The 142,990-nt window shown below is 49.0% G+C and overlaps 7 protein-coding genes across 19 annotated transcripts; 3 read left to right on the plus strand and 4 right to left on the minus strand.

The window, feature by feature from the left end:
• Positions 1–1,698: 1,698 nt before the first annotated feature.
• Positions 1,699–7,303, plus strand: PMF1 (polyamine modulated factor 1). The gene is made up of 5 exons (XM_072114597.1): positions 1,699–1,964; positions 2,503–2,608; positions 5,481–5,581; positions 6,822–7,017; positions 7,122–7,303. The coding sequence occupies exons 1-5, from the start codon at positions 1,711–1,713 to the stop codon at positions 7,182–7,184; spliced, it is 720 nt and encodes a 239-aa protein (XP_071970698.1). The 5' UTR covers positions 1,699–1,710; the 3' UTR covers positions 7,185–7,303.
• Positions 7,304–12,282: 4,979 nt separating this feature from the next.
• On the plus strand, positions 12,283–14,366 carry BGLAP (bone gamma-carboxyglutamate protein). The gene is made up of 4 exons (XM_072114602.1): positions 12,283–12,600; positions 12,780–12,821; positions 12,975–13,041; positions 13,953–14,366. The coding sequence occupies exons 1-4, from the start codon at positions 12,540–12,542 to the stop codon at positions 14,083–14,085; spliced, it is 303 nt and encodes a 100-aa protein (XP_071970703.1). The 5' UTR covers positions 12,283–12,539; the 3' UTR covers positions 14,086–14,366.
• A 35-nt stretch (positions 14,367–14,401) lies between these two features.
• PAQR6 (progestin and adipoQ receptor family member 6) lies at positions 14,402–36,421 on the minus strand. 4 transcript variants are annotated; one of them, XM_072114601.1, is made up of 8 exons: positions 36,292–36,417; positions 30,569–30,682; positions 30,277–30,404; positions 25,702–25,907; positions 21,449–21,575; positions 21,264–21,360; positions 20,970–21,114; positions 14,402–19,477 (listed from the first exon to the last, which is right to left on the minus strand). In XM_072114601.1, the coding sequence occupies exons 2-8, from the start codon at positions 30,617–30,619 to the stop codon at positions 19,206–19,208; spliced, it is 1,026 nt and encodes a 341-aa protein (XP_071970702.1). In that variant the 5' UTR covers positions 30,620–30,682; positions 36,292–36,417; the 3' UTR covers positions 14,402–19,205. The 4 variants fall into 4 exon arrangements, with proteins under 4 accessions (XP_071970702.1, XP_071970700.1, XP_071970701.1 ...); XM_072114599.1 differs by having other exon boundaries at positions 30,569–30,718; positions 36,292–36,402; XM_072114600.1 differs by lacking the exon at positions 36,292–36,417 and adding an exon at positions 32,157–32,262 and having other exon boundaries at positions 30,569–30,718.
• A 3,934-nt stretch (positions 36,422–40,355) lies between these two features.
• SMG5 (SMG5 nonsense mediated mRNA decay factor) lies at positions 40,356–60,075 on the minus strand. Of its 3 annotated transcripts, none has more exons than XM_072114605.1 (22): positions 59,917–60,075; positions 53,097–53,195; positions 52,822–52,945; positions 52,584–52,740; positions 52,364–52,453; positions 52,106–52,195; positions 51,933–52,011; positions 51,715–51,840; positions 49,936–50,004; positions 49,562–49,770; positions 49,227–49,358; positions 48,164–48,811; positions 47,918–48,087; positions 46,263–46,338; positions 45,997–46,172; positions 45,761–45,919; positions 45,327–45,386; positions 45,092–45,251; positions 43,415–43,505; positions 43,252–43,326; positions 42,766–42,904; positions 40,356–40,958 (listed from the first exon to the last, which is right to left on the minus strand). In XM_072114605.1, exons 1-22 carry the CDS (start codon positions 59,979–59,981, stop codon positions 40,875–40,877), a joined length of 3,078 nt encoding a protein of 1,025 aa, XP_071970706.1. In that variant the 5' UTR covers positions 59,982–60,075; the 3' UTR covers positions 40,356–40,874. The 3 variants fall into 3 exon arrangements, with proteins under 3 accessions (XP_071970706.1, XP_071970707.1, XP_071970705.1); XM_072114606.1 differs by having other exon boundaries at positions 47,918–48,084; positions 48,164–48,814; XM_072114604.1 differs by having other exon boundaries at positions 48,164–48,814.
• A 23-nt stretch (positions 60,076–60,098) lies between these two features.
• Positions 60,099–88,190, plus strand: TMEM79 (transmembrane protein 79). 8 transcript variants are annotated; one of them, XM_072114610.1, is made up of 6 exons: positions 60,118–60,196; positions 67,404–67,506; positions 74,224–74,371; positions 83,177–84,362; positions 86,598–86,811; positions 87,387–88,190. In XM_072114610.1, the coding sequence occupies exons 4-6, from the start codon at positions 83,342–83,344 to the stop codon at positions 87,553–87,555; spliced, it is 1,404 nt and encodes a 467-aa protein (XP_071970711.1). In that variant the 5' UTR covers positions 60,118–60,196; positions 67,404–67,506; positions 74,224–74,371; positions 83,177–83,341; the 3' UTR covers positions 87,556–88,190. The 8 variants fall into 8 exon arrangements, with proteins under 8 accessions (XP_071970709.1, XP_071970711.1, XP_071970712.1 ...); XM_072114611.1 differs by having other exon boundaries at positions 74,248–74,371; XM_072114608.1 differs by lacking the exon at positions 67,404–67,506 and having other exon boundaries at positions 60,099–60,196.
• A 31,486-nt stretch (positions 88,191–119,676) lies between these two features.
• GLMP (glycosylated lysosomal membrane protein) lies at positions 119,677–124,194 on the minus strand. Its single transcript, XM_072114616.1, has 6 exons — positions 124,025–124,194; positions 121,962–122,219; positions 121,647–121,850; positions 121,336–121,554; positions 120,977–121,254; positions 119,677–120,280 (listed from the first exon to the last, which is right to left on the minus strand). The coding sequence occupies exons 1-6, from the start codon at positions 124,106–124,108 to the stop codon at positions 120,112–120,114; spliced, it is 1,212 nt and encodes a 403-aa protein (XP_071970717.1). The 5' UTR covers positions 124,109–124,194; the 3' UTR covers positions 119,677–120,111.
• Positions 124,195–124,735: 541 nt separating this feature from the next.
• Positions 124,736–130,416, minus strand: CCT3 (chaperonin containing TCP1 subunit 3). Its single transcript, XM_072114617.1, has 14 exons — positions 130,210–130,416; positions 128,576–128,637; positions 128,425–128,475; positions 128,282–128,344; positions 127,968–128,064; positions 127,645–127,762; positions 127,223–127,409; positions 126,991–127,140; positions 126,375–126,507; positions 125,989–126,070; positions 125,722–125,902; positions 125,392–125,637; positions 125,185–125,316; positions 124,736–125,096 (listed from the first exon to the last, which is right to left on the minus strand). Exons 1-14 carry the CDS (start codon positions 130,385–130,387, stop codon positions 124,989–124,991), a joined length of 1,788 nt encoding a protein of 595 aa, XP_071970718.1. The 5' UTR covers positions 130,388–130,416; the 3' UTR covers positions 124,736–124,988.
• Positions 130,417–142,990: the final 12,574 nt, after the last annotated feature.

Genomic DNA, 142,990 nt, shown 5'->3' on the forward strand with positions numbered 1-142,990 from the left:
TGGGACCAGCGCCTGAGCTCTCTGCTGCCCCTGCTGGGACCAGCGCCTGAGCTCTCTGCTGCCCCTGCTGGGACCAGCGCCTGAGCTCTCTGCTGCCCCTGCTGGGACCAGCGCCTGAGCTCTCTGCTGCCCCTGCTGGGACCAGCGCCTGAGCTCTCTGCTGCCCCTGCTGGGACCAGCGCCTGAGCTCTCTGCTGCCCCTGCTGGGACCAGCGCCTGAGCTCTCTGCTGCCCCTGCTGGGACCAGCGCCTGAGCTCTCTGCTGCCCCTGCTGGGACCAGCGCCTGAGCTCTCTGCTGCCCCTGCTGGGACCAGCGCCTGAGCTCTCTGCTGCCCCTGCTGGGACCAGCGCCTGAGCTCTCTGCTGCCCCTGCTGGGACCAGCGCCTGAGCTCTCTGCTGCCCCTGCTGGGACCAGCGCCTGAGCTCTCTGCTGCCCCTGCTGGGACCAGCGCCTGAGCTCTCTGCTGCCCCTGCTGGGACCAGCGCCTGAGCTCTCTGCTGCCCCTGCTGGGACCAGCGCCTGAGCTCTCTGCTGCCCCTGCTGGGACCAGCGCCTGAGCTCTCTGCTGCCCCTGCTGGGACCAGCGCCTGAGCTCTCTGCTGCCCCTGCTGGGACCAGCGCCTGAGCTCTCTGCTGTGACCAGGCTATTCCACAGTTCTCATAGTAAAAAAGCCCTGTCGCCTCTGGTGATTAAACCTTGATTTCTATAGCACGGAGACCAAATGTATGGACCAAAAAAAATAATGGATAACAGCTGTAATGGGTTCACAACCCCTGCAGTCAATAATTACCATGACCCAGCACATCTTTAAACGGAATGTGGAGAAAGTGGTGCAGAAGACCACCAAGATGCTGGATCCTAGGGAATTTTTTTTTTTCTTTCCCTCCCCCTGAGTTCCTGTAAAATCCCTTTGACCCCTTAACAACTGATGACGAAATACTAAGTCATGGTGCCGTTATGACGCAATGTACAAAGAGTGCTCAGTGGCTGAGTCTTCTCTAAATGTGGCAAATCTTTGCTATGTTATGCAGGAAATATCCACTGCTAACACCTGCGACTGATAATTTGCCATAATGTTTAGAGGCCGCCATGTTGGTTGGATCGTCAACCTTTATGGCATCATGGGGTACAGAAGTTGGTGCTATGATAAGAATGAGTCTCTCCCAGAGATCTAGAGGTAGGGCTAATTCAGATGGAGTAAAATCACGTTTTATAGTATTGTACTATGTTGGATGACTAATTTTACCCCTAAGATTTGTGTACACTAGGGGGATAAAAAGAACTGTTAAAAAAAAGCCAGTCATGCATGCGCCAATGGATATAGCCCAGCGCAGTACAAAGTGCCATAGATATGAATAGAGCCGCCACCACATGCGTGACCGTCTCATCTCCAGCTACGACAGGGGAACGAAAGAACCCCCCCCCCCCCCCATTTGGGTCATCTGTGGAGTTCCCATGACTCACCCCAAAAAAAACATGTTCAGTATCGTTATCTCCCAAAAGCCCTGGATATAAAAAGCGATTGTTCCCGGAGGTGAACCCCTTATAAAGAAATAGTGCCTGCTATGGAGGGCACATTCACTCCTCCGATTACTGAGGGGACTTTATGTGAAGGGGAAAATTACTATTAAGAGTTAAAAAAAAAAAAATCTCCTGTTGCCTAGCAACAGCTGGTGCTGTGGAGCGGTGACTACTGTCCTCCGCCTATGATGCGGCAGCGCTGTCGGGTCTTCCAGGTGACAGCCAATGAGAATCTAGGGCCGGGTGGCGGGAAAGAGTGGGCGCGGCCTGCACTGATGGCGGGCAAGATGGAAGCAGAGGAGAGATCCGCTGTCCCGGGTCCTTCACGAGCCGCGGATAAGCCGGGCCCCGCGTCCGCCACCGCCGAGCATTCCGGGCGTCTCTTCCTGTTTAACGCGATGGTGGAGAAGTTTCTGGAGGGGCTGATGGAGGCGGGAAGGTGAGCGGCGGCAGCGCGGTGCTGATTGGCTGGCGAGTGCGTGCTGCTGTAATATCGTTGGTCCGTCTGTCACGTTCCCTGTAACGCGATTGGGACGATCTAAACGGGCGGTCATTGGTTGCTGTGTATTTCTATTCGTGTGCTGATTGGCTGATTCATTTGGCGGGCTGGTGTGTGATTGGTTTTAAGTTTGCTCTAGCAGATTTCATTGGCTGCTGCCTTTACCTCAAGTATATATTGCGAGGTTTAGTAGTTTGAGAGCTTATAATGTAAATATTTACACATTTGGAGGGATCACAGACCTGACCAGCACTTATGTCACGTCACCCAGCTTTCCCAAGCTCCTGAATGGCAGACATGTAGACTGCCTTATGACCGATCGGAAATCTTCAAAATCTGTCAGACTTTGGTATCTGGGAATAGTTCTAGTAGTAACGGCGGCCATTGTTGTTTGTCACCCAGTTTATGAGGCAGATGTGCCGGATTATCAGATATTCTGAATGATCGGACAGTGACGCCCCTTCCCCTCTCTCCACAGTTACCAGAAATTTGCCCGATGTTACCGCAAATTCTACAAGATGCAACCGGAGATCACCCGCAGCATCTACGACCAGTTTGTATCGCAGCTGCACGCCTCCATCCATGTAATTGTCCTCCATTCCTGTAATCCCGTCTAATCCCTTATTAAAGGGAACCTGTCAGCAGGGATGTCATTTTTAGCTGGTGACAGGTTTCCAGTAACCTCTGCTATGCTGATTTTAAAAAGCATTCTGAATCATTTCAGTAGTTTATACAAGTTTATTTCACATTACCTGGCTCCTTGGTAATGCCCCTAGGAATGGGCAGCAGCAGTCTGTGTCAGTCTCCTCCACACCCATCCAGCTCCTTCCCTGTTTCCTGTCTTGTGCAATAGTGATGTGTCGTTCGCGAACGACGGGAGCCGGCTCCCCTCAGTGAGCTGATGGCTCCCTTAACCCTGCCCCTAACCGGCTCACAACACCCCCTTTAAGCCGATACAATCGGGTTAAACGTGGTGTGGTGTCCGGTGACTGACTGGCCTATGGCTCCCTATTATATATTTAAGGGCGCTGTCCCACGTTGCGTTCGAAAACGCAGACGCAGACAAAACCGCGCCCACCGGGGCGGTCCGCGGTCCGATCGCATCGGCGTTTCTATGGAAACGCCTGCGATCAGGTACGAGCCGCTGGTGTTTTGCGTTAAATTAATGCAAAACACCGGTGGCACGTTCCTGATAGGGTGCCGTTCAGGAGCCAGAAGAGCCGGCTCTTGGTGAGCAGAGCCTAATGACCCAGCTCACTAAAAAGAGCCGGAATTCCCATCACTAGTGAGCAGGGGAGCTACCTCCCCCTTCCCAGGACTCGCCACACACACTGCTGGCAGGGATGCAGGTAATGTGAAGTAAACTTCTATAAAGTACTGAAATTATTCTGCCTGCTGACATAGGCATTTTTAATATGGGCATAGCATAGGGTATTGGAAGCTGCTAAAAGTGACAGGTTCTGGTTAAGAAATAAATGTAGTAAAATGTAAACTCAAAAATGGAAAAGGGCCTCGGCAGTTCCCGGGTAACGGACAAGATGGGGTCCATAGGTTTGTACTTAAGTTGAATTTGTATCTAAGTCGCAACTGTATAGTTTATAATTCTAGCTACAGACAAAAACATTTTTTTTGCCCCAGTGACAATTGGATTTTTTAATTTTTTTGCTGTAATGGGACCAAGGATTATGAATAAAGCTTCATTACAGACACCTTACAGCTGATCATTGCAGCCGGGGACTATAGTAACATCCAGAGAGGTCACCAGAGGTCACAGGGGGCAGAGGGGTCCGTCTGTAACTATGGGTCGTCTGTAAGTCAGGTGTACTTAAGTAGGGGACCGCCTGTAGTCAACAGAATTATGCTGTCAGTACGACGCGGGCCAAATTGAAACATTTGTAGTTTAACCAATTCAATGCTCTTTTTAGACTTTTTTTTTTTTTTCCTTTTTGGGGAAAAAAGCCCAAACGTTTCCATCCGTGTTGCTGGTTGTGTTTTGCGACGCTGCCCCAGTGTATAAAGTCCAGGAGATATCAGGGAATATTTTTGAATAGTAAAGGAATACAAATGAAATCCGGCACAGGAACCAACGCTGGGATTAGGGAAGAATAATCAAACTCCTCTCTATTAAATAAAATCTGTGTGGACAGGAATTTGGGTACACAAGATCCACGTGTACCAAGGACGGAGCACCCAGCACCAGCCGTTACCGGGAGGAGTGGGTGAGCTGGCGTTCATTATAACTTTGGTTTAATATTTTTGGGATGGTTTATTACCGGGGCACAAAACCCTCATTGAGCAACTTCTATTATCCATATTTGTCCAAATTTTAAGGCCCATAACTAATTTTTTTTCCTCACTTAGTAGGGGGAGCCACTTGTGTGGCTCCATTTTCACTACATCTGCACAAATGGAGTCTTCCTCTTGCCCTCGCTGGCTCCATCGGATTGACTTTCCCAATAGTTTCCTGGCAGGCGAGCACCATACTCTACAATAGACTCCAGTCTTCTGACCCCAGCAAGGGATGTGCCGAATTTATGGCGAGGTCTGCGTCTTTATCATGAATTAGACACACGCTGTAGTGGGCTAAACTGATCGGGTGTGTAATGCTGGTCTCCACATAGAGGATCTAAATATAAAATAGATATACAGACGACCCCTCTGCCCCCTGTGACCTCTGGTGACCTCTCTGGATGTTACTATAGTCCCAGGCTGTAAGGTCCCAGGCTGTAATGAAGTTTTATTGATAATCCTTGGTCCCATTACGGAAAAAAAAATTGTCACTGGGGCAAAAAAAAAAAAAAAAAAGATGCCTGGATCTACAATTCTAAAATATACAGTTTCGACTTGCATACAAATTCAACTTAAGAACAAACCTATGGACTCGATCTTGTATGTAACCCGGGGACTGTCTGTATATATTTTTAATACTATTTGTTGTTGTGTTTTTTTGTTTTTTTTTGTTTTGTTTTTTTAAATCTTTTTATCTTTTTTAAAATCTATTGAGCCCTTGATTTTTTTTTTTAAATGTAATTTTTATATCACCACCAGGGGACATCACCAATTTAGTGAATTATAAGCTTCAGTAATTGTAAGGGCGAAAATGGAGCCCTAACCTGGGTTTGTGAATCATGCACCGTGCTCCACATAGTTTTCTCAGGACTCCTTGCATCATAGTGGTATATGAGGCAAGGACTCCCTGGGTCTTTGTAACAGGACATTGCCTTGTCTGTGATTCACAGACTGACCACATCTGAAACAGCTTGTTATTATTCTGTTTATTGAACACTTTGCAGGAAGGGGTTAAACGTGTCAGTAAAGGGGTTAACAGCCTAAGATGTGACGGGCACGTCAGCCATAGTTATCCGATGTATAAGTGGTGTATAATGTATATATTTATATGTGGGGTCGGTGCAGGGACCTCGTCTCTTCCATCTACAAACCTTTCTCTCTTTCCAGGCTGAGATTCAGGAGATAAAGGATGAAGGGAACCTGGAGGCGCTGCTGGACTCCCTGGATAAACTGGAGAGGGAGGCCGGGGATAAAACCGATCTGTCATGGTAGGTACCAGACCCCTGGCAGTACTTCTCAAAGATTTAGTCACAGGTGAGAAGAGGATATTTGCCTGATTACATAGCTGATAACGTTTGTACAAGTTTGTTATTGCAATGTTAACATGCATTGTTAACACTGTGTTACCTCATGTGTTTTGTAAACGCAATGTTAACAGCTATGTTATTGGGCAAATTTCTTCTTCTCAGATGTTCTGATGCGTTACTGCCACGCGTGAAAGCACCCTGAGGTTGTGTTCACACCTGGCATTTACAAATGTAATACACATACCCCAGCTTGGCCTGACGGCGGCACCAAGCACCCATTGTTGTGCATTTACTCATTGTTGCTGATCGCATGTGTTTCACTGGAGATACAGATGCAATCGGGCTGATGCAATGCAAACGCCACATGTGAACGCACCCTGAGCAACAAAGCAGCAGCACAAGTCTCTTGCCTCTCCAGGGGGTTTGTTACAGTGTATCAGTTTATTTAGTTTTTTAAGTATTTTTTTTTTTTATTTTAACAAAACAATAAAGTTACATACAGTAATTTGTGTTGCAACCTATCAACATACTTGATTGCATCGTGATCAATGGACATATATTTTGAACATTACAACTGAGGGTGAAGACACACATGGCGTTTTTGGGCCGTTTTTACTAAGTGCGTTTTCAGATCGTTAAAAACGCATGCGTTTTTTGCCCGTTTTTCAGAAATTGCGCAATGAAAAACGGACAAAAACGCATGCGTTTTTAACGATCTGAAAACGCACTTGGTAAAAACGGCCCAAAAATGCCATGTGTGTCTTCACCCTAAGTCGTACATTAGGTAGATCTTTATTAATGTTCAGCTAAATTTGGGTTATCTGGAATGGGTCCATCCAGTTATCCTTCTTTGTCAGAGTCTCTCAGGGAGAAGACACACATGGCGTTTTTAGGCCGTTTTTAGTTAGTGCGTTTTCAGATCGTTAAAAAAAGCATCCGGTTTTTTAAAACGCATCAGTTTCTTGAAATTGCATGCGTTTCTGTCCGTTTTTCCGAATTTGCGCAATTAAAAACGGACAAAAACGCATGTGTTTTCACAAAACGGATGCATTTTTTTAACGCATGTGTCTTCAACGATCTGAAAACGCACTAACTAAAAACAACCCAAAAATGGCCTAAAAACGCCACGTGTGTCTTCACCCTAATGCGTATCAGTTTATATTGCTGCATGGAACAATGAGCGTTCACTTTCTGCCTATAGGCGTCCTAGCGGGATCCCAGAGGAAGACCTGCGCTGCCATCTTGTTCCCTATCTCCTCCAGCAGCGGGAATACCTGCGCAGGCTCTTAAAGGAGAAGCAGCAGGAGAACGCGCGTCTGGCACAGTCCGTCCTGGCGGGGAGGGAGAAGATTGAAGAGATGCGGAGAGAGATTGAGAGGAGGCAGCAGGCCTGGAAGGTGATACCCCAGGAAGGGGGGTATATAATGTGCTGTGCCCCAAATTATGACTCTACAGCAGATGCAAAACTATAACTTTTCTAATTAGCTTTTTTTGTCTTTAGAATCTGAGTCAGTCGCAGAGGGAACTCGTTCTTTCCCTTCAAGGATCAAGTGAAGGGATGTGACCGCCGGACATAGCCGAGCCTTCATCCTGCCATACGTCTCCATATTGTGAGAAAAATATATATCATGTTGTTGTTTTCTATCACTTTTCTTGTTAATAAAGTTCTATTTCTTTCATGGAGCCTTTAATATCCGTCTCTTATAGAGATGACCCCTTTCCCCTCCTCTTGGGGACATGTTGGTTCCTCAGTTGGGGATGATGGGGTTCGTGGTTGTTTACAGCGATGTATAAATGCAGCGTGGTCAGGCCAGCTGGGTGTATAAACAAGGACTCTGTGGTTTTGGGCTCGGAGTGAGCTCTGGCGTGGCCTGTGCTTTGATTTGCGGTCTCTCTTGCACTCCATCCCCTCATTTTTGTGCTTGTGGTCAAGAGCTCTGGACTGAGATTGATATAAAAGTCTTATATAACTGAGCTCCCCAAATTCAGAGCTGAAAACATCTCTGCTGCCCCCACTAACACTAGTGTCTTCTCACTCTGTACATGTATTGTAGACTTCTGTATAATGAGATCATAACTTATTTGGGAATCACACATTGCCACAGTGTAAATGCCCCTGACACTTGGAGGAGGGGGGGGTTAACACAGGACAGGGACACGCTGACACTTGGGGGACAGGACAGGGACACGCTGACACTTGGGGGACAGGACAGGGACACGCTGACACTTGGGGGGACAGGACAGGGACACGCTGACACTTGGGGGGACGGGACGGGGACACGGTGACACTTGGGGGGACGGGACGGTGACACTTGGGGGACAGGACTGGGACACGCAGACACTTGGGGGGACAGGACAGGGACACGCAGACACTTGGGGGGACAGGACAGGGACACGCAGACACTTGGGGGGACAGGACAGGGACACGCTGACACTTGGGGTACAGGACAGGGACACGCTGACACTTGGGGTACTGGACAGGGACACGCTGACACTTGGGGGGGGGGCAGGGACACGGTGACACTTGGGGGCACGGGACGGGGACACGGTGACACTTGGGGGCACGGGACGGGGACACGGTGACACTTGGGGGCACGGGACGGGGACACGGTGACACTTGGGGGGACAGGGACACGCTGACACTTGGGGGGGACAGGACAGGGACACGCTGATACTTGGGGGACAGGGACACGCTGATACTTGGGGGACAGGACAGGGACACGCTGACACTTGGGGGGACGGGACAGGGACACGCTGACACTTGGGGGGACGGGACAGGGACACGCTGACACTTGGGGGGACGGGACGGTGACACTTGGGGGCACGGGACGGGGACATGGTGACACTTGGGGGGACAGGACAGGGACACGCTGACACTTGGGGGGGTGGAAGGGGACACGCTGACACTTGGGGGGACGGGACAGGGACACGGTGACACTTGGGGGCACGGGACGGGGACACGGTGACACTTGGGGGCACGGGACGGGGACACGCTGACACTTGGGGGCACGGGACGGGGACACGCTGACACTTGGGGGCACGGGACGGGGACACGCTGACACTTGGGGGGACATGACAGGGACACGCTGACACTTGGGGGGACGGGACGGGGACACTTGGGGGCACGGGACGGGGACACGGTGACACTTGGGGGGACAGGACAGGGACACGCTGACACTTGGGGGGACGGGACAGGGACACGCTGACACTTGGGGGGACGGGACAGGGACACGCTGACACTTGGGGGGACGGGACGGTGACACTTGGGGGCACGGGACGGGGACATGGTGACACTTGGGGGGACAGGACAGGGACACGCTGACACTTGGGGGGGGTGGAAGGGGACACGGTGACACTTGGGGGCACGGGACGGGGGCACGGGACGGGGACACGGTGACACTTGGGGGCACGGGACGGGGACACGGTGACACTTGGGGGCACGGGACGGGGACACGCTGACACTTGGGGGCACGGGACGGGGACACGCTGACACTTGGGGGGACATGACAGGGACACGCTGACACTTGGGGGGACGGGACGGGGACACTTGGGGGCACGGGACGGGGACACGGTGATACTTGGGGGGACAGGACAGGGACACGCTGACACTTGGGGGGGACAGGACAGGGACACGCTGATACTTGGGGGACAGGGACACGCTGATACTTGGGGGACAGGACAGGGACACGCTGACACTTGGGGGACGGGACAGGGACACGCTGACACTTGGGGGCACGGGACGGGGACACGCTGACACTTGGGGGCACGGGACGGGGACACGCTGACACTTGGGGGGACGGGGACACGCTGACACTTGGGGGGACGGGACAGGGACACGCTGACACTTGGGGGCACGGGACGGGGACACGGTGACACTTGGGGGCACGGGACGGGGACACGCTGACACTTGGGGGGACAGGACGGGGACACGCTGACACTTGGGGGGACGGGACGGGGACACGCTGACACTTGGGGGCACGGGACGGGGACACGCTGACACTTGGGGGCACGGGACGGGGACACGCTGACACTTGGGGGCACGGGACGGGGACACGGTGACACTTGGGGGCACGGGACGGGGACACGGTGACACTTGGGGGCACGGGACGGGGACACGGTGACACTTGGGGGCACGGGACGGGGACACGCTGACACTTGGGGGGACAGGACGGGGACACTTGGGGGCACGGGGGGGGGACAGGACGGAGACACTTGGGGGCACGGGACGGGGACACGGTGACACTTGGGGGGACAGGACAGGGACACGCTGGCACTTGGGGGCACGGGACAGGGACACGCTGACACTTGGGGGGACAGGACAGGGACACGCTGACACTTGGGGGCACGGGACGGGGACACGGTGACACTTGGGGGGACAGGACGGGGACACGCTGACACTTGGGGGGACAGGACAGGGACACGCTGACACTTGGGGGGACGGGACGGGGACACGCTGACACTTGGGGGGACGGGACGGGGACACTTGGGGGCACGGGACGGGGACACGGTGACACTTGGGGGGACAGGACAGGGACACGCTGGCACTTGGGGGCACGGGACAGGGACACGCTGACACTTGGGGGGACAGGACAGGGACACGCTGACACTTGGGGGCACGGGACGGGGACACGGTGACACTTGGGGGGACAGGACAGGGACACGCTGACACTTGGGGGGACGGGACAGGGACACGCTGACACTTGGGGGGACGGGACGGGGACACGGTGACACTTGGGGGGACGGGACGGTGACACTTGGGGGGACAGGACAGGGACACGCTGACACTTGGGGGCACGGGACGGGGACACGGTGACACTTGGGGGCACGGGACGGGGACACGGTGACACTTGGGGGCACGGGACGGGGACACGGTGACACTTGGGGGCACGGGACAGGGACACGGTGACACTTGGGGGGGACAGGACAGGGACACGCTGACACTTGGGGGGGACAGGACAGGGACACGCTGATACTTCGGGGACAGGACAGGGACACGCTGGCACTTGGGGGGACGGGACAGGGACACGCTGATACTTGGGGGACAGGGACACGCTGACACTTGGGGGACAGGACAGGGACACGCTGACACTTGGGGGGACGGGACAGGGACACGCTGACACTTGGGGGGACGGGACGGGGACACTTGGGGGCATGGGACGGGGACATGGTGACACTTGGGGGGACAGGACAGGGACACGCTGACACTTGGGGGGGGGGACACGCTGACACTTGGGGGGACAGGACAGGGACACGCTGACACTTGGGGGCACGGGACGGGGACACGCTGACACTTGGGGGGACAGGACAGGGACACGCTGACACTTGGGGGCACGGGACGGGGACACGGTGACACTTGGGGGGACAGGACAGGGACACGCTGACACTTGGGGGCACGGGACAGGGACACGCTGACACTTGGGGGGACAGGGACACGCTGACACTTGGGGGGACAGGGACACGCTGACACTTGGGGGGACAGGGACACGCTGACACTTGGGGGGACAGGGACACGCTGACACTTGGGGGCACGGGACGGGGACACGGTGACACTTGGGGGGGACAGGACAGGGACACGCTGACACTTGGGGGGGGGACATGCTGACACTTGGGGGGACGGGACAGGGACACGGTGACACTTGGGGGCACGGGACGGGGACACGCTGACACTTGGGGGGACAGGACAGGGACACGCTGACACTTGGGGGGACGGGACGGGGACACTTGGGGGCACGGGATGGGGACACGGTGACACTTGGGGGGACAGGACAGGGACACGCTGACACTTGGGGGCACGGGACAGGGACACGCTGACACTTGGGGGGACAGGACAGGGACACGCTAACACTTGGGGGCACGGGACGGGGACACGGTGACACTTGGGGGGGGGACACGCTGACACTTGGGGGGACGGGACAGGGACACGGTGACACTTGGGGGGACAGGACAGGGACACGCTGACACTTGGGGGGACAGGGCAGGGACACGCTGACACTTGGGGGGACAGAAACTTGGGGACAGGAATTTGTCCTTTTTCATGCTTATAATGCTTGCCCTGTAGACTGAAAAACCTCATCAGGTAACAATGAATCAGGTAAAATTATTTACGACTCCCATCACCCAACTTTCCTAGACTTGAGAACTTGTAATCTGCTCAGTAAATGGTTAAAATCCCCTCGTCGACCCCTTCATACTGTGCAGCCTGTGATGCCTGGCATCGGGTATTGAAGAGCTATTTACCTTGGCGTGGGTGCCCATATGATGAGTCTGGCACGCGGCGGCACAAGACGTGGCTCTGGGCACCCGGGGTCATGGGGTGCACCCGCTCCCAGCTGTGGTCTGACCGCTGGAGGAAATGTTTCCTTGTTCACATTAATCATGGAGAGGAAGACGAGGAGCGAATAATTCTATGGTGCGGCCCCGAGGCTTCTGACCGTCCCATTATAAGGTTATAATACATCAGCCTCGCTCATTAACCCTTTGCTGCCTGTAGAAGGGACAGCTACGACCAATAACCATTTAGTTACTGTATCATACAGAAATCTTCTAGTATTGTTCAGCCAAAAAGCAGCATCTAGTGGTGTAAATGTTGCATCCACTTTTTCTCTGTTCCGGTTATAAATACTGACCCCCAAAAAAACATGGGAACTTGGGTGTAAATTTAGAAATCGCTTTGACTCAATATCTTACCGATGGGAGGGTAAATGAAGATTTCTGCTGGTCTCCTCCCGGTAAGGAAGAAGTTAACTTCAGAAGAGCGGATTTTGGCTAAGAAGTTAGTAAATGTAGTTTTCTGGATGGCAGAATTGTCCGGTGCTGTAAACCCCCTGGCACTGGGCCTGGTCCCTCCTCGGTGCTGGGGTATAAGAAGATGGACCTGGAGATGGGAGGATATAGAAGACGAGACACAAGACCCTGAGCCATGAGACTCCTCATCCTGGCCGTTCTCCTGGGGTTGGTGGTCCTGGTCCTCGGACGTCGAGGTAGGTGTATAATACTGCGGGATCTGAAGTTATTACAGTTATTACTGAAGTTATATGTATGAAGACTTCTCCACCAACACCTTATCCATACAGGGCAGACTTGTCATAGAGTGATATCTACCTCTGTAGGATCCATGCATCACTTCTGTTGTGTAACCTCACATTGTCTCTGGTTGCAGGTCCTGGCCGCAGCGATGCCGCAGATTCCCGCAGTGCAGAAGGTCAGTATCGCTCTCTGATAGTCCAGTTTTATAGTCCTGAGTACCCAAAGTCTATAGGGTTTAGGGACAGATAAGTAACATTCAGGATATGCAGAATCCAGGAATAAAGAGGTTCTGTACAGAGTCCAAATATATATGTTCTCCCTCCTACAGCTTTCCTGACGAGACAAGAGTCCACTAATTTTGCCAGTAGACCCAGACGTAGTAACCTGCACAATCTGTAAGTACAATGGATGTTCACTGTGTATCTAATCCTATCCTGGGTGGTACTGACTGCTACACTGCGTATCTAATGCCATCATGTATGATATTCTCTGCTGAGCTGTGTATCTAATCCTCTCCTGTGTGATACTGTCTGCTGAGCTGTGTATCTAATCCCATCATGTGTGATACTGTCTGCTGAGCTGTGTATCTAATCCCATCCTGTGTGATACTGTCTGCTGAGCTGTGTATCTAATCCTATCCTGTGTGATACAGTCTTCAGAGCTGTGTATCTAATCCTCTCCTGTGTGATGCTGTCTGCTGAGATGTGTATCTAATCCTATCCTGTGTGATACTGATTGCTGAGCTGTGTATCTAATCCTCTCCTGTGTGATACTACTGAGCTGTGTATCTAATCCTATCCTGTGTGATACTGACTGCTGAGCTGTGTATCTAATCCTATCCTGTGTGATACTGACTGCTGAGCTGTGTATCTAATCCTCTCCTGTGTGATACTGACTGCTGAGCTGTGTATCTAATCCCATCCTGTGTGATACTGTCTGCTGAGCTGTGTATCTAATCCCATCCTGTGTGATACTGTCTGCTGAGCTGTGTATCTAATCCTATCCTGTGTGATACTGTCTGCTGAGCTGTGTATCTAATCCTCTCCTGTGTGATACTGTCTGCTGAGCTGTGTATCTAATCCTCTCCTGTGTGATACTGTCTGCTGAGCTGTGTATCTAATCCCATCCTGTGTGATACTGTCTGCTGAGCTGTGTATCTAATCCCATCCTGTGTGATACAGTCTTCAGAGCTGTGTATCTCATCCTCTCCTGTGTGATACTGATTACTGAGATGTGTATCTCATCCTCTCCTGTGTGATACAGTCTTCAGAGCAGTGTATCTCATCCTCTCCTGTATCTCCCTTAGGGTCTATGCGGCTCCGGTGAGATCCCCCCTAGAAGCTAAGAGAGAGGTTTGTGAGCTGAACCCGGACTGTGATGAATTGGCCGATCACATTGGATTCCAGGAGGCTTACAGGAGATTTTACGGCCCGGTGTAAAGCGACACTGAGTGGTCTGTGTAAGACTACAACCCCCATCATGGTGCTTCCCTACAGCTGATAAGGTAGCTGTGCCTGTGCTGCACTTTGTATCTGTCCTCTAGCTCCAGCCATAACATAAGATGCACATCCAGCCCTCTGCATGTAGGGGGCGCCAGGCTGCATATTGTTGCTGGCGCCCCCTGTAGGACGTTTATTCGTGTTGTGTACGTCTCGTATCTATGATGTCATTTTGCTTTTGTGATTATGAATGCAGATTACAATAAACACGTGTAACATTCCCACCAGTCGCCGTGTGATATCAGGGACACCTGAGGTTCGTCACTCGTTTAATGCCCGCGGTTATTTCCATATAAAACTTTCTACACGACATATTAATACAAGGCACCTGGCGGGGATAAGAGGGACCTCATTCTATGTCTAACATCCCACCAGGCATCTGAGGGTTAACAACTCGTCAATCAGTAGCTTCCAGTTACATCATCATTACAACATTTAGTTGTGGTCCAAATAACCTATGGAGAGCTGATATATTTGCATGTCTCCGCCCACTGCAATCAGGTTAGTTGCAATACCGCAAACATCCTGTGGACAGGGGGTGGCGCTGTTTTGTATGGAAAGAGTCTATTTAGTTATATAATCAAGTGAAGGCCCTTGTGTAGCCGACTCTTTTGATTGGATAGATGTTCTAAGCCAGTAATTTACACTTAAGGCTTCTGATTGGCCAGGAATTTTATGCCCCCCCATCGTCGCTTTAATACAAAACAGCGCCACCCCCTGTCCACAGGATGTGTGTGTTACTGCAACTAACCCCAACTGACTGTAATAGAAGCGGATGGTTAATACTCAGTAGTCGTAATATATAACAGTCCTGTGTATTATAATCTACAAGGAGAATAGGACAGGAGCAGCGGAGGCTTCTGGAATGTGCCTGACCCTGGTAATCAAAGAGTTAATTGTCCACCCAACCCAAAAAAAAAAAAAAAGTTTGTTACAAAAATAAACTGTGTTAGAAAAATTAATAGAAAATATGAGAAGAGGATAGTGATTATATATAACGAGGTTAGTCCTTAGTGTACATTCAGCTGGAGGAGAAGGCACAGTATAGACCCCACTAGAGGACACCCCACAAAAACCAAGACCGATCGCTGGGAGAAGATGGAGGACAAGTAGTAGCCGCCTCTAATATTCTGCACGGGTTAGTATCCGGCTAATAGGGAATCTGTCAGCAGTTTGGACAGTGTTGGGAATCTACTCCCTGTGTGTAATCGCACCTATGAGTATGTTGTTAGTAGCAGCAGGACTGTGAAATGTCTTGTTTTATCTCTATCTGTCCCCCATGTACAGCACTGCAGAATTTGATGGCGCTATATAAAGTTTTATCATTAATATGGATGTATATTCCAGGATGATACAAGAAAGGTGTCACTGCTGTGCCCTGAGCTCTCTGCATGGAGTTGCTTCACAGCTCCTTCCCTCTGCTACTAGTGATTTTTGCATTATTCAACCAGTGGTTTTCTACAGCTCTTACCTAGGGGCAGAGGGTAGGGGGCTACAGAGTATCTCAATTCAGAAAATAAAGAACACAGAGCACAGCAGTGTGAGGACAGCACCCACTACAATCCTGGAATTTAAATCCATGTTTCACAGTCCTGCTGCTACTGCTAACATACACAAAGGTATGGATATATATCTCTCTAAGGAGAATACTTCACACTATCTGCAATGAGCACAGCAGTGTGAGAACACAACCCTAGTGTTCATGGAGAAGCTACAATCCTGGAATATGAATTCCTATATCACAGTCCTGCTGATACTAACAACATACACAAAGCACTTATTACACATCTCTCCAGGGATGATACCCAACACTGCAGAAGCACAGCAGTGTGAGGACATACCCTAGTGCACACTCCAGCTACAATCCTGGAATATAAATGTGTTTTTTCACAACCCTATTGCTACAACAACACTGACAGGTCTGATCACACATCTCTCCAGGGACAATGCATAACACTGGCTGCTGAGAGCACAGCAGTGTGAGGACACACCTCCAATCCTGAAATATAAACCCATATTTCACTTTCCTGCTGCTCCTCACAACACACACAAAGCTCTGATTACACATCTCTCCACGGACAATACATACCACTGGCTGCTGAGAGCACAGGACACAGCAGTGTGAGGTCACAACACTAATCCTGGAAGATAACTGCATATCTAACAGTCCTGCTGCTGCAAACAACATGCAGAGGTCTGATCTGGTCAGGTCTACGCATCTATCCAAGGATAATACAAAACACTAGCTGCACAGAGCACAGCAGTGGGAGTACACACCTCCAATCCTGGAATATAAAACCATATATCACAGTCCTGCCGCTGCTAACACCATCTCCAGGGACAATATATATAACGCTGGCTACAATCACACTTGCTGGCAGGTTCCCTTGGCTACATAAATTGAGATGCTCACCCAGCTTTTCAACACTCCTGAATGACAAATCTCAGTGGTCATGTCGCTTGTCACCCAGCTTTCCCAGAATCGCATGTAACATAGCTTTGTGGCTACATAAGCTCATATCTGGAATCTGACCTGATACGTCTACACATAGAAAGTGGTTGGTTATTACACGTATCAAGTCTTCCGTTACATCGACAACCCCCTGGCAGTGAAGGGGTTAATGCGTTTTTTTCTTCTCTTTCCTGCGGAGAAATTATCGTTATAAATAAAAAGCAGCAGATTCAGGATATAGACATGTAAAGTGATCAGTGTGAAATTAATAGCAGCACCGAGTAATAGACTTATACAGAGGTAGGAAGTAGAGGGAGGTACTATACAAAGCAGGTTACTATGGCTAGCGCCTTTCCAATAGGGGGCACTATAGGCACCATTTTACTATGGTAATTTGGAAGAGTTTTCATAAAGATTCTTTGAAATTTAGCAGTACTGCAGGTTAGCCACATGATGGCGCCACTGTCTCTGCAACCAATGCAGTAAATTAAGGCGTGGCTTAATATTGCGTCATCATACGGTGTATAAATTATCCAACTGAAGCACAAAATCCCTTCCATCAAATCTCTTCTTTACAAAAGTCTTTCTCAAAATAATTCGACCCTAAAACTCACATGCAAAGTAACCTATCTACTATCTGACTGCACCCTTCACTGAGTCAGTAAAAGAGTTACCCGGATCAGCACCAGGACCGATCCACCATTACTACAAACAATCCTTTGCCCTCGTTTACGTCAGACATTCCATGTTCCTGCACTAATTCCTCCAACCATGTTAACCAACCATGGTAACTAGTGGAACAATCACCATGAAGCACCTCACTAGATTCCAATATTGTGGCCTGGACACACCCCGTACATCTGGAAAAACCAAAGATTGTTTATCCATGAAAAGCACCAAAGGATCCCGGACGAGCCCCCAATATCTTACAATTTTGGATGACAACCCCCCCCCCTCCCCAATGTATAATGATCCTAGACAAAACCCAAAATATTTATTGTGAAAAAGCACCAGTTTTTTAAGGATTCCAGATGAGCCCCCTATGTCTAATCATTTAGGATAAGTCTCTAGTTTTTTATGATCCCGGACGAACCCCCAATGTTTGATTGTGGACAAGTTCCCAGTGTTTTATGTTCCCAAACTTCCTGCAGAAGTCTTCTAGGGCTCCTTACTCACTAGCGAGTGTGATGTATCTGACTCATCATACTCGCAGTGTGTATTGGCTGGAACGTCCGGCCCGAATACTGCCAACCAGAACTCACTGATATGCTCAGATTCAGGTTGCTCAGCGTTCAAACCCGACATTCCAGCCAGCACACACTGCTGGTTGCATGCATCACACTCGTTAGCCTGTAGAGGGCCTTACTGCTTCCCATTAAGTTTTTATTATAAGAATCCATAGCCCGTACCTTTATTTAATCAATTTTCTCTTCTCCAAAGTCTCCCTCATTCCCCCCTCCCTCACTTTTTTCTCTAACATCTCACTCAGCTCCCTAATTTCTCTTCTCCAACGTCTCCCTCCTCTCTAATGTCTCTTCTCCCTCAAATCTCTCATCCCCTTTTTTCTCTTTTCCAACGTCTCCCTCATTACCCCTCCCTCATTTCCCTTCTCCAATGTCTCCCTCATTCCCCCCTTCCTTAGGAATGAAGGAGTGGGAATGAGGGAGCAGAGGGGGACGTTGGCCAAGTCACACAACTGACTCGTTAAAGAGAAATTCCTGAGAGGGGGGAATGAAGGAGCTGAGGGAGATGTAAGAGAAGAGAAAATACGCCCTTTGTCACTAGGTGAGTCTCCTGTCAAGGTGAAGGCTTCTTTATTATATCAATTAAAAAAAAGCCCTGAGCTGTGGATATTTATAATAAAAACTTAATGTAAAACAGTAAGAAGACCTTGGTGGGAACCTGTCATTAGGTTTAATGATGAAAATCTGACAAATCCCTTTAAGGATTCTGGACGAGCCCCAGTGTTTAAGGCAAAATTAAAAGATCCCTGTCGATCCTGATATTAATTGATTTAGAAAAAGCCTCCAAGTTTTAATGTTCTCCGAGGAGCTTTGAATCTTTAAAGGTCCCAGAAAAGCCCCCGAAAACCTGCACCATCCCACAGCTTATAGGTCCTGAATGGGCCCTTAGGAGCCCCCAATATAAAGGCTCTACTTCATCAACATCAATCCAGCAAAAGTCGGAGGGGCCGGACTAAGCAGGAGCTAGCCAATCAGCGACATCTCCGAGTGGTATCATATAGAGCAATCAGACTGATATAGTGACATCCTCCCCATATAACACAGACTACTCCTCGTGAGGAAGAACCAGCGGCAGATACTGAGTAGCACCAGACTCTTCCATAACATTTCAGGACTGGGGCAGAGAACCAGCCCGAGGGATGTTAAATACTCTGTGCTGCTGTTAATTTCCTTTTCTCCTAACAATACATTTCAAGCATCAGCCCATTAGTCCAAGATGGAGCTGGAGAAATGCTTGGCACCAAAGTGGAGACCTGGTAATAAAAAGGGGAGCGACCCCCCCCCCCCAATATGGCTATCAGTATTGAGATGAAGGCCGGCCTTACGATAGTCCTTCTTCTATCTTCTTACATGGGACTGCATGGTCAATGCTCCTTGACTTTGGCCTCGCAAGGGATGTGGTGCTGCAGGATAGAGTTGGCTCGTGGAGACCATAGCAAGGTCGCGGTGAAGAAACAGATGAGGATGATGTTCCCCATGACGGCCGTGGCCACAACCCCCAAGGTGCTGGCGAGAGTGTCCGCTTCTGAGTGTGAACTAAGCCAAGCCTGGCGAGACGACCGATCGGTGAGGACGGCTTCCATCTGGAAGTGTGTACCCAGGACGGCACAAACATGGAAGAGCTGGTGACTGTGACCTACAACACAATGTATTACCCAGGTTATTCTTTCTGCTCTTGTTCACTATTGTCCCTATAGAAGTCTCCATACTGTGACTTTTCTGTATAACAATCAGATCCAGCTAAAATCACCTATAAAAAAAAAAAAGTTCCTGGCTCACAAGTCACAGGGTCGTGTGTCCTCTTCAGTCGAGACACTGTGTGACGCTGCTCAGCTCCCTCATTCCCCCTGCCTTCAGGAATAAGGGAGGGGTGAATGAGGGAGTTGAGAGAAACGTTGTCTGTGTGCGACTTGCTAAAGAATAATCCTGAGGGAGGGGGGAATGAAGGAGTTGAGAGAGACAATGGGGAGATTTATCAAGCGGTCTAAGAGTAAGAATGTGATTAGTTGCCCATGGCAACCAATTACAGCTCATCTTTCATTTTACCAGTGCTCATGAATATTTTAATTGGTTGCCATAGGCAACTAAGCACATTCTTACTCTTAGGCAGCTTGATAAATCTCCCGCATTGTGTGCGACTTGCTGAAGCAACTTCCTTGGAGAGGGGGAATGAAGAAGTTGAGAGATGTTGGCTGTGTGTTACTCACTGAAGAGAATTCCTGAGGGAGGGGGGAATGAAGGAGTTGAGAGATATGGCTGCGTATGACTTACTGAAGAGAATTCCTGAGGGAGGGGGAATGGAAATGTAGAGAGAGATATCTGCTATGTGTTACTCACTGAAGAGAATTCCAGAAGGAGGGGGGAATGAAGGAATTGAGAGATATGGCTGTGTGTGACCTACTGAAGAGAATGCCTGAGGGAGGGGAGAATGAAGAAGTAGAGGGAGATATGGCTGTGTGTTACTCGCTGAAGAGAATTCCTGAGGGAGGGGAGAATGAAGAAGTAGAGAGAGATATGGCTGTGTGTTACTCGCTGAAGAGAGGGAGGGGGTGATGAAGGAGTTGAGAGATATGGCTGTGTGACATGCTAAGAGAATTTATGAGGGAGTGGAATGAAGACGTATCAAGTCACACACAACCACCGTCTATCTCAACTCCTTTACCCCCTTCTCCCTCAGAAGTCTCTTCAGTGAATCACACAAAGTCACTATCCCTCTCACTGCCCTCATTCCTGAGGGAGCTGAACGGTTGCACAGTGACTCGGTTGTAGAGTAAACACGCCCCTGTGACTCGGTTGTAGAGTAAACACGCCCCTGTGACTCGGTTGTAGAGTAAACACGCCCCTGTGACTCGGTTGTAGAGTAAACACGCCCCTGTGACTCGGTTGTAGAGTAAACACGCCCCTGTGACTCGGTCAGTCTCCCGGAAAGGAGTCGGCAACCTTTTTATAAGTGATTTTTGCCAGATCTGAGTGATGGAGATTTATACAATAATTACAAATGTCTCCTAGTAAGAAGAAACTGTCATTAGGTCTAATAATGTAAATCAGATGACAGGTTCCCTTCAAGTCCCATCAATACATCACAATACATGAGATTATCCTAAAGTCTTATCCTGCTGCTTATTTACCAAAATAGTCAAACCGTCCTGGCGCCAGGCGTTCCGGCAGGTGGGAAGCGAAGAGGAATCCGGTCAGGAAGGCGAAGAAGAGATGATAGAGGTGCAGGGGGACGGCCTCGTTCCAGTTACAATCTTCCCCAAAGCAAAACAGGAGCTGCAGGAAACAAGGACATAGACAGTCATGGAACAGTCCTGGATAATGTCCCCGGAAGACAACATATATCCGGGACAATTGGGAGATGGTGGTTCTGTTACTACATGGGTCGGGACTGGGCTGTACCAGGTACCAGGCAGAGATCTCACCCGATAAAACAGCGGGATGTTGTCAAACACAAACGGGTGGACGAAGGCGGCAGTGCGGAGGATCTTACTGAGCGCCGGACGGTCCACTTCCAGGAATCTGTCATCAGAAAACGAGTGTGAGACATGTGGGCGTGTACATAACGTGTCATTATAACTAAGGACCAATCGGATGTCACGGGTCATACCGGGAGAAGCAGGACAGGCCGGTGCAGATGAAAGTGTTAAAGGCAGCAATGGGGACGTAGTATCGGTGGAGGACGCCATTTATCCACCGATCCGGCATCACGTAGGCTCCATAGGTGAAGGCACAACCTGCAGAGGTATAATATACATTATCATATATATGTGTACACTGTGGAGAACACCCAGATCCCAAACTGTACAGGTCGTTAGGTCGTTCCATGTGATTATTCCATAATGTCCAGGTCATTGGGTCGTCCCATGTGATTATTCCATAATGTCCAGGTCATTGGGTCGTCCCATGTGATTATATTCCATAATGTCCAGGTCATTGGGTCGTTCCATGTGATTATATTCCATAATGTCCAGGTCATTGGGTCGTCCCATGTGATTATTACTAAATGTCCAGGTCGTTGGGTCGTCCCATGTGATTATATTCCATAATGTCCAGGTCATTGGGTCGTTCCATGTGATTATTCCATAATGTCCAGGTCATTGGGTCGTCCCATGTGATTATTCCATAATGTCCAGGTCATTGGGTCGTCCCATGTGATTATATTCCATAATGTCCAGGTCATTGGGTCGTTCCATGTGATTATTCCATAATGTCCAGGTCATTGGGTCGCCCCATGTGATTATTACTAACTGTCCAGGTCATTGGGTCGTCCCATGTGATTATTCCATAATGTCCAGGTCATTGGGTCGTCCCATGTGATTATTCCATAATGTCCAGGTCATTGGGTCGTCCCATGTGATTATTCCATAATGTCCAGGTCATTGGGTCGTCCCATGTGATTATATTCCATAATGTCCAGGTCATTGGGTCGTCCCATGTGATTATATTCCATAATGTCCAGGTCATTGGGTCGTTCCATGTGATTATATTCCATAATGTCCAGGTCATTGGGTCGTCCCATGTGATTATTACTAAATGTCCAGGTCGTTGGGTCGTCCCATGTGATTATATTCCATAATGTCCAGGTCATTGGGTCGTCCCATGTGATTATTACTAAATGTCCAGGTCATTGGGTCGTCCCATGTGATTATATTCCATAATGTCCAGGTCATTGGGTCGTCCCATGTGATTATTACTAACTGTCCAGGTCATTGGGTCGTCCCATGTGATTATTACTAAATGTCCAGGTCATTGGGTCGTCCCATGTGATTATATTCCATAATGTCCAGGTCATTGGGTCGTCCCATGTGATTATTACTAAATGTCCAGGTCATTGGGTCGTCCCATGTGATTATTACTAAATGTCCAGGTCATTGGGTCGTCCCATGTGATTATTACTAAATGTCCAGGTCATTGGGTCGTCCCATGTGATTATTACTAAATATCCAGGTCATTGGGTCGTCCCATGTGATTATATTCCATAATGTCCAGGTCATTGGGTCGTCCCATGTGATTATATTCCATAATGTCCAGGTCATTGGGTCGTCCCATGTGATTATTACTAAATGTCCAGGTCATTGGGTCGTCCCATGTGATTATTACTAAATGTCCAGGTCATTGGGTCGTCCCATGTGATTATTCCATAATGTCCAGGTCATTGGGTCGTCCCATGTGATTATATTCCATAATGTCCAGGTCATTGGGTCGTCCCATGTGATTATATTCCATAATGTCCAGGTCATTGGGTCGTCCCATGTGATTATATTCCATAATGTCCAGGTCATTGGGTCGTCCCATGTGATTATATTCCATAATGTCCAGGTCATTGGGTCGTCCCATGTGATTATTCCATAATGTCCAGGTCATTGGGTCGTCCCATGTGATTATATTCCATAATGTCCAGGTCATTGGGTCGTCCCATGTGATTATATTCCATAATGTCCAGGTCATTGGGTCGTCCCATGTGATTATTCCATAATGTCCAGGTCATTGGGTCGTCCCATGTGATTATATTCCATAATGTCCAGGTCATTGGGTCGTCCCATGTGATTATTACTAACTGTCCAGGTCATTGGGTCGTCCCATGTGATTATTCCATAATGTCCAGGTCATTGGGTCGCCCCATGTGATTATTACTAACTGTCCAGGTCATTGGGTCGTCCCATGTGATTATATTCCATAATGTCCAGGTCATTGGGTCGTCCCATGTGATTATATTCCATAATGTCCAGGTCATTGGGTCGTCCCATGTGATTATTACTAAATGTCCAGGTCATTGGGTCGTCCCATGTAATTATATTCCATAATGTCCAGGTCATTGGGTCGTCCCGTGTGATTATATTCCATAATGTCCAGGTCATTGGGTCGTTCCATGTGATTATATTCCATAATGTCCAGGTCATTGGGTCGTCCCATGTGATTATTACTAAATGTCCAGGTCATTGGGTCGTCCCATGTGATTATTACTAAATGTCCAGGTCATTGGGTCGTCCCATGTGATTATATTCCATAATGTCCAGGTCATTGGGTCGTCCCATGTGATTATATTCCATAATGTCCAGGTCATTGGGTCGTCCCATGTGATTATATTCCATAATGTCCAGGTCATTGGGTCGTCCCATGTGATTATTACTAAATGTCCAGGTCATTGGGTCGTCCCATGTGATTATATTCCATAATGTCCAGGTCAATGGGTCGTCCCATGTGATTATATTCCATAATGTCCAGGTCATTGGGTCGTCCCATGTGATTATATTCCATAATGTCCAGGTCATTGGGTCGTCCCATGTGATTATATTCCATAATGTCCAGGTCATTGGGTCGTCCCATGTGATTATTACTAAATGTCCAGGTCATTGGGTCGTCCCATGTGATTATTACTAAATGTCCAGGTCATTGGGTCGTCCCATGTGATTATATTCCATAATGTCCAGGTCATTGGGTCGTCCCATGTGATTATATTCCATAATGTCCAGGTCATTGGGTCGTCCCATGTGATTATATTCCATAATGTCCAGGTCATTGGGTCGTCCCATGTGATTATTACTAAATGTCCAGGTCATTGGGTCGTTCCATGTGATTATATTCCATAATGTCCAGGTCATTGGGTCGTTCCATGTGATTATATTCCATAATGTCCAGGTCATTGTGTCGTCCCATGTGATTATATTCCATAATGTCCAGGTCATTGGGTCGTCCCATGTGATTATATTCCATAATGTCCAGGTCATTGGGTCGTCCCATGTGATTATTCCCAAACTGTACAGGTCATTGGGTCGTCCCATGTGATTATATTCCATACATAACAATGTAGAAGACACGGATCACAATCAGATCCCGGCAGGTTATTGGTTAATCTGCACCTGCTGATAATTTCCTTCATTATCTATGAACCCGATGTAACTGGCGCTGAACTTTCCAGGGGTCACTGACTTTGGATCAGTATAACATTTATACAAAGTGAGTGATCCCTCCTGCAGCAGGTTCTCCAGATGGAGGTAAAGGGGTGACCCTAACATCCACAGCAAGAGAAGTCTCTGATTTCTAGAATATTCCATCTTCACAACATCTCAAACTCCTCCCAGTGCCCCTAGAAGGCCGATCCCTCCCCCGATAGACAAATGTAAGAGAGGACAGGATAACGTGGAGAATCTCCATGGGTAATGGTTTCATCACTGCAGCTGGGATTGACGGCAGTTCAGCACAGGGTAAGGATCTGTCTCATCTTACACTTAGGAGGATTTGTACTGAAAGCCGATTCTGCGGTGACCAAACCTTTCATTAACATGAAGAAACAAAAGGTGGGACTCCCCTCTGCCGAGCAGCCGGTTGTGTGGACAGAGGAGACGTGTCCACAGTTCATTTTAGTGATAAAAGAAAGTGTAATTTATTTGGGAAACATTATGTTCTTCGACAAACTGGGGAAAGACTGAACCCAAAGTGTGAAGCAGTCAGTGAGAGGTGGAGGAGGAAGTGTCAGGGTTTGGGGAATGTTCCGGTAGCAGGACCTCTCATACAGATACATGGCAGAGGGACTACAAGTGTCAGAACCTTCTTCTACACCATGCGGCTCCTCCCTTGTGCTCATCACCCAATCAGCAGCAATGTGCAGGACAATGTCCCCTGTCCCCCAGCAATACGGGTAAAAACATTGTAACAATGAACTGGCCACCGCCCAGAGTCCGGATCTAAACCCAATAGAACCTCTGGAAAATGTACAATAAAGGTTTCATGTTGATACTTTGATAATTGTGTAAAACCCCTGTTCTCGTGACCTGGAGACCCTGTACATCCATCACATGGTCATCAATGGAGATTATATTATTGTTCTCTAAGTGTACAGTATATATACAGAGCACCTACCTAGACTGTAGAGACTCAGGGCTCCGTAGTCCAGGAAGTAGCAGATGTGCCGGGCGTGGGCGGACATACTGCTGAAGGTGTGCGCAACGCTGGAGGTGAAGGGGTACAGGCAGATCAGCATCATATAGACCAGCAGCGGCCAATTGTACGACTCCCCCAGGAAGTCCAAGGTGTAAGACAGCAGCAAGAATCTCCAGAGGAAGTACCTGCAAGACACAGGTGTGACCACCAGGGGGCGCCACAGCGCTCAGCACAGACATCACTGACTCAGGGAAAGTATCACACGTGATGGGATCAGATACACTGCTCAGCAGTCAGTATCACACAGGAGAGGATTAGATACACAGCTCAGCAGTATCACACAGGATAGGATCAGATACACTGCTCAGCAGACTGTATCACACAGGAGAGGATTAGATACACAGCTCAGCAGTATCACACAGGATAGGATAAGATACACAGCTCAGCAGACAGTATCACACAGGAGAGGATTAGATACACAGCTCAGCAGTATCACACAGGAGAGGATTAGATACACAGCTCAGCAGTATCACACATGATGGGATCAGATACACTGCTCAGCAGACTGTATCACACAGGAGAGGATTAGATACACAGCTCAGCAGTATCACACAGCATAGGATTAGATACACAGCTCAGTAGGCAGTATCACACAGGAGAGGATTAGATACACAGCTCAGCAGACTGTATCACACAGGAGAGGATTAGATACATAGCTCAGCAGTATCACACAGGATAGGATTAGATACACGGCTCAGCAGTATCACACATGAGAGGATTAGATACACAGCTCAGCAGTATCACACAGGATGGGATTAGATACACAGCTCAGCATACAGTATCACACAGGAGAGGATTAGATACACAGCTCAGCAGGTAGTATCACACAGGATAGGATAAGATACACAGCTCAGCAGTATCACACAGGAGAGGATTAGATACACAGCTCAGCAGTATCACACAGGATAGGATCAGATACACAGCTCAGCAGACTGTATCACACAGAAAAGGATTAGATACACAGCTCAGCAGTATCACACAGGAGAGGATTAGATACACAGCTCAGCAGTATCACACAGGATAGGATCAGATACACAGCTCAGCAGACTGTATCACACAGCATAGGATTAGATACACAGCTCAGCAGACTGTATCACACAGGATAGGATTAGATACACAGCTCAGCAGTATCACACAGGATAGGATTAGATACACAGCTCAGCAGACTGTATCATACAGGATAGGATTAGATACACAGCTCAGCAGTATCACACAGGAGAGGATTAGATACACAGCTCAGCAGACTGTATCATACAGGAGAGGATTAGATACACTGCTCAGCAGTCAGTATCACACAGGAGAGGATTAGATACACAGCTCAGCAGTATCACACAGGAGAGGGTTAGATATACAGACTGTATCACACAGGAGAGGATTAGATACACAGCTCAGCAGTATCACACAGGAGAGGGTTAGATATACAGACTGTATCACACAGGATAGGATTAGATACACAGCTCAGCAGTCAGTATCACACAGGAGAGGATTAGATACACAGCTCAACAGTCAGTATCACACAGGAGAGGGTTAGATATACAGACTGTATCACACAGGAGAGGATTAGATACACAGCTCAGCAGTCAGTATCACACAGGAGAGGATTAGATACACAGCTCAGCAGTCAGTATCACACAGGAGAGGATTAGATACACAGCGCAGCAGACAGTATCACACAGGATAGGATTAGATACACAGCTCAGCAGTATCACACAGGATAGGATTAGATACACAGCTCAGCAGTCAGTATCACACAGGATAGGATTAGATACATGGCTCAGCAGACAGTATCACACAGGATAGGATTAGATACACAGCTCAGCAGTCTGTATCAAACATGATGGGATTAGATACATGGCTCAGCAGACAGTATCACACAGGATAGGATTAGATACACAGCTCAGCAGTCTGTATCACACAGGATGGGATTAGATACACAGCTCAGCAGACAGTATCACACAGGATGGGATTAGATACACAGCTGAGCAGTATCACACAGGATGGGATTAGATACACAGCTGAGCAGTATCACACAGGATGGGATTAGATACACAGCTCAGCAGTATCACACAAGATGGGATTAGATACACAGCCCAGCAGTATCACACAGGATGGGATTAGATACACAGCTCAGCAGTATCACACAGGAGAGGATTAGATACACAGCTCAGCAGTATCACACAGGATAGGATTAGATACACAGCTCAGCAGTATCACACAGGATGGGATTAGATACACAGCTCAGCAGTCAGTATCACACAGCATAGGATTAGATACACAGCTCAGCAGTCAGTATCACACAGGAGAGGATTAGATACACAGCTCAGCAGACTGTATCACACAGGATGGGATTAGATACACAGCTCAGCAGTATCACACAGGATAGGATTAGATACACAGCGCAGCAGTATCACACAGGATGGGATTAAATATACAGCTCAGCAGTATCACACAGGATAGGATTAGATACACAGCTCAGCAGACTGTATCACACAGGATAGGATTAGATATACAGCTCAACAGTATCACACAGGAGAGGATTAGATACACAGCACAGCAGTATCACACAGGAGAGGATTAGATACACAGCTCAGACAGTATCACACAGGATGGGATTAGATACACAGCTCAGCAGTATCACACAGGATAGGATTAGATACACAGCTCAGCAGTATCACACAGGATGGGATTAGATACACAGCTCAGCAGTATCACACAGGATGGGATTAGATACACAGCTCAGCAGTATCACACAGGAGAGTATTAGATACACAGCTCAGCAGTATCACACAGGATAGGATTAGATACACAGCGCAGCAGTATCACACAGGATAGGATTAGATACACAGCTCAGCAGTATCACACAGGATAGGATTAGATACACAGCGCAGCAGTATCACACAGGATAGGATTAGATACACGGCTCAGCAGTATCACACAGGATAGGATTAGATACACCGCTCAGCAGTATCACACAGGATAGGATTAGATACACCGCTCAGCAGTCAGTATCACACAGGATAGGATTAGATACACAGCTCAGCAGTATCTCACAGGAGAGGATTAGATACACGGCTCAGCAGTATCACACAGGATAGGATTAGATACACAGCTCAGCAGTATCTCACAGGAGAGGATTAGATACACAGCTCAGCAGTATCACACAGGAGAGGATTAGATACACAGCTCAGCAGTCAGTATCACACAGGAGAGGATTAGATACACAGCTCAGCAATATCACACAGGAGAGGATTAGATACACAGATCAGCAGTATAACACAGGATAGGATTAGATACACAGCTCAGCAGTATCACACAGGATGGGATTAGATACACAGCTCAGCAGTATCACACAGGATAGGATTAGATACACAGCTCAGTAGTATCACACATGATAGGATTAGATACACGGCTCAGCAGGCAGTATCACACAGGAGAGGATTAGATACACAGCTCAGTAGTATCACACAGGATAGGATTAGATACACGGCTCAGCAGGCAGTATCACACAGGATAGGATTAGATACACAGCTCAGCAGTATCACAGGAGAGGATTAGATACACAGCTCAGCAGGCAGTATCACACAGGAGAGGATTAGATACACAGCTCAGTAGTATCACACATGATAGGATTAGATACACGACTCAGCAGGCAGTATCACACAGGAGAGGATTAGATACACAGCTCAGTAGTATCACACAGGATAGGATTAGATACACAGCTCAGTAGTATCACACAGGATAGGATTAGATACACAGCTCAGCAGTATCACACAGGATAGGATTAGATACACAGCTCAGCAGACTGTATCACACAGGAGAGGATTAGATACACAGCTCAGCAGTATCACACAGGAGAGGATTAGATACACAGCTCAGCAGACAGTATCACACAGGAGAGGATTAGATACACAGCTCAGTAGTATCACACAGGATAGGATTAGATACACGGCTCAGCAGGCAGTATCACACAGGATAGGATTAGATACACAGCTCAGCAGTATCACAGGAGAGGATTAGATACACAGCTCAGCAGTATCACACAGGAGAGGATTAGATACACAGCGCAGCAGTATCACACAGGATAGGATTAGATACACGGCTCAGCAGTATCACACAGGATGGGATTAGATACACAGCTCAGCAGTATCACACAGGATGGGATTAGATACACAGCTCAGCAGTATCACACAGGAGAGGATTAGATACCCAGCTCAGCAGACTGTATCACACAGGATGGGATTAGATACACAGCTCAGCAGTATCACACAGGATGGGATTAGATACACAGCTCAGCAGTATCACACAGGATGGGATTAGATACACGGCTCAGCAGTATCACACAGGATGGGATTAGATACACGGCTCAGCAGTATCACACAGGATGGGATTAGATACACAGCTCAGCAGTATCACACAGGAGAGGATTAGATACACGGCTCAGCAGTATCACACAGGAGAGGATTAGATACAGACATTTCTTGTACTTTCTCTCACCAGGTCGGTAGAAAATGTGTCCAGATGTTGACGGTCTCGTTGGTCATCTGGAATGAGCTCAGTAAACAATCCAGAGCAGAACTTTTGGGGTGCCGGTACCCAGACATGATCCCGTCCTCCCAGAAGACCTGACACCAGGGGAATAACAGGCCATTAGAACAAATCCTGCAGATTATTCCACCTCTGCCCTGTGTAGAGTCCTGCAGAGCATCGCTCCTCTCCCTCCTGTGATATATGTACATCCTGTGTGGTGACTGCAGCTTTGGCTGTGACTGGAGTAGGCTCCTCTTACCCGGGGCATCTGGTGGACGCTGAGCAGCTGGGGCAGTTTGATGCTCAGCATCTTGAGGGATGGAGCGGCCTGGAGTAACGTGTATGAGCCTGGGCCCCCGAGCACACATCCGCCCTGCAAGACAGACCCACAGCAGAGGAAATGAGGCGTCTGCCAGAGAGAGAGAGAACAGAGTGTCAGCGAGAGGACGAGAGACTACACAAACATCTTCCCTCCCTCACTGGCAGATATACAATCCAGATGTTCTGAGGTCCCAGGGATCAGCAGCGGGGGGCGCTGTACCCCTACTGCAAACACTGACTGACGCCCCACCCCCTACACTGACAACCCCCCAACATGTCCGCCTGACAACCCCCCTACACTGACAACCCCCCAACATGTCCGCCTGACAACCCCCCTACACTGACAACCCCCTACACTGACAACCCCCCTACACTGACAACCCCCTACACTGACAACCCCCCAACATGTCCGCCTGACAACCCCCCTACACTGACAACCCCCCAACATGTCCGGCTGACAACCCCCCAACATGTCCGGCTGACAACCCCCCAACATGTCCGCCTGACAACCCCCCTACACTGACAACCCCCCAACATGTCCGCCTGACAACCCCCCTACACTGACAACCCCCCAACATGTCCGGCTGACAACCCCCCAACATGTCCGCCTGACAACCCCCTACACTGACAACCCCCCAACATGTCTGCCTGACAACCCCCCTACACGTGTCCGGCTGATAACCCCCCTACAAGTGTCTGCCTGACAACCCCCCTACACTGACAACCCCCTACACTGACAACCCCCCAACATGTCCGCCTGACAACCCCCCTACACTGACAACCCCCCAACATGTCCGCCTGACAACCCCCCTACACTGACAACCCCCCAACATGTCCGCCTGACAACCCCCTACACTGACAACCCCCCAACATGTCCGCCTGACAACCCCCCAACATGTCCGACTGACAACCCCTCTACACGTGTCCATCTCACAACCCCCCTACACGTGTCCGGCTGACAACCCCCCAACATGTCCGGCTGACAACCCCCCTACACGTGTCCGGCTGACAACCCCCCTACACGTGTCCGGCTGACAACCCCCCTACAAGCGTCCGGCTGACAACCCCCTACACGTGTCCGTCTGACAACCCCCCTACACGTGTCCTGCTGACACCCCCCTACACGCGTCCGGCTGACAACCCCCCTACAAGTGTGCGGCTGACAACCCCCCTACACGTGTCCGGCTGACAACCCCCCTACACGTGTCCTGCTGACACCCCCCTACACGCGTCCGGCTGACAACCCCCCTTCAAGTGTGCGGCTGACAACCCCCCTACACGTGTCCTGCTGACAACCCCCCTACACGTGTCCGGCTGACAACCCCCTACACGTGTCCGGCTGACAACCCCCCTACACGTGTCCTGCTGACACCCCCCTACACGCGTCCGGCTGACAACCCCCCTACAAGTGTGCGGCTGACACCCCCCTACACGCGTCCGGCTGACAACCCCCCTACAAGTGTGCGGCTGACAACCCCCCTACACGTGTCCGGCTGACAACTCCCCCACACATAGTCAAAATGTACCTATGCACCAGGAAGATCAGGATGAAAGAACAGCGAGCGCTGGGGGAATGGAAGCAGTCGGATCCCCCATAGAAGATTCCGCAGAGCGGCCGAGTGATGGAAAATCAGACATCAGATCGGAGATCAGGACAGATAATAATGTGACCTACAAAACCCCATCATGTGCCTCACAGGAGACAACCGCACCCTGACCCACTACATACTACCGCCACACGCAGGATACAGCTACACATTACTGGTGTGTATACAGTCATATCACTGCTCTATGTCCTGGTGGTCTGGTGTATACACAGTCATATCACTGCTCTATGTCCTGGTGGTCTGGTGCATATACAGTGATATCACCGCTCTATGTCCTGGTGGTCTGGTGCATATACAGTCATATCACCGCTCTATGCCCTGGTGGTCTGGTGTATATACAGTCATATCACCGCTCTATGCCCTGGTGGTCTGGTGTATATACAGTCATATCACCGCTCTATGTCCTGGTGGTCTGGTGTATAGTACTGATCACTATACTCTAGTGTCCTCTAACCAGTGATGTATACACAGTCATATCACTGCTCTATGTCCTGGTGGTCTGGTGTATACACAGTGATATCATCGCTCTATATCCTGGTGGTCTGGTGTGTATACAGTGATATCACCGCTCTATGTCCTGGTGGTCTGGTGTATATACAGTCATATCACCGCTCTATGCCCTGGTGGTCTGGTGTATATACAGTGATATCACCGCTCTATGTCCTGGTGGTCTGGTGTATATACAGTGATATCACCGCTCTATGTCCTGGTGGTCTGGTGTGTATACAGTGATATCACCGCTCTATGTCCTGGTGGTCTGCTGTACATACAGTGATATCTCCGCTCTATGTCCTGGTGGTCTGGTGTATATACAGTCATATCACCGCTCTATGTCCTGGTGGTCTGGTGTATATACAGTCATATCACCGCTCTATGTCCTGGTGGTCTGGTGTATATACAGTCATATCACCGCTCTATGCCCTGGTGGTCTGGTGTATATACAGTGATATCACCGCTCTATGTCCTGGTGGTCTGGTGTATATACAGTGATATCACCGCTCTATGTCCTGGTGGTCTGGTGTGTATACAGTGATATCACCGCTCTATGTCCTGGTGGTCTGGTGTATATACAGTGATATCACCGCTCTATGTCCTGGTGGTCTGGTGTATATACAGTGATATCTTTGCTCTATGCCCTGGTGGTCTGGTGTATATACAGTCATATCACCGCTCTATGTCCTGGTGGTCTGGTGTATATACAGTGATATCACCGCTCTATGCCCTGGTGGTCTGGTGTATATACAGTGATATCACCGCTCTATGTCCTGGTGGTCTGGTGTATATACAGTTATATCACTGCTCTATGTCCTGGTGGTCTGGTGTATATACAGTGATATCACCGCTCTATGTCCTGGTGGTCTGGTGTATATACAGTTATATCATTGCTCTATGTCCTGGTGGTTTGGTGTATATACAGTGATATCACTGCTCTATGCCCTGGTGGTCTGGTGTATATACAGTCATATCACCGCTCTATATCCTGGTGGTCTGGTGTATATACAGTCATATCACCGCTCTATGCCCTGGTGGTCTGGTGTATATACAGTCATATCACTGCTCTATGTCCTGGTGGTCTGGTGTATACACAGTGATATCATCGCTCTATGTCCTGGTGGTCTGGTGTGTATACAGTGATATCACCGCTCTATGTCCTGGTGGTCTGGTGTATATACAGTCATATCACCGCTCTATGCCCTGGTGGTCTGGTGTATATACAGTGATATCACCGCTCTATGTCCTGGTGGTCTGGTGTATATACAGTGATATCACCGCTCTATGTCCTGGTGGTCTGGTGTGTATACAGTGATATCACCGCTCTATGTCCTGGTGGTCTGCTGTACATACAGTGATATCTCCGCTCTATGTCCTGGTGGTCTGGTGTATATACAGTCATATCACCGCTCTATGTCCTGGTGGTCTGGTGTATATACAGTCATATCACCGCTCTATGTCCTGGTGGTCTGGTGTATATACAGTGATATCACCGCTCTATGCCCTGGTGGTCTGGTGTATATACAGTGATATCACTGCTCTATGTCCTGGTGGTCTGGTGTATATACAGTCATATCACCGCTCTATGCCCTGGTGGTCTGGTGTATATACAGTGATATCACCGCTCTATGTCCTGGTGGTCTGGTGTATATACAGTGATATCACCGCTCTATGTCCTGGTGGTCTGGTGTGTATACAGTGATATCACCGCTCTATGTCCTGGTGGTCTGGTGTATATACAGTGATATCACCGCTCTATGTCCTGGTGGTCTGGTGTATATACAGTGATATCTTTGCTCTATGCCCTGGTGGTCTGGTGTATATACAGTCATATCACCGCTCTATGTCCTGGTGGTCTGGTGTATATACAGTGATATCACCGCTCTATGCCCTGGTGGTCTGGTGTATATACAGTGATATCACCGCTCTATGTCCTGGTGGTCTGGTGTATATACAGTTATATCACTGCTCTATGTCCTGGTGGTCTGGTGTATATACAGTGATATCACCGCTCTATGTCCTGGTGGTCTGGTGTATATACAGTTATATCATTGCTCTATGTCCTGGTGGTCTGGTGTATATACAGTGATATCACTGCTCTATGCCCTGGTGGTCTGGTGTATATACAGTCATATCACCGCTCTATATCCTGGTGGTCTGGTGTATATACAGTCATATCACCGCTCTATGCCCTGGTGGTCTGGTGTATATACAGTGATATCACCGCTCTATGTCCTGGTGGTCTGGTGTATATACAGTGATATCACCGCTCTATGTCCTGGTGGTCTGGTGTATATACAGTGATATCTCCGCTCTATATCCTGGTGGTCTGGTGTATATACAGTGATATCTCCGCTCTATGCCCTGGTGGTCTGGTGTATATACAGTCATATCACCGCTCTATATCCTGGTGGTCTGGTGTATATACAGTGATATCACCGCTCTATGTCCTGGTGGGATGGTGTATATACAGTGATATCATCGCTTTATGCCCTGGTGGTCTGTTGTATATACAGTGATATCACTGCTCTATGCCCTGGTGGTCTGGTGTATATACAGTGATATCACTGCTCTATGCCCTGGTGGTCTGGTGTATATACAGTGCTATCACTGCTCTATGTCCTGGTGGTCTGTTGTATATACAGTGATATCTCCGCTCTATGCCCTGGTGGTCTGTTGTATATACAGTGGTATCACCGCTCTATGTCCTGGTGGTCTGGTGTATATACAGTGATATCTTTGCTCTATGCCCTGGTGGTCTGGTGTATATACAGTCATATCACCGCTCTATGTCCTGGTGGTCTGGTGTATATACAGTTATATCACTGCTCTATGTCCTGGTGGTCTGGTGTATATACAGTGATATCACCGCTCTATGTCCTGGTGGTCTGGTGTATATACAGTGATATCATCGCTCTATATCCTGGTGGTCTGGTGTATATACAGTGATATCACCGCTCTATGTCCTGGTGGTCTGGTGCATATACAGTGATATCTCCACTCTATGTCCTGGTGGTCTGTTGTATATACAGTGATATCACTGCTCCATGCCCTGGTGGTCTGGTGTATATACAGTGATATCACTGCTCTATGTCCTGGTGTTCTGGTGTATATACAGTGATATCACCGCTCTATGTCCTGGTGGTCTGTTGTATATACAGTGATATCACTGCTCCATGCCCTGGTGGTCCGGTGTATATACAGTGATATCACTGCTCTATGCCCTGGTGGTCTGGTGTATATACAGTGATATCACTGCTCCATGCCCTGGTGGTCTGGTGTATATACAGTGATATCACTGCTCCATGCCCTGGTGGTCTGGTGTATATACAATGATATCACTGCTTTATGCCCTGGTGGGCTGGTGTATATTATTTTACCCCGGTACTGGAGTGTCAGCTCCCTGGCCCAGACTTGTGGTGTAGGGATTCCTCCCCGGTACTGGAGTGTCAGCTCCCTGGCCCAGACATGTGGTGTAGGGATTCCTCCAGGTACTGTAGTGTCAGCTCCCTGGGCCAGGTATAGGCACATATAGAGCAGGGTGGGCAGTACCGTTACTGACCTGGTCCTGGCGGCTGCCCTGGGTCCCTGCCCGGGTCGGTGTCGGGATGGAATGGATCGGCTTTCCCAGTACATTCCTTGGCTGGACTCCTGGAGCAGCGCCAGCCTCCCCCTCCCCAGTGTCTGCCATTGGTCGGAGGCTTGTAGTCAGGAGATCCGGCTCTGTAAGACGAGTCCTTTGTATCCCCCCGGAGCGTCCCCGCGCTGTGCCCCATGTACACACCCCCCATTGTATGAGCCCCAGCCCGGCAGCCAGGGGTTAACCCTGCCTGCTCCACAGCCAGCATGCAGAACATGATCCCACCAGAGACCCGCAGAGCATCGCTCCTCTACAGGTGATACCACCAGAGACCTGCAGAGCATCACTCCTCTACAGGTGATCCCACCAGAGACCTGCAGAGCATCGCTCCTCTACAGGTGATACCACCAGAGGTCTGCAGAGCATCACTCCTCTACAGGTGATACCACCAGAGACCTGCAGACCATCGCTCCTCTATAGGTGATACCACCAGAGGTCTGCAGAGCATCGCTCCTCTACAGGTGATACCACCAAAGACCTGCAGAGCATCACTCCTCTACAGGTGATACCACCAGAGACCTGCAGAGCATCGCTCCTCTACAGGTGATACCACCAGAGACCTGCAGAGCATCGCTCCTCTATAGGTGATATCACCAGAGATCTGCAGAGCCTCACTCCTCTACAGTTGATACCACCAGAGACCTGCAGAGCATCGCTCCTCTACAGGTGATACCACCAGAGACCAGCAGAGCATCGCTCCTCTATAGGTGATATCACCAGAGATCTGCAGAGCATCGCTCCTCTACAGGTGATACCACCAGAGACCTGCAGAGCATCGCTCCTCTATAGGTGATATCACCAGAGACCTGCAGAGCATCGCTCCTCTATAGGTGATATCACCAGAGATCTGCAGAGCATCGCTCCTCTACAGGTGATACCACCAGAGACCTGCAGAGCATCGCTCCTCTATAGGTGATACCACCAGAGACCTGCAGAGCATCGCTCCTCTATAGGTGATACCACCAGAGACCTGCAGAGCATCGCTCCTCTACCACCTGATACATGATACATATTTCCTGCGGATTATTGCACCTCTTAACTCTCTACAGATCTGCAGAACATTCTCCTGATATAGTGATATCTCCTGCAGATTATTACACCTCTAACCTCTGTAGAGATTTGTAGAACATTGCTCCTTTCTCCTGAGTGAATCATAGTGATAGTTCATGCATATTATTATTATGCTACTGTCCTTTCTGTAGCTCTGCAGAACATCGCTCCTCTAACTCCTGACAGATAAATCATATATAATCTGCAGATTATCACACCTCTGACCCCCGCTGCAGCACATTGCTCCTCCAGTCAGTTCTTCCTCCATGTCTCTCCGTGGGGCTGCGGCCATTGCTATGGGGCAGTAGATGGGGGCCTATGGAATGTGGAGGGGGTGACGGCTCCTTTATCTTCCCCTATAGGGGTCCATATGTGAGGCCAGGGAAGCATCTGCAGGCTGGGGCCCCTGTACCAGGGGGTGCGGGGGCAGGTTATTACACCGGAGGGGCCATCAGTCACTGCTCATTCTTTACCCTGCAGCTACTCTCTATAAGGACAGGGCTATGCTCAGTATCTTGGAGGTTCATCTAGTCCTCATACAGATGAGTCCGCAGAGTCCATCCTATGCTGCCGGGAGTAAAGTTCCATCGAAACGCAGTACCATAGAGACTCAGGGGATGTGTGTGACATGAACCTTATAGAATTCCCTCTGTTATGTAAAATCTCCCCCAGTCAGACAAATATGACTCTTCTCATCCCATTTTAACATGAGACGAATCAAGTTTAGTGGTTGCCGATGCAGTGCCTCCTCAGTAGGCCAGATCTATAGTACCTAGAAACATGCTGCTGGTGTCATATTAAAGATACAGATCTTATCTTTCAGATCACACCAGGATTATGGCTTTGTGAGCTACAGAACCAGAGACACCTGCAGCTAATGACATAGCTGGAAATATGAGCTGCAGACAATGATTTAGCTCCCACCTATTTATAACTGCCTGTAGGTCCAGTTCTGTAGCTCACAGAACCACAAGCCTGATGTAATCTAAAAGATAAGGTTCTTATCTTGTATATGACACCAGCAGCAGGATAAAACCTGATGACAGGTTCCCTTTAGGTCTGTGATTGCTCTCAGAGTAGACTTCTCTCTTCCTCCTCCCTGCTTTACACTGCAGCAGGACTTCATATATGAGCCCAGAGGTCGCCATGAATCCAGAATCATAAGTACAAGCAGCTAATCCTCGGGTGAAGGGATTATGATGGATTTCACTAGAAAGGGGAAGAAAACACAACGATCCCAGAGTCTCCCCCCCCCCCACCCACAGGTGTAACCGGAGGAGAAGGCGAGCGCATGTGGGCCCCGCTGGTATCAGGTTCTGTCGGGGTCAGCCATTCCCAGCACATAATGGCAGCATTATCCCGCATGCTGGTGGCGCGGGGGGCCCCTTTAAGCCTCATGGTGTCGCCATGTAACAATGTTCTTCTCTCCGCTCATAAATCTCATTAACATTCAGTGTTCCTGCCCCTAAAGCCTTTGCCAAGGGAAAGCGGGGAATGTGCTGCCAACCCCTGCCTCATGTACAATGGCGCCCCCTGACCCCTCACACCCCCAGCCTGCGGGAGACAAAGGGTTACGCCAACAGCGCACAATCCTATCACTTACACAGCTGAAGTTCCGTGCCAATTGCCTGGTAACGCCCGCTCACCAGATGGCCCGGCTATTGGCTCGAGGATGAAGACTCCACTACAATCCGGCTACAACAAAGGAACAGGAATTAATTCATATCAAGTCTCATAGTCCAGACTCCTCGAAGATGGCGACAGGTCTTTTTCAGTCACCTCCAAGATGGCGTCAGGTCTTTCCCAGTCACCTCCCAAGATGGCGTCAGGTCTTTTCCAGTCACCTCCAAGATGGCGTCAGGTCTTTTCCAGTCACCTCCAAGATGGCGTCAGGTCTTTTCCAGTCACCTCCAAGATGGCGTCAGGTCTTTTCCAGTCACCTCCCAAGATGGCGTCAGGTCTTTTCCAGTCACCTCCAAGATGGCGTCAGGTCTTTTCCAGTCACCTCCAAGATGGCGTCAGGTCTTTTCCAGTCACCTCCAAGATGGTGTCAGTTCTTTTCCAGTCACCTCCAAGATGGCGTCAGGTCTTTTCCAGTCACCTCCAAGATGGTGTCAGTTCTTTTCCAGTCACCTCCAAGATGGTGTCAGGTCTTTTCCAGTCACCTCCAAGATGGTGTCAGGTCTTTTCCAGTCACCTCCAAGATGGCGTCAGGTCTTTTCCAGTCACCTCCAAGATGGCGTCAGGTCTTTCCCAGTCACCTCCAAGATGGCGCCAGGTCTTTTCCAGTCACCTCCAAGATGGCGTCAGGTCTTTTCCAGTCAGTCACATCTGAAGCTGCATCAAAGGTTATAGACGACACCCACCTTCAGCCATTATCTCTATGGCGCACCGTTTCATGTAACTCATTTTAACTATGTGGTTGTGTCTTGATGACATAATCAGTGATTACTGGTGACATCAAAACATGGAAACATGTTCCAGAGACAGAGGCGATGGCCGCCAGGAACACAAATTTGTGGAGAACATAACCAGGACACCACCCGTTTCTCTTCTTACTCCAACTCCTCTTTAATTACTCCAGTCACATCCAAAGCTGCATTCACAACTCCTTTAGCTTCCTGGCAAGGCTTCCATACTGCGGACGCTGTGCGTTCTTGAGAATTGTGTCACCCCGGCAGCCATCGCCTCTTCAGAACATATCACCTTGTATCAGTGATGTCATCAGTTCTTACTGATGATGTCACCAACTCCTGCAATATGATTGGTTCCTTTCCACATACACAAACAAACCACAAATTGTATGTGGCTATGACTGCACTACACAGAGGTCTCCACATGTGGCAGTGTTGCCCTCCTACCCCTACATTTCTAACCAACCAACTTTATTCTACACACTCTCCATGAACAACTGACACAATAAAAATTTCCTTCCGTTAAAAATAAAATAGCGCCGTTTTCTTTATTCGACATTCTCCAAGAATTTAAAGAAAGAAAACGGGAGGGGATGAGGGGTATGGGGAGGGGATTAGGGGGGGGGGGGAATACGGAGGAGCAGGGGTCGGGGGAGGGGATTGTACGACGTCCAGTCACCACACTACACGAGAGGGAAGTGTCCGATCCCATCAGCCGGAGGGTCCAGTAGGCGGAGTCCTGCGGCGCAACGAGGCGCTCACACAGCGGATGATGAAAGCAGAGCTTCACTGACAGCCAGTGGCGGGCAAGCTCCGTCCCATCCTCTTTCAGCAGACACGCCCACATGAGCGCCCGAAAAATGACGGTTGTGTTTTTTCTGTAATTTACATCTCGCCAGTTTCTGAGCTTTTGACGTTTGTTTTACTTCATTTTCCGAATCGTCACCGTTTTGTAATTTTATTTTTAAAGCCACGGCGGCTCGAGTGGGAGCGCAAAGGTTTTATTTATTTGTACATCACCAGCGCCACCGAGGACCGACCTCAGCCCATCTCCTTCCACTGCTTGTAGAAATCTAGAACGTTCTTCATCTCGATGTTAGAGCCAGACACGGCCTGCAAGGCAGACTGACAAAACAGTACAAGGTAAGCAGAATTGTGAGTGCAGCTCTGGGGTATAATACAGGATGTAACTCAGGATCAGTACAGGATAAGTAATGTCATGTATGTACACAGTGACTGCACCAGCAGCAGAATAGTGAGTGCAGCTCTGGAGTATAATACAGGATGTAACTCAGGATCAGTACAGGATAAGTAATGTCATGTATGTACACAGTGACTGCAGCAGCAGAATAGTGAGTGCAGCTCTGGAGTATAATACAGGATGTAACTCAGGATCAGTACAGGATAAGTAATGTCATGTATGTACACAGTGACTGCACCAGCAGCAGAATAGTGAGTGCAGCTCTGGTGTATAATACAGGATGTAACTTGGGATCAGTACAGGATAAGTAATGTCATGTATGTACAGTGACTGCACCAGCAGCAGAATAGTGAGTGCAGCTCTGGGGTATAATACAGGATGTAACTCAGGATCAGTACAGGATAAGTAATGTCATGTATGTACACAGTGACTGCACCAGCAGCAGAATAGTGAGTGCAGCTCTGGGGTATAATACAGGATGTAACTCAGGATCAGTACAGGATAAGTAATGTCATGTATGTACACAGTGACTGCACCAGCAGCAGAATAGTGAGTGCAGCTCTGGAGTATAATACAGGATGTAACTCAGGATCAGTACAGGATAAGTAATGTCATGTATGTACACAGTGACTGCACCAGCAGCAGAATAGTGAGTGCAGCTCTGGGGTATAATACTGGATGTAACTCAGGATCAGTACAGGATAAGTAATGTCATGTATGTACACAGTGACTGCACCAGCAGCAGAATAGTGAGTGCAGCTCTGGGGTATAATACAGGATGTAACTCAGGATCAGTACAGGATAAGTAATGTCATGTATGCACACAGTGACTGCACCAGCAGCAGAATAGTGAGTGCAGCTCTGGAGTATAATACTGGATGTAACTCAGGATCAGTACAGGATAAGTAATGTCATATATGTACACAGTGACTGCACCAGCAGCAGAATAGTGAGTGCAGCTCTGGGGTATAATACAGGATGTAACTCAGGATCAGTACAGGATAAGTAATGTCATGTATGTACACAGTGACTGCACCAGCAGCAGAATAGTGAGTGCAGCTCTGGGGTATAATACAGGATGTGACTCAGGATCAGTACAGGATAAGTAATGTCATGTATGTACACAGTGACTGCACCAGCAGCAGAATAGTGAGTGCAGCTCTGGGGTATAATACAGGATGTAACTCAGGATCAGTACAGGATAAGTAATGTCATGCATGTACACAGTGACTGCACCAGCAGCAGAATAGTGAGTGCAGCTCTGGGGTATAATACAGGATGTGACTCAGGATCAGTACAGGACAAGTAATGTCATGTATGTACACAGTGACTGCACCAGCAGCAGAATAGTGAGTGCAGCTCTGGAATAATGTAGATGGATTCTGTCTGTAATATGGAGTCTGGATATGAATATTCATCACGTCTTGGCGCTGGTCCATGGTTTCCACACAGTTTCTAATGTAGTTTGGAAACCAACATTTTGTGAATAAAGGGGAACCTGCGGTTTTTGTGTTGAGCCAAGTCTGTGCTGAAATATACACAGCGGCCGAACATCACAGATTCAGGAGCGCAAACATTTCCTGAGCTTTCTAGTCGCACAACTAAACATGGAAATTCCCCCGCAGCTGCCGAGACTCTTAAAGGGGCAGAGGATATAATGTAGAGGTGGAAATATACAGGACACAGGAGTCCTGTGGTGTCATTATGTGGGGGTGGGTGACAAGCACCTACCTGCATCACAGGGGAGAAGCTTTCGGGGTCATCCAGCTGGAAGCCGCTGATAATAGTGACCATCCCCGACGTCTCCTCCTCGTTGCTGCCCTGGGACACAGTCAGCTGTTTGCAGCTGTCCAAAATCTTATAAAGATGCCTGTCAGGAACATTAGGAGGCCGTCATGAGTTAGAACAGGAAGAGGATGCACCCCTGGACTTACTGGGTAGCCCCCTGTAGCTGCCCCCCCCCATTGCATAATCTAAAATTACCTGATTAAAGGGGTTGTATAAATATTTTCCTTAACAGCGCCACCTATGACCATAGGTTAGTTCTGGTATTGCAGCTCAAAAACAAAAAATGGGGGTGAACTGCAATACCACAGGCAACCTGCGAACAGGTGCAGCGCTGTTCTGGGAAATAAGAGGTCACTGCATACTGCAGGGCAAGAGCTGAAGCTTAGAGACTGTGCGGGGGGCTATTGTATGCAGCAGGGGGGCTCTCACCAGGCGTCTGTATCCTGACGCTTCAGCTTGTTCCTTTCAAAGATCTTCCCGGCTTCTTTCTGGCAGCGGATATACCTGGAAACAAGAGGAGAATGTTGATAATGGTTAACCCTCTCCACACCAGGTGGATGATGTACGGGGTCGGGGGTTACCATGCTCCTACCTGTTTCCCTTTTTAAACTCCGCCTCCAAGTATCTGATCCCGTCCCGAGCGCCGGCGTTCTCCTTCTTCAGAAAGTCTAAGCCGTCTATAACTGGATGGTAGAGGGAAGAATGGGGGTCACTCAGGGGAACAACCTCAAAAACTAAGAGGCGAGACCATCCTCTATATCCGGACCCCTGTCCACTTCAATAAAGAAGTGGTCAGAAGAGACTGCAATGACCTGAGGGTGCTCACCCCAAAGCATCATGGTACTGTGTGAGACTCCTGGGGTGTGTACGGTGCTCACCCCAAAGCATCATGGTACTGTGTGAGACACCTGGGGTGTGTATGGTGCTCACCCCAAAGCATCATGGTACTGTGTGAGACACCTGGGGTGTGTACTGTGCTCACCCCAAAGCATCATGGTACTGTGTGAAACTCCTGGGGTGTGTACGGTGCTCACCCCAAAGCATCATGGTACTGTGTGAGACACCTGGGGTGTGTACGGTGCTCACCCCAAAGCATCATGGTACTGTGTGAGACACCTGGGGTGTGGAGGGTGCTCACCCCAAAGCATCATGGTACTGTGTGAGACTCCTGGGGTGTGGAGGGTGCTCACCCCAAAGCATCATTGTACTGTGTGAGACTCCTGGGGTGTGGAGGGTGCTCACCCCAAAGCATCATGGTACTGTGTGAGACACCTGGGGTGTGTACGGTGCTCACCCCAAAGCATCATGGTACTGTGCGAGACACCTGGGGTGTGTACGGTGCTCACCCCAAAGCATCATGGTACTGTGTGAGACACCTGGGGTGTGTACGGTGCTCACCCCAAAGAATCAGGGTACTGTGTGAGACACCTGGGGTGTGTACGGTGCTCACCCCAAAGCATCATGGTACTGTGTGAGACACCTGGGGTGTGTACGGTGCTCACCCCAAAGCATCATGGTACTGTGTGAGACACCTGGGGTGTGTACGGTGCTCACCCCAAAGCATCATGGTACTGTGTGAGACACCTGGGGTGTGTACGGTGCTCACCCCAAAGAATCAGGGTACTGTGTGAGACACCTGGGGTGTGTATGGTGCTCACCCCAAAGCATCATGGTACTGTGTGAGACACCTGGGGTGTGTACGGTGCTCACCCCAAAGCATCATGGTACTGTGTGAGACACCTGGGGTGTGTACGGTGCTCACCCCAAAGCATCATGGTACTGTGTGAGACACCTGGGGTGTGTACGGTGCTCACCCCAAAGCATCATGGTACTGTGTGAGACACCTGGGGTGTGTACGGTGCTCACCCCAAAGCATCATGGTACTGTGTGAGACACCTGGGGTGTGTACGGTGCTCACCCCAAAGCATCATGGTACTGTGTGAGACACCTGGGGTGTGTACGGTGCTCACCCCAAAGAATCAGGGTACTGTGTGAGACACCTGGGGTGTGTACGGTGCTCATCCCAAAGCATCATGGTACTGTGTGAGACTCCTGGGGTGTGTACGGTGCTCACCCCAAAGAATCAGGGTACTGTGTGAGACACCTGGGGTGTGGAGGGTGCTCACCCCAAAGCATCATGGTACTGTGTGAGACTCCTGGGGTGTGGAGGGTGCTCACCCCAAAGCATCATGGTACTGTGCGAGACTCCTGGGGTGTGGATGGGGCTCACCCCAAAGCATCATGGTACAATCCTGGGGCATGGACTTACCTGTCTGGGGGATGATGATAATGAACCTCCCGCTGTTGGCGAGTTGCCGGATGACGTTGAGATGTTGGCAGAGGGCCTGAGTGTCCGGGATGAGGTACGGGGACATGGCGGACTGAGATTTGGGTTGCTGTAGGGTGCCCTCTAGCTGCGACACCTCCAACTGCAAAACAAATAAATTATAGGGACCCTCCGCTGTATAGCAGCCGATGTGATGTCATCCAGTGTATGGGATTACCTGGAGTCTGAGCTGAGCCATGTCTCTCATGAGACGGTTCCTCCGAGCTTCCTCCTGAGCCTGGGGAAATAAGAGACACAACCAGTCATGTCTTGGCAGAGTCTCCATTCACAGAATACCAGAAGATCATCTCCATTTCCCACCGGAAGCGACACTGGCTATTAATGGAGGCGCCAGCTGTCGCCATCAGTCTCCGGGTCTAAACCCTCCTCAGCTGACAGCGATTACACTTCTGTTTCCATGAGGAAAAGGCAGACATGTGAGGACATATTAACCCCCGGCACGCTGGACTCCATGTATATCCACAGCCAGCAGCTTCATGTCACCTGTTCGCGTTAGACCCATAGGCGATCAATGTGACATGAGTACGTCGCCCTCTTCTGGCATTTAGCAGGTAGTGCACCCCTATCTGTGTAACATGAAGCAGAGCTCACCATGCGGAACTGGGCCTGAGCCTGGTGCAGAATGTTGTCCTGCTGGGACTCGGCGATGCTGGTGAAAATCCCCAGCTCCGGGTTGTATTGTAGGACGTTGCCCTGCAGCCGATTGAGGAAATGACCGAAGCTTCGGATGTAACAACTACGCACGATGGACTGAAAGGAGAGAAAGTCAATTCAAAGTCTGCAGGGTGGACCATACCAATGAGTCATAGGGGGGGGGGGATCCTTACCTCTTCCAGGACAGTAAGCACCGGCCGCTCCTTCTCAAAGTTGAACTTGCGATGTGCGGCTTTGAGAGGTGGCAGGTTCCGGAGAGCGGCGTCCTCGGGGAGTAGTATGTGATGGCTCAGGTCCGTCTGCTCCGACTCCTGCAGCAGACTCTGAACCTCGCTGCACAGGGACATCCCTGAGGACAGAGCACATCACCTTCAGTCCCCCCGAGATAAGGAGCTCAGACATCTATAGAAGTCATACAACCCCCCCAGCGTGTCCTTACCCGACTCCTGGATCTTGGCTGCAGGCGGTAAGAGGTTTAGAAGCACCGATAGTCTGTTCCATAAACTCTGGGAGCTCTGAGAGGGGAAAGATGGGAAATCAGGACAACCTTTATAATCATCTCCAATCCCCATGCATGTACCTACATAACACTCACTCCACATCTTTACCAGTCAGTCTCCTTCCTCTCTGCAAACATGAAAGTAATCATCAGTAATTTCTCTTGTCTGTCTTTTCCTATAGTCCCCAGTAGCTTCCCAGTCACTCTCTTTGCCCACTAAGAGACTGTAAATATGGTCCCCAGCACCGCCCCAGCCAGTCTCCTTCACCCTGGGGAAGAAAGGTCTTTAACCTTAAGGACCGGGTATCTTTATTTTTCACTCCGCACCTTCAAAAATCTTTTTGAACTAACTTTGAATCTAACTTTTTTATTTTTCCCTGTACAGAGCTGTGCGAGGGCTTGTTTTCTGCGTAACAAATTGCACTGCATAATGACCGTATATATTATTCCATGCCGTGTACCGGGGAAAAAAAAAATCTGAATGCAAATGATGCGAAACCGCATTTGCAATGTTTTCTTGTGAGCTTGGATTTTACGGTTTTCACCGTGTTCCACAAATGACTGGCGCTAATAACTTTTTCATACATATAATGACTTATTGAATTTTTTTTCAAAATGGCAAAAAAGTGCCATTTGCGACTTTGGGCGCTATTTTCTGTTACGGGGTTAAACAAAGTGAAAAACCATTATTAAATTGTGATTGATCAGGCATTTATGGACGCGGCATTGTATTTATTATTCTTACTTTTTATTTATATTTAATTTTCCCCCGTATATATATATATATATATATTTATGTAAGGGGGGTAATTTGATTTTTAGGGGTTTTTTTTATTTATTTTTTACTATTTTTCAGACCCCAGTATGGCAGTATATGGGGATTTTGCACACATCTATTATAATGTGCAAATCGCATATTGTAAGAGATAGCCTCAAACATGATAGCCTCGGATCATTGTGTGATCCGAGGCAGTCATGGCAATGGATCGCCGCTCCCCAATGACTGCTCCGATCGTCGCTACCCGTGACAAAATGGCTGCACCCTTGCGCCGCCGGTCAGTGTTAACACCCGCGATCGGTGCTTTATTGTGAAGCAAGCACCCAGTGAGTATGAAGAGGGCTCAGCCCGTGAGCCCACTTCATATTCCCCCCTACGCAACAACATGTACAGGTTTGTCTTTTTGTGCTATGGGGTTAATAAATCAGCTGTAAATACAGTCCTCATGGAGTTCCTATTCAACGGTGTCCTGTTAGATGTGCATCTAGCTCCTAGTCTGCCACCGCCTCCTCCTGGCAACCATAGTGGCAGAAAGTAGGATAATTGTAATATGAAGCAGTATAGAGAACTAGGCCTCAGAGTGGGAGCCTGTACTGCTGTTCTCCTGCAGAGACTCTGCTCCTTTCCTGACAAGCAGGTCAGGCAGCCATTTCTATTGGCTGAACAGCAGAGAACAGATAATTTGCAGAGACCTCGCTGTCAGGAGAGTGACTGAGGAAGTGTGCCTTTTCCAGTTTAGTTGATTGGGTGCACATATAATTAATAATTGTAGATCATCCACAATACATTCACTGGTGTCACTCCTGCATCTCCATACCTGTGCACACATTATGATTATATCCGTGTTGCTCCTCAGCCAGTCCAGGAAGACCTTGACGCTGGCCAGAAGGCCCTCGCTGGTGATCACCTCCAGCCTCTCCTGAAGACTCCGCTCGTTGGGACTGGACTTGTCGCTCTTGACACTTTCTTCAGAGTCAGAGACGTCTACTGGAAAGACATCAACATCCGGATTAACAACATCTCAAGGCACCTTATAGATCAGGTCCCCAGACCCCAGTCTTACCCTGTTCCATCAGGTTGGTCTTCTCCACCTCTCCATTCACAAGTGGTTCTGGTTCTTTGGTGGAAGGGGGGATGGGTTCTGGTTTCACAAAGACATTGGTAAATGTGGGCGCCAGGCGGAAGCAGCGCTTGGTCTGGAACATCTGGGTAGACATGGCTTGTAAGTTGCTGGCTATACTGGCTTCGCTGGTGGTGGCACTGGGACCATTCACAGGCTCCTGGGCATCTGCCTTGGCAGAGCTCACAGGTTTGATCTCCTCGGGAGTCCTGGAAACCGCTCTTGAATTCTTGGCCTCCTCTCCAGGCTCTTCCTCCATGTCTTCCAGATCAGAACGTGACTCCTGGCTGTTCATGTCAGAGTCTGACTCAATGTCGAAGGCGGCTTCTTCATCGCTTTTCTCTGATGCGCTCTCAGAAATATCGCTGCCCTTTGCCGATCCGTGGCTGGAATCGGAGTCAAATCCCTCGCTTAAGTCGCTCTCATCCACCTTCCTGGTGACAGGTCTCCGTCTCCTGAGACGGGAAAGGCGCGAGTACTTGTGGTTCTTCTTGCTGCGAGGCTTGGCTCTGGATGGCTTGTTGATCTGGTTCGCTTCAGGTTCAGCATCTTTCTCTATGATGTCTGAGACCTCTCTGGATTCTGGGTCATCTGCTGAGAAGATCACAAACCTGAGCATTACGTATTAACACAATGAGGCACCTTAAACTGGGGATTAAAGGGAAGGGCTTCTCCGGGCTTAATGGAAAAACCTCTGGGAGGATCTTCCACTCTGGTTTCCTCCATTTACAAGTCCTCGACCCAAAGCGTGGAGGGTCCCATGATCACTGATGTTACAGGTCACATAAGCAAAAATAGTGACATTACTATACTTATTTATGTGACCAACTGAGGCCAGTGATTGGCTGCAGCCTCCGATGGATTACTCAGGACTTCCCGTCTGGCTGGGACTCCATCGGAAAACCGGTTTCAACTCTACCCACACCAATAGATAATTCTGTCCCATGCTGAAGGTATAAATGTAGGTGCCCAGAAGACCAACATGATACAGGATTGGAGCACCCACCTGGACTGTCATTCTGGAAAGCAGGGACAGAACTCTCCTCCAGCTCCGCCTGAAGTCTGATGTTCACGTGGTTCACCAGATGGGAGAAGAGCGCCAGGGTGAAAGCTATGGCCGCACTGTACTGCTTGGAATCTGAGGAGAGACAGCACTGGAGATCACTGGTCTGTAATGGTTTCCACTACAAGACGGTCTTTAGTACACATTGTAATGATGCTATTGAGCAACTGACGGGATGACTGAGCTACAGGTTGTAAGATTATGGAAGTGTCAATTTGCTACTAGCAAGCAGAGGAATAAAAATATTCACAACTGTCGTTTGTAGAAACAAATCTCACCTGCCCTCTTCAGGCTATGCACGCACATCAGACAGATGACCACCATCCTAAAGACCAGCAGATCAGGGAGGTAGGAATAGCCCCCTTCGTACTCCTCCTCATCCTCACTGGCCGAGCTCAGGTTGACGGAGGAGGGCAGGTAGAACATGCACAGATTGAAATCTTCGAGGACCGACTGGCAGAGAGAGGTGAGCTCAGAATCCACTGAGCTGGGGGCAGAGGAAGAGGGACAGGTCATTATTCTACACCTTACAATATTTCGAGAATCAGTAGAAATGCTCCACAAACTTTGCTTCGAAGTCGGAGGCTGTATGGGCATGCGCGCAGGTATCATTTTGCAACAGATGGATAAAATAGAGGGCGATGTCACTCACCTGCTCTTAGGTTGGAGGAGTCTCTGGAGATACATGAAGCTGACCAGTAATCGCTTGATGTCCTTACACCTGCAGAGGGATAGAAAATCAGTGATGAGGATAAGCAAAGCCTCACCACAGGGGGCTTAAAGAGACCTGTGGCCAAGGAAGTAAACATTTCAGCACATAACCTGAGAATCTGCTATAAAACTAGTTACTGGTATCAGAATTCACAGCTTGCCTATTCCCCCCACCTAATCCCCCCTCCCCCCCAATCCCATTTTTTCTTGTTAAGGGACTAAATACAATCGTCGTCATCATCAGATATGTCAAGTACGATACAATTCATACAAGAGGACAAGAAGATATAAAGATGTCATGGGAACTACAAAATCTTGTTACTGTATATACTCGAGTATAAGCCGAGGCCCCTAATTTTACCACAAAATACTGGGAAAACCTATTGACTTGAGTATAAGCCGAGGGTGGGAAATGCATTGGTCACAGCCTCCCCAGTGTATATATAGCCTGCCAGCCCCTGCTCCAGTGTATATATAGCCTGCCAGCCCCTGCCCCAGTGTATATATAGCCTGCCAGCCCCTGCCCCAGTGTATATATAGCCTGCCAGCCCCTGCCCCAGTGTATATATAGCCTGCCAGCCCCTGCCCCAGTGTATATATAGCCTGCCAGCCCCTGCCCCAGTGTATATATAGCCTGCCAGCCCCTGCCCCAGTGTATATATAGCCTGCCAGCCCCTGCCCCAGTGTATATATAGCCTGCCAGCCCCTGCCCCAGTGTATATATAGCCTGCCAGCCCCTGCCCCAGTGTATATAAGCCTGCCAGCCCCTGCCCCGGTGTATATATAGCCTGCCAGCCCCTGCCCCGGTGTATATATAGCCTGCCAGCCCCTGCCCCAGTGTATATAGCCTGCCAGCCCCTGCCCCAGTGTATATAGCCTGCCAGCCCTTGCCCCAGTGTATATAGCCTGCCAGCCCTTGCCCCAGTGTATATAGCCTGCCAGCCCCTGCCCCAGTGTATATAGCCTGCCAGCCCCTGCCCCAGTGTATATAGCCTGCCAGCCCCTGCCCCAGTGTATATAGCCTGCCAGCCCCTGCCCCAGTGTATATAGCCTGCCAGCCCCTGCCCCAGTGTATATAGCCTGCCAGCCCCTGCCCCAGTGTATATAGCCTGCCAGCCCCTGCCCCAGTGTATATAGCCTGCCAGCCCCTGCCCCAGTGTATATAGCCTGCCAGCCCCTGCCCCAGTGTATATAGCCTGCCAGCCCCTGCCCCAGTGTATATAGCCTGCCAGCCCCTGCCCCAGTGTATATAGCCTGCCAGCCCCTGCCCCAGTGTATATAGCCTGCCAGCCCCTGCCCCAGTGTATATAGCCTGCCAGTCCCTGCCCCAGTGTATATAGCCTGCCAGCCCCTGCCCCAGTGTATATAGCCTGCCAGCCCCTGCCCCAGTGTATATAGCCTGCCAGCCCCTGCCCCAGTGTATATAGCCTGCCAGCCCCTGCCCCAGTGTATATAGCCTGCCAGCCCCTGCCCCAGTGTATATAGCCTGCCAGCCCTTGCCCCAGTGTATATAGCCTGCCAGCCCCTGCCCCAGTGTATATAGCCTGCCAGCCCCTGCATCGTCTCTGCGCAGTAGCTGTACTGCGCTAAGGGGTTTAATAAACCCTCCTCCCAAAATGTAAGTGGATCCTATAGTGGGGCAACACCAGACTGAACCTACAGAAACTGAGTCACATGTCCGACCCCTTTTCTTCAATGCAGGTATTAGTGGAGTCCTCACCTCTTCTTGCTGGGAGACAGTTTGCGGTTCTCGCTTTTCTTCAGCTGGTGATACATCTTAGCCGCCTTGTCGTACAGTCTCTTCAGGTTGCCAAATGCACCTTCAAAGGAGACCTCTGACTGTATACTGGGACACAAAGAAGGAGGGCGCTGTGCCATAAGCCAGACCTCATAGATGGGGCATCAGATATAAGGTGGCGTGACAATGACATCACTTACCAGCGCAGGTAGCAGTAGGTCGCTTCCACGTGGTAGTATCTGCTCCCGGATAACGTGCCCAGCTGGTTAAACGGCATTCCTGACATATTGGGGAGAGAAGGGTAAAAATTAGCAAATAAACACAATAAAAACATTAAAAATTAAAAACTCTGTTGTTCTGACGACCTCCTCACCCATCTGTGGCACCACAGTCAGTGCCTGGTAGTAAAAGCGTTCCGCCAACTTCTCCGTGTCGACGAGCGCCAGTTCATTCTGATAGCGAGCTGGAGAGAGAGGAGCACATGGTCAGATCTGATACACTGTAACAAAACATCACAGAGAGAATGAAAGACAAATATGTTCATCTAGGCCGGATACAAATGTAACAGACCCTCAGTTATGAAAAGCATCAGCTGAGATATTGGTGTAAAAAGCAAATAAATCCGCATTACCCAGGTCCCCCAGGTAGACCAGACACCGGTGGCACGCCAGCTGTGCCCACTCCATCTCTTTGGCAGATGCAGACACTGGTTTCTTGCAGCCTGTGATGGGAGATAAGAGCAGAGGCGCTGGAAATGCTGCAGCTCATGTCATCTGCGGAATATTTTGAGGGTTTGGATATGGGGTAATGTGAACACTCAGTATTCCTGTAGTCTCCCCCAGAGAACTTACCAATGAGGGGGTCGGAGACATGGGTCCAATCGATGCAGCACTGCAGCTCCAGCTGGTAGTGGGACTGGATGTAGAGTAGTAGGTGCTGGTAGAAGCCCACCCCGGCGATCAGGTGGGTGCGGTAGGCGCATTCGAGAGCGCTGCGGCTATGTATGTGCTGCGGGAGATAAGAGGAGGCATTACATGGTGCGCCCGCGCCTCACTGACCTCACTATTACTGGGGGTGCGGAGGCCTCACCTTCTTGTTGGTTTTGATGAGCTGGATGACCTCATAGTAGACCTTTCTCCAGAGAACTTCCTCCGCTTTCCTGCCATATTCCACGGGGTGCAGGAACATCAGCTTCACACACAGCTCCCGCAGCCTGCAGGGGGAGCACAACGTGAGTGACGCACCGGGGGTCCGTCATTGGCACTCCTGTCTGTACAGGAGAGCTGGTACACGGAATATAGGACACCGTTACCGTGTCACAGGATTCGGAAAGATAGGGGGCGCTAGATATGAGAAGGACTCACTTGTTCCGTAGACTGATGTTCTCAGGCTTGAAGACATCTTGGTAGGCCGTCTTGTTAGAGATAATAAGATCGAGCCGATGCACCGTCTCCACCACAGCCCTGAAATATACAGGAGACTGTAACACCCCAACTGCAGGCCCAAGGGAGAGGATGTCCCCTGACTACCTGCGCCACAACAGATCTACAGGACTTTTATAAATTCTCCCCCCTTACTGCCGCCTCCTCCGTGTCCCCCCTTACACTGCCTCCGCCTCCTCCGTGCCCCCCCCTCACACTGCCTCCGCCTCCTCCGTGCCCCCCCCTCACACTGCCTCCTCCTCCTCCGTGCCCCCCCCTCACACTGCCTCCTCCTCCTCCGTGCCCCCCCCTCACACTGCCTCCTCCGTGCCCCCCCCTCACACTGCCTCCTCCGTGCCCCCCCCTCACACTGCCTCCTCCTCCGCCATGTCCCCCCCTCACACTGCCTCCTCCTCCGCCATGTCCCCCCCTCACACTGCCGCCTCCTCCTCCTCCTCCTCCATGTCTCCCCCTTACACTGCCTCTGCCTCCTCCTCCGCCATGTCCCCCCCTCACACTGCCGCCTCCTCCTCCTCCTCCTCCATGTCTCCCCCGTACACTGCCTCCTCCTCCTCCTCCTCCATGTCTCCCCCTTACACTGCCTCCTCCTCCTCCTCCTCCATGTCTCCCCCTTACACTGCCTCCTCCTCCTCCATGTCTCCCCCTTACACTGCCTCCTCCTCCTCCATGTCTCCCCCTTACACTGCCTCCTCCTCCTCCATGTCTCCCCCTTACACTGCCTCCTCCTCCTCCTCCATGTCTCCCCCTTACACTGCCTCCTCCTCCTCCTCCTCCATGTCTCCCCCTTACACTGCCTCCTCCTCCTCCTCCTCCATGTCTCCCCCTTACACTGCCTCCTCCTCCTCCTCCTCCATGTCTCCCCCTTACACTGCCTCCTCCTCCTCCTCCTCCATGTCTCCCCCTTACACTGCCTCCTCCTCCTCCTCCTCCTCCATGTCTCCCCCTTACACTGCCTCTGCCTCCTCCTCCGCCATGTCCCCCCCTCACACTGCCGCCTCCTCCTCCGCCATGTCCCCCCCTCACACTGCCGCCTCCTCCTCCTCCTCCTCCATGTCTCCCCCGTACACTGCCTCCTCCTCCTCCTCCTCCATGTCTCCCCCTTACACTGCCTCCTCCTCCTCCTCCTCCATGTCTCCCCCTTACACTGCCTCCTCCTCCTCCATGTCTCCCCCTTACACTGCCTCCTCCTCCTCCATGTCTCCCCCTTACACTGCCTCCTCCTCCTCCATGTCTCCCCCTTACACTGCCTCCTCCTCCTCCTCCTCCTCCTCCATGTCTCCCCCTTACACTGCCTCCTCCTCCTCCTCCTCCATGTCTCCCCCTTACACTGCCTCCTCCTCCTCCTCCTCCATGTCTCCCCCTTACACTGCCTCCTCCTCCTCCTCCTCCATGTCTCCCCCTTACACTGCCTCCTCCTCCTCCTCCTCCATGTCTCCCCCTTACACTGCCTCCTCCTCCTCCTCCTCCATGTCTCCCCCTTACACTGCCTCCTCCTCCTCCTCCTCCATGTCTCCCCCTTACACTGCCTCCTCCTCCTCCTCCTCCATGTCTCCCCCTTACACTGCCTCCTCCTCCTCCTCCTCCATGTCTCCCCCTTACACTGCCTCCTCCTCCTCCTCCATGTCTCCCCCTTACACTGCCTCCTCCTCCATGTCTCCCCCTTACACTGCCTCCTCCTCCTCCTCCATGTCTCCCCCTTACACTGCCTCCTCCTCCTCCTCCATGTCTCCCCCTTACACTGCCTCCTCCTCCATGTCTCCCCCTTACACTGCCTCCTCCTCCATGTCTCCCCCTTACACTGCCTCCTCCTCCTCCTCCATGTCTCCCCCTTACACTGCCTCCTCCTCCTCCTCCATGTCTCCCCCTTACACTGCCTCCTCCTCCTCCTCCATGTCTCCCCCTTACACTGCCTCCTCCTCCTCCTCCATGTCTCCCCCTTACACTGCCTCCTCCTCCTCCTCCATGTCTCCCCCTTACACTGCCTCCTCCTCCTCCTCCATGTCTCCCCCTTACACTGCCTCCTCCTCCTCCTCCATGTCTCCCCCTTACACTGCCTCCTCCTCCTCCTCCATGTCTCCCCCTTACACTGCCTCCTCCTCCTCCTCCATGTCTCCCCCTTACACTGCCTCCTCCTCCTCCTCCATGTCTCCCCCTTACACTGCCTCCTCCTCCTCCTCCATGTCTCCCCCTTACACTGCCTCCTCCTCCTCCTCCATGTCTCCCCCTTACACTGCCTCCTCCTCCTCCTCCATGTCTCCCCCTTACACTGCCTCCTCCTCCTCCTCCATGTCTCCCCCTTACACTGCCTCCTCCTCCTCCTCCATGTCTCCCCCTTACACTGCCTCCTCCTCCTCCTCCATGTCTCCCCCTTACACTGCCTCCTCCTCCTCCATGTCTCCCCCTTACACTGCCTCCTCCTCCATGTCTCCCCCTTACACTGCCTCCTCCTCCTCCTCCTCCATGTCTCCCCCTTACACTGCCTCCTCCTCCTCCTCCATGTCTCCCCCTTACACTGCCTCCTCCTCCTCCTCCATGTCTCCCCCTTACACTGCCTCCTCCTCCTCCTCCATGTCTCCCCCTTACACTGCCTCCTCCTCCTCCTCCATGTCTCCCCCTTACACTGCCTCCTCCTCCTCCTCCATGTCTCCCCCTTACACTGCCTCCTCCTCCTCCTCCATGTCTCCCCCTTACACTGCCTCCTCCTCCTCCTCCATGTCTCCCCCTTACACTGCCTCCTCCTCCTCCTCCATGTCTCCCCCTTACACTGCCTCCTCCTCCTCCTCCATGTCTCCCCCTTACACTGCCTCCTCCTCCTCCTCCTCCATGTCTCCCCCTTACACTGCCTCCTCCTCCTCCTCCTCCATGTCTCCCCCTTACACTGCCTCCTCCTCCTCCTCCATGTCTCCCCCTTACACTGCCTCCTCCTCCTCCTCCTCCATGTCTCCCCCTTACACTGCCTCCTCCTCCTCCTCCATGTCTCCCCCTTACACTGCCTCCTCCTCCTCCTCCATGTCTCCCCCTTACACTGCCTCCTCCTCCTCCTCCATGTCTCCCCCTTACACTGCCTCCTCCTCCTCCTCCATGTCTCCCCCTTACACTGCCTCCTCCTCCTCCATGTCTCCCCCTTACACTGCCTCCTCCTCCTCCATGTCTCCTCCTCCATGTCTCCCCCTTACACTGCCTCCTCCTCCTCCATGTCTCCCCCTTACACTGCCTCCTCCTCCTCCTCCATGTCTCCCCCTTACACTGCCTCCTCCTCCTCCATGTCTCCCCCTTACACTGCCTCCTCCTCCTCCATGTCTCCCCCTTACACTGCCTCCTCCTCCTCCATGTCTCCCCCTTACACTGCCTCCTCCTCCTCCATGTCTCCCCCTTACACTGCCTCCTCCTCCTCCATGTCTCCCCCTTACACTGCCTCCTCCTCCTCCATGTCTCCCCCTTACACTGCCTCCTGCTCCTCCATGTCTCCCCCTTATACTGCCTCCTCCTCCTCCATGTCTCCCCCTTACACTGCCTCCTCCTCCTCCTCCATGTCCCCCCCTTACACTGCCTCCTCCTCCTCCTCCATGTCCCCCCCTTACACTGCCTCCTCCTCCATGTCCCCCCCTTACACTGCCTCCTCCTCCATGTCTCCCCCTTACACTGCCTCCTCCTCCTCCTCCTCCATGTCTCCCCCTTACACTGCCTCCTCCTCCTCCATGTCTCCCCCTTACACTGCCTCCTCCTCCTCCATGTCTCCCCCTTACACTGCCTCCTCCTCCTCCATGTCTCCCCCTTACACTGCCTCCTCCTCCTCCTCCTCCATGTCTCCCCCTTACACTGCCTCCTCCTCCTCCTCCTCCATGTCTCCCCCTTACACTGCCTCCTCCTCCTCCTCCTCCTCCATGTCTCCCCCTTACACTGCCTCCTCCTCCTCCTCCTCCTCCATGTCTCCCCCTTACACTGCCTCCTCCTCCTCCTCCTCCATGTCTCCCCCTTACACTGCCTCCTCCTCCTCCATGTCTCCCCCTTACACTGCCTCCTCCTCCTCCATGTCTCCCCCTTACACTGCCTCCTCCTCCTCCATGTCTCCCCCTTACACTGCCTCCTCCTCCTCCATGTCTCCCCCTTACACTGCCTCCTCCTCCTCCTCCTCCATGTCTCCCCCTTACACTGCCTCCTCCTCCTCCTCCTCCATGTCTCCCCCTTACACTGCCTCCTCCTCCTCCTCCTCCATGTCTCCCCCTTACACTGCCTCCTCCTCCTCCATGTCTCCCCCTTACACTGCCTCCTCCTCCTCCTCCTCCATGTCTCCCCCTTACACTGCCTCCTCCTCCTCCATGTCTCCCCCTTACACTGCCTCCTCCTCCTCCATGTCTCCCCCTTACACTGCCTCCTCCTCCTCCTCCTCCATGTCTCCCCCTTACACTGCCTCCTCCTCCTCCTCCATGTCTCCCCCTTACACTGCCTCCTCCTCCTCCATGTCTCCCCCTTACACTGCCTCCTCCTCCTCCTCCTCCATGTCTCCCCCTTACACTGCCTCCTCCTCCTCCTCCTCCTCCTCCATGTCTCCCCCTTACACTGCCTCCTCCTCCTCCTCCTCCATGTCTCCCCCTTACACTGCCTCCTCCTCCTCCTCCTCCTCCATGTCTCCCCCTTACACTGCCTCCTCCTCCTCCTCCTCCTCCATGTCTCCCCCTTACACTGCCTCCTCCTCCTCCTCCTCCTCCATGTCTCCCCCTTACACTGCCTCCTCCTCCTCCTCCTCCTCCTCCCCCTTACACTGCCTCCTCCTCCTCCTCCTCCTCCTCCATGTCTCCCCCTTACACTGCCTCCTCCTCCTCCTCCTCCATGTCTCCCCCTTACACTGCCTCCTCCTCCTCCTCCTCCATGTCTCCCCCTTACACTGCCTCCTCCTCCTCCTCCTCCATGTCTCCCCCTTACACTGCCTCCTCCTCCTCCTCCTCCATGTCTCCCCCTTACACTGCCTCCTCCTCCTCCTCCTCCATGTCTCCCCCTTACACTGCCTCCTCCTCCTCCTCCTCCTCCTCCATGTCTCCCCCTTACACTGCCTCCTCCTCCTCCTCCATGTCTCCCCCTTACACTGCCTCCTCCTCCTCCTCCATGTCTCCCCCTTACACTGCCTCCTCCTCCTCCTCCATGTCTCCCCCTTACACTGCCTCCTCCTCCATGTCTCCCCCTTACACTGCCTCCTCCTCCTCCTCCATGTCTCCCCCTTACACTGCCTCCTCCTCCTCCTCCATGTCTCCCCCTTACACTGCCTCCTCCTCCTCCTCCATGTCTCCCCCTTACACTGCCTCCTCCTCCTCCATGTCTCCCCCTTACACTGCCTCCTCCTCCTCCATGTCTCCCCCTTACACTGCCTCCTCCTCCTCCATGTCTCCCCCTTACACTGCCTCCTCCTCCTCCATGTCTCCCCCTTACACTGCCTCCTCCTCCTCCATGTCTCCCCCTTACACTGCCTCCTCCTCCTCCATGTCTCCCCCTTACACTGCCGCCTCCTCCTCCATGTCTCCCCCTTACACTGCCGCCTCCTCCTCCTCCATGTCTCCCCCTTACACTGCCTCCTCCTCCTCCATGTCTCCCCCTTACACTGCCGCCTCCTCCTCCTCCATGTCTCCCCCTTACACTGCCGCCTCCTCCTCCTCCATGTCTCCCCCTTACACTGCCGCCTCCTCCTCCTCCATGTCTCCCCCTTACACTGCCGCCTCCTCCTCCTCCATGTCTCCCCCTTACACTGCCGCCTCCTCCTCCTCCATGTCTCCCCCTTACACTGCCGCCTCCTCCTCCTCCATGTCTCCCCCTTACACTGCCGCCTCCTCCTCCTCCATGTCTCCCCCTTACACTGCCGCCTCCATGTCCCCCCCCCTTACACTGCCTCCTCCATGTCCCCCCCCTTACACTGCCTCCTCCATGTCCCCCCCCTTACACTGCCTCCTCCATGTCCCCCCCCTTACACTGCCTCCTCCATGTCCCCCCCCCCTTACACTGCCTCCTCCTCCTCCATGTCCCCCCCCTTACACTGCCTCCTCCTCCTCCATGTCCCCCCCCCTTACACTGCCTCCTCCTCCTCCATGTCCCCCCCCTTACACTGCCTCCTCCTCCTCCATGCCCCCCCCCTTACACTGCCTCCTCCTCCTCCATGTCCCCCCTCACACTGCCGCCTCCTCCTCCTCCTCCTCCATGTCTCCCCCTTACACTGCCTCCTCCTCCATGTCCCCCCTTACACTGCCTTCTCCTCCATGTCCCCCCTTACACTGCCTCCTCCTCCTCCATGTCTCCCCCTTACACTGCCTCCTCCTCCTCCATGTCTCCCCCTTACACTGCCTCCTCCTCCTCCATGTCCCCCCTTACACTGCCTCCTCCTCCTCCATGTCCCCCCTTACACTGCCTCCTCCTCCTCCATGTCCCCCCTTACACTGCCTCCTCCTCCTCCATGTCTCCCCCTTACACTGCCTCCTCCTCCTCCATGTCTCCCCCTTACACTGCCTCCTCCTCCTCCATGTCCCCCCCTTACACTGTCTCCTCCTCCATGTCCCCCCTTACACTGCCTCCTCCTCCTCCATGTCCCCCCTTACACTGCCTCCTCCTCCTCCATGTCCCCCCTTACACTGCCTCCTCCTCCTCCATGTCCCCCCTTACACTGCCTCCTCCTCCTCCATGTCCCCCCTTACACTGCCTCCTCCTCCATGTCCCCCCTTACACTGCCTCCTCCTGTCATGGCCCCGGTGTGGCCTCTCACCTGTACAGCCGCTTGGTGTGCAGCACCTTGGCCTCCGGCTCGCTGTCAGCGGCTCCCTGGCTCATGACTCCGGTCAGCACGGATCCTCCGAGTCCGCCATGTCTGTCAGCTGTAAGACCTCGCGAGAGCAGAGACTACAGGGGGGCGTGTCCGGAGCGGACGTCACCTCACGGAGAGCAATGGGCGGAGCGAGACGATGCGCTGGGTGACGTCACCGACCAGAAGGCGGGAAAGTGGTCGGAGGAAGGTTACCTCAGGATGCAGAGTATAGAGTAGTACAGTATGTGATGTGCTATACCCCATGCTACATCACCTATACATTATATACCACACATATTATATACTATACATACAGTATGTGATGTGCTATACCTCATGTTACATCACCTATACATTACCACACATTATATTATATACTACATGTACAGTATGTGATGTGCTATATACCCCATGTTACATCACCTATACATTATATACCACACATATTATATACTATACATACAGTATGTGATGTGCTATACCTCATGTTACATCACCTATACATTATATACCACACATTATATACTACATGTACAGTATGTGATGTGCTATATACCCCATGTTACATCAACTATACATTATATACCACACATTATATTATATATTACATGTACAGTATGTGATGTGCTATATACCCCATGTTACATCTCCTATACATTTTATACCACACATTATAGTATATACTACATGTACAGTATGTGATGTGCTATATACCATCACCTATACATTATATACCACACATATTATATACTATACATACAGTATGTGATGTGCTATACCCCATGTTACATCACCTATACATTATATACCACACATTATATTATATACTACATGTACAGTATGTGATGTGCTATAACCCATGTTACATCACCTATACATTATATACCACACATTATATTATATACTACATGTACAGTATGTGATGTGCTATATACCCCATGTTACATCACCTATACATTATATACCACACATATTATATACTACATGTACAGTATGTGATGTGCTATACCTCATGTTACATCACCTATACATTATATACCACACATTATATTATATACTACATGTACAGTATGTGATGTGCTATATACCCCATGTTACATCACCTATACATTATATACACACATTATATTATATACTACATGTACAGTATGTGATGTGCTATACCCCATGTTACATCACCTATACATTATATACCACACATTATATTATATACTACATGTACAGTATGTGATGTGTTATACCCCATGTTACATCACCTATACATTATATACCACACATTATATTATATACTACATGTACAGTATGTGATGTGCTATACCCCATGTTACATCACCTATACATTATATACCACACATTATATTATATACTACATGTACAGTATGTGATGTGCTATATACCCCATGTTACATCACCTATACATTATATACCACACATTATATTATATACTACATGTACAGTATGTGATGTGCTATATACCCCATGTTACATCACCTATACATTATATACCACACATTATATTATATACTACATGTACAGTATGTGATGTGTTATACCCCATGTTACATCACCTAAACTTTATATACCACACACATTGGGGGGTCATTTACTAAGGGCCCGAATCACGTTTTTCCGTTGGGTTACCCGAATTTTACCGTTTTGCGCCGATTTACCCTGAATTGCCCACAGGATTTTGGCATGCACGCGACGGAAATGGGAGGGCGTGGCCGTAAGAAAACCCGACGGATTCGGAAAACCCGCCGCATCCTCCTGCACCCAGGATAGCTTGGTGAACTTCAGTGCACTCTGACGGACTTCAGCACAGCAACGACACCTGGTGGACATCGGGCGCACGACCTCAGTGAATCGCTGGAAGACCCGAATCCTTCACAGAGAACGTGCCGCTGGATCACGACAGGACCGGGGAAGTAAATCTGCCCCATTATATCACATATACATTATATACTACACGTACTGTATGTGATGCGCTATACCTCATGTCACGGAGCAGTTGAAGGCGACAGTTGAATACGGATGTCAAATTGGTGATAAAAACGGACGAAAATGTCAATTTCTACCGGTTATGAATCGTCACATTAGCGCGCAGGGAGCCTTAGGGCGCAGTCACACGTTCTGCTAGTGTTGCGTTTCCAAACACAACGTTAGCGCACTGGGGGCAGGACTCGCTAAAGTTCCCGCTTGACATTTAAGATACTGGCAGAATGCGGTTGCTGCGGTGTACAACAGCAGGACGTTTCTTTACACAAGTGTAATCAGAGTCGGACATGTGTTACCGCACCCAGCGACAAAGCATCCCGTCAAACCAGCTCTTAGTGTAACAGGTTACAGCTATTACACACCCTCTTCCTGTGGAGGGCGCTATTACACATCCTCCTCCTAAATGAGGTACTGCAAGTTATCCTCCTCCAGAGTGGGGCACAATTATTTATCGTCCTCTTGTTTGTGGCAATGTCTTACATCCGCCTCCTTTGTGGAGCACTGTCTTACATCCTCATCCTATGTGGGGCACTGTTTCACATCCTCATTCTACGGTATGTGGGGCGCTATCTTGCATCCGCCTCCTACAACGAGTGTTGTCTTACATCCTCATCCTATGTGGGGCACTATCTTACATCCTCATCCTATGTGGTGCGCTGTCTTACATCCTCATCCTATGTGGGGCGCTGTCTTACATCCTCGTCCTATGTGGGTGCTGTCTTACATCCTCATCCTATGTGGAGCACTGTCTTACATCCTCATCCTATGTGGAGCGCTGTCTTACATCCTCATCCTATGTGGGGCACTGTCTTACATCCTTATCCTATGTGGAGTGCTGTCTTACATCCTCATCCTATGTGGAGCACTGTCTTACATCCTCATCCTATGTGGAGCGCTGTCTTACATCCTCATCCTATGTGGAGCGCTGTCTTACATCCTCATCCTATGTGGAGTGCTGTCTTACATCCTCATCCTATGTGGAGCGCTGTCTTACATCCTCATCCTATGTGGAGTGCTGTCTTACATCCTCATCCTATGTGGAGCGCTGTCTTACATCCTCATCCTATGTAGAGCGCTGTCTTACATCCTCATCCTATGTGGAGTGCTGTCTTACATCCTCATCCTATGTGGAGCACTGTCTTACATCCTCATCCTATGTGGAGCGCTGTCTTACATCCTCATCCTATGTGGAGCGCTGTCTTACATCCTCATCCTATGTGGGGCGCTGTCTTACATCCTCATCCTATGTGGGGCGCTGTCTTACATCCTCATCCTATGTAGAGCGCTGTCTTACATCCTCATCCTATGTGGAGCGCTGTCTTACATCCTCATCCTATGTAGAGCGCTGTCTTACATCCTCATCCTATGTGGAGTGCTGTCTTACATGCTCATCCTATGTGGGGCGCTGTCTTACATCCTCATCCTATGTGGAGCGCTGTCCTACATCCTCATCCTATGTGGGGCGCTGTCTTACATCCTCATCCTATGTGGTGCGCTGTCTTACATCCTCATCATATGTGGAGCGCTGTCTTACATCCTCATCCTATGTGGAGTGCTGTCTTACATCCTCATCCTATGTGGAGCGCTGTCTTACATCCTCATCCTATGTGGAGCGCTGTCTTACATCCTCATCCTATGTGGGGCGCTGTCTTACATCCTCATCCTATGTGGAGTGCTGTCTTACATCCTCATCCTATGTGGAGCGCTGTCTTACATCCTCATCCTATGTGGAGCGTTGTCTTACATCCTCATCCTATGTGGTGCGCTGTCTTACATCCTCATCCTATGTGGAGCGCTGTCTCACATCCTCATCCTATGTGGGGCGCTGTCTTACATCCTCGTCCTATGTGGAGTGCTGTCTTACATCCTCATCCTATGTGGAGTGCTGTCTTACATCCTCATCCTATGTGGAGTGCTGTCTTACATCCTCATCCTATGTGGGGCGCTGTCTTACATCCTCATCCTATGTGGGGCGCTGTCTTACATCCTCGTCTTATGTGGGGCGCTGTCTTACATCCTCATCCTATGTGGAGCGCTGTCTTACATCCTCATCCTATGTGGAGTGCTGTCTTACATCCTCATCCTATGTGGAGCGCTGTCTTACATCCTCATCCTATGTGGGGCGCTGTCTTACATCCTCATCCTATGTGGGGCGCTGTCTTACATCCTCGTCCTATGTGGAGCACTGTCTTACATCCTCATCCTATGTGGAGCGCTGTCTTACATCCTCATCCTATGTGGAGTGCTGTCTTACATCCTCATCCTATGTGGAGCGCTGTCTTACATCCTCATCCTATGTGGAGTGCTGTCTTACATCCTCGTCTTATGTGGGGCGCTGTCTTACATCCTCATCCTATGTGGAGCGCTGTCTTACATCCTCATCCTATGTGGAGCGCTGTCTTACATCCTCATCCTATGTGGGGCACTGTCTTACATCCTCATCCTATGTGGAGCGCTGTCTTACATCCTCATCCTATGTGGAGCGCTGTCTTACATCCTCATCCTATGTGGAGCGCTGTCTTACATCCTCATCCTATGTGGAGTGCTGTCTTACATCCTCATCCTATGTGGAGCGCTGTCTTACATCCTCATCCTATGTAGAGCGCTGTCTTACATCCTCATCCTATGTAGAGCGCTGTCTTACATCCTCATCCTATGTGGAGTGCTGTCTTACATCCTCATCCTATGTGGAGCGCTGTCTTACATCCTCATCCTATGTGGAGTACTGTCTTACATCCTCATCCTATGTGGGGCGCTGTCTTACATCCTCATCCTATGTGGAGTGCTGTCTTACATCCTCATCCTATGTGGGGCGCTGTCTTACATCCTCGTCCTATGTGGAGTGCTGTCTTACATCCTCATCCTATGTGGGGCACTGTCTTACATCCTCATCCTATGTGGAGTGCTGTCTTACATCCTCATCCTATGTGGAGTGCTGTCTTACATCCTCATCCTATGTGGAGCGCTGTCTTACATCCTCATCCTATGTGGAGTGCTGTCTTACATCCTCATCCTATGTGGAGCGCTGTCTTACATCCTCATCCTATGTGGAGCGCTGTCTTACATCCTCATCCTATGTGGAGTGCTGTCTTACATCCTCATCCTATGTGGAGTGCTGTCTTACATCCTCATCCTATGTGGAGTGCTGTCTCACATCCTCATCCTATGTGGAGCGCTGTCTTACATCCTCATCCTATGTGGAGTGCTGTCTTACATCCTCATCCTATGTGGAGTGCTGTCTTACATCCTCATCCTATGTGGGGCGCTGTCTTACATCCTCATCCTATGTGGAGTGCTGTCTTACATCCTCATCCTATGTGGAGTGCTGTCTTACATCCTCATCCTATGTGGGGCGCTGTCTTACATCCTCATCCTATGTGGAGCGCTGTCTTACATCCTCATCCTATGTGGAGCGCTGTCTTACATCCTCATCCTATGTGGGGCGCTGTCTTACATCCTCGTCCTATGTGGAGCGCTGTCTTACATCCTCGTCCTATGTGGGGCACTGTCTTACATCCTCATCCTATGTAGAGTGCTGTCTTACATCCTCATCCTATGTGGAGCGCTGTCTTACATCCTCATCCTATGTGGAGCGCTGTCTTACATCCTCATCCTATGTGGGGCGCTGTCTTACATCCTCATCCTATGTAGAGTGCTGTCTTACATCCTCATCCTATGTGGAGCGCTGTCTTACATCCTCATCCTATGTGGAGCGCTGTCTTACATCCTCATCCTATGTGGAGTGCTGTCTTTCATCCTCAGCTGCAATACCAGATACAAGAGTGTCTGTGTTTCTGGTGGAAGTCAGATAGGGAACGGCAATACTTTTTGTGAATGATACAGTGACAGGCCCATACTTCTTGAATAACATCGTTAATGTTGTCATTCTGCCTCTGCATGAACAACATTAGCCTAATTTCATCTTAATGGGAAACAATACAACCGCTCATCTAGGTTGCACAATTGGGGAACGGCTTCTGGAGATTTGGGAACCTCAAATACAGTGGCCTTCACTTTCTCCGGACATAAATGCCATTGGAAACCTTAAGGATTATTTGAGTAGCCATGTAGAGGTTCATAACTCTATACCAGAACCTCAATGTCCTGAGGATCACCCTACAAGAATAGTGGGATGCCACGCCTTCTGCTGACAATAGTTTGGCTTGTGGACGGCATGAGATGTCGTTGTCAAGTTGTAACTGATGCTCACGGCCACGTGACAGGTTATTAAAAGACTGACATTGTTGTTCACCTTTGTTTAAATCAATAGTTTTAGATGAGACGATCACCATTGGATACCATTTGTATGCTTTTGAAATATAATACAGGCGGTCCCCTACTTAAGGACACCCGACTTACAGACAACCCATAGTTACAGACGGACCCCTCTGCCCACTGTGACCTCTGGTGAAGCTCTCTTGATGCTTTACTATAGTCCCAGACTGCACTGATCAGCTGTAAGGTGTCTGTAATGAAGCTTTATTGATAATTCTTGGTCCAATTACACCAAAAATTTTGAAACTCCAATTGTCACTGGGGCAAAAGAAAAAAAATTGTCTAGAACTTCCATTATAAAATATACGGTTTCGACTTACATACAAATTCAACTTAAGAACAAACCTCCAGACCCTATCTTGTATGTAACCCGGGGACTGCCTGTAGAGCTGTAGTGCGTTCCCAGACTCAAATGCACAGCTGCCGTGATTCACTACGGGTGTGCGACCGATATTGTGCAGGTCCGACTGAGTTCACCTTCTGCTTCCCGGTGCATGTAAGTGCTTGATCTTGCGACACAAATTCAAAGTTAAATCCTGCGATTTATCCGTATCCATTGCTTCGTCGGCAACTTGTGAAGAAAGGTGGTAATCTCAACAAGATATATCTGAAAAATAGAAACTACAAACACAAAACCAACAATGTCTTGCAGATTTCTTATAACAAAATGGGATTTATCCACATGGAAGTAAACAAGCATGTCATGTATCATCAAATGAAGACATACTACAAAACTCATGATCTCAACAAGAACACGGGAGCCCAATTATAAGATACTATGAAGATGGTCTAAATCATTATAATTATTAAACAGATCGGCATCAAACAATCTCCATTATGCTGGAGGTGTGACATTGATGAGATTCATCTTCTAAATATATGTAATTATTGCCCTCAGATCCGGCAATTCTGGAACAAAATATTATAAATATTCCAGATCACACCCAAATGCACCGAACAATGACAATCGAAACATATTCACATATTCATCGTTTATCCCTCAGTAGTGACTAAGGCAGTGACCTCCAAAACTAGATAAATACTATATGCAAGATGATTAGCGGCTAATTATATCAAGATATGGGGCTTGAGTCTGGACTGTACACTGTAAGATATTAATGGTAGGGTTGCATAGAAGGGACATGGACATTGTCTCAATTGACTGATATCTTCTTCAGAGGCTCAACATAAGCTCTAGGTGACTAAGTGAAAGTGATGTCACCATACCAACCATCAGTAAGGCAAGGCTACAACAACTGGAATGGAGCAGCGCTGCACAAGGTATGACAACCTACTAGTATGTTTTTGTAGTGTTGGAGGAAACCGGAAGACCCGGAGGAAACCCACGCAAACACGGAGAGAACATACAAACTCTTTGCAGATGTTCACCTGGGTGGATGGTGTAAAAAGTAAGTTGGTTTCCGCGATTCGCCCAGGCGTAAAACCTGCAGTGCTCCTACTCCGAGAGTCTTTGTGAAGATGCTTTTGTAAAGGAAAGCTTGAAATGCTTTGCCAAATAGATTTTATATGAATTTCATAATGAGACCCTATTACCCACAAAGCAACAGGATATGTGAGCACACTGTCCCCAGTATTATCAGGTGCACAGTTTCATTCTTCATTCATATCCAGCTTCTCTTGTTTTGTTGTAATTCTGTCATCAATGCTGTGCATGATAGATTCTCAACAATTACACTGCAGCTTGTCTGTGATGTGTCCAAAACCTGGTCCAGGGTTTTTTGTTTTTTTGTGAAAAGTGAGAACCATCTGCAACATCCCCCACCGGGGCCTAGCCCTTGAGGTGAGGCCTGGAGACAGCCGGGGCCCGCAGTACCGGAGTGGCTGGCGGTTGCGGCCTAAGCACGCTATTGTCACGGTGCTTGGTACGGGGGAACCGGAGGGCTGTCCTACAGCCTGGCAGGTCTCCAGCAGGATGGTGTTGGCAAGAAATGATGAGGGAGAGGCTGCTATAGCGGATCTCCCTGGTGCAACCCCTTAATGTCCCGAGTGTGAGTCTCTGGGTGATGGACAGGGTGCCGGTGAGGAAGGCAGCCGTATTAGCAGGGACCAGACGGAGACAGAAGTTGAAGAAAACAACTTACAGTTCTTTATTTGAACCGGCAGGAACCGCAGCAACGTGCCTTTAACAGGTAGATGGAGTGCTGAGATGTGAATTGGAGGGAGCCTCAGGAGATAGTTCACCAGCCTGGATGTAGACAGCAGGCTGGGAGGCAGCTGTGTCCTGGTAGGAAGCTTCAGCTTGTCCTGTAGGGCTTCAGGTATCACCTTTAAAGGTAAGATGATACCCCTTTTCCTCACTACACTAACTCTAGTCTTAGACTCCACTCTTCAGAGGCAGGGGCTAGGCTCTTCCTGCTCTGGTATGGGCTAGACAGAGATTTCTCACTCACTCACTAAATAGACATACTAGAATCTCTCTGAAAGATCTCTGAAAAAGTTCTCTAGAACATTCCTGGCCAGGGGTTTTATTACTTCCCCTTGGTCAGGTGGTGGCTGCTCCTCCAATCACATCTCAGCTTACAAAGGACAGGATGTAACACAGATCATTGGACAATAGCATCTTGCATCATACAAAACACTTAACTCCTGCCTTGCCAGGCAGGATTCACCACTGCAATACCTCTATGTCCTATCAGGACCATGTAGTTTGATGTGATTACATGCAGGTGGGACGTATTCGCAAACACTCCCTCGCCGATGCAATGGCACATCCTCCAATTTGTGATTTATCTAACAGCAATTTCCCAGGAAATTGTTCATTCCCAGGACACTGGGAGATGTTCCGCAAAAGAGCAATGAAGAGACTGCTGAAGGGAAGTTAGTAGAGCTGCTCCACCGGCTCTTGAATTGACTTCTGAAGAAGAGAATAGCTCCATATGGAAATACATAGAAACGTGTTGCAGCCGTCTATGCTTCCATTAAAAAAAGAGGCACTTGTCTATATGCCTAACAATGTAGCTTAGAGATAATCCTACATGCTGCTTGGGAAGTTGTTAAGCTGCAAGCCTAAATCTGAAACATGAGAGCCTATTGTCAACCCATATCTCAGGTCGTGGGCTCACACGTGCCCCTCTCTGCTCACAAGTGTTGCACCCACCCCTCTTACCTGTCCCCCTTCATGTTCCCGGTCCTCCGTGCGTCCCCATCTCCAGAAGTTTTAAAGGGTCGGCGCAGCGTTAATTGGCGCTGGCCATTTCCCAGACCTCCATATAAACCAGCCTCTCCCTGCACACCCCAACGCATCGTCGTGCCTTATGCCCTAGAGAAAGCTTTGTCTCATGCCCTGCGCTGTTATTGTGATTTCCCCTTGTGACCCCGGTTCCGTTCCTGACTACGCACCTCTGCTGCCTACCATGACCTGTTCCTACATCCCTGACTCTGATCCCATGCTGCCTGCCCCCGACTACTATTCTGCTCAACGTCTGTGTACCTCGCCTTGGCTGCCACCGCGGACAAAGTCGCACTTGTGGAACGACCTGTTGGTACCACGCCGCAACAGGTTGCTTTGTGACGGGCTCTGGTTCAAACTGGGTGCCACTTAGATTCCAGTCCCAGGTATCGGCTTACGTTATCGTTCGCGGGGGTCCAGTGGGTTCACTACCCCTGGAGCCTGACAGTCTAGAACTAGACAATGACTGAAGTGGGAGCATTTGGGGTATTATACGCACACTTGTATGTGGTCTATACATGAAATACACCTGGGCAGGACATGCGGTAGCAAGGGGAAGCTTTCCTGTGAACCACAGAAGATCTATAGGGTCATAAAATCGGTCACATTAAGCTTAGCCTGACTTTTAGTGGACTTTGTAGCTCTTGGTTGCTCAGCCCCAGGACTGCACAGAATTGAACAAATGCAACTTTAAAGTATTTAATTATCCCCGTGTGTGACCTGCTCAGTGTGGCACGGCAGGCACTTCTAAAGTCATCTGTCCAGCAGCCATTGTTCTGTGACTTCTCCTATAACTTGCCTCTTACACTCATTGTTTTCCTGTTTTGATATTCAAAATAACTTCTACCTGCTTTCACCATCTTTTATTACTTTTTCCTTTGTGTTGGTTGTCATTAAAGGGGGTTGTTTTTTAATTTATAAATATTTGAATTTACAAGGTCAGGACTCCCAGATATCGCAGAGCGACTCTGCCCTGTCACACACCTTAATTTGGGTGGAGGAAGTTTGACACAAGGCGATATCGCTATCACTGTGTTATTTTTCTCATTCGTCACCGCGATTGTGATAGAAAATAGGTAAAAAGCCACATCGACTGCAGAGACTGGTGGACTACAGGACACTTGCAAAATTACCTGAATATCTCATACAACTTATTGCTTATGGTCCGCAGCTTCAGAAGCCGAGGCACCTCATTTTACCACGAAAAACTGGGAAAACATATTGATTCGAGTATAAGCCTAGGGTGGGAAATACAGCCGCTACTCTCTAATAAAATGTCCAATAGTCTTCCATCATAATTGAAACATCCACAACAGCCCCCCTCCTTCTAATATAATGTCCAGCAGAGTGCCCCCTTTAAAGGGGTTTTCCACGGGCTAGGGCCTAACTTGCTGATCAGTGGGGGATCTCAGTGCTGAGATCCCTGCAGGTTGCGAAAACAGGGGTCTGACCGACCCCTCGCCACTCCTCAGACTAATGGAGCAGACGGCCGCACATGACCGTTCTCTGTCAGCTCCATAGAGATTAATGGAGCAGAATGGCTTGTGCGGCCGTCTGCTCCTTTAGTCTGAGGAGCGGCGAGGGGTCGACCAGACCCCTCATTTTCACGATCTGTGGGTGTCTCAGCAATGACACCCCCCCACTGATCAAGATGATAAGGCCTAACTTGCCTTCGTGGGAAAACCCCTTTAATAAAATGTCCAGCAGAGTGCCCCCATTAATAAAATGTCCAGCAGAGTGCCCCCATTAATAAAATGTCCAGCAGAGTGCCCCCATTAATAAAATGTCCAGCAGAGTGCCCCCATTAATAAATTGTCCAGCAGAGTGCCCCCATTAATAAATTGTCCAGCAGAGTGCCCCCATTAATAAAATGTCCAGCAGAGTGCCCCCATTAATAAAATGTCCAGCAGAGTGCCCCCATTAATAAAATGTCCAGCAGAGTGCCCCCATTAATAAAATGTCCAGCAGAGTGCCCTCATTAATAAATTGTCCAGCAGAGTGCCCCCATTAATAAAATGTCCAGCAGAGTGCCCCCATTAATAAATTGTCCAGCAGAGTGCCCCCATTAATAAAATGTCCAGCAGAGTGCCCCCATTAATAAATTGTCCAGCAGAGTGCCCCCATTAATAAATTGTCCAGCAGAGTGCCCCCATTAATAAAATGTCCAGCAGAGTGCCCCCATTAATAAATTGTCCAGCAGAGTGCCCCCATTAATAAATTGTCCAGCAGAGTGCCTCCATTAATCAAATGTCCAGCAGAGTGCCTCCATTAATCAAATGTCCAGCAGAGTGCCCCCATTAATAAAATGTCCAGCAGAGTGCCCCATTAATAAAATGTCCAGCAGAGTGCCCCCATTAATAAAATGTCCAGCAGAGTGCCCCCATTAATAAATTGTCCAGCAGAGTGCCTCCATTAATAAAATGTCCAGCAGAGTGCCCCCATTAATAAAATGTCCAGCAGAGTGCCCCATTAATAAAATGTCCAGCAGAGTGCCTCCATTAATAAAATGTCCAGCAGAGTGACCCCATTAATAAAATGTCCAGCAGAGTGCCCCCATTAATAAATTGTCCAGCAGAGAACCCCCTTAAAATAATAAACTTGCCCTCCGGCGCTGACTCCCAGCATCCTCCTTTTCTCACAGCAAATCTCCGGAAATTGGAAAACATAATACAGTTTAGGGTTTGCATGCAGTAGTTCTGATCCATACACCTTCAGCATCAGGGTATGAGGATATTTTCTGCTGGAATGTTTAATGACCCGGGTGACGCTGTCATGTGTCAGAGATGTGGGGACAGGATGTAGGTGATTATTGTGTGTGCACCCATCACAGCTCCCCACAGGTTAATCCTTCTCATTGAATGCATTTATTTTCCCATTGTGTGTGTGAGGACAAGGTCTTACTCTATTGCAGGGGTCAGGAACCTTTTTGGCTGAGAGAGCCATGAACGCCACACATATTAAAATGTTATTCCGTAAGAGCCATACTATATGCACATGCCCCCCAGTAGATAGGTAGTCTCAGTGTCACGGGTGCCTCTGCAATTTGCATCTCGGATCGCAGGCACACCAGTGCCCCTCTCCGTGGCGGTGCCCCTTTCCGAGCTCACTCACCTCTCCAAGTTCCCTGACAGATCTTAGTGCTTCATGTCTATGAGGAAGCTTTCCACTGTGTTTCCTCCCATTGTGACCCTGGACCTGTTCCTGATTCTTCTCCTTCGCTGCCAGCCCTGACTTCTTGCTCCATCCCCGACCTTGCATCATTGCCGCCTGCCTTGACCGTCTGCCTGTTCCGGACCACAAGACTACCTAGTTATCCTGTGCCTCGACCTTGGCTGCCACCGTCTACAAGTTGCGGTTCTGGTGATGACCGGGTGCCACTTAGATTCTGGTCCCAGGTGTCTGCTTACATCGTCGTCCACGATGGTCCAGGGGGTTCCCTACTCCAAATCCTGACACCCACCACATGCCTCCCAGTAGATAGGTAGTCCCACCACATGTCTCCCAGTAGATAGGTAGTCCCACCACATACCCCCTATAAGCTACAGCATATACTCCCAGTAAATAGGTAGCCACAGCACATGTCCCTAAGTAAATAGATAGCCGCAGCAGATGCCCCCAGTATATAGGTAGCCACAGGACATTCCCCCGAGTAGATAGGTAGCCACAGCACATACTCCCAGTATATAGGTAGCCACAGCACATTCCGCCGAGTAGATAGGTAGACACAGCACATGCTCCCCAGTAGATAGGTAGCCACAGCAAAAAAAATGAATATTCACTTCCAGGTGCTCCCTGCAGCCAGCTCCTCATTGCTCCCATGCTCTTCACAACCCAGGCTTAGACGATGGCACCTGGGTCGTACAAAGGACGTAGGCAGCGGTAACATCGCTGCCTGTCTCCAGTGATTAGTCTAAGAGAGACACATAGAAGCCATCACTATTTATTAAAGACCTGTCTGAGAGCCAGATGCAGCCAACAAAAGAGCCATATCTGGCTCCCGAGCCATAGGTTCCCTACCCCTGCCTATTGTATAGACACCCAGTGGGGGGTAGGAATGGCTGGAGGTCTTGCAATCACACTTTTTGCCCTTTTGAGCATGACCAGTGCTCCATTGTCTTCAATGGGATACAGATCACTTCGGAAGTGCATTTCTTTTGGAGGTCTCGGACACTCATCACTTATTCTGTGCAAAAAAACCATTGCCCAAACACATTCAACTTAAACTGATTTCAACCATTCGTGGAGTGAATTTTTAAAACAGTTTTTATTGTAGCTGATCCACATGTACTACAATCTGTTTGGTCGATTCTGTGAAATGATCACTCATCAGATTATCGATCATTGGATTGATGACCCAATAGGGACACATTTTCTTACCCGTCCACGGAGTTCAACGTCCGCAACAAAATCCCAGTGCAGACACCTGTTAAATACCTGTCCGAGCCGCGCAAATCCCAAAAAGACAAACAGTCTGACAAAAGTGCGATCCCGACCCATAGTGAATAAGCCCCAATGTGTATAATGATTGGTTTAGGGCAGGTGTAGGTAGCAGGGTAGCATCCACGCTGCACAACATTGCATATGCATAGCATATGGTAGCCAAAGAACGTGTGTATAATTTGTCACAACCAAGGTTTTTATGTCACTTTTCTCATACATTTATGGATTGTAAAACTGGAGGCGGGTCATGACAACGATTACAGAGATTTGAAGCCATTGGGTTGCTTTACAATTCGCCTTTCTAGGTGGGAGGGTCACCCATTGTGTCTTTGTTGAATACTAATTACTGTTGTAATTTCCCTAATTAGAAACTCTATTGGTCGTACATTCAGGCAGAAGAAGAAGCTGGATAATTATTGACTACAGCAGTTCACAGCTGCAGGAAGGGAAGGGTTAAACCTGCTGAACCAGCCCACTCCGAGGGCCGGCCCTGCCCCTTGTGCACACCTCTCGCAGGTAAATAAGTTTTAAAGCGGAAGTGCTTGAGTATTGGAGGGGGCTGTGACTTTAGGAAGGAGCTCCGGCCGACTGCACTCACAGGGGACTTCAGCGTGAGGTACGAGGTACGTGAGGTATGTCATGCGTCAATACAATCTTTGTCAACTTTGTCACCTGAAACTGTACCTGAAACTTAGCAACTGGGAAGAGACACTTCCTGTGAGTCACCGCTTCCAGGAATTTTTGTCACCGGTGATGGGTTTTTAGATTTTAAGCAATTTAATCAATTTTGGGTCACCGGACATGTATGGTAGGCACTTACCCTCAGCCATGTAGCATAAATATAAGGGGCAGATAATGGGTCTCTTGTGTTTACACCTTTACAGTGTTACAGATTGTAAATATATATATAGTCATCCAAACGCTGACCCCTCGATGAAACCTATGAACCACAAGTCTGATCAGTGCTATTGATGGTGGATGTTACGTTTTGTTATAGTAGCGCTGACTGTGTAGTAAATGACCGGTAATACCAGTTTACCACAAGCCTCATTGTTACGTATGATGTATCTTTCATGTCATCGGAACTTTACATTTTTACTTGATGATGATGCGAGGATGTGCACGGTTCATGTGCGTTACGTCTCATCGGATGACTTTATATGGAAACTTACATGAATTCTCAAAATGGGCTTTTCCACCTAAATTGTAATCAAAGCCATTCACAGCTTTCTGAAGACTCTGAATGGCAAATTTCATAACTAAGTGTAAATTTTATTTTATCCCCCTTCAATTTCCGTCAAGTGCCCAGCAAATACATTAGTAGGTTAATTACTAAGCAGTAAGTGGCATCATACATAGGGGGATTAATAAAAGGGGCTCATCCCTTCCAGAACCTCACAAAGGCCAATTTGCTAACTATCCTCAGTTTGCCTCTTCAGTAGTTCATTGACCTAATGACTTGGTCTGTGTGTCGGATTTACCACCCCCCAACACTGATCTGACGCTACATCCTGGGGTTGATATATCATTAAGTAGACTTCCTGCGCCATCTTTTTTAAGACCGTCTTAGGAGCTTGTTGTGTGTTAGATTTATCATACACGTCTTGATAATTGTGACATATGAGGTGTTACTTTCTGCATTGGATTGAAAAATTTGGGGGGGGGGGCGTAAATGAGCATTTGAAACAATTGTGAGACAATTTGTACAATAGAAAACTGACATAAGTGCAACGATAAATTCCTACGCTGAGCTCGCTTCTGATGATTAGGGTTTGGGTCTGTAGATCAAGAGCGTGCAAGACCAACCATGAAGTGACCGCCGCCATTTGTGACGGACTGTACAGTGAGAATCCCCGCACAAGGATTATTTTTGTCCATGTGTTAAATGTTGATCCAATGGAAAGCAAATTGAGAAATTCATTTCTATAGGTTATATACCCCTCACTGATTTCCAGTGTCCGAGCCACAAAACTAAGAGCAGACTGGCGGCTGGGGCTACTATCATCAGTATGTGAGTGGTCCTGACACGTGGGCTGCAGACAACAGACCATACATTTGTAGTCCGTGGTCTGACACTGCACGTGTCAGCTCAGGATGTGGACTCGTAGTGTAATTCTGGCAGGAGAGGTTAGCTGCTGCGTATTTACCTGCCTGTATATATTTTTACCATAGAGGACAGGAAAGAAAGTCCATCAATGCTTTATAAAAAGCAGGTTTTCTCTGCAGATTTTACCATTTGCATTGTAAATAGCGGCATGTGCTGAAAATACAAACTCATGCAACTCAAAAAAAAATTATTTTTTTTCTTGAACAGAGTAATCTGTTCCTGACAGGCGCGGTGCGGCGGGAAGGTACTTCCTGACAAGCGCTGCACTGTTATGGCGATTTTTAGGGACCCGTGACCATACAGAATGTGTGTCGGGTGCATATCGCACACGACTTCCTGCTGTAATACGCGCCATCAGTGATCGCATCTAAGGGGCTTCCGATGTTGTCTGAACCCTCCATTGCCGCTTACTGGGGGGTCTGATACTCCACCGGCAGCCCCTGGGTCTAACAAGTGCCCTGGGGCTGCACAATGTTACTCGACGCAGCGCATTACATGTCACACTGCAATACATTTACATTGCACCGTGTTAGAGCTTGGAGAAGCGATCGGAGGAGATTGTGTGTTCAAGCCAATGGGGCAGATTTACTTACCCGGTCCATTCGCGATCCAGCGGCGCGTTCTCTGCGCTGGATTGGGACCGGTCGGGATTCATTAAGGTAGTTCCTCTGACGTCCACCAGGTGGCGCTGCTGCGCTGAAAAGCATTGGAACGCGCTGGAGTTCACCGAGCCGGGCTGAGTGAAGGTAAGTGCAAGCTCCACGACAGATTTTTTGTTTTAAATGCGGCAGTTTTTCTGAATCCGTGGGGTTTTCGTTCGGCCACGCCCCCAATTTGCGTCGCGTGCATGCCAGCGCCGATGCGTCACAATCCGATCGTGTGCGCCAAAATCTCAGGGCAATACAGGGGAAATCGGCGCAAATCGGAAATATTCGGGTAACACGTCGGGAAAACGCAAATCGGCCCTTAGTAAATGACCCCCAATGTCGTGAAAAAGTATTTGTATTTGCCTTGTTATTACCCAGGAAAGATAATTTGTAACCTCTAAATGACCATGAGTCAGATATCTATGCCAATACATCTAGGTAACAAATACTACTGTGACTCAATAAAAAAATATTAAAGAAAAACAAGTTTTAAATAAAAAGAGCTTTTTTAAAAAAAAAAAATAAAAAATTAATTAAATAAAGTAAAATGGTACCACTGAAAAGAACAATTTGTCACACAAAAAATAAGCCCTCAACCACCTCCGTCAACCAAAAAATACTAAGGTTGTGCAAAAATGTCAATGCTGAAACACATGCGATTTTATCTTTTCATTTTTCTGCTTTAAAATTGGACAAATATAAAGAAAACTATATACGGTAACTGAGGCATCGCTGTAATCGATTCCATGATCTTCCATGAACAAAAGATAATATTTTATTTTTATGGTACAGTGAACAGCCCCCCCAAAAAATTGCTAAAAATGCAAAACAAGAATTGATGATTTTCTTTTTCTCCACACATTAAAGAGTTAATAAAATTTCAGCAATAAGCTAAAGACCCACTAAAATGAAATATTTGTTGAAGAACATTTATTGAAAATAAAAAGCCCTTATGTTGCATAATTGCCCAAATATGTAAAGATTGTGTATCCTTTAAAAAGTGACAATGTAAATCTGCTCTGAGTGACACTTATTTAGGTCTCTCAACGTGACTCGAAATCTGAGCAGGTCCAGCAAAAGTATGATTTTGTGTTTTTTTATGAAAAGGTGAATGTCAATGGTAGTGGATCCTCTAGACCACAGAGGACGATGACATAAGCCGACACCTGGGACTGCAGTCTAAGTTGTACCTGGTTTTCACCAGACCCCGCCGCAAAGCGGGTTGGACTTGTTGCGGTGTGGTACCACCAGGTCGTTCCACAGGTGCGAATTTGTCCGCGTGGCGGGCAAGGCAAGGTACAGAGTCGTAAGGCAGGATCGTGGTCGGGAACAGGCGGGAGGTTTAGCAGAAGGTCAGGACGGGCAGCACAGGATCAGAGTCGGGGACGTAGCAGAAGGTCAGGACGGGCAGCACAGGATCAGAGTCGGATGTAGCGGAAGGTCAGGACGAGCAACACAGGATCAGAGTCGGACGTAGCGGAAGGTCAGGACAGGCAGCACAGGATCAGAGTCAGGGACGCAGTGGAAGGTCAGGACAGGCAGCACAGGATCAGAGTCGGACGTAGCGGAAGGTCAGGATGGGTAGCACAGGATCAGAGTCAGGACGTAGCGGAAGGTCAGGACGGGCAGCACAGGATCAGAGTCGGGACCTAGCGGAAGGTCAGGACGGGCAGCACAGGAGCGAGGTCACAACGGGAAACCAGGATAATCGCACAGGGCATCAGGAAAGCTTTCTCTAAGGCATAAAGCACAAAGATCTGGCAGGGAAGACAGGAAGAGGCTGAGACTTTATCAGAATTGTCAGCCAGCGCCCAAGGAGGCAGGGATGCGCGTGTTGGCGAGGTGAGAGAAGCGGCAGGGGCTGGGGGGCACACGGAGGAGCACGGGTGTTCCTGTGACCCGAGTCACACTTAATCACACTTAAAGTTCTAAGCCTCATAACATTTTACAAAACTGAGAGGACACATAAAAAATCGTGTCATCGGAAAGAAGACAATCGGTAAATGTCAGCTATCACGTTATTTTATGACCATGTGTCAGTAAAGCAGAAAATTTTGAATTCCGAAAATTGTGAATTCATAAACATATGACCCCAATTTTTCAACTACAATAAAGTACAATGGGGCTCATTTAGTAAGGGCTCCGCGGCCGCAATTTCGTCGGGTTTCCCGAATTTTTCTGTTTTGCGCCGAATTCCGCTGGGATTTTGGCACACGTGATCGAATTTCGGCGCCGGCTTTCACGCGACAGAAATCGGGGGACATAGCCGTCGGAAAATCCGACGGATTCGGAAAAAGCGCGGAATTTAAAAAATTAAGCACTTAAGCACTTAAGCACTTGCATGCACCGGAGAGAAGGTGGTGAACTCCGGTGGACCTCAGCACAGCAGCGACACCTGGTGGATATCGGGCGCGTGACCTTAGTGAATTGCCGGAAGACCCAAATCCTCGTCGGAGAACGCTGGATCACATCAGGACTGGTTAAGGAAATGAACCCCAATGTGTCACGAGAAAGACAGCGGGAAAGAGATTGTGAACGCGACGTGAACTTAGGGTGCCGTCACACATGGCGTTTTGAACCCGTTTTTGGCCAAAAACGGGTTGAAAATGCCGCGTGTGACCGCAGCCTTAGTCCTACACTTCTGATGTGGCTTATAACCAATCAGCCTCATCATTGTGTGGTCAGTTTATAACTAGATAATTGGCTTTAAACTTCTTTCCTTTGTGAACTGCCCACATGGTTTCCTTTTGAGGTGCCTCGTGTAGATTTAGTGTTGGAAAAAGCACCAACATATGTGCAAAATCCTGCACAGACTGTGCCTCTGCCGCACAGTATAGCGTATGTATATATATATATATATGTATATGTGTGCTTTCAGGGCTTATAGTTATTGCCTCTCATTTAGATTGAACATTTATATTATAATTAAAAACCACACGGTGGTTTTATTAAAGGTGCGGCAACATAACGACGCCTTGTGGGACGAGACACAGTAGCAGAATAATGATTCCACGCTCAGCTTCTGTCTGACTCAATTGGGCCAAGATCATCTCCAGATATTATCACTGTGACAGGTGGCAATTTTCAGCCATTATTCAAGCTTACAACATCATCCCAGATAATTCCATATAATGCGGAAGGGAAAGATGTGAAGTCTATAGAAGTATATATCCACAGGTGGGAATGTTATAACTGGTATACTGTACATAGGGGGCAGTATTATAGTAGTTATATTCCTGTACATAGGGGGCAGTATTATAGTAGTTATATTCCTGTACATAGGGGGCAGTATTATAGTAGTTATATTCCTGTACATAGGGGGCAGTATTATAGTAGTTATATTCCTGTACATAGGGGGCAGTATTATAGTAGTTATATTCTTGTACATAGGGGGCAGTATTATAGAAGTTATATTCTTGTACATAGGGGGCAGTATTATAGTAGTTATATTCCTGTACATAGGGGGCAGTATTATAGTAGTTATATTCTTGTACATAGGGGGCAGTATTATAGTAGTTATATTCCTGTACATAGGGAGCAGTATTATAGTAGTTATATTCCTGTACATAGGGAGCAGTATTATAGTAGTTATATTCTTGTACATAGGGGGCAGTATTATAGTAGTTCTATTCCTGTACATAGGGGGCAGTATTATAGTAGTTATATTCCTGTACATAGGGGGCAGTATTATAGAAGTTATATTCTTGTACATAGGGGGCAGTATTATAGTAGTTATATTCCTGTACATAGGGAGCAGTATTATAGTAGTTATATTCTTGTACATAGGGGGCAGTATTATAGTAGTTATATTCCTGTACATAGGGGGCAGTATTATAGTAGTTATATTCTTGTACATAGGGGGCAGTATTATAGTAGTTATATTCCTGTACATAGGGGGCAGTATTATAGTAGTTATATTCCTGTACATAGGGGGCAGTATTATAGAAGTTATATTCTTGTACATAGGGGGCAGTATTATAGTAGTTATATTCCTGTACATAGGGAGCAGTATTATAGTAGTTATATTCCTGTACATAGGGGGCAGTATTATAGTAGTTATATTCTTGTACATAGGGGGCAGTATTATAGTAGTTATATTCCTGTACATAGGGGGCAGTATTATAGTAGTTATATTCCTGTACATAGGGGGCAGTATTATAGAAGTTATATTCTTGTACATAGGGGGCAGTATTATAGTAGTTATATTCCTGTACATAGGGAGCAGTATTATAGTAGTTATATTCCTGTACATAGGGGGCAGTATTATAGTAGTTATATTCTTGTACATAGGGGGCAGTATTATTGTAGTTATATTCCTGTACATAGGGGGCAGTATTATAGTAGTTATATTCCTGTACATAGGGGGCAGTATTATAGTAGTTATATTCCTGTACATAGGGGGCAGTATTATAGTAGTTATATTCCTGTACATAGGGGGCAGTATTATAGTAGTTATATTCTTGTACATAGGGGGCAGTATTATAGTAGTTATATTCCTGTACATAGGGGGCAGTATTATAGAAGTTATATTCTTGTACATAGGGGGCAGTATTATAGTAGTTATATTCTTGTACATAGGGAGCAGTATTATAGTAGTTATATTCCTGTACATAGGGGGCAGTATTATAGTAGTTATATTCTTGTACATAGGGGGCAGTATTATAGTAGTTATATTCTTGTACATAGGGGGCAGTATTATAGTAGTTATATTCTTGTACATAGGGAGCAGTATTATAGTAGTTATATTCTTGTACATAGGGGGCAGTATTATAGAAGTTATATTCTTGTACATAGGGAGCAGTATTATAGTAGTTATATTCTTGTACATAGGGGGCAGTATTATAGTAGTTATATTCTTGTACATAGGGAGCAGTATTATAGTAGTTATATTCTTGTACATAGGAGGCAGTATTATAGTAGTTATATTCTTGTACATAGGGAGCAGTATTATAGTAGTTATATTCCTGTACATAGGGGGCAGTATTATAGTAGTTATATTCCTGTACCTAGTATTATAGTAGTTATATTCTTGTACATAGGGGGCAGTATTATAGTAGTTATATTCTTGTACATAGGGGGCAGTATTATAGTAGTTATATTCTTGTACATAGGGGGCAGTATTATAGTAGTTATATTCCTGTACATAGGGGGCAGTATTATAGTAGTTATATTCCTGTACATAGTGGGCAGTATTATAGTAGTTATATTCTTGTACATAGGGGGCAGTATTATAGTAGTTATATTCTTGTACATAGGGAGCAGTATTATAGTAGTTATATTCCTGTACATAGGGGGCAGTATTATAGAAGTTATATTCTTGTACATAGGGGGCAGTATTATAGTAGTTATATTCTTGTACATAGGAGGCAGTATTATAGTAGTTATATTCTTGTACATAGGGGGCAGTATTATAGTAGTTATATTCCTGTACATAGGGGGCAGTATTATAGTAGTTATATTCCTGTACATAGGGGGCAGTATTATAGAAGTTATATTCTTGTACATAGGAGGCAGTATTATAGTAGTTATATTCTTGTACATAGGGGGCAGTATTATAGTAGTTATATTCTTGTACATAGGGGGCAGTATTATAGTAGTTATATTCTTGTACATAGGGGGCAGTATTATAGTAGTTATATTCTTGTACATAGGGGGCAGTATTATAGTAGTTATATTCCTGTACATAGGGGGCAGTATTATAGTAGTTATATTCTTGTACATAGGGGGCAGTATTATAGTAGTTATATTCCTGTACATAGGGGGCAGTATTATAGTAGTTATATTCCTGTACATAGGGAGCAGTATTATAGTAGTTATGAAACGAAGAAAAAACGGAGGGACTACAGCAAGGTGAAAATTCCAGGTAGCTTAAAATTTGTCAAAAAAGAATTTATTGAATCCAGGTTAAAAAAGCACTTGCAAGTGCAAGAAGGACGAACATGGATACACTGGGGGAAGACACAGACAAAAAAAGAGCTTGCGGTAACGCGTTTCGGACTAACGCAACCTAGTCCTTAGTCATACCAGAATGAGTAAGGACTAGGTTGCGTTAGTCCTAAACGCGTTACCGCAAGCTCTTTTTTTGTCTGTGTCTTCCCCCAGTGTATCCATGTTCGTCCTTCTTGCACTTGCAAGTGCTTTTTTAACCTGGATTCAATAAATTCTTTTTTGACAAATTTTAAGCTACCTGGAATTTTCACCTTGCTGTAGTCCCTCCGTTTTTTCTTCGTTTCATTCTTAGCCCTTGTGGCGGGACCACTACCGGATTGGACCCTCTGGACTCCGTGCACACTGTCGTTTTGAGGCTGAACAGGACGTTTTTGGGGTGAGCCGTTTTCAACTTTTTCTATTGCTATTATAGTAGTATGCTATTATTCTTGTATGTAAAGAGTATTATTATAGCAATGTCTGCTCATGTGGTAAACATATATTTTACATTAAAAGTAGCTTATAGTAAGCCAGAATTTTAGAATGTGATCATTATGTGCATTGCACATTGTAATGTAGTTGAAGTGTCCATTGCGTTGTAATTAATTCCTCCTCTTATTTTATTACTTGTTTATCCAGTGTGAAGATTCATCAATAATAATCTGAAGTCCATTTTATTAGCCAGGATTTATAAAGCATTTGGAAAGTGTCTCCTCCTGTCCCCAGACGCCACAGATGTATAATGAAGTCTCCCAACACATGGTAAATGGCTTGTAGGACTGGGAAAGAAGAATAAACAAAAAAATGGCTGAAACTCAGAATGTAAACCTGAAACCAATCTCTTCAGAGGAGAAAACTGCTGATCTTATAGACTTGGCTGCTTTGGAGAAGACACCAGAAGAGAGGAAGAAGGTAAGAAGTGTCGGCTTCTATGAACTGGATGTTCTAAGACATCAGTCAGAAGATGGGGAAACCACCAATAGTATAACGTCTGACGTTACAGAAGGGGAGGACAAAAAAGATCTAGAAGACCAGGACAATGAGAAGGACGGTCAACCCCAAGAAAGCAAAGAAGCAGCCGCCAATTATTATGACCAGGATGTAACTCCATCACCCAAAAGCTGTCGAAAACATAGTGCCCCAACGTGTCTATGTAAAGAATGTGTAGAAAACTACATGAATCTCTGTGAGACTCACACTCACAAGCCAATCCCTGCCGACGAAGAAAAGAGAGAGACAACAACTTCAAGTCTCGACAGCTCGTCCCAAAGAAGCAGAAGTGACTCTGAGACTTCAAGACACACAAACTCCTCCGGAGATGATTTTGTCGGCACCCAAGTGACGCTACCTTATCCCGATAAAAATGGACCCCCCGAGTGTATAGCAAGACTGAGCAATGCCGGCCTGTATGACCCCAGTGAAGACCCTCCAGTAAGAGCTGTGGATGAAGATAACATATCACAGGTGGTTATTAACACAGCTTTTTTTGTTGAGCATCCGGCTCCCTACGAACAAAAGAAGAATGTGCAGCTCGATCTCTGCGATAAGGTGGACATCGAAAAAGGGGATCCTGAGACCGAGCCCTTAATGCGTATCAACCGGAGATCTTTGGAAAAGGAGCCTGTACATCCCGGGTGCTGTCAGTGTCATAGAGTTTGCCTCAAAATTGTGGGATCCTTTGTCCTTGCAATGGTTATCTTCCCAGCCTTCTTATATGGGGCCTACGCATGGCTGCCCTTTGATGCCCCGATGATACCTGATGTACCCACCAGACTGGTATACACGTTGCGTTGTTCGGCCTTTGCTTCATTTCCTATTGTTCTGGGTAAGCAAAAAAATTCTCCATAACGAGATATATTATGAGACGTTGTAACAATGCAATAACTTTTTTTGTGTGTGACTTCTATAATATCTTCTGAAGCGGCTTTGACAAGTCAACTAGTTTCATAGAAGGGGCAAGAAGTCTTTTCGACGTAGCGTAGTATTTTGTGCAGAGTATTTTGGATGAGGCTTCGGCATACTCCTCAACTGTACTGAATTTTCAAGTGCAGTCCCTAATTTTTAGGGACAGTCCATGCAAATTCAGGCAGCACAGCACTGAAATCTGCATTAGGCTAAATTCACACTAACGTGTGGCCACCATAGCGTAGCACAGCAGGCACACGTCGGCGCCAGGGAGAGGAGGAGGGGATGTAATCCGGACAAAGATAGGACATGATCTTTCTCCCAGCTATGGAACGGTACAGTGCCGCAAGTGTGCACCACCATACTGGTCCATACGGCGCCGTGTGCCCATTGCCTGCCAATGGGGGATGTATAGACGTCGGTTGTGTATACGTCCCCCAGCGCCCGTGTGAATGAGGCCTTATGGCATCTTGGATATGATAAACACTGGAAATGTTATCTGCAAGAATTTATAAAGGTAGATTATGTCCACTACGGTAGACACTACCCAAATTTGGGCACGGAAAATCTACCTCCAAATTCATAAAATTTAAAATGCATAAAATTTCTCATCTATACCCTGTAAAAACAAATCTACTTGTAAATGGACCTGCAATGATTATTCGAAAGCACCGGCTTGTCAATTCTTTCTGCATATTTTTTTACAGTGGATTTGACCTTTTCAATGCAGAGGTCCATGGCGAGTACCCAAAATCAGTACATGCTGTTGCATTGCTGTATGTGAGCCTTCCAAAGGTTTTCCCAGATATTGGGGAAAACCTTTGGAAGGCCTAAGAATAAAAAAAGTTAAATTAAAAAAAAAAATGTATTCCCAACCAAATATGGTCCAGATTTTTATTGCATTGGCATGGATTTATTCACACTAATAGCCGGACTGAAAGTTCTTGGTAACCAGTGAGCAATGTGACCAATCACTGGCCTCACAGTAACATAACATTCAGCAGTGACATCATGTTCCTGCGACTGATGAGGCTAATGATCTTGGCAATGCGGGATTTTAGCAGTTTTGGCTCCAGCTAAAAGAGAGTACATTAAAAAAATTAGCAGAGGCCACAACGTGCGAAATGTGAAGTTTAGTAAACATTTCACGCTTTTTGTTTTAATACGTTGTGATTTCTGGCCTTTACAAATCTTCAGATAAAATCCTGAACTAATATGTCAAGTGGGCGGGGCCAATTGTTTTTGTTAACTAATACGGTGCGTAGAAAAATCCATGGACAAAACACTACACCAAGACCCCTCCCCTTGTGACTACAGTCGGGTGTCGTAGTCGTGTTTGCAGTAGGGGAAAGCAGCCACATACACCATCACAGATGATTATAATTCTGTATTTCTGGGTCTTCACACAATGGGGGTCATTTACTAAGGGCCGATTCGCGTTTTCCCGACGTGTTACCCGAATATTTCCGATTTGCGCCAATTGTACCTGAATTGCCCCAGGATTTTGGCGCACGCGATCGGATTGTGACGCATCGGCGCTGGCATGCATGCGACGGAAATCGGGGGGCGTAGCCGAACGAAAACCCGACGGATTCGGAAAAACCGCCTCATTTAAGAAAAAAAATTTGTCACGAAAATTACACTTACCTTCACCAGGTATAGGCCGGTTAATTTCAGGGCATTCCAGCGCGCCTCCGGGGAACTTCAGCGCAGCAGCGCCACCTGGTGGACGGCGGAGGAACTACCTTAGTGAATCCCGGCCGGACCCGAATCCACCGCAGAGAACGCGCTGCTGGATCGCGAATGGACCGAGTAAGTAAATCTGCCCCAATGTTCTGTCCACAAAATAAGGCCGGTATACAATATTTCACAGACTCCAGACATCCATTTGAAGCTGGTCTTAGTATTTTTAGACAGTCGTCTTCCTTGGTACTTTTCCATTGCTGCCTATTACAGAGTTTATCATATTTGTGTAGCACAGCATTATGAAATATCTGATATTATTTAGTGTGGTTATTTAGTGCATGTATTTACATGCCGGAGAAATCTCTGCACTTCTGTGTTCACCAGAAACAATTGGAGAAACAATTAAGCAATCCCTAATTTGGATTAGTGGACAACCATGATTTAAATCTTGTTCCATTGTGTTTTTCAGGTGTTATAGTCCACGGGATCTCGCGTCTCTGCGCCTCTTCCTATGATCCCTTTCAACCTCGAGAGCGAGAAGTGACCATCCACAGGCGCTTTGTGAAGCAGAGCACCTTCCTCTTCGTCTTATTCTTCTTCAACCTCTCAGTGCTGGCCACTTACCTCCCCCAGGAGCAGCTAAAGTTTATCCCGCTCCTCACATGTCTCTTCTGTTTATCTCAGTAAGTCTAAATCCCGCCCCTATATCCCTGCTTAAAGGGCAGGATTGGGAAAAAACATGGCGGCCTTAATCTAGAATCCTCTATGGGTTATGTAGCGATGAGCCGCAACCTGTAGGTGCTGTTTTTGGAGGAATTAGACATGTTTTTCCTGGTGCTGAAAAACTCCCTTAATACAGGTAACATGTCTGATTCATCCCGGTTATTTCCTGCCAGTCATTAAGAATGTAAATGATATCACTCTGGGCCATTGGTGACTAAGGACTGGCAACTCTGTCTTGTTTGGAGGAAGAAATATGTAGATTATGGAGGAAAGACGCTGCTGAGTAAGACTCTTTCCAGAAAATAAATAAACTGTTTGGAGGAACGTCAAAAGATTAATTAACAAAAACAAAGCTGGTGTAATTCCTGCAGTGTCCTCACGGAGTGCTGTTGTACTCATGTTCCGCAGTGATACTTTCTATCGCTGCAATATTCTTAGGGAGAATCACTTATCATCAACATTCTTTTGCTATGTAAGAAGTTCCGATTGGTGTAGGTGAAGGTATAATCTCTCACCTTTTCCCTCCGCTTTGCAGGCTGATATACTGGTTATCCTTCGCCATCGGCCGATCATTCCGAGGATTTGGTTACGGCCTGACGTTCCTGCCTCTGCTCAGCATGATGATCTGTAATCTCTACTTCATGTTCATCGTCGAACCGGAAAAGATGGTCTTTCTGGGAAACAGAGGAGTACCCCAGCACTGATCCCACACCTAGGACACACTATGGCTGCCTCCGTCCTCATCACAGGCTCCTCAGAGCCCCCGGCAGATGAGTGTCCTGAGTTATATGTTACGTAACAATCACTGTTGCAGATATTTGGATGAAGCAGATATCACGACTTCCAATGTATAGAATTAACTATGTGTGTGAAGGATTAATAGTCCCCATGATGGGGAAGGAAGTGACTGGCTGTTGTTATTGAAGACAAAAACAAAATTGTGCCACCTAGTGGCCGGATAATCATCAAACACATAAGTCGTGAAACAATCCAATCATAACGTGGTAGATTTTGCTGTAAATTTTAGTAGCACCCCTGGAGAGGGTTACCAGAACCCGGTGGATGCTGACGTCTCCTCGTGCCCGGTCATGTCTACTCATTAATAGTCCTGATTTCCAAGCTTAGGGATTTAGGGCAGGGTATTATTAAATGTTACGGAAAATTGCAGGTTGCGACAATGGTTAACATTTTCACTGCCAGATTTCTTACATCCTATTCACTGCTTATTCTTCTTATCTGGTTACATTTTATGTGAATATATATCCGGACGACACCTCTGACGTTATTATTTATTAGAAGCCGCTCGTCCGACTGTAAATAAAATCTATTGTTATAATGACCATGACTTCTCCGCATACTGATGTCATATGTTATTATCATGACCTATAGTCTATAGCTTATTGGTCAAGGAAAGACCCAAGTCCATTGAATTTAGCATTTTATACTTGTGATCCTGAGGCGAGCAAAAAACCGTTTTGTTAATGGCAGAGACAAAGCGGTATTTACCGTTTCGGGGGTCGTATTTGGTGCAATGAATTGGGGAAGTTGTTTACAATATGACCCTCTGACTAACTACAGATGCAAACGTCTGCGAAATATGAGAGTTACACAAAATGATAATAAGGAGCCGATTTGTATTTCATCATGGCCGTGGTTGAAGCTTTTTATAAAAGGTTCCCTTTAACCTCTTCACCAATGTGAAGGAATTGATTTTATAGGGAAAGAGAGGGGGAGTTGGGAACTACTTTTCTTGCCTGTCTTGCGCACCACAATGCCTTGTTCTGGCCACAGCAGATTATATATAGTGTGCAGGCAGCTTAAAAATAATCAAATGTTGCACCAAAAAGTTAGTCCTCATGTACACTACTGTATCTCTTTTCCTGTTCTGTATATGCAACTGTATTTTGGCCGTAAATACAGGGCGTTTTTTTTTTTTCACTCGTATAAGCATGTGTGACACCGTATCCATATAAAATACGGCTGGCGGGCAAATGTAGGCTGGCTGACTATTGGCTGAATGACAGATTACACCTGCCACTGGTTCTGATCTCCCTGGATATTGCACTAATATACAGCAGCATAATACGGTGCACAACTGTATGCAACCCGTATGTTATACATTCCCATAGACTTCTACGGGGTGTAGAAATACATGAGAATATAGGACATGCTCTCTATAATTTTTTTTTTACGTCTCAATCACGACACAGTACGTTGCGCAATACAGCCACATTCTTGTGTGAAAGGCGTTATACTAAAAAAACACTAAATGGATATAGCACGGACTGTAACAACCATGAGGATATTGGGGGTCATTTACTAAGGGCCCAATTCGCGTTTTCCCAACGTGTTACCCGAATATTTCCGATTTGCGCCGATTTTCCCTGAATTGCCCCGGGATTTTGGCACACGCGATCGGATTTTGGCGCATCGGCGCTGGCATGCACGCAACGGAAATCGGGGGCGTGGCCGAATGAAAACCCGACGGATTCAGAAAAACCGCCGCAATTTTTTTTAAAAATGTGTTGCGAAAATTGCACTTACCTTCACTCAGCCCGGCTCGGTGTATTCCAGTGCGTTCCAATGCTCTTCAGCGCAGCAGCGCCACGTAGTGGACGTCGGAGGAACTACCTTAATAAATCCCGGCCGGACCCGAATCCACCGCAGAGAACGCGCCGCTGGATCGCGAATGGGCCGGGTAAGTAAATCTGCCCCATTATGTCACTATACCTCTACTGTGAAGGTCATACAAATAATACAAAAATCTCTTGCCCAAGTTGCACTTTTTGTTCTGCCAGCCTTTCCAAACAAGTAATTAAAAGCTTTACAAAAGCAAGATGTACCTCCACATTGTAATTAAAAAAAGTCATCCTACCTAAAACGAGCCCTGATGCTGCTGTTTCGATTGATAGATAAATAAGTTACCACCCTCAGAGTATAGCGACAAATGAAGTATTTATTTATTTTTTTAAATATTCCCCGTAGTAATAAACTATTAGAAAACCTATATATATATTTGGTGTCCCCTTAATCATACGAGCCTATAGAATAATTTTGTTAAAGCGATTTAATCAAAAATTGAGTGTTAAAATAACTTTTATTCCAAAGAGTTTTTAAATTTAATCTTGATTATTTTTTCCCTAAAAATGTAACCATTGGAAATTAAAACTCACTCCACAAAACACAAATCCTCTTAAATCTATGTCAAACCAAAAAATATAAAGTAGAGGGCGACTGCACTGACCCCTGGTGTCAGCATCTCCTCCGTCTTCTGGTTATCACACTGACTGCTCAGGTGGACAACCTAAAGGGTTCCAGAATTTCTTAAACCCCCTTGGGTGCTGGAGGAGGAGTGATGGGGGGTGCACTTACCTAGCTCCGGCTTCCAAAATCGCATCAGTCTTCTGGTCTGACGTCCCACAGTGCGGTGAGGCCACTGTTTCCCAGAAGCGCGTCCCATGACCCCAGGGACTTCTGGCCGAGCCATCAGGAAGACTGACGCGATGCTGGGAGTCGGGTAAGTACATTTTCTTTTTTTCATCACCCTTTCTCCATGCCCCTTGGGGTTTTTTAAGAATCCTGAAAATCCCCTTTAAAGAAATCTACCATTTGATTTAATGCATTTTGAACCAGAAACATGGTGCAGAATTCCAGGAATTGTTTAATCCCTGAACTGAGTGGTTTAGCTAAAAAAAAAATAAATTATAACATTCAGGACCTTGGGAAAGCTGGGTGGCTACATAAACACATTACACAAGGAGCTTCTTGAACTGTCCAGACAGGACTAATCTACCTGAACTGGATGACTCGTACACAGCAGCTGGGAGATGGTCCAGCGATTGATTACTTCTGCACAGCAGAGACAACACAGCGATTACATAATTCTCTGGAGCAGCTGCATCATTAGGTAAGAGGAGAAGCGCCAGAGCCTCATTATCAGCATTTTATAATAGTTTTTCAGCAAAACCAAGATATGTTTCTGCATCAGTTGTAGCTACAGCAGTCTCAAGGTATGTTTGGGTCATAATGCATCAAATCCAATGGTAGATTTTCTTTAAACTATAAGGTCATTTATAGCACGGTGGCTCAGTGGTTAGCACTACAGCCTTGCAGCGCTGGAGTCCTTGGTTCAAGTCCCATCTGCAAAGAGTTTGTATGTTCTCTCCGTGTTTGTTTGGGTTTCCTCTGGGTCCTCCGGTTACCTCCCACACTCCAAAACATACTGGTAAGTTGATTAGATTGTGAGCCCGATGGGGACAGGGACTGATGTGCAGCACTGCTTAATCTGTTTGGATAATACCATAATATAGGCTCATACAACCTATGATGTGTAATGAAGACTCACCACTAGGGGGAGCAGCACTACTTTCATTTCTTTGTCTTTATTCTGAATCTCAGATAGAAGTTTTTGCAGAGTTTCATGTAAAATTCGCTACTATTGTAATAGTGTGTCATCTCCAAGACGATCAGCAAGGCTGTAAAATGCAGAACTTGTGTTAACCTTCATCAACCCTTTATTTGAGGAGTAGCTCCTACAATACTCAGGTTGGGGCGAGGTTTTGTATTCACGCTAGAAAGTTTTTGGATTTGCACCAGGGACCCCATTGACTTGCTGCGCCCTGTTACTATACCATACAATAATAATGAGCGCAGCTCCTCCTCGTCCTACAATAACTCTGCATTGTGGATCTGTTTGTCACGTAACCTCCATGTGAACCCAGCGTATAATTCCAGAGCAAACACAAGATTTGGGCTTGTTCATTGACCTGATCGATTGTATACCCGGTAACGAGGTACAATCCCAGGCTTGTTAGGACTGGTTACTAATTACCAGACCACTGATAAACCCATCGACAGTCACTGGACTAAAGAAGTGTTATGGGGGTCTATAAATAAGCCCATGTCTCCTTAATGCTGCACTCCAGCTCAGCGGGAAAGACTCTTCAGATTAGACATAAAACTTTATGATCAGGAACAACAACACCCATGCTGACCCCTGACCACTGCTGGCTATGATAGAAAGGTGTCAGGACACACAGGACATGGCAGCTCGCTGTGTATGGGAGGTGTATTCACAGAGGGGTCAGAGCACCCATGCTGACCCCTGACCACTGCTGGCTATGATAGAAAGGTGTCAGGACACACAGGACATGGCAGCTTGCTGTGTATGGGGGGTGTAGTCACAGAGGGGTCAGAGCACCCATGCTGACCCCTGACCACTGCTGGCTATGATAGAAAGGTGTCAGGACACACAGGACATGGCAGCTCGCTGTGTATGGGAGGTGTATTCACAGAGGGGTCAGAGCGCCCATGCTGACCCCTGACCACTGCTGGCTATGATAGAAAGGTGTCAGGACACACAGGACATGGCAGCTCGCTGTGTATGGGAGGTGTAGTCACAGAGGGGTCAGAGCACCCATGCTGACCCCTGACCACTTCTGGCTATGATAGAAAGGTGTCAGGACACACAGGACATTGCAGCTCGCTGTGTATGGGGGGTGTAGTCACAGAGGGGTCAGAGCACCCATGCTGACCCCTGACCACTGCTGGCTATGATAGAAAGGTGTCAGGACACACAGGACATGGCAGCTCGCTGTGTATGGGAGGTGTATTCACAGAGGGGTCAGAGCGCCCATGCTGACCCCTGACCACTGCTGGCTATGATAGAAAGGTGTCAGGACACGGCAGCTCGCTGTGTATGGGAGGTGTATTCACAGAGGGGTCAGAGCGCCCATGCTGACCCCTGACCACTACTGGCTATGATAGAAAGGTGTCAGGACACACAGGACATGGCAGCTCGCTGTGTATGGGAGGTGTATTCACAGAGGGGTCAGAGCGCCCATGCTGAGCGCTGACCACTGCTGGCTATGATAGAAAGGTGTCAGGACACACAGGACATGGCAGCTCGCTGTGTATGGGGGGTGTAGTCACAGAGGGGTCAGAGCATCCATGCTGACCCCTGACCACTTCTGGCTATGATAGAAAGGTGTCAGGACACACAGGACATGGCAGCTCGCTGTGTATGGGGGGTGTAGTCACAGAGGGGTCAGAGCACCCATGCTGACCCCTGACCACTGCTGTTTATGATAGAAAGGTGTCAGGACACACAGGACATGGCAGCTCACTGTGTATGGGGGGTGTAGTCACAGAGGGGTCAGAGCACCCATGCTGACCCCTGACCACTTCTGGCTATGATAGAAAGGTGTCAGGACACACAGGACATTGCAGCTCGCTGTGTATGGGGGGTGTAGTCACAGAGGGGTCAGAGCACCCATGCTGACCCCTGACCACTGCTGGCTATGATAGAAAGGTGTCAGGACACACAGGACATGGCAGCTCGCTGTGTATGGGAGGTGTATTCACAGAGGGGTCAGAGCGCCCATGCTGACCCCTGACCACTGCTGGCTATGATAGAAAGGTGTCAGGACACACTGGACATGGCAGCTTGCTGTGTATGGGGGGTGTAGTCACAGAGGGGTCAGAGCACCCATGCTGACCCCTGACCACTGCTGGCTATGATAGAAAGGTGTCAGGACACACAGGACATGGCAGCTCGCTGTGTATGGGAGGTGTATTCACAGAGGGGTCAGAGCGCCCATGCTGACCCCTGACCACTGCTGGCTATGATAGAAAGGTGTCAGGACACAAGACATGGCAGCTCGCTGTGTATGGGGGGTGTAGTAACAGAGGGGTCAGAGCACCCATGCTGACCCCTGACCACTGCTGGCTATGATAGAAAGGTGTCAGGACACACTGGACATGGCAGCTTGCTGTGTATGGGAGGTGTATTCACAGAGGGGTCAGAGCGCCCATGCTGACCCTTGACCACTGCTGGCTATGATAGAAAGGTGTCAGGACACACAGGACATGGCAGCTCGCTGTGTATGGGAGGTGTATTCACAGAGGGGTCAGAGCGCCCATGCTGACCCCTGACCACTGCTGGCTATGATAGAAAGGTGTCAGGACACAAGACATGGCAGCTCGCTGTGTATGGGGGGTGTAGTAACAGAGGGGTCAGAGCACCCATGCTGACCCCTGACCACTGCCGGCTATGATAGAAAGGTATCAGGACACACAGGACATGGCATCTCGCTATGTATGGGGGGGTCTAGTCACATATGGATCAGAGCACCCATGCTGACCCCTGACCACTGCTGGCTATGATAGAAAGGTGTCAGGACACAGGACATAGCAGCTCGCTGTGTATGGGGGGTGTAGTCACAGAGCGGTCAGAGCACCCATGCTGACCCCTGACCACTGCTGGCTATGATAGATAGGTGTCAGTACACACAGGACATGGCATCTCGCTGTGTATGGGGGTGTAGTCACAGAGGGGTGAGAACACCCATGCTGACCCCTGACCACTGCTGGCTATGATAGAAAGGTGTCAGGGAACAGGACATGGCAGCTCACTGTGTATGGGGGTGTAGTCACAGAGGGGTCAGAGCACCCATGCTGACCCCTGACCACTGCTGGCTATGATAGAAAGGTGTCAGGACATGGCAGCTCACTGTGTATGGGGGTGTAGTCACAGAGGGGTCAGAGCGCCCATGCTGACCGCTGACCACTGCTGGCTATGATAGAAAGGTGTCAGGACACAGGACATGGCAGCTCGCTGTGTATGGGGGGTGTAGTCACAGAGGGGTCAGAGCACCCATGCTGACCCCTGACCACTGCTGGCTATGATAGAAAGGTGTCAGGACACACAGGACATGACAGCTCCCTGTGTATGGAGGGTGTAGTCACAGAGGGGTCAGAGCGCCCATGCTGACCCCTGACCACTGCTGGCTATGATAGAAAGGTGTCAGGACACACAGGACATGGCAGCTCGCTGTGTATGGGGGGTGTAGTCACAGAGGGGTCAGAGTGCCCATGATGACCCCTGATCACTGCTGGCTATGATAGAAAGGTGTCAGGACACACAGGCATGGCAGCTCGCTGTGTATGGGGGTGTAGTCACAGAGGGGTCAGAGCACCCATGCTGACCCCTGACCACTGCTGGCTATGATAGAAAGGTGTCAGGACACACAGGACATGGCAGCTCCCTGTGTATGGGGGTGTAGTCACAGGGGGGTCAGAGCGCCCATGCTGATCCCTGACCACTGCTGGCTATGATAGAAAGGTGTCAGGTTACACAGGACATGGCAGCTCATGTGTATATGGGGGGTGTAGTCACAGAGAGGTCAGAGCACCCATGCTGACCCCTGACCACTGCTGGCTATGATAGAAAGGTGTCAGGACACACAGGACATGGCAGCTCGCTGTGTATGGAGGGTGTAGTCACAGAGGGGTCAGAGCACCCATGCTGACCCCTGACCACTGCTGGCTATGATAGAAAGGTATCAGGACACACAGGACATGGCAGCTTACTGTGTATATGGGCGGTGTAGTCACAGAGAGGTCAGAGCACCCATGCTGACCCCTGACCACTGCTGGCTATGATAGAAAGGTGTCAGGACACACAGGACATGGCATCTCGCTGTGTATGGGGGGTCTAGTCACAGAGGGGTCAGAGCACCCATGCTGACCCCTGACCACTGCTGGCTATGATAGAAAGGTGTCAGGACACAGGACATAGCAGCTCGCTGTGTATGGGGGTGTAGTCACAGAGCGGTCAGAGCACCCATGCTGACCCCTGACCACTGCTGGCTATGATAGAAAGGTGTCAGGACACACAGGACATGGCAGCTCGCTGTGTATGGGGGGTGTAGTCACAGAGGGGTCAGAGCGCCCATGCTGACCCCTGACCACTGCTGGCTATGATAGATAGGTGTCAGGACACACAGGACAGGGCAGCTCGCTGTGTATGGGGGTGTAGTCACAGAGGGGTCAGAGCACCCATGCTGACACCTGACCACTGCTGGCTATGATAGAAAGGTGTCAGGACACACAGGACATGGCAGCTCGGTGTGTATGGGGGATGTAGTCACAGAGGGATCAGAGCGCCCATGCTGACCCCTGACCACTGCTGGCTATGATAGAAAGGTGTCAGGACACAGGACATAGGAGCTCGCTGTGTATGGGGGGTGTAGTCACAGAGAGGTCAGAGCGCCCATGCTGACCCCTAACCACTGCTGGCTATGATAGAAAGGTGTCAGGACACACAGGACATGGCAGCTCGCTGTGTATGGGGAATGTAGTCACAGAGGAGTCAGAGCGCCCATGCTGACCCCTGACCACTGCTGGCTATGATAGAAAGGTGTCAGGACACACAGGACATGGCAGCTCGCTGTGTATGGGGGGCGTAGTCACAGAGGGGTCAGAGCGCCCATGCTGACCCCTGACCACTGCTGGCTATGATAGAAAGGTCTCAGGACACACAGGACATGGCAGCTCGCTGTGTATGGGAGTGTAGTCACAGAGGGGTCAGAGCGCCCATGCTGACCCCTGACCACTGCTGGCTATGATAGAGGTGTCAGGACACACAGGACATGGCAGCTCGCTGTGTATAGGGGGTGTAGTCACAGGGGGGTCAGAGCACCCATGCTGACCCCTGACCACTGCTGGCTATGATAGAAAGGTGTTAGGACACAGGACATGGAAGCTCGCTGTGTATGGGGGGTGTAGTCACAGAGGGGTCAGAGCGCCCATGCTGACCCCTGACCACTGCTGGCTATGATAGAAAGGTCTCAGGACACACAAAACATGGCAGCTCTCTGTGTATGGGAGTGTAGTCACAGAGGGGCCAGAGCGCCCATGCTGACCCCTGACCACTGCTGGCTATGATAGAAAGATGTCAAGACACACAGGACATAGCAGCTCGCTGTGTATGGGGGGTGTAGTCACAGAGGGGTCAGAGCGCCCATGCTGACCCCTGACCACTGCTGGTTATGATAGAAAGGTGTCAGGACACACAGGACATGGCAGCTCGCTGTGTATGGGGGTGTAGTCACAGAGGGGTCACAGCACCCATGCTGACCACTGCTGGCTATGATAGAAAGGTGTCAGGACACACAGGACATGGCAGCTCCCTGTGTATGGGGGTGTAGTTACAGAGAGGTCAGAGCACCCATGCTGACCCCTGACCACTGCTGGCTATGATAGAAAGTTATCAGGACACACAGGACATGGCAGCTCGCTGTGTATGGGGGGTGTAGTCACAGAGGGGTCAGAGCGCCCATGCTGACCCCTGACCACTGCTGGCTATGATAGAAAGGTGTCAGGACACACAGGACATGGCAGCTCGCTGTGTATGGGAGGTGTAGTCACAGAGAGGTCAGAGCGCCCATGCTGACCCCTGACCACTGCTGGCTATGATAGAAAGGTGTCAGGACACACAGGACATGGCAGCACGCTGTGTATGGGGGTGTAGTCACAGGGGGGTCAGAGCGCCCATGCTGACCCCTGACCACTGCTGGCTTTGATAGAAAGGTGTCAGGACACACAGGACATGGCAGCTCGCTGTGTATGGGGGGTGTAGTCACTGAGGGGTCAGAGCCCCCATGCTGACCCCTGACCACTGCTGGCTATGATAGAAAGGTGTCAGGATACACAGGACATGGCAGCTCGCTGTGTATGGGGGGTGTAGTCACAGAGGGGTCAGAGCGCCCATGCTGACCCCTGACCACTGCTGGCTATGATAGAAAGGTGTCAGGACACACAGGACATGGCAGCTCGCTGTGTATGGGGGGTGTAGTCACAGAGGGGCCAGAGCGCCCATGCTGACCCCTGACCACTGCTGGCTATGATAGAAAGGTGTCAGGACACACAGGACATGGCAGCTCGCTGTGTATGGGTGGTGTAGTCACAGAGGGGTCAGAGCGCCCATGCTGACCACTGCTGGCTGTGATAGAAAGGTGTCAGGACACAGGACATGGCAGCTCGCTGTGTATGGGGGGGGTGTAGTCACAGAGGGCTCAGAGCGCCCATGCTGACCCCTGACCACTGCTGGCTATGATAGAAAGGTCTCAGGACACACAGGACATGGCAGCTCGCTGTGTATGGGAGTGTAGTCACAGAGGGGTCAGAGCGCCCATGCTGACCCCTGACCACTGCTGGCTATGATAGAAACGTGTCAGGACACACAGGACATGGCAGCTCGCTGTTTATGGGGGGTGTAGTCACAGAGAGGTCAGAGCGCCCATGCTGACCCCTGACCACTGCTGGCTATGATAGAGGTGTCAGGACACACAGGACATGGCAGCTCGCTGTGTATAGGGGGTGTAGTCACAGGGGGGTCAGAGCACCCATGCTGACCCCTGACCACTGATGGCTATGATAGAAAGGTGTTAGGACACAGGACATGGAAGCTCGCTGTGTATGGGGGGTGTAGTCACAGAGGGGTCAGAGCGCCCATGCTGACCCCTGACCACTGCTGGCTATGATAGAAAGGTCTCAGGACACACAAAACATGGCAGCTCTCTGTGTATGGGAGTGTAGTCACAGAGGGGCCAGAGCGCCCATGCTGACCCCTGACCACTGCTGGCTATGATAGAAAGATGTCAAGACACACAGGACATAGCAGCTCGCTGTGTATGGGGGGTGTAGTCACAGAGGGGTCAGAGCGCCCATGCTGACCCCTGACCACTGCTGGTTATGATAGAAAGGTGTCAGGACACACAGGACATGGCAGCTCGCTGTGTATGGGGGTGTAGTCACAGAGGGGTCACAGCACCCATGCTGACCACTGCTGGCTATGATAGAAAGGTGTCAGGACACACAGGACATGGCAGCTCCCTGTGTATGGGGGTGTAGTTACAGAGAGGTCAGAGCACCCATGCTGACCCCTGACCACTGCTGGCTATGATAGAAAGTTGTCAGGACACACAGGACATGGCAGCTCGCTGTGTATGGGGGGTGTAGTCACAGAGGGGTCAGAGCGCCCATGCTGACCCCTGACCACTGCTGGCTATGATAGAAAGGTGTCAGGACACACAGGACATGGCAGCTCGCTGTGTATGGGAGGTGTAGTCACAGAGAGGTCAGAGCGCCCATGCTGACCCCTGACCACTGCTGGCTATGATAGAAAGGTGTCAGGACACACAGGACATGGCAGCACGCTGTGTATGGGGGTGTAGTCACAGGGGGGTCAGAGCGCCCATGCTGACCCCTGACCACTGCTGGCTATGATAGAAAGGTGTCAGGACACACAGGACATGGCAGCTCGCTGTGTATGGGGGGTGTAGTCACTGAGGGGTCAGAGCCCCCATGCTGACCCCTGACCACTGCTGGCTATGATAGAAAGGTGTCAGGATACACAGGACATGGCAGCTCGCTGTGTATGGGGGGTGTAGTCACAGAGGGGTCAGAGCGCCCATGCTGACCCCTGACCACTGCTGGCTATGATAGAAAGGTGTCAGGACACACAGGACATGGCAGCTCGCTGTGTATGGGGGGTGTAGTCACAGAGGGGCCAGAGCGCCCATGCTGACCCCTGACCACTGCTGGCTATGATAGAAAGGTGTCAGGACACACAGGACATGGCAGCTCGCTGTGTATGGGTGGTGTAGTCACAGAGGGGTCAGAGCGCCCATGCTGACCACTGCTGGCTGTGATAGAAAGGTGTCAGGACACAGGACATGGCAGCTCGCTGTGTATGGGGGGGTGTAGTCACAGAGGGCTCAGAGCGCCCATGCTGACCCCTGACCACTGCTGGCTATGATAGAAAGGTGTCAGGACACACAGGACATGGCAGCTCGCTGTGTATGGGGGGTGTAGTCACAGAGGAGTCAGAGCCCCCATGCTGACCCCTGACCACTGCTGGCTATGATAGAAAGGTGTCAGGACACACAGGACATGGCAGCTCGCTGTGTATGGGGGGTGTAGTCACAGAGGGGTCAGAGCACCCATGCTGACCCCTGACCACTGTTGGCTATGATAGAAAGGTGTCAGGACACACAGGACATGGCAGCTCGTTGTGTATGGGGGGGTATAGTCACAGAGGGGTCAGAGCACCCATGCTGACCCCTGACCACTGCTGGCTATGATAGAAAGGTGTCAGGACACACAGGACATGGCAGCTCGCTGTGTATGGGGGAGTAGTCACAGAGGGGTCAGAGCGCCCATGCTGACCCCTGACCACTGCTGGCTATGATAGAAAGGTGTCAGGACACACAGGACATGGCAGCTCACTGTGTATGGGGGGTGTAGTCACAGAGGGGTCAGAGCGCCCATGCTGACCCCTGACCACTGCTGGCTTTGATAGAAAGGTGTCAGGACACACAGGACATGGCAGCTCGCTGTGTATGGGGGGTGTAGTCATAGAGAGGTCAGAGCGCCCATGCTGACCCCTGACCACTGCTGGCTATGATAGAAAGGTGTCAGGACACACAGGACATGGCAGCTCGCTGTGTATGGGGGTGTAGTCACAGAGGGGTCAGAGCACCCATGCTGACCCCTGCTGGCTATGATAGAAAGGTGTCAGGACACACAGGACATGGCAGCTCGCTGTGTATGGGGGTGTAGTCACAGAGAGGTCAGAGCGCCCATGCTGACCCCTGTCCACTGCTGGCTGTGATAGAAAGGTGTCAGGACACAGGACATGGCAGCTCGCTGTGTATGGGGGTGTAGTCACAGAGGGGTCAGAGCACCCATGCTGACCCCTGACCACTGCTGGCTATGATAGAAAGGTGTCAGGACACACAGGACATGGCAGCTCGCTGTGTATGGGGGATGTAGTCACAGAGGGGTCAGAGCACCCATGCTGACCCCTGACCACTGCTGGCTATGATAGAAAGGTGTCAGGACACACAGGACATGGCAGCTCGCTGTGTATGGGGGGTGTAGTCACAGAGGGGTCAGAGCACCCATGCTGACCCCTGACCACTGCTGGCTATGATAGAAAGGTGTCAGGACACAAAGGACATGGCAGCTTGCTGTGTATGGGGGTGTAGTCACAGAGGGGTCAGAGCCTCCATGCTGACCCCTGACCACTGCTGGCTATGATAGAAAGGTGTCAGGACACACAGGACATGGCAGCTCGCTGTGTATGGGGGGCGTAGTCACAGAGGGGTCAGAGCGCCCATGCTGACCCCTGACCACTGCTGGCTATGATAGAAAGGTGTCAGGACACACAGGACATGGCAGCTCGCTGTGTATGGGGGGTGTAGTCACAGAGGGGTCAGAGCGCCCATGATGACCCCTGACCACTGCTGGCTATGATAGAAAGGTGTCAGGACATACAGGACATGGCAGCTCGCTGTGTATGGGGGGTGAAGTCACATAGCGGTCAGAGCGCCCATGCTGACCCCTGACCACTGCTGGCTATGATAGAAAGGTGTCAGAACACACAGGACATGGCAGCTCGCTGTGTATGGGGGGTGTAGTCACAGAGGGGTCAGAGCGCCCATGCTGACCCCTGACCACTGCTGGCTATGATAGAAAGGTGTCAGGACACACAGGACATGGCAGCTCGCTGTGTATGGGAGGTGTAGTCACAGAGAGGTCAGAGCGCCCATGCTGACCCCTGACCACTGCTGGCTATGATAGAAAGGTGTCAGGACACACAGGACATGGCAGCACCCTGTGTATGGGGGTGTAGTCACAGAGGGGTCAGAGCGCCCATGCTGACCCCTGACCACTGCTGGCTATGATAGAAAGGTGTCAGGACACACAGGACATGGCAGCTCGCTTTGTATGGGGGGTGTAGTCACAGAGGGGACAGAGCACCCATGCTGACCCCTGACCACTGCTGGCTATGATAGAAAGGTGTCAGGACACACAGGACATGGCAGCTCGCTGTGTATGGGGGGTGTAGTCACAGAGGGGTCAGAGCGCCCATGCTGACCCCTGACCACTGCTGGCTATGATAGAAAGGTGTCAGGACACACAGGACATGGCAGCTCGCTGTGTATGGGAGGTGTAGTCACAGAGAGGTCAGAGCGCCCATGCTGACCCCTGACCACTGCTGGCTATGATAGAAAGGTGTCAGGACACACAGGACATGGCAGCACCCTGTGTATGGGGGTGTAGTCACAGAGGGGTCAGAGCGCCCATGCTGACCCCTGACCACTGCTGGCTATGATAGAAAGGTGTCAGGACACACAGGACATGGCAGCTCGCTGTGTATGGGGGGTGTAGTCACAGAGGGGTCAGAGCGCCCATGATGACCCCTGACCACTGCTGGCTATGATAGAAAGGTGTCAGGACATACAGGACATGGCAGCTCGCTGTGTATGGGGGGTGAAGTCACATAGCGGTCAGAGCGCCCATGCTGACCCCTGACCACTGCTGGCTATGATAGAAAGGTGTCAGAACACACAGGACATGGCAGCTCGCTGTGTATGGGGGGTGTAGTCACAGAGGGGTCAGAGCGCCCATGCTGACCCCTGACCACTGCTGGCTATGATAGAAAGGTGTCAGGACACACAGGACATGGCAGCTCGCTGTGTATGGGAGGTGTAGTCACAGAGAGGTCAGAGCGCCCATGCTGACCCCTGACCACTGCTGGCTATGATAGAAAGGTGTCAGGACACAGGACATGGCAGCTCGCTGTGTATGGGGGGTGTAGTCACAGAGGGGTCAGAGCGCCCATGCTGACCCCTGACCACTGCTGGCTATGATAGAAAGGTGTCAGGACACACAGGACATGGCAGCTCGCTTTGTATGGGGGGTGTAGTCACAGAGGGGACAGAGCACCCATGCTGACCCCTGACCACTGCTGGCTATGATAGAAAGGTGTCAGGACACACAGGACATGGCAGCTCGCTGTGTATGGGGGGTGTAGTCACTGAGGGGTCAGAGCCCCCATGCTGACCCCTGACCACTGCTGGCTATGATAGAAAGGTGTCAGGATACACAGGACATGGCAGCTCGCTGTGTATGGGGGGGTATAGTCACAGAGGGGTCAGAGCACCCATGCTGACCCCTGACCACTGCTGGCTATGATAGAAAGGTGTCAGGACACACAGGACATGGCAGCTCGCTGTGTATGGGGGGTGTAGTCACAGAGGGGCCAGAGCGCCCATGCTGACCCCTGACCACTGCTGGCTATGATAGAAAGGTGTCAGGACACACAGGACATGGCAGCTCGCTGTGTATGGGTGGTGTAGTCACAGAGGGGTCAGAGCGCCCATGCTGACCACTGCTGGCTATGATAGAAAGGTGTCAGGACACAGGACATGGCAGCTCACTGTGTATGGGGGGGTGTAGTCACAGAGGGGTCAGAGCGCCCATGCTGACCCCTGACCACTGCTGGCTATGATAGAAAGGTGTCAGGACACACAGGACATGGCAGCTCGCTGTGTATGGGGGGTGTAGTCACAGAGGGGTCAGAGCACCCATGCTGACCCCTGACCACTGTTGGCTATGATAGAAAGGTGTCAGGACACACAGGACATGGCAGCTCGCTGTGTATGGGGGGGTATAGTCACAGAGGGGTCAGAGCGCCCATGCTGACCCCTGACCACTGCTGGCTATGATAGAAAGGTGTCAGGACACACAGGACATGGCAGCTCGCTGTGTATGGGGGGTGTAGTCACAGAGGGGTCAGAGCACCCATGCTGACCCCTGACCACTGTTGGCTATGATAGAAAGGTGTCAGGACACACAGGACATGGCAGCTCGCTGTGTATGGGGGGGTATAGTCACAGAGGGGTCAGAGCGCCCATGCTGACCCCTGACCACTGCTGGCTATGATAGAAAGGTGTCAGGACACACAGGACATGGCAGCTCGCTGTGTATGGGGGAGTAGTCACAGAGGGGTCAGAGTGCCCATGCTGACCCCTGACCACTGCTGGCTATGATAGAAAGGTGTCAGGACACACAGGACATGGCAGCTCACTGTGTATGGGGGGTGTAGTCACAGAGGGGTCAGAGCGCCCATGCTGACCCCTGACCACTGCTGGCTATGATAGAAAGGTGTCAGGACACACAGGACATGGCAGCTCGCTGTGTATGGGGGGTGTAGTCATAGAGAGGTCAGAGCGCCCATGCTGACCCCTGACCACTGCTGGCTATGATAGAAAGGTGTCAGGATACACAGGACATGGCAGCTCGCTGTGTATGGGGGTGTAGTCACAGAGGGGTCAGAGCACCCATGCTGACCCCTGCTGGCTATGATAGAAAGGTGTCAGGACACACAGGACATGGCAGCTCGCTGTGTATGGGGGTGTAGTCACAGAGAGGTCAGAGCGCCCATGCTGACCCCTGACCACTGCTGGCTGTGATAGAAAGGTGTCAGGACACAGGACATGGCAGCTCGCTGTGTATGGGGGTGTAGTCACAGAGGGGTCAGAGCACCCATGCTGACCCCTGACCACTGCTGGCTATGATAGAAAGGTGTCAGGACACACAGGACATGGCAGCTCGCTGTGTATGGGGGATGTAGTCACAGACGGGTCAGAGCACCCATGCTGACCCCTGACCACTGCTGGCTATGATAGAAAGGTGTCAGGACACAAAGGACATGGCAGCTCGCTGTGTATGGGGGGTGTAGTCACAGAGGGGTCAGAGCACCCATGCTGACCCCTGACCACTGCTGGCTATGATAGAAAGGTGTCAGGACACAAAGGACATGGCAGCTTGCTGTGTATGGGGGTGTAGTCACAGAGGGGTCAGAGCCTCCATGCTGACCCCTGACCACTGCTGGCTATGATAGAAAGGTGTCAGGACACACAGGACATGGCAGCTTGCTGTGTATGGGGGGTGTAGTCACAGAGGGGTCAGAGCGCCCATACTGACCCCTGACCCCTGCTGGCTATGATAGAAAGGTGTCAGGACACACAGGACATGGCAGCTCGCTGTGTATGGGGGGTGTAGTCACAGAGGGGTCAGAGCGCCCATGCTGTCCCCTGACCACTGCTGGCTATGATAGAAAGGTGTCAGGACACACAGGACATGGCAGCTCGCTGTGTATGGGGGGCGTAGTCACAGAGGGGTCAGAGCGCCCATGCTGACCCCTGACCACTGCTGGCTATGATAGAAAGGTGTCAGGACACACAGGACATGGCAGCTCGCTGTGTATGAGGGGTGTAGTCACAGAGGGGTCAGAGCACCCATGCTGACCCCTGACCACTGTTGGCTATGATAGAAAGGTGTCAGGACACACAGGACATGGCAGCTCGCTGTGTATGGGGGGGTATAGTCACAGAGGGGTCAGAGCGCCCATGCTGACCCCTGACCACTGCTGGCTATGATAGAAAGGTGTCAGGACACACAGGACATGGCAGCTCGCTGTGTATGGGGGAGTAGTCACAGAGGGGTCAGAGCGCCCATGCTGACCCCTGACCACTGCTGGCTATGATAGAAAGGTGTCAGGACACACAGGACATGGCAGCTCACTGTGTATGGGGGGTGTAGTCACAGAGGGGTCAGAGCGCCCATGCTGACCCCTGACCACTGCTGGCTATGATAGAAAGGTGTCAGGACACACAGGACATGGCAGCTCACTGTGTATGGGGGGTGTAGTCACAGAGGGGTCAGAGCGCCCATGCTGACCCCTGACCACTGCTGGCTATGATAGAAAGGTGTCAGGACACAAAGGACATGGCAGCTTGCTGTGTATGGGGGTGTAGTCACAGAGGGGTCAGAGCCTCCATGCTGACCCCTGACCACTGCTGGCTATGATAGAAAGGTGTCAGGACACACAGGACATGGCAGCTTGCTGTGTATGGGGGGTGTAGTCACAGAGGGGTCAGAGCGCCCATACTGACCCCTGACCCCTGCTGGCTATGATAGAAAGGTGTCAGGACACACAGGACATGGCAGCTCGCTGTGTATGGGGGGTGTAGTCACAGAGGGGTCAGAGCGCCCATGCTGTCCCCTGACCACTGCTGGCTATGATAGAAAGGTGTCAGGACACACAGGACATGGCAGCTCGCTGTGTATGGGGGGGTGTAGTCACAAAGAGGTCAGAGCGCCCATGCTGACCCCTGACCACTGCTGGCTATGATAGAAAGGTGTCAGGACACACAGGACATGGCAGCTCGCTGTGTATGGGGGGCGTAGTCACAGAGGGGTCAGAGCGCCCATGCTGACCCCTGACCACTGCTGGCTATGATAGAAAGGTGTCAGGACACACAGGACATGGCAGCTCGCTGTGTATGGGGGGGTGTAGTCACAGAGGGGTCAGAGCACCCATGCTGACCCCTGACCACTGCTGGCTATGATAGAAAGGTGTCAGGACACACAGGACATGGCAGCTCGCTGTGTATGGGGGGTGTAGTCACAGAGGGGTCAGAGCGCCCATGATGACCCCTGACCACTGCTGGCTATGATAGAAAGGTGTCAGGACATACAGGACATGGCAGCTCGCTGTGTATGGGGGTGTAGTCACAGAGGGGTCAGAGCGCCCATGATGACCCCTGACACACTTGGCAAGCAACATCTTATACAATCTTAAAGGCATTGTCCAGGGTCAGGATACTGATGACCTTCCTATAGTTTATGTTGTGAATATTAGATCAGTTGGAAACCCACATTTAAGACCTCTACCATAGAGCTGATTCTAGCTTCAGTATAATAACATTAAATGGCTGGACCTGGGATTCCCATGACCTCCTCCTGGAAATCCAGAAAACATTTGGAGATGTATAATCTGTCCCTCCAGCACTAGGGTCTCCTGTGTGGTTATCAGAGTGATGTTATCAGCCATTAATGTAGATGTCACCATGTGTGGCCGCAGGTAAACCTTATCATCTGCTCTTTCTCTAGAGGACTCTTGTCCCTCCTGTAAGGTCCTTTCAATGTCAGTTTGATGTTCAGTAACCCTATAACTCCTGAGTTAAGTTGTTAAGAAACTTGATGTGGAAATAAGAGGGGCATAAATAATAAGGCAAATACACCCTAACTCATACAGTGTGCACTCAACTCACCTATATATCATTATATGTAGTACCGTTATGGGGTCCACAAGTGCTCCAGCTCTGTCAAGACTATAGCAGGGTGGGGATTTAATGAAGCCCTTAGCTCCATGATTGCTGACATGGATCTTCAGATCGGGATACGCGGGTATTTATTAGCCACTCAATATAAATACAACCTACTGTACCAGGTTTACACCCGACACAGCTAAATATCATTATTTATGGCACCGCAATGGGGTTCACAAGTGCCCCAGCTGGGTCAAATCTATATATATAAGCATTGGAGGATTGTAGATTTTTGATTAAAGTACGTATGGCCTAAAGTAGTAAGTGTAACCCCTGTGGCTCAGTATGTAAGACCCCCCCAGTACAGTATTGAGGGGTGTACTCACCTTCTGAGAGAAGGTTATATTGGTGATGTTGTAACGTAAGAAAACTATACTGGACACAACCCACAGACCTGTCTGGTGCTACTTTGGGAAGAAAACAGATATGTTTCTTATCCTGGAACAGCACTGGTTAGATTTCGGCTCAGGACTTGTCTCGTGTGTGAAGGTTTCAGTTACTCGTCTTCCTCTTCTCTCCCTTGCAGTCTCTTCCTTCCTCTCTTGTGCTTCTCCTTACTAGTTTCTTGTTGTATACTATTCTATCTCTCTCTGTTTTGTTGTCTACCTCGCCAGCTCCCTCTATTCTCTGTCCTGCTGTCTCTTCCTGTTATACCGGACTCTGTCTCTCTCTCGTTGTGACTTTTTAGAATAGGTCTCTTTCTGTCTCGCTGCCTGTTGCGCTGTCTCTCTCCCACACCTTGTCCTGTGTAATAACAGAGCAGGTAATCAGGTGTCTCTCTTCCTGTCCGCTGTCACTCAATGCTGTGACTCCTCCCTCCAGGTTGTAATCCAGGAAGAGAGGACGCCAGAGACTCTCATATCCCAGTGATGGCTGCAGAGCGGACGCCCAGCAGGAGAAAGCAATGTATTTTCAGAAGGACTTTCCAGCGATTCCCCTTTGGTAAATGTGAGCGCAGATGCCGCAGTAGTAGCAGCAGTAGTTATGGTGAGTGGTAACACCAGGTATTGTCACTGGGGCGGCGAAAGAGAGCCTGAATGTGCAAGGGGGTGGTGAAGGAGGGGGCATCGTGTGGCATCGACTGGTTGGTTAACATTGTTGTTATACAGCAGAATCTGCAGAAACAACTGTAATCATGTGAACGTCCCCAGTGTAACTACACGTGACACTGCAGAATTATCACACATCCCTAATAACAATCTACACACTGCACATAGGGGGCAGTATTATAGTAGTTATATTCCTGTACATAGGGGGCAGTATTATAGTAGTTATATTCCTGTACATAGGGGGCAGTATTATAGTAGTTATATTCCTGTACATAGGGGGCAGTATTATAGTAGTTATATTCCTGTACATAGGGGGCAGTATTATAGTAGTTATATTCCTGTACATAGGGGGCAGTATTATAGTAGTTATATTCTTGTACATAGGGGGCAGTATTATAGTAGTTATATTCCTGTACATAGGGGGCAGTATTATAGTAGTTATATTCTTGTACATAGGGGGCAGTATTATAGTAGTTATATTCCTGTACATAGGGGGCAGTATTAGAGTAGTTATATTCTTGTACATAGGGGGCAGTATTAGAGTAGTTATATTCTTGTACATAGGGGGCAGTATTATAGTAGTTATATTCCTGTACATAGGGGGCAGTATTATAGTAGTTATATTCCTGTACATAGGGGGCAGTATTATAGTAGTTATATTCTTGTACATAGGGGACAGTATTATAGTAGTTATATTCCTGTACATAGGGGGTAGTATTATAGTAGTTATATTCTTGTATATAGGGGGCAGTATTATAGTAGTTATATTCCTGTACATAGGGGGCAGTATTATAGTAGTTATATTCCTGTACATAGGGGGCAGTATTATAGTAGTTATATTCCTGTACATAGGGGGCAGTATTATAGTAGTTATATTCTTGTACATAGAGAGCAGTATTATAGTAGTTATATTCCTGTACATAGGGGGCAGTATTATAGTAGTTATATTCCTGTACATAGGGGGCAGTATTATAGTAGTTATATTCCTGTACATAGGGGGCAGTATTATAGTAGTTATATTCCTGTACATAGGGGCAGTATTATAGTAGTTATATTCTTGTACATAGGGGGCAGTATTATAGTAGTTATATTCTTGTACATAGGGGGCAGTATTATAGTAGTTATATTCTTGTACATAGGGGACAGTATTATAGTAGTTATATTCTTGTACATAGGGGGCAGTATTATAGTAGTTATATTCTTGTACATAGGGGGCAGTATTATAGTAGTTATATTCCTGTACATAGGGGGCAGTATTATAGTAGTTATATTCTTGTACATAGGGGGCAGTATTATAGTAGTTATATTCCTGTACATAGGGGGAAGTATTATAGTAGTTATATTCCTGTACATAGGGGGTAGTATTATAGTAGTTATATTCCTGTACATAGGGGGCAGTATTATAGTAGTTATATTCCTGTACATAGGGGACAGTATTATAGTAGTTATATTCTTGTACATAGGGGGCATTATTATAGTAGTTATATTCCTGTACATAGGGGGCAGTATTATAGTAGTTATATTCCTGTACATAGGGGGTAGTATTATAGTAGTTATATTCTTGTATATAGGGGGCAGTATTATAGTAGTTATATTCTTGTACATAGGGGGCAGTATTATAGTAGTTATATACCTGTACATAGGGGGCAGTATTATAGTAGTTATATTCTTGTACATAGAGAGCAGTATTATAGTAGTTATATTCCTGTACATAGGGGCAGTATTATAGTAGTTATATTCCTGTACATAGGGGGCAGTATTATAATAGTTATATTCCTGTACATAGGGGGCAGTATTATAGTAGTTATATTTCTGTACATAGGGGCAGTATTATAGTAGTTATATTCTTGTACATAGGGGGCAGTATTATAGTAGTTATATTCTTGTACATAGGGGGCAGTATTATAGTAGTTATATTCTTGTACATAGGGGACAGTATTATAGTAGTTATATTCTTTTACATCGGGGGCAGTATTATAGTAGTTATATTTTTGTACATAGGGGGCAGTATTATAGTAGTTATATTCCTGTACATAGGGGGCAGTATTATAGTAGTTATATTCCTGTACATGGGGGGCAGTATTATAGTAGTTATATTCCTGTACATAGGGGGCAGTATTATAGTAGTTATATTCTTGTACATAGGGGGCAGTATTATAGTAGTTATATTCCTGTACATAGGGGGCAGTATTATAGTAGTTATATTCCTGTACATAGGGGGCAGTATTATAGTAGTTATATTCCTGTACATAGAGGGCAGTATTATAGTAGTTATATTCTTGTACATAGGGGCAGTATTATAGTAGTTATATTCTTGTACATAGGGGGCAGTATTATAGTAGTTATAGTCCTGTACATAGGGGCAGTATTATAGTAGTTATATTCTTGTACATAGGGGGCAGTATTATAGTAGTTATATTCTTGTACATAGGGGGCAGTATTATAGTAGTTATATTCCTGTACATAGGGGGCAGTATTATAGTAGTTATATTCTTGTACATAGGGGCAGTATTATAGTAGTTATATTCTTGTACATAGGGGGCAGTATTATAGTAGTTATATTCTTGTACATAGGGGGCAGTATTATAGTAGTTATATTCTTGTACATAGGGGGCAGTATTATAGTAGTTATATTCCTGTACATAGGGGGCAGTATTATAGTAGTTATATTCTTGTACATAGGGGGCAGTATTATAGTAGTTATATTCTTGTACATAGGGGGCAGTATTATAGTAGTTATATTCCTGTACATAGGGGGCAGTATTATAGTAGTTATATTCTTGTACATAGGGGGCAGAATTATAGTAGTTATATTCTTGTACATAGGGGGCAGTATTATAGTAGGTATATTCTTGTACATAGAGGGCAGTATTATAGTAGTTATATTCCTGTACATAGGGGGCAGTATTATAGTAGTTATATTCTTGTACATAGGGATCAGTATTATAGTAGTTATATTCCTGTACATAGGGGGCAGTATTATAGTAGTTATATTCCTGTACATAGGGGGCAGTATTATAGTAGTTATATTCTTGTACATAGGGGGCAGTATTATAGTAGTTATATTCCTGTACATAGGGGGCAGTATTATAGTAGTTATATTCTTGTACATAGGGGCAGTATTATAGTAGTTATATTCTTGTACATAGGGGGCAGTATTATAGTAGTTATATTCCTGTACATAGGGGGCAGTATTATAGTAGTTATATTCTTGTACATAGGGGGCAGTATTATAGTAGTTATATTCCTGTACATAGGGGGCAGTATTATAGTAGTTATATTCTTGTACATAGGGGGCAGTATTATAGTAGTTATATTCTTGTACATAGGGGGCAGTATTATAGTAGTTATATTCCTGTACATAGGGGGCAGTATTATAGTAGTTATATTCTTGTACATAGGGGGCAGAATTATAGTAGTTATATTCTTGTACATAGGGGGCAGTATTATAGTAGGTATATTCTTGTACATAGAGGGCAGTATTATAGTAGTTATATTCCTGTACATAGGGGGCAGTATTATAGTAGTTATATTCTTGTACATAGGGATCAGTATTATAGTAGTTATATTCCTGTACATAGGGGGCAGTATTATAGTAGTTATATTCCTGTACATAGGGGGCAGTATTATAGTAGTTATATTCTTGTACATAGGGGGCAGTATTATAGTAGTTATATTCCTGTACATAGGGGGCAGTATTATAGTAGTTATATTCTTGTACATAGGGGCAGTATTATAGTAGTTATATTCTTGTACATAGGGGGCAGTATTATAGTAGTTATATTCCTGTACATAGGGGGCAGTATTATAGTAGTTATATTCTTGTACATAGGGGGCAGTATTATAGTAGTTATATTCCTGTACATAGGGGGCAATATTATATTAGTTATATTCTTGTACATAGGGGCAGTATTATAGTAGTTATATTCCTGTACATAGGGGGCAGTATTATAGTAGTTATATTCTTGTACATAGGGCGCAGTATTATAGTAGTTATATTCCTGTACATAGGGGGCAGTATTATAGTAGATATATTCTTGTACATAGGGGGCAGTATTATAGTAGTTATATTCCTGTACATAGGGGGCAGTATTATAGTAGTTATATTCCTGTACATAGGGGGCAGTATCATACATAATCTTGTAGATAAGTTTCCATGTTGATGCTGCTGTATTCCCTCTGGTGGAGATGCTGTACACCTTTAGTTCTCACATCTGTTCATCCATGTGGAATGAGTCTTGTGTATGACAGTCGCTGCCTGGAGACTGGTGTATGAGAGCTCAGAGCAGATCTACATTGTAGTTACATACATACATACAGGGGGTACGGAAAGTAATCAGACCCCTTTTAATTTTTCAGTCTTTGTTTCATTGCAGCCAATCGGGAAAATCAAAAAAGTTCTTTTTTTGCTCAGTAATGTGCCGTTTGCCCCCATCCTGACAGAAAAAAAAATGAAAAAAATAATGATATTTTTGCTGATTTATTAAACAAGAAAACCTAAATTCTCCCTGGTGATGAATATTCAGCCCCCGGTGATGAGTATTTGGCCCCGTTGCTCAGTTTTGAGAGAAGATGCTACAAGTTCCTCCCCCTGGATTTGGGGATCCTCTGCCTCCTCCTTGCAGATCCTCTCCAGGTCCCTCAGGTTGGATGGTGACGTTGGTGGAGACCATTTTCCAGTCTTTCCAGAGATGCTCCATTGGGTTTAGTTCCAGGCTCTGGCTGGGCCGGTCAGGAATGGTCACAGAGATGTTCTGAAGCCTCTGCTGTGGTATTTTAGCTTGTGCTTAGGATCATTGTCTTGTTGATCGCTCTTTACTTGTCTGCATTCATCTTTCCTTCCATTACACCCAGTGGTCCTGTCCCCCCCATAGCCTGATGCTGACCCCCCATAGCCTGATGCTGCCCCCCATGTGTCACTGCTGGGATTGTATTTGGCAGGTGATGAGCGGCGCCGGGTTTTCTCCATAGCTTAGAATTATCACCAAAAAGTCCAATCTCCATCTCATCAGAGCGGAGAATCTTATTCCTCATAGTCCGGGATCCTTCATGTGTTTTGCACACTGTATGCGGCTTTCATGTCTTGTACTGGGAGAGGCTTCCAAACTCTGCTATAAAGCCCCGACTGCTAGAGGCTGCAGTGATAGGTGACTCCCATTTCCCTCCTGCATCTCAGATACAGGGATCTTTGGGTCTTCTTTACCTCTCTCACCAAGGCTCTTCTCACACGATTGCTTTGTTTGGCTGGACCACCAGGTGGAGGAAGAGTTGTCCCAAACTTCTTTAATTTAAAGATTACGGAGGCCACTGTGCTCTTATGAACCTTGAGTGCTGCAGAAATTCTATTGTAATCTGTGCCTTGCCACAATTCTGTCTCGGAGTTCCTTGGGCAGTTCCTTAGATGTCATGATTCTCATGTGCTGTGACATGCACTGTGAGCTGTGAGGTCTTATATAGACAGGTGTGTGCCTTTCCTAATCATGTCTAATCAGTCAAATTAAACACAACTGGACTCCAATAAGTGATTAGAACCATCTGAAGAAGGATCAGAAGGAAATGAAAAACATGTGATTTACATATGAGAGTCACAGCAAAGGGGTTGAATACTTGCGACCATGTGATATTTTAGTTTTTCATGTTTAATAAATTAGCAAAAATATCTTCATTTCAGTTTTTATTTCTCAAGATGGGGACAGAGGGCACATTACTGGGGGAAGAGGGCACCTTACTGGGGGGCAGAGGGCACATTACTGGGGGGGGGCAGAGTGCACATTACTGGGGGAAGAGGGCACATTACTGGGGGGCAGAGTGCACATTTCTGGGGGGCAGAGGGGACATTACTGAGGGCAGAGGGCACATTACTGGGGGGGCAGAGGGCACATTACTGGGGGGGGGCAGAGGGCACATTACTGGGGGGGGCAGAATGCACATTGCTGGAGGCAGAGGGCACATTACTGGGGGGCAGATGGCACATTACTGGGGGGGGCAGAGTGCATATTACTGGGGGGGAGCAGAGGGCACATTAATGGGGGGGCAGAGTGCATATTACTGGGGGGGAGCAGAGGGCACATTAATGGGGGGCAGAGTGCATATTACTGGGGGGGAGCAGAGGGCACATTAATGGGGGGGCAGAGTGCATATTACTGGGGGGGAGCAGAGGGCACATTACTGGGGGGGCAGAGTGCACATTACTAGAGGGCAGAGTGCACATTACTGGGGGGGGGAGAGGGCACATTACTGGGGGGGCAGAGGACACATTACTGGGGGGCAGAGGGCACATTACTGGGGGGGGGCAGAGTACACATTGCTGGAGGCAGAGGGCACATTACTGGGGGGCAGATGGCACATTACTGGGGGGGCAGAGTGCATATTACTGGGGGGGGGAGCAGAGGGCACATTAATGGGGGGCAGAGTGCATATTACTGGGGGGGAGCAGAGGGCACATTAATGGGGGGGCAGAGTGCATATTACTGGGGGGGAGCAGAGGGCACATTAATGGGGGGGGGGCAGAGTGCACATTACTAGAGGGCAGAGTGCACATTACTGGGGGGCAGAGGGCACATTACTGGGGGGCAAAGGGCACATTACTGGGGGGCAGAGGGCACATTACTTGGGGGGGGCAGAGGGCACATTAATGAGCAAAAAAAGGACTTTTTTTTGATGTTCCCAATTGTCTGCAATAAAACAAAGAGTGAAAAATGTAAAGGGGTCTGAATACTTTCCGTACCCACTGTACATCACACAGACCTGGAGGGGAAGTACTTCAGAGATCAGTGAAAATCCTCAGTCATCATAGAATGTAGTATATCACCCCCTACATGCAATACGATGGAACTGCATACTGATGACACCCTATAGATGGATACAGGACCGGCCAACGCTACATTAATGCATCAGCAGCGGCTGCAGCACCTCCACCCTCTGTGCAGACTATTACGCTCCTCTTACTGGGGTCTCGCTATATGACCCCGTCCCTGTAATGTTTTTATGTTTAATCACTTTCTGATAAGAGACATTTTACAACATCGCAGGAGGTGAGCGGCTGAACAACACTGGGAGTAATCCATGAATCTTACACCTCAATAAGCTGGGAAGCAGGAAAGAGGAACAAAAAGGTCTCATCAAATCCAGGGAGAAGACTGAACATTCAGGATAGTTTATCTACAGGAAGGCCCCGGGAGAAGTATGAAGGCTCCTGAGGGATGAGAGGATGAAGGTGACGGCCTGGTAGAATAGATACGAGAGAAGAACTTCATTCTGGGTCACGGTGAAGTAGATGGTGGTCACCAGTGGAAGCACCATGACTCCTCCATTCCCATGAGGCTCGGCCGCTCCTGGACCGCTCAAGCATTGAGGGAGTCACAGAAGATCTCCAACAGTGCGAGCCGCAGCCAGGAAGAAGTGGATGATGGCCACCAATAGGATTATGGACAGAAGGGTTACCTTGGGAGAGGTGGATAACACCGCAGCAGTATCATCATAATGTACATCAAAGCTCTGGTGACATTCCCACCAAATATGGAGCATAGAGCCCATTGCATTCCTGTTATGCCAACACATGTATTGGACCTTGGAGAGGAGGCGGTTTACTACAATTGGACCCTGTACAAGCTGAGGGGATCTTATCACTTATCTCTTGTGCTCTCAGGTGAGAGTATGAGTAGGAGGACAGGCCTTATCCTTATCTGTATGAGGCTCATTCAGGTCTGAGGACCAGTGGTCTTGGAAAATTGGATTTCCTAAGGACAGATTATAGAGAGGTAGATGGTAGATCAGTCAGATAGGGCTGGGGGAGGTGCTCAACCAGTGGTCAGGTATCTCAGTGGGGTAAGAGCCGCCTGGGAACAGTTGAGTCCTGAAGGACCCAGGAGATGTCTCTGTCTGGATACAACAAGCACAACTAGTACCAGGGAGGAAGAGAGACGTCACATGATGTACACAGACTTGTCTAATGGGGTCTTCAACCAAGAGCCCATTCCAGCTCATCCCACAGAAAAATCTGGATTGCCTGAGAGTCACGAGGCCTGGTCCACGAGGTCACTTATCCGGTGAGAGCCCGGGAGGAGAATGGATGGAGATAGAGCACAGGTCGCCCTCTGTCTACAGTTTGGAGCTTACGCGGTGGAACCAGTGAAACGTGTCGGAATAGTAGCCCAGTAGTAGATTGGTAAGTCATGGAGGTCCTCTCTGGTGGGCCAGACACAAAGCGGCAGAAGGCTGCGGGTGCAGAAATCAGTATGGCCTGGAATAGAGAATCATTGAAGAATTTCTCAAATTGCCCACCCCCATACTGTTCCCGCTATATAAGATAGATAGATAGATAGATAGAGATAGATAATATTCCGTACTCTCTTACATACCATTACATTGTGCTCAGTCGTCAGACAAGTCGGGGCAGAGATTTTACTGTAAAACACTTTACTTCAGGCTAAATCTGGGAGGTGGCAGATCCCGTCTGTGAGCCGCACCTACCAGGCGCATGTGGTGGGGGTCACTGCTGATAACATTGGGGGGGCACATGTAGGGTAGTGAATGTGGGGTGATGAAGGTCTGTCGATTTATTACTGAGGTTGCTAATTTTTTGTGAGCTGTCTTCCGCAGGAATCCATTGTATGAGCCCTCAGAGCTAACAATCGAAAAAATCTCTGGATAAATGTTTTATCAGAACATTTATACGAAACCTATGCAATAAACTAAAAGCGTTTTACTTTTCCCGAGCCTGCAGTACCAGCTCCCTGCCAGTAGGTGGTGCTGAATTTGTGAGTCCTATAGTCATTAGGACACTGAACAGTTAATAGTTGGGCCTCAGTCACGGTGAGGAGCAGCAGAAGTTGTCTGACCGGTTTTCCCTGCAGTGATCACAGACACAAAAGACGATCTCCATCCTGCCCCGGCCAGAACAAACAGCCATTGTCACATGGATGTAAATAGGGGGGTCATCTCTAAGTCACCCCCAACTATTATGTTCCTTTAGCGCTGAATTTTCTTCTGAAATAGTGCCCCATCTTTCTACAGGTTGTTTGTGGTATTGCAGTTCAGTGCCATATACTTTAATGGCATTTTCCTGCTATACCAGACACGATCTGTGGACGGCGTGGCCTCCTCATCTCCTCCTTATATAAAGAAACCACAAGTAACTACATGTAATAAAATATCTCTGAGACAGCCACCACTAGGGGGAGCTCATTACATGAATTATAGATCCCTTGTTGTGGGTGACTCCTGGTTAATGGCTTCTCTCTCTTCTAGATGTTCACAATGTGGATGTGCCACCATCAAAATCCGGTGAGAAATGGTCGTCCACAGACCCCTCCATCAACACGTTCAGTGTGCACCAGGGTGGCCTGGGGGAAGGCATGGAACAAGCTACAAGCAACAAGCCTCAGGCGACCCCCACCACCGCCGTCTTTAATGGTGGGTACGAGGACAGCTTGGTGCTGGAACCAGTCTCCATCCATCATGTCTCCGGCCTGCCCATATCTCCACACCATCTGGTCCATCAGCACATAAACTCTATGCAGATCCATCCAGACATAGATCGACCCGACCCGGATTCTGCCTATTCTTCTGTGTCCTACCGCGAGGAGCAACATCAGGTGGTGTCTCCTCCATCACCGAGCATCTCTAGTATGGGTAAGCGTCCTGCGTCAGTGGTGTAATAATCTGCAGGACATATGAAGTGTCAGGAGCTACACGAGTGATGTTCTGCAGATCGCTAGAGATCAGTGGTGTAATATTCTGCAGAACATATGAAGTGTCAGGAGCTACACCAGTGATGTTCTGCAGATCTCTAGAGATCAGTGGTGTAATAATCTGCAGGACATATGAAGTGTCAGGCACTAAGTGATGTTCTGCAGATCTCTAGAGATCAGTGGTGTAATAATCTGCAGGACATATGAAGTGTCAGGCACTAAGTGATGTTCTGCAGATCTCTAGAGATCAGTGGTGTAATAATCTGCAGGACATATGAAGTGTTAGGAGCTAAGTGATGTTCTGCAGAGATCAGTGGTGTAATATTCTGCAGGATAAATCTTCTTGTATCTGGAGTTGATTAGTTGTGTTCCTCATAGGAAGCTTCTCCATAGTTATATTTCTACATTTAGGGCACCACGATGGGGTCCCCCTCCACCCCTATTCCCACTTTTATTCTGATTTACTATACGGGCCTCAGTCATGACTACATATTTATCGCTCTTGTAGAGACGGACGTTGGAGTGGACCCTGAAACGGGTGAACGCGCCATGGAGTAAGATGCTACAGCGAATGAAGGAAGGTTAGAAGAGATCAAGAACATGGAGGCCCCTGATCTAGAAGATGGTGGTGATGGTGGTGAGACGACACCCTACACATCCTAGTGTCTTGTCATCTCCAACATTATGGCCACCAATTATGGGACTGGAGGAAGCCCTTTAAGGAAGCATCTACCCCATCAGGAGGAGCCGGCCTGAGACCTTTAAGAGCCTTCAATAAGACTGTATGTTACAGGTCGTCTACAGGCGCCATTACCGGTAACAATGGCCGCCTTAGAAGTGTTTACGTTAGGGGGGAGGGATTATAGGCCTCACATCATGGCCACAAAACAGCAACTTTCCTTGTTGCTCATTGCAACCAATCATCACATACATGGGCTGACTGGTTGCTAAGGGTAATAAGGACTGGAAAGTAGAGGTCACTGTATAGAGATATTTACTTTGGGTGGAGGGGAGACATTTATTAATTTCATATCTAAGTAAGCCGACACTTAAAGGGGATGTTTTTAGTTAGATTTTCGTTCTGACGATTTCAAAGCCCCCAAACTACACACTGTACAGAGGATTCTCTTGTTCAATAAAGTTTATTGAAACACGATCATGTGACCACGCCTACTGCGGGGCCCCTCCTGCAGCTGACCATAACACGTTCACATTTCAATAAACTTTGATAAAAAAAAAAAAATGGAGATGCCCTTTAAGTCCCTGTTTCCACACATCTCAGCACATTTTACATTATAATGTCACCTGGAAGCTGTGAACCCCACAAACCTGCCACAGGGGGCAACTACTCAAACACCTACCTGGGCCGTGTTCACACGCAGCATTTGAAACACTGTTTTTTTTTAATGGTTTTGCTGCCTTTTGGCACAAACTTGCTAAAAAAAAAAAAAAATCACAATTTTACAGCAAAGTGTGAACAGGCCCCGACCGTTATCTTGTATATTGTGCTACCGATCCGGTTTTGTAGTTAGGACAATAAAATGTGTTGCTTTACCAAACACTGAATTTGTCTTAATTATATGTAGGTGACTGCTACTCTAGTCACATTCAAAGCTGCATCAATAGCCGAATGCGCAACTATATAACATTGTGAGGCCAATGTGCAGACGCTGAACAAGCAGGACTGCAGCTCTGGGTGTGACAGGAGTAGAAGTCAAACCGCGTGGATTATATACACAGAGAAAGATGAAGCTTCGCTCCGTGTGATTAAGAGACCGGAGACGCATCGTGTTACAAACTCTTTTTCTTTATTGAAAACAAATGTTCCTCTAAAAAAAAAAAATTATCCAGCGTTTACAGACGAAGAAAAAAAAAAAACACCAAAAAAACCTGCAAAAATTCAAGTAAAAATTGACATAAAAAAAAGGAAAATCAAACACTAATAAACGATGAAAAACAAAACCAGAACAGAGAAAAAACCTAGAAGTGATCGGAGTGATCGGCTCGCCTAAGGATCAGCCAATTAGAAGGAGAGCAGGTCACGTGACAACAGGCAATGTTTCGCCGCTGCTTTACTGAGATTTTTATTGAACTTGAGTTACGTTGTTTATACTCTAGTCACATTCAAAGCTGCAAGCGGTACGTAGACCGTTCCTAACACCTCCCACTTTAGTAGACAGAGGTAAATGTAAACATTAGAATTGTAGATGCAGCTTTGGACGTGACTAGAGTGTTAGACCACAGTTAGCGCCCAGCACTGTACGTAGCGGTCTCTGTTATGGCATCAAATAAGGATTTTACATTGAAAAGCAGCAAGTCTCACACACAACACACTGGTCGCTAGGGCTCCAGTGCTGGCTGCCCATAGCAACCAATCACAGATCGGCTTTCAATTTCCCATAGCAATTTTATAACTGAAAGCTGAATTTTGATTGGATGTTGAAAATTAAGGCAAAATCTGGAAGGTTAGTGGCTCAGGAATGGCGGCCGTGTGTGCGTTACCTATATATATAAAAAGGCAAGATTTGGGAAAGATTTAGGAGCAGCTTCTTGTGAGTAACCGGCCGAACATCTCACAATCAAACCAGTCAGTAAAACTGTGCGGCCGGATGTCAGGTCCCTGAACTGGCGCCACCGTAGCCGGGTTATTGCAGTGCGACGTCAGTATGTGCAAATGATGGGAGGAGTAGTCCGTCCCCTGGCCCCGGCCTCTAGTTAATGGGCTGGTAGGTGGAGAAAACTTTCTTCTTCAAGCACGTGACCACAATGGCTCCGATTATCAGCAGCACCAGCGGCGTCCCCAGCGCCACCGCCATGATACAGATCACCAAGATGGAGAACGAGTCACGAGGAGGCGTCCCGTAACCCACCAGAGCCGACCTGCAACCAGAAGGGACACATTAATGGAGGGGACTGGAAACACAAAGACGGGGGACAGGACCGTGACGAGTCGGCACTCGGGGAAGGGAAGACAGGACCGTGACGAGTCGGCACTCGGGGAAGGGAAGACAGGACAGTGACGAGTCGGCACTCGGGGAAGGGAAGACAGGACAGTGACGAGTCGGCACTCGGGGAAGGGAAGACAGGACAGTGACGAGTCGGCACTCGGGGAAGGGAAGACAGGACAGTGACGAGTCGGCACTCGGGGAAGGGAAGACAGGACAGTGACGAGTCGGCACTCGGGGAAGGGAAGACAGGACAGTGACGAGTCGGCACTCGGGGAAGGGAAGACAGGACAGTGACGAGTCGGCACTCGGGGAAGGGAAGACAGGACAGTGACGAGTCGGCACTCGGGGAAGGGAAGACAGGACAGTGACGAGTCGGCACTCGGGGAAGGGAAGACAGGACAGTGACGAGTCGGCACTCGGGGAAGGGAAGACAGGACAGTGACGAGTCGGCACTCGGGGAAGGGAAGACAGGACAGTGACGAGTCGGCACTCGGGGAAGGGAAGACAGGACAGTGACGAGTCGGCACTCGGGGAGGGGAGACAGGACAGTGGACGAGTCGGCGCCCGGGGGTGGGTGGTTCAGTGATGAGTCGGCACTCGTTATGAGGCATTACTTGGGTACACTTACCATGCAAGGAACTTGTTTTTTTCATAGAAGTCGCCATCTGCGATCCCAAAGGACACGTTCAGAGCCTCCACGTTGTAATGATCGCTCAGCCGCTCCCCGTAGAAGGCCTGGATAATTCGGGGGGCAGTCATGGTCTGGTTCATGTTCTGAGGATCATACACAACACACGGGAGAGCGTCTGCCCTGCTGCCATTAATTGATCCGTAGGCCACAGACTTCCACTGGAAATAGCCGAGGGCATAGCTGGAGTTCAGGGCATCGGGCACCAGCTCCATCACCTGGGGGTGGACACACACAGCAATAAATACATTGCCATCCTCTCTGTGCCCGACATCACACCTGGTGCTAGTGCTTCCTACCTCGAAAATTGTCGGAGTGTATTCATCATCTATGGAGCGGACAGACCGCACCTTCTTCCGTCCCGACTTCTTCTCCAGCGTGATCATCTCCAGAGCAAAACGCGAGTGGTTCCCGCGAGGCCGGACGCCCTCAATCATGAACTCCAGCTTGGTGCAGTTGGCGGTGTGGAGGAGCCGCGGCGAGGAGGAGTCCCGTCCGGGTCTGTCGTATGCAGATACCTGGAATGGAGGCGTTACCAAGACATCATCAATGTTGCATGTTGCCGCATGTAGAAGTTGTGTGAAGGTGGAAGATGATCATTTCTACTCACCCGGAAGCTGACACTTCCATTACTGAAGCTCCCGTTAGGATCATTCGCGTTGGCTCCGGTCAGACGGAAGGAGAGCGAGGAGGAATTTATGGTGTTGTTGGCGTTCTCCCAGACAAAGTTGGACAGGTCGTAGGGCGGGTAGAAATTCTTTTCTGCGGTGCCGGAGAAGTTGGCCGTGTTGTTCACATCTTTATATTCAAATATCTGGGGAAAGAAGACGAAAATTGTGATCCAGGGGACTGGCAAAGGATTATGGGAAATCTACGTTTACAGGAGTCATTAGATAGACGCAGTGACGTATCCCCCTCCACTTACCCGGGTGAAGGTGAGGGCGGTGGAGTACAGGACGCTGGAGGCTGGTTCTATGGCGATGGCTCCGTAGTGGTCTCCGGAGAGCAGTTTGGACCAGTTGACCCGAAGGTCGCTGTGCTCCGTGTCTGTGTATATGAGCAGCACTGTGGGGGCCCCGATGGTGCTCCAGACATAGTGGATGGTGCTGCCGTTCCCCACCGCCCGGGTGTGCAGCAAATTCACAGAGGAGCTGGCGTAGCCGGGGTTAAACTGCATGGAAACCTGTGGGAGAGAAAATACCATTATATATAGTCAGAGGTGAAGGGGGGAAGGGGACAGGAGCGGATCCCTATCAGTGACCTCTGACACCTCAGGGACAGGAGCGGATCCCTATCAGTGACCTCTGACACCTCAGGGACAGGAGCGGATCCCTATCAGTGATGTCTGACACTGAGGGGACAGGAGCGGATCCCTATCAGTGACCTCTGACACCTCGGGGACAGGAGCGGATCCCTATCAGTGATGTCTGACACCTCGGGGACAGGAGCGGATCCCTATCAGTGACGTCTGACACCTCGGGGACAGGAGCGGATCCCTATCAGTGACCTCTGACACCTCGGGGACAGGAGCGGATCCCTATCAGTGACCTCTGACACCTCGGGGACAGGAGCGGATCCCTATCAGTGACCTCTGACACCTCGGGGACAGGAGCGGATCCCTATCAGTGACCTCTGACACCTCGGGGACAGGAGCGGATCCCTATCAGTGACCTCTGACACCTCGGGGACAGGAGCGGATCCCTATCAGTGATGTCTGACACCTCGGGGACAGGAGCGGATCCCCATCAGTGATGTCTGACACATCAGGGACAGGAGCGGATCCCTATCAGTGACCTCTGACACCTCAGGGACAGGAGCGGATCCCTATCAGTGATGTCTGACACCTCAGGGACAGGAGTGGATCCCTATCAGTGACGTCTGACACCTCAGGGACAGGAGCGGATCCCTATCAGTGATGTCTGACACCTCGGGGACAGGAGCGGATCCCTATCAGTGATGTCTGACACCTCGGGGACAGGAGCGGATCCCTATCAGTGATGTCTGACACCTCGGGGACAGGAGCGGATCCCTATCAGTGATGTCTGACACCTCAGGGACAGGAGCGGATCCCCATCAGTGATGTCTGACACCTCAGGGACAGGAGCGGATCCCTATTAGAGACGTCTGACACCTCAGGGACAGGAGCAGATACCTATCAGTGACATCTGACACCTCAGGGACAGGAGCGGATCCCCATCAGAGATGTCTGACACCTCAGGGACAGGAGCGGATCCCTATTAGTGACGTCTGACACCTCAGGGACAGGAGCAGATCCCTATCAGTGACCTCTGACATCTCAGGGACAGGAGCGGATCCCTATCAGTGACCTCTGACACCTCGGGGACAGGAGCGGATCCCTATCAGTGATGTCTGACACCTCGGGGACAGGAGCGGATCCCTATCAGTGATGTCTGACACCTCGGGGACAGGAGCGGATCCCTATCAGTGATGTCTGACACCTCATCCTCCAGCTCCCGGTATCAGTGACCTCTGACACCTCATCCTCCAGCTCCCCGGTATCAGTGATCTCGGTTGGACCCATGTTTCAGGTTCCGGCTTCTCCTGCTTTCGATTCCTGAATTTAGGACCATACAGGCTGCTTCTCGTTTCCTGAGATATGTGGGCGGAGTCGCCACAATGGGGGAGGGGCTTAGAAATCAGGGTCCACCCATCTGCTCCTCCTCCACAGCCATAACACGGGGAGGACTACATGTCCCAGCACGACCAGCCGCCCCTCCTCCTCCTACAATCTGTAAGCCACGTGCGGTCCCTTTAAACCCGAGAAGTCCCTCACACCGAGAACTACAACTCCCAGCAGCCTCCCCGCTCTGCACCTACAGAGTCACAACTCCCAGCAGTTCCCCCTCCCCCCAAAAACGAAGTCTAAATCCCGAAGAACTACGACTCCCGGCGTGACCCGGGACACTGCGCCAGAAGCGGCTCGGCGCACGGGGCATTGTGGGAGTTGTAGTCTGCGGCCGCGCTCACCTGGCGGGTCTCCTCCTCCTCAGGGGCCGCCAGAAGCCCCCGGAGCCCGAGCAGCACCAGCACCAGCCGCAGCCCCGCGATCATCGCTGTTGTCCCGCGCTTCCGGCCGAGCGGACATGTGACTGGCGATCAGCTGACCACAGCACGGGGGGCGGGGCCTGCGCGCCGAGCACGTGACCACCCCTAACCAGAGCGCTGCATTATGGGAACAACATTATAACAGATAGGCAGATGATTACCAGAGGATTTGTGATGGGCGGAGCTACAGATGGTCACATGACAAAAGAGCGTCCATATAGCCAACTGGGCGTCACTCCGCATACACTAACCTGGCACCTAATAACCAAAAGACGTCCATAATCTCCCAAAATTATCACCAAACCCAAATCACTGGGAGCAACGTGATGCACGAGCTCAGTCTCCCCAATGTGCGACTACAGGACCCCATAGGGCGAGACCCCCTGGTTACAGCTCAATGTGAGGGGCAAGTCTTCTCCTAGATCTCCTGCATGACTGTTCTGATCGCCCTCTATGAGGGAGATTCCATCCTGCTGGCTGATAACAGAGAATTGTTCTATACGTATACAGCCCCCTGCAGGCTGATAACAGAGAATTGTGTATAGAGCCCCCTGCAGGCTGATAACAGAATTGTGTATACAGCCCCCTGCAGGCTGAGCGAAGGTCCTGCACATAAATCACATCTCACACAGATTCAATTTCAAATGAAGTTTTATTTTTTTTCTTTGGAACAGGAAGAGCGTGATCGATGCTGCGCCCCTCCCCTCCAACTACCTTTGTGCCCCCCAATCCTCTCGGACCGTAATAAATACAAAAAAAAACGGGATCTCCTGCCAGAGCGCGATGCACAGGGAACACGCCGGAGGGTCTGACGTGTCCAGAGACGTCTCCTCAAGTGCTAGAGGGATCTGCAAGCTGTGGGTCCCACGTTCCTGACAGGAGGGGATCACTCCTGGGGGTTCTCCGGAGCGGCTGGTGGCGCCCTCCCCTGGTCATCGCCCTTCCTCTTGTGGCCTGACACGATGTCATCGATACGGAGCAGCAAGATGGCGGTCTGTGGGAGGCAGAGGAGAGCGGATATAACAGACGTACACAGATACTCTATAAAGACGAGGCGCGGGCCAGCGGTGCCTCCTCCTTACCTCTACAGCCGTCTTGTAGGTCTGGAGCTTCACAGCGAGGGGCTCCCAGATGCCCAGGTCCTTCATGTCAGCCAGTACCCCAGCCTCACCATCCACACCCCAGGTCTGGCAGCCATCTTGTGTGTGTTTCGCCTGTAGATTGACAGGACAATGAGATCTACCCTCCAATACTTAGAAGCAGACCCCCACCCTGGCACCCAGCCTCACCCGCAGTGATGTCAGCACCCTGATGGTGCTAGCGCCGCAGTTCTGAATCAGAGTCCTGGGGATGACCTCCAGGGCCTGAGCCACGGCGCGGTACGGCCACTGCTCCACACCGGTCATGGTCTTGGACTTCTCTGTGAGGACATGGGCTACACTCATCTCAGCGGCGCCACCTCCTGGGACCAGGTATGGGTCGACCATCACATTGCGGCAGACCTGCATGGCGTCCTGGAGGTTACGCTCCACTTCCTGCAAGGAACAAAGACCGTTATGTAGTTGCCCCGTGCAGCAGCACATCGCGCCCACTAATTGTGGTACTGAGCAGCCACTCACCGCCAGGATCTCCTTACTGGCCCCGCGCAGCATGATGGTGCAGGCCTTGGGGTCCTTGCATTCTGTGATAAATGTGAAATACTCGTCCCCGATCTTCTTAATCTCGAAGAGCCCGGCGCCCGTGCCCACGTCCTCCTCCCGCAGCTCATCTGTGCGGCTGGCGATGCGAGCTCCACAGGCCCTGGAGGTCACACACACACACACATCATTACATGGACCTGTATACAGCCGTATCCACACACTCCATCACACAGCACCCGCCCTCACCTGGCTATCCTGTTGTTGTCGGTCTTGCGCACTCTGCGGATGGCGGTGATATTGGCTTTGACCAGGTAATGCTGAGCGAGATCTGGAGGAGAAGAAACCATCATACCAGGAGCTCAGGGAGAGAAGAAACTTATGTAGGTGTTGCAGATATTTGCCATTTTTTAGTGAAGTGGTTGCTGATAATTGGAAAAACATCTGTTTTTTTTTCCCCATAAATTGTCCCACAACTGTCTATGGGTTGTGTGTAGTCCAGCTACACTCTAACAAAGAGAATTAAACAGAGCTGCAATACCGCACACTACCCAGACACCAAAAGCCATGTTTTTCCATTCTGGATCGCCCCTTTGAGTTTTATTTTGAGGAAAAATTACTAGAAAGTCTCTAACCGGAGATTCCCTTCTCGGTGATCACCAGGTCGGGCTTGAGTCTGATGATGTCCTCGCAGATCTGCTGGATATATTCCTCCTCCATCTGCAGGATACGGGCAAAGTCCTCCTCCCGGGTGATCTCAATCTCAGTCTGCAGGAAAGGGAAATTAGGGGGGTCACTAAGACACGAAAGCCGTAAGGGATAGTTCACATATCACTACACGGTGGAGGATGTTAATTAACAAACGACAACTATAACAGATTTTACTACAGAAAATTCCTCCATGTGAACATCCCCCAACGCCTGAAGCATAACTCCCCTCACATACAGCACTGCCCCTTCTCCTCCACCGGTGTGTGTCTGCTCGGGTTATACAGGCCATCATAAAGCCACAGATCCAGGTTACACGACCCCTGCTATTTTGAGCTGTGTGGGTCAGAGACTCCCGATTCAGCATTTTATCCCCAATCCTGAGATCAGGAGTCCACCTTATACTCCAGCTAACCAGGGACATACAGATATCCCACCACAGGAGCATGAACGCAATACGCAGGTCCCTCTGAGTACTGTAGTCTACAGTGAGCCCCCCCTAGTGGTGGCCCCTATAGACACGAGATATTCCTGTATGTGTACCTGGCTCTCCCCCTTCTTGTACTCCAAGGAGCAGTCTAGCAGGACGATGCGCGGGTTCTTGATCAGTCGCCTCATCTTGGGGTGTGTGACGTCCTTGTTGACCATGACGCCTCTCAGGACACAAGATTCCTCAATAATTCCGCCAGGAATCTGGTGAGGAACAGAAGCACAAGTCAGGAGCAAGGAACCTCCCCTGTATCAGGCACCGGTGGCCTCTCTTCGCATGTCTCACCTTCTCCACCTTGGCGTACTTCTTGATGTCAAACTCCTTCCTGCCGTTCTCCTCAAACTCCACGGTCTTCACTGCGTCCAGGGCGATGTTGCAGGCCATGTCCGCCCAGCGCTTGATGGCCTTGGTGTTGATGGCACTGTTGATGATCTTCAGCATCAGCTGGCGGTCATTGGTGTCCACTGGAGTGCTGCAAGTGGGGAGAACATGGGGTCAGCCGCTACAAGGTGTAACCCAAGCATCGCCAGATATCACCCACCATGGGCACCCAACGTGCGACAATCCATTGTGAGATGCCTCTAGCACCCCATGTAATCGTGTGATCACCATCAGACACATAGGCGCAGTACAAGGGGCCAAATGCCTAGGCCAAGAGCAGAGTGACAGCTACTAGATAAATATAACAGGAGCGGGCGAGGGGTCACCTGATCTCCTTCAGGGTGGCGATCATGTCGTCCAGGGCCTTGCGGTAGGCGCTGATCACCACGGTCGGGTGCATCTGTTGTTCTAGGAATTGTTCAGCAACGGACAGCATCTCCCCGGCTGAGGAGAGAAGAGCAGGTGATGAGGAGAGACCACCAGTACTACCCACAGCCAAGAACCACCCAGACAACTCTTAACCTAGGGACCAGTTCACACCACAAATGCCACCGCCAAAAACTAGTTAAAGTGTGAAACACACCCACACTCACAGACAAAAGAAGACCACCACTAGCACCAACCCCAGAGACCCCCTTCCCAGGCTCACCCAGAATGATGACGGATGTGGTGCCGTCTCCGACCTCCTCGTCCTGTGTGCGGCTGATCTCGATCATGGATTTGGCGGCCGGGTGCTGCACCTGGATCTAGAGGAGACAGTAGGGAGAGCGTCACGATACTGACCCCCCGCTACATCCAGTATAACCCCCACAGGTTGATCCTCTCCCTCATATCTCCCTAGTCTGAGGGGCCGGTACAGACAATTTGGGGAGATTGTATATAACCACAATGGATACATTGTAACGGACCGGTCAGCTATATGAGCAGCTCTGCGCATGTACGGAGGGTCTCCACAGCACCCACCTCTCGCAGGATGGCGTTACCGTCGTTGGTCATCACGATTCCTCCCATTGGATCCAATAACATCTGGAAAAGCAACAAATAAGGATTCACTATGACGTCCTGTGTGCGGTGACAAAGACCTTACACTCTAGGCGGAGCCTCACCTTCATCATGGCGCGGGGTCCCAGGCAAGTGCGGATGATGTCTGCGATGGTCTGGAAGAGACAGAGGGGTCAGGGGGCTGGCACTATGGGCGTGACACAATCAGGGGTCGCCCCTTGGGGGAGATGAGGGGCACACACCTCCAGTACTTACCTTGGCCGCGTTGATGTTCCCGGTCTGGACCTTCCTACCAGACTCTCTCTTCATGTTCTGACCTGGAAAACATCATCGCACGTCATCATATCTGACCCATAATGCACCTACCCAGCCCCCCGATCCGACAGCTGCGGACCCTCAATCATCCACAGAAGGGATCAGTGCAGCCTGCAACCTCCTGTCAGTGAATGGAGCGGAAATCACATCCAGTCCTAACACTTCTCACAGCTGAGACTTTGTGACAGTGCCGACATTTATGGCCAACACTCTAAACCTGCGCTCCCCAATCGCCATGTCACGTCAAAAAAAAAAAAAAAAAAAAACACACTTTCCGGCAATATGTCTTGTTTTTTGAAACTCGGACGAGGTGTATCAATACACTCTGGCCGCTTGCGCACACTATGACGTGGCAGCGTTTCTGCGATGTAATGTCACAGTGTGTACGGGCAGAACTAACAGACGTGTCCTTTTGGGAAACTTCAAACAGAAGACAGAGTTTTTTAATGGTTTTTTTTAGGGGGGTTGGTGGCGCGGACATTTCATTGAGGAGTAGCAGCAGAATTTCCCTCCTTAGGGCTTATACTCGAGTATATACAGCATACATATTTTTTCCTCACAGTGAAAGCACCAAAGACAAAGGGATATTAAAGTTGGGGGGGGGGGGGGGCAGATGGGGATATGGCCCATTATATGAGTCACGGTTAGATATGGGGTATTTACAACTTTTTTTTTTGTCATGGACCATGGCAAGATAGTTACCCGACCCAGTAAGTTTTTGGGTGCTGCCATTCCCCGGATACAAAAACAAAGGGGTCCAATGTTCTAAAGAGAACAGGTTCTGAAGGTTTCCTTTCACTGACAGCAAGTGTAGAATTTGCAAACTAAAATTTGAAGACTTGATATATTCCCGGTGTAATGGATTAGAATGAGATAAAACTCGCCGGAGACATAACCACCTGCACTTCCGTCACTCATGTCACCACTACAGCCAATCACAGCTGTCCGCTCTGCCATCATCAAGGCCAGTGGTTGGCTGTAGTGGTCACATGATAACCAGAGGGGCTGGAGCGGTGGTCCTTAGACTTTAACCCCTTATCCCCATCGACACCTGTGTGATCCCTAGGGGGTCCCCTCCACCAGACAGACATAGTGATAAACCCCATACAAAATAGGGGAGAAGAAGAACAGGACCCCATGTCCCCAGTTTAAGGATCTGGGGTCACACAGGCGCTCAGGGACCTGAACCCTGGCCTCCCTAGTGGTCACACAGGTGTCAGACACTGGCAGCCATCTTTCTCCATGTACCCGGGTCACACAGGTAGTCACCCAGCGCAGGATGTGAGGGTTACTAGGCAACAATTGGAACATTTCCATTCCAGACTGATCCATGTGATGTGGAGCTCCCCTTTAATTTACTACAAGATGGTATAAGCCTTCAGTGTACATTATAGAGAAGACACCACGTGACCCTCGTGTACATAATGACACACAGCACTGATTAGTGTATAGTAACACCCGGCGCTCCGGGCTGGGGCCCTCGGGAGCCCCGGGCTGTGACTGAGCGGATTCGCTATGTCCGGACCACCCCCTCCATGTAACAGTGGTCTCTCCCCCCCATGACGGATACTCACTGAGCACGAGCACCGGGCGGCCCATCATCCTGGCAGCGGGGGGAGAGCGGAGCCGGCAACGGGAAGAAGATTCTGGAGAAAGAAAGAGCAGAGCCGCCTCCTGAGCGCACACTAGCAGGAGAGCACAGAGACAGCGACCAATAGAAGCCGCGGAAGCTGCGCCTCCGCCAATCACCATGTACTGGGCGGGGCTACAAGGGATAGGCTGCGCAAGCTTGGTTGGCGTTACACTTGCCGTTGCAGCCGCATGGTAACCGTTTGGGCCGTGCGCACGCGCGGAAACGGTGACAGGCGGCGCTGCATGCCGGGAAATGTAGTCCTTACGCTCAGCAGTTATGTATAGGCTGCGCAAACCATAGTAACCCGCTTCATAGATAGAACATAGCGCCGCGCCTTGCATCATGGGAGTTGTAGTTTTTTCCAGCAGACAAGACTCACAGGGCTAAATAAGGGCAAGAGGCTGCAGTGAGTGTGATGGATGAGGAGAGGCGCCTGATGGGAGGGGAAGGCAGCGACACCCAGCGGCCACATCCTCATGAAAACCTATAGAGCTGCCAGTCATCAGTAAATGTATAAAGCGGGCGTTATATTCTGCAGCTGACACCCGCTGGGGCTGGAGGGGGCCACGGGGGTCACTCTATATGGGATTATTAATTAAGCGTCCCCCATAGGGTATGAAATGTGCCCGATACCGTCTCACAGTATTAGGATCTCTATCAAATATGGCCGAACTGTTGCTATGGGTTACGTATGACCCTCTGGTGGCGCTGAGAACATCTTATATCACGTGATGCCATTCACATATATGTAATTAATAACTTGTATGTAACGTGACACCCAGCTGTGTGATACATGTGCAGTGCCCGGGTTCGGGGTGGCCCCAGCGCTATGTCTGGTCAGACGTGGCCCCGTCCAGGTGTCACCTCTTGTTGCTGCTCTCTGGAGGGGATAGTAAGGCGCGGTGCACCCCAATGGGGAATAAGTTCAGAGATTCAGGGTCTGCAGCGAACAGTTTCCTTCTTTCTTCACAGCAAATCACAGGGCCGACTCCTCCAATCTCCTCCCTGGCAGGAGAAGGGTTAATGCTGGGGCTGGGCTAGCTGTCCCCCCTCTCTCAGAAGGCTGGTACCCTGGTCACAGGCTAGAGGAGCCCGGGGTCTATGGCAGAGTGTTCTTGTCTCCGCCCCTTCTTTGGTTGCTCAGGTAGACGGGAAGTCTTCTCCTGCAAGTTCTGTTCCCTGGACTAACATTAAGTCCCCATAATATTCTATGGCAGCAAGTTTCTAAAGTGTAAACTACTTTCCAGGCAGCACCTGTCATTCTAAAGGTCCAGCTGTCTGGTAAACAAGTCTGTTTTTCTTCTGTTTGTGGAATTTGTGGAAAATTATATAAATAATCTTTATTTATAAAGCGTCAACAAATTCCATAGCAAATTACAAAATATATGGGAATATAAAGAAATATAATATTACATTATAGAGTACAGTCATATGGAACAATAGGAGTGGGGGCCCTGCTCACAAGAGTTTATTATCTATGAGGATGATGGGGGGGCACAGTAGGTATAAGAGCTTGTATAATGATCCAGTATAAAATAATTTATTACCATCCATCAGCCGCATCTTATATACAAAGTACAAGGTGAAAGTGACCACAGAGAAGCCTGGAGCTTGGTAAAAACAGAGGGGAGATAGGACATAGGATGGATTAGGAAAGGGAGAGGTGACATTTCATGCAGTTAGTGTGTGTGATAGATCTGCCTAACGATGTGGGTTTTAAGAGCAAGTTTGAAGCTTTGGAGGGTGGGTATTAGTCTGAGAGTCCGGGGAAGGGCATTCCAGAGAATTGGAGATAGATAGAGAGAGATACACAGTCAGAAATGTCTCTCAATGTTCATTAACCCTTTCCAGCCTTTTCAGCTGAGACTGCACTGCTGAACCTGCATCTAGGGGACTCATCCGTAGGTGACTATGCAGTTCAGTTCCACTCCCTGGTCTCTGAACTCACCTGAAACGATGCAGCCCTGACTGCGACCTTTAAAAAGGGACTTTCGGGTCAAGTCAAAGACACTGGCTGCATGTGACCTGCCGTCTACTCTGAGTGGTCTTATAACTCGGATCGATGTTCGTTTTAAGGAGCACGCTGAAGAGTTACGTCTTGAGCATCCGCAAGTCCGGGTTCGACATTTTCCTCACTTGACATCTGGCTTCCAAAGGCCGCTTTAGTCTACCGCTGTGCTGTCTGCAGAGGAACTAATGCAGGTGGACAGAACCCAACTTTCCCTCCAGGAACGCTCAGGAGGGCTTCTGCCTGTATTGTGCCAGTCCAGAACATTTCATTGGGGCTTGTCTCGTTCATCCCCAGTGTCCGGGAAACACCAGCACCTAGGGTTCTTGGGAGAAGCGTCTCTAGGTGAGAGGAAAGCTTCTCCATGCCTGAATATTCCTGTGCTCCTCAGCTTAGGCACCCATAGCCAGATTCAGTTTGCCACTTTTTTGGACTCTGGTTCTGTGGGGAACTTTGTGGATGCTGCTTTGGTCTCCCAGCATCACACCCCTGTGGTCCTCCTCGAAAAGCCTCTGGTCATCTCCTCAGTTAGCGGACAAATTCTCTCCGATCCGGTGCCTACAAGTCGGAGCTCTTCATAAAGAGTGACTGTCCTTTTATGTGCTGCCACATTACACCTCGTCTCTCCTGCTGGGTCCTCCGTGGCTGCAGCTCCATGCACCTGTCCTTAACTGGAAGACGGAGGAGATTCTTTGTTGGGGACCAGAGTGTCAGTCTCGCTGCATGGTGTCTTGTCTTGGTCTCCTCCGTAACTCCCAAGCGCCTGGAGGGCCTACCAACATGTTACCAGGACTTTGCTGATGTATTCTCCAAGAAGCAAGCAGAGACTTTGCCCTGTAGATCTGTTGCCGGGTGCTTCTCCTCCCGGGGTCGGATGCATCCTCTCTCAGTTCCTGAGGCTGCAGCAATGTCAGAATATATCCAAGCAAATCTGCAGAGAGGGTTTATACGCAAAGTCCTCTTCTCCGGCTAGTGCGGACCTCTTCTTCATGACCAAGAAGGATGGGTCACTCTGTCCATGCATTGATTATAGCGGTCTTAATAAGGTCTGCTATCAGCTGCGGTTGATCACGGAGCTCTTTGACCGCCTGCACAGCTCCAAGGTCCTCTCCAAGCTGGACCTTCGTGGGGCCTACAACCTCATTCGGATCCGCAAGGTTGACAAGTGAAAGAACATTTCGAGTACTTGGTGTTGCCGTTCAGACATCTTCACGGATCTACTGAATACATGTGTCAGTCTATCTAGACGACATTCTGGTGTTCTCTCTGGACCTCGAGTCCCACCAATCCCATGTACAGGCCAATCACCTTTACGCCAAGCTCGAGAAATGTCAGTTTCACCAGTGGAGCCTTCCTTTCCTCAGCTATATTATTTCGACAGAGGCCACCAAATGGATCCTGCCAAGCTGTCTGCAGTTCTACAATGGCTGCGTCCGGAAGGTGTACGTGCCATACAGAGGTTCCTGGGTTTTGCGAACTATTACCAGCAGTTTATCCCGCACTTTTCCACTCTTGGCGTGGCGCTCACCAAGAAAGGCGCCAATCCAGGCCTCTGGTCTTCGACGGCTGAAGAAGCTTCTCAAGGTTGAAATCCGCTTTTGCCTCAGTTCTCAGTAGGCCTGACACTGAGAAGCCCTTTCATCTGAAAGTTGATGCGTCCTTCATAGATGCAGGGGCAGTGCTCACCCAGAAAGGGCCTAAAGGCTGAACCCTCACTTGCATCTTTTTCTCTAAGACTATTTCCTCCGCAGAGAAATGACTCCATAGGAAATAGAGAACTTCTGGCCATCAAACTTGCCCTGGAAGAGTGGCGTTATGGAGCTCACCATTCAGACTGCGTATATGCAGATCATAAGAATCTCCTGTAGCTCCAGACAGCCCAACGTTTCAACCCTAGGCAAGCTTGTTGGTCACTCTTCTTTTCATGTTTCAACCTACAAATCCACTTCCAACCTGCCAAGAAGAATATCAAGGCTGATGCGCTCTCCCCTGCCTCTGATGTCATTGGAGAAGAGCCGGTCCCTCGGAAAATTATTTCTCCTGAACAACTGGTTGTTGCTGCTCCGGTAGATCTTCGGCAACTTCCCTCCGGCAAGACTTATGTCCGACCTGCACTGCGAAAGAGGATATTGCTGTATTGATAAGATGAGCTTTGTTCTGTTACTGTATTTCTGTACTGAGCCTGTATTTCTACATGAAGCCCAGTCCTTGTGCTGTGTTTATGGTATTAATTTTTCTGCAGTATTTCTGTATGGAGCACAGTTTTGGTGCTACATGTCTGTAGGGAGCCCAATTCTGCTGTTGTAATTTTGGAGCTTGGTTCCACTGCTGTATACTGTACTTAGCTTTATATGGGAGATTAAAAAAAAAAAAAAAAGACACGCTCCTTAATGCCCAGTGTCACGAGTGCTCCCGCGACCCATTTCTCAGGTCGCAAGCTCGTCCGTGCCCCTCTGTGCACGCTGGAGCGGCGCCCGTGCTTCTTACCGGTCTCCACTCCTGATCCCGATGCATTGCCATCTTCCAAGTAGCACAAAATTGGACTTTTTTGGCTACAGAGCTGGTTGATGGCGTGTTTTTTTTGCGTGAAATGTTGTACTTTGCAACAGTATGGGCGCATATGTTTTTTTCAGAGTACATATGTTTTTTTGATCACTTTTTATTGCATTTTTTCTGGGATTAAACAGGCAAAAATCATAATTTTTGGCAGGTTTTTAAAGGTTTTTTTTACGGCGTTCATCGTACGGGTGCAATAATTATTTCTTTTTGTTCTTCAGGTTGTTACAGACGCGGTGATACTATTTATGTGGGGTTTGTGTTATGATTTAGACTTTTTTGTGTTATATGTCGCTTTATATGTTTTGGGGCTTATGGGCATTTGTATTGATTTTTTATTGAATAACTTTTTTTTTTTTTTAACTCTTTTATTAGTTCCACCATGGGACATGCATAAGCAACCATCTGATTGCTTTTTCATGATAATACTCTGTAATACTGCCGGGGGGGGGGGGGTGATTGGGGGTGATCGTGGGGCATAGAGCCCTAGCAGGTAAGTTAAATGGGTGTTACTCAGGGATGTCAGCAGTAAATTACCACTGACACCCCACGATGCACGATGCCGGCTCGGATCCGATGCAGAGCCTAACTATTACGGCGCTGAGCGCTAAGGGATTAGAGGGTTCGTCCATTTATTCACGTCCACCTATTTGTAAATTTTCCTTTAAGAATTCAGAATAGATTCCTTAATGAATCTACGAGACTGCATTTTACATGCTGTTTTCTTATGTACTGTCGTCCTTTGTCATTGTATTTCCTAGACTAAACTATAAAAAGCTTTTACATTGTTGATTATCGACTTCTATATAATTTTGGTTGGGGAGGTTTGAATTGGCACTTTGGATATTGATGTTGGCCTGTATGGTTTTCAAGCTTCATTCGGCATAACTCTGATTTTTCCTCTAGAATCCAGTCCACCATCTTATATCCTATTTTTAGATAAGATGTTATTATTGTTGTCTCCCAAATTTTGTTGCATCAGTTTACTATTAACATATTGGGGCTTATTTACTAAGGGTCCACGGATCGCACTTTTGTTGGATTTTCAGGATTTGCGCCGTTGTGACAGGTATTTAACAGGGGATTGTGTCCCACATCCGGCCGGCATGACGCGAGGAGGAGGAGGAGCCACGTAGAGTCCGGACCCGATCTCCTCCCCCGCCGCGTCCACGTGTTCAATGATGCGGGTACCGCTATCCCAGCCGCCTCTACCCCAGCAAGTACCCTGAACGGCCCTTGCTGCTACAGGGGGGGCCGATTTCCCCGTTTCTCAGTCGGGGAGCATTGGGAGCTGGAGGGGAACAGCTCTCTCGGGGAGTAAGCGCGGTGTTGGCAGTGTTGGAGCGCTCCTGCTGCTGGCCGGTCCTGAGCAGCCAGGGGTGTTATGCCCTCAAGCAGAGTCGCAGCGTGCCGCTGACTACATCACTGGATCCGGAGGTGGGCGATCGGGAAGGTGATCAGGAGGGCGTCGTGGTCGGAGAGTGACCCGAGAACGGACCACCGCACGGGATGTGACATGTGACATCAAAAGGACCCAACCGGGAACTGATGTTATGGAGCCTAAATGACAATACTGTCTGTATGTAAAAATATAAACTTTTATTGATATGCATTAAAAACATTTAAAAACATGCCATACATCCATCAATTGGATGCAGACCACCAATAGCCCCTGATGCGGGCTGGCTGGTGTGCTCACTCCCCCCTACAGTCCAAATGCAGACAAATAGAGTGACCCACAGGAAATAGTGAAAGCATACAAAGGGTACCATGCAATGTAACAAATCACTAGAGCCAAATAACTTTACCCGATGGGTCAGGTAGCAGGGGGGGGGAGGCTGGCTGCCCCACGCGTATCGCCACCTCGCTGTGGCTTCGTCAGGGGCCCCTGACGAAGCCACAGCGAGGTGGCGATACGCGTGGGGCAGCCAGCCTCCCCCCCCCCTGCGACCTGACCCATCGGGTAAAGTTATTTAGGCTCCATAACATCAGTTCCCGGTTGGGTCCTTTTGATGTCACATACTTTCAGTTTCTACTGACGTGAGAGCCGTGTTTATTCAGGGTTAGACAGTCTGTGACACAGTATAGAATATATACACTTTGGGATGTGACATGTGACATCGCCCCGCTGATCTTCATACGCTCAAGGAGGTACCACCTTCGCATTCCTGGAGGGCCCTATTCGTTGCCAGCAACCCCCTGCCGGGGGTGCTAAAGGTACTTTGGTATCGCGGGGAGAGTGTTTCCAGAAGGTGTTGCCTCATAGCCTGCTGGTTATGGTAATCTACTTCTGTATAACCAACTAACAATTTCGCTTCTGCTGCGGATGATAGAAGTGCAATCCGGTCACATTGTATTAATCTATTTTACGATACCATGGCGCTTATTACTGGCCCTTCTGTCTGACTAACTCTCTGAACCTGCTGCCCTAATGCGCGGGTTTCTGGACTAAGTGTATGTACTATCTGTTGCTTCCCCGCTCGCCAGCATCATTATTACTGGGGGTGCTAAAGGTATTTTGGTTACGCAGGGAGAGTGTTCCCAGAAGGTGTTACCTCATAGCCCGGATATGGTAATCTGCTTCTGTATAACCAACTAACAATTTTGCTTCTGCTTTGGAGTGATAGAAGTGCAATCTGGTTACATTGTATTAACCCATTTGCGATGCTATGGTGCTTATTTATGGATCCATCTGCTTGACTAACTCTCTGAATCTTCTACTTTAAGGCTCGGGACTCTGGACTAATTATATGAACTATTTGTTGCTTCCCCGCTTGCCAGCGGTAGCATTACTAAAATTACTAATATCTCTGTCTAAACATCACTGGACATTTTGAAAATTTTCTTCCCCCTACAGGATCTATCACGGTCTATGACCTTGCTGGACTAATTCTGGCTGAAGGCTTCTTCTGTCTTTTATTAGTAAAAATTGTGATACAATTCTTGCTACTGTATACTCAGATAGTTATATTGCTCTGGTTTCAGGGTATATGCCGGTTTGTTTAAGTTTGTAATTTGCTGTCTGTTTATTTAGAGTATACTGTGTTACTGGAGTTTTGCGAGATACTTGAAAAAGTTTTTGTTGAAATGCCACCGAAAAATTCGGGCCGGAAATCCGGCGGGGGAGGAGGTTCCCCTAAGGAGGGGAAAGAACGTGGTGGCAGTAAAAATGATCCTGCAGGGAAGTTAGAGAAATTATGGAGCTCCCCTATAGTAAAAACTCGCCAAACTGGTAAAGCAGGTAACCCCCCCCACGATGCCTCCTGAAATACATGATAGGCCCTCGCAGGAGGGCGAGTTAGAACATTCTGAGGACTCCAACAATCCAATCTGGATGGAGATCCTAACAACTGTCCAAAAGACCAGTGTTACAGTGGAGGGGTTAGACAAACAGGTGGCGGCTCTTTCCTCTGATATAGCCCTGGTTAAGGAGGATATCTCTAAAACTTGGGAAAAGGTCTCTATGGTGGTTACTCAGGTAAAAAGTCTCGAGGGAGAGACCAAGAGCTTACGGAAAGAGGTTGGTGCACTGACCAAGGCTCAAATGTCCCTACGGGACAAAGTAACGGACTTGGAGGATCGATCTAGACGCTCCAACCTCCGTATTATAAGCCTTCCAGAAGAAGTAGGGGAGAACTCCCTTTCAAAATGGATCCAGGATTGGTTAATAGAGCAGGTGGGCACAGAGTCCTTATCATCCGTCTTTATGATAGAAAGAGCCCATCGTGTCCCCAGTAAACCTCCTATCCCAGGGGCCCCATCCAGGGTTGTACTTGCTAAAGTTCTCTGCTCCCAAGACCGTGATGCTATTATTAGATGCTCCCGCTCTAAGCAGGATATGATGTACAACGGGGTAAAAATCTTTATCTTTCCGGACTACTCCCAGGCTACGCAACAAAAGCGAACCAAATTTAAAGATGTAAAGTCGCGCCTGAAGGAGGCTGGCCTAAAATTCTCATTGTTATATCCAGCAAGATTGAGAGTGATTCATAATGAACAAACTGTTTTTTTTTGATAACTCAATAGATGCCTCGGAGTGGCTGGAGTCTAAGGGTTTCTAGCTGGCGTATTGGGAGGTAGGGGTAGCATAGTTTTTCTTGGAAGTTTATAAACCAGAACACGCGGACGAGAGTTGGGGAGGGGGGACGGGGATGTAGGAGTCTAGAGGCCTGTTCAAAGGGATGGGTATCTGCTGTGGGGAATGTTTTATTGCTCTGTCACTACCCTTGTTTTTTGTTTCTGTTCCGCTAGAGAATGGCTACACAAATCTTTTGCTGGAACGTAAGGGGGTTGAATGACCGCCGAAAGCGGTGGATGGTAAATGATGTGGTGGTTCGACATCTTCCAGGGATTATTTGTCTAACAGAGACACATTTAACTCAGGACACCATTAGTTGGCTAGATAGACGCTGGGCTCCCATTTCATTTCACTCATACGGATCCGCATTCTCCAGGGGGGTCTCTGTTCTTATCCATCAGAAGGTCGATATTAGGATTTTATCACATAGTATAGATCGGCAGGGAAGGTATATCTTTTTGTATTGTGTTTTAAATCAGGTAAAGTGCATTCTTGCATTTGTATACCTCCCTCCTCCATTTTAATTTCATGTGTTGAACGCCTTAGTTAACTTTGTTATTGATAGGGAGGACAGCCCAATGATGATTATTGGGGATTTTAATACAGTCATGGACCCCGTTCAGGACAGACGCAATATGCGAGGCTCTGGCCCCCAGAATCAACGGGGATCCTCTGGACTGAGATCTTTCTGTGATAATTTCGGCCTGAGGGATGCCTGGAGGATCAAATGTTTAGATAGACCTGCCTTTTCCTGTTTTAGCCGTACTCATTCTACACTATCCAGGATCGATATGTGTTTGGCCAATGAGGCTTTTTTGGGATTCATAGTGAAGATTAAATATGAATCTATTGTGATTTCCGATCATGGACCCATCTCCCTGCAGTTAAGGACAGAGAGGGGCCCATATCTAGATAAGAAGAGCCTTTTTAGGCTCAATCCGCATTGGCTTTCGGTCTTGGATAATGATGAAAAAGTTATAAAGTTGGTTGAGGAATTTTGGGGGAATAATGTTCTTGAAAGGGACCCGGGCTTAGCCTGGGATGCTCTCAAGGCCTTTCTCCGAGGCCTGTTCTTCTCTGAAATCGAGTGGGCCAAAAAGAAGTTCAGACTGAGAGAAAATACCTTAAAGAAAAATTTGGCCACCACACAAGAGGCGTGGGTGGTGTCAGCTACAATGGAAGATAGGGATAGATTTCTCTAAGCACAGGCTGCATATAATTCCTATGCATCCGAGAGGGCGCAACGAGAGGGCGACCAGGTAAATTACTTGCGAACCTTCTCAAAAGAAGAAATAGTCAAAAGGGGATTCACTCGATTATAAATCATACAGGAGAGAAGATACAAGGACAGGGGGCAATCCTGGAGAATTTCCGGCTTTATTATCAGTCGCTATATTGCTCAGAGGTAGAGTTCTCAGATTCCCAATTGGAGAATTATCTGGAATCCGTTTCGTTCCCCTCTCTGTCAGCGGAGCAAAGTTCCACTTTGAATTCCCCCATAAGGGCTAGAGAGATTATGGAGGCGATAAATAACTCCTCGGGGGATTCTGCGCCAGGGTTAGATGGCTTGCCAATGGCATTTTATAAACATTATAGTAAGACGCTCTCTCCTATTCTAGAAACGGTTTATTCAGCAGCTCTCACCGCGGGGACAGTTTATGGATCAATGACGGAAGCCTCTATAGTTTTACTCCTCAAAAAGGATAAAAAAAAAGAGTCAGAGATGGGTTCTTACAGACCCATCTCTTTGTTGAATTCTGATGTTAAGATCTTGGCCAAGATCCTTGCGATGAGACTTAAGAAGGTCATCTCTTTCATTGTTCATCCCGATCAAAATGGTTTTATTCCGGCCCGGGGTACAGCCTATAATCTTCATAGACTCTTCGCCGATATGCAAATGGGGGTAGGGGAGGACCGCTCTATTCTGTCTCTGGACGCCACTAAGGTGTTTGACAGGGTGGAGTGGCCCTTCCTATGGAGGGTACTAGAAAAATTCGGGATCGGAAGGGAGTTCATAGAATGGATCAAAATAATGTACCATTCCCCAAGAGCACAAATGTGCATAAATGGAATGTACTCAGAGCCATTTCGGCTATACAGAGGCACTAGACAGGGGTGTCCCCTCTCCCCCCTCCTATTTGCCCTTTTTGTAGAGCCTTTAGCCATCAAAATCCGTGAAGCAGAATGGATTAAGGGATGGGGGTGTGGAGGGGAATCGGAAAAAATGTCACTTTATGCCGATGATATTTTGCTGACTATTCAGAATACAGGTAGTTCAATACAGGGCGTGATCCATTTGGTGAACGAATTCGGCTCTTTCTCAGATCTGTGTATTAATTGGGAAAAATCTATTCTCCTCCCGTTGGATAGTAGTGTCCAGGAGAGAGGGGATCTGGTCAAGTTCCTAAGTAGAGACGAATCGTTTAAATATCTGGGGATCTACGTTTCAGCGGATTTGGGACGCTACGCGGAGTTAAATATCATGCCGCTTATTACTAAAATGAGACATAGTATTAATGGCTGGCTTAAAATGCCTTTTTCTAGAGCAGATAGGGTAGGGATAGTGAAAATGATTCTACTCCCGCAGCTTCTGTATCCCCTCTCGGTCTCACCGGTTTGGCTACCCAATAGATTGTTTAGATTAATGGAAGGATTAGTTAGAGATTTAATTTGGGGGAAAAAACGCCCCAGGATTGCGCTTTCGTCTCTTTGTTGCCCAACAGAAAAAGGGGGGTTGGGGGTTCCACATCTCTTTGGTTACTTTATTGCAGCACAATTAATGCTCTTGATCACAAGGAGGGAGTGTAGCGCCTTTAGGAAATTATTACAAATAAGCGAGTTCACTAGGGATTCAATTTTTAGTCTTCTGGATAGCGGGGAACTTGGGCGTGATAGATATAGAGGCACTTATATGGGGAAATTGTTGGATAAGAGTTGGACTACGTATAAGAATATTAGAGGTATTCGGGGTATTTTTAAGTTTACCCCAATCTGGGGGAATTATCACTTTGAAGAGTTCAGGTCTATTCCAGATAGTAGATACTGGATGATAAGGGGGGTAGAGTTTTTTACACAATGTATAAATGTAGACAATTCACGGAATTTATTAGATTTTTTCACACTAAATAGAAGAGATGATATATGTTTCTTAAGGTTTTTCCAATTGCAGCACGCATATAACTCGGTAAAGGATAAAAATAGGTTCAAATTATGCACAGATGCAGGGGTAGAATTTTTACTGGGATCCTCCACTGGGAATAAGGTGATGACACATGTATATAGATATTTGATTCAAGGTTTTGCAGATGGAGTTATTCATCCCTCCAAAAGAAAGTGGCAGGAATATGTGGGCGCTCTCCCGGAGGAGGATTGGGAAAAATGTTATAGGAGCATTGGGCTGTCCTCTCTTTCGTGGAATCATAGAATGGTACAATTTAATTTCGTGCATCAACTGTATTATTCCCCTTATAGTTTATTTAGAATGAAACTCAGAGATAATGCAAGTTGTTTACGGTGCAACCTGGAGAATGCGGATTTCGTTCATGTATCCCTTTTATGTAATAAAGTAGATGTCTTCTGGTCCAGGGTCTTCCTATACGTGGAAGATACGTTTAAAGTAAAATTACCCCGGACCGCTCGGGTCGCTTTGCTTAGCCTTTTTCAGCTCGGTAATAGGGAAAGGGGGAAAAAGTTGGTGGTTAACAAGGTTCTCCTGCTGGCTAGATTGGTTATTGCACGAAAGTGGGGGTGTCCGACTGCCCCGTCACCGGAAGAATTCCGAGGAGAAGTAGAGAAATGTAAAAAATATGAAAGATTGATGGCAGTTAAGGGAGGATATTTGGATAAATGGAAAAAGATCTGGTGTATAGAGACTGAGAACTAGAGATAGACAGTAAGATGGTAAAAGATTAACTGCAGGGACATTAGAATGTTCTATGTAGCTTTTCCCCACGGCAGAAGGGGTTGGTTGGAAGGGGTGGGAGGGAGGAGTGTGGGGGTTTTTGTGGTGGTTAAATGGGTTGCAAATTGTTTTTCTTCGTTATTTTATGATTGTAAAAATTTTGATATAACGCTTTGTAA

The sequence above is a fragment of the Engystomops pustulosus genome, chromosome 7 (assembly GCF_040894005.1).
Source record: "Engystomops pustulosus chromosome 7, aEngPut4.maternal, whole genome shotgun sequence".
NCBI lineage: Eukaryota > Metazoa > Chordata > Amphibia > Anura > Leptodactylidae > Engystomops > Engystomops pustulosus.

What these genes read in the sequence shown, in the direction of transcription:
- GLMP (XM_072114616.1), bottom strand. Translation starts at nt 124,108, where the DNA reads ATGATCGCGGGGCTGCGGCTGGTGCTGGTGCTGCTCGGGCTCCGGGGG. An exon ending in ATGGAAGTGTCAGCTTCCGG is followed by an intron (nt 121,555 to 121,646) that starts GTGAGTAGAAAT and finishes CCTCCATTCCAG; the next exon opens with GTATCTGCATACGACAGACC. An exon ending in AAAAACAAGTTCCTTGCATG is followed by an intron (nt 120,281 to 120,976) that starts GTAAGTGTACCC and finishes TTCTGGTTGCAG; the next exon opens with GTCGGCTCTGGTGGGTTACG.
- TMEM79 (XM_072114608.1), top strand. Translation starts at nt 83,342, where the DNA reads ATGGCTGAAACTCAGAATGTAAACCTGAAACCAATCTCTTCAGAGGAG. An exon ending in TTCATTTCCTATTGTTCTGG is followed by an intron (nt 84,363 to 86,597) that starts GTAAGCAAAAAA and finishes TGTGTTTTTCAG; the next exon opens with GTGTTATAGTCCACGGGATC. An exon ending in TGTCTCTTCTGTTTATCTCA is followed by an intron (nt 86,812 to 87,386) that starts GTAAGTCTAAAT and finishes TCCGCTTTGCAG; the next exon opens with GCTGATATACTGGTTATCCT.
- CCT3 (XM_072114617.1), bottom strand. Translation starts at nt 130,387, where the DNA reads ATGGTGATTGGCGGAGGCGCAGCTTCCGCGGCTTCTATTGGTCGCTGT. An exon ending in CCGCCCGGTGCTCGTGCTCA is followed by an intron (nt 128,638 to 130,209) that starts GTGAGTATCCGT and finishes GATGTTTTCCAG; the next exon opens with GTCAGAACATGAAGAGAGAG. An exon ending in GCCACCCTGAAGGAGATCAG is followed by an intron (nt 127,410 to 127,644) that starts GTGACCCCTCGC and finishes CCCCACTTGCAG; the next exon opens with CACTCCAGTGGACACCAATG.
- PMF1 (XM_072114597.1), top strand. Translation starts at nt 1,711, where the DNA reads ATGATGCGGCAGCGCTGTCGGGTCTTCCAGGTGACAGCCAATGAGAAT. An exon ending in AGCTGCACGCCTCCATCCAT is followed by an intron (nt 2,609 to 5,480) that starts GTAATTGTCCTC and finishes CTCTCTTTCCAG; the next exon opens with GCTGAGATTCAGGAGATAAA. An exon ending in GGAGGCAGCAGGCCTGGAAG is followed by an intron (nt 7,018 to 7,121) that starts GTGATACCCCAG and finishes TTTTGTCTTTAG; the next exon opens with AATCTGAGTCAGTCGCAGAG.
- SMG5 (XM_072114604.1), bottom strand. Translation starts at nt 59,981, where the DNA reads ATGAGCCAGGGAGCCGCTGACAGCGAGCCGGAGGCCAAGGTGCTGCAC. An exon ending in CACACCAAGCGGCTGTACAG is followed by an intron (nt 53,196 to 59,916) that starts GTGAGAGGCCAC and finishes TGTATATTTCAG; the next exon opens with GGCTGTGGTGGAGACGGTGC. An exon ending in GACCAACCTGATGGAACAGG is followed by an intron (nt 48,088 to 48,163) that starts GTAAGACTGGGG and finishes ATGTCTTTCCAG; the next exon opens with TAGACGTCTCTGACTCTGAA.
- BGLAP (XM_072114602.1), top strand. Translation starts at nt 12,540, where the DNA reads ATGAGACTCCTCATCCTGGCCGTTCTCCTGGGGTTGGTGGTCCTGGTC. An exon ending in AGATTCCCGCAGTGCAGAAG is followed by an intron (nt 12,822 to 12,974) that starts GTCAGTATCGCT and finishes TCCCTCCTACAG; the next exon opens with CTTTCCTGACGAGACAAGAG. An exon ending in CGTAGTAACCTGCACAATCT is followed by an intron (nt 13,042 to 13,952) that starts GTAAGTACAATG and finishes TATCTCCCTTAG; the next exon opens with GGTCTATGCGGCTCCGGTGA.
- PAQR6 (XM_072114598.1), bottom strand. Translation starts at nt 36,420, where the DNA reads ATGGCAGACACTGGGGAGGGGGAGGCTGGCGCTGCTCCAGGAGTCCAG. An exon ending in CCTGAGTCTCTACAGTCTAG is followed by an intron (nt 21,576 to 25,701) that starts GTAGGTGCTCTG and finishes ATACCTCTGCAG; the next exon opens with GTTGTGCCTTCACCTATGGA. An exon ending in GGCCTGTCCTGCTTCTCCCG is followed by an intron (nt 21,361 to 21,448) that starts GTATGACCCGTG and finishes TTCTGATGACAG; the next exon opens with ATTCCTGGAAGTGGACCGTC.